The sequence below is a fragment of the Nansenia antarctica genome (genome assembly GCF_963989245.1).
Source record: "Nansenia antarctica genome assembly, chromosome: 12".
Lineage (NCBI taxonomy): Eukaryota > Metazoa > Chordata > Actinopteri > Argentiniformes > Microstomatidae > Nansenia > Nansenia antarctica.
In genome coordinates, this window is record NC_137682.1 from 6,183,330 (window position 1) to 6,327,508 (window position 144,179).

General features: G+C 42.8%; 6 protein-coding genes across 6 annotated transcripts in view; 3 read left to right on the forward strand and 3 right to left on the reverse strand.

Annotated features, from left to right (window-relative positions):
• The window catches only part of LOC308168237 (kinesin-like protein KIF1A), a gene marked incomplete at both ends in the record, with an annotated part of 30,900 nt that extends 8,459 nt beyond the window's left edge, over nt 1-22,441 (forward strand). The window contains 40 exon segments of the mRNA XM_080542744.1: nt 95-173; nt 377-519; nt 680-721; nt 1,741-1,940; nt 2,432-2,511; nt 2,809-2,839; nt 2,841-2,885; nt 3,214-3,229; nt 3,232-3,292; nt 3,447-3,553; nt 3,905-3,988; nt 4,188-4,368; nt 5,987-6,059; nt 6,205-6,304; nt 6,708-6,856; nt 7,422-7,600; nt 8,249-8,386; nt 8,818-8,936; nt 9,742-9,827; nt 10,010-10,145; nt 11,216-11,393; nt 11,924-12,014; nt 12,525-12,643; nt 12,739-12,794; nt 13,473-13,581; nt 13,897-13,963; nt 14,146-14,230; nt 14,632-14,737; nt 15,082-15,105; nt 15,353-15,467; nt 15,862-15,995; nt 16,395-16,456; nt 16,949-17,094; nt 17,517-17,711; nt 18,397-18,468; nt 19,466-19,575; nt 20,600-20,719; nt 21,402-21,594; nt 21,919-22,037; nt 22,402-22,441. Of these exon segments, the coding sequence (XP_080398870.1) occupies nt 95-173; nt 377-519; nt 680-721; nt 1,741-1,940; nt 2,432-2,511; nt 2,809-2,839; nt 2,841-2,885; nt 3,214-3,229; nt 3,232-3,292; nt 3,447-3,553; nt 3,905-3,988; nt 4,188-4,368; nt 5,987-6,059; nt 6,205-6,304; nt 6,708-6,856; nt 7,422-7,600; nt 8,249-8,386; nt 8,818-8,936; nt 9,742-9,827; nt 10,010-10,145; nt 11,216-11,393; nt 11,924-12,014; nt 12,525-12,643; nt 12,739-12,794; nt 13,473-13,581; nt 13,897-13,963; nt 14,146-14,230; nt 14,632-14,737; nt 15,082-15,105; nt 15,353-15,467; nt 15,862-15,995; nt 16,395-16,456; nt 16,949-17,094; nt 17,517-17,711; nt 18,397-18,468; nt 19,466-19,575; nt 20,600-20,719; nt 21,402-21,594; nt 21,919-22,037; nt 22,402-22,441 (4,190 nt within the window).
• Nucleotides 22,442-30,410: 7,969 nt separating this feature from the next.
• Nucleotides 30,411-35,554, forward strand: LOC308168616 (espin-like protein; the record flags this gene model as incomplete). Its single annotated transcript, XM_080543216.1, has 5 exons — nt 30,411-30,542; nt 31,856-31,994; nt 32,176-32,294; nt 33,363-33,542; nt 33,986-35,554. 5 exons carry the CDS (start codon nt 30,411-30,413, stop codon nt 35,552-35,554), a joined length of 2,139 nt encoding a protein of 712 aa, XP_080399342.1.
• A 9,777-nt stretch (nt 35,555-45,331) lies between these two features.
• Nucleotides 45,332-60,963, reverse strand: LOC308168617 (uncharacterized protein; the record flags this gene model as incomplete). Its single annotated transcript, XM_080543217.1, has 3 exons — nt 45,332-46,211; nt 48,590-49,212; nt 60,553-60,963. 3 exons carry the CDS (start codon nt 60,961-60,963, stop codon nt 45,332-45,334), a joined length of 1,914 nt encoding a protein of 637 aa, XP_080399343.1.
• Nucleotides 60,964-63,604: 2,641 nt separating this feature from the next.
• LOC308168284 (tomoregulin-1-like) lies at nt 63,605-108,854 on the reverse strand. The gene is made up of 10 exons (XM_080542811.1): nt 108,260-108,854; nt 79,624-79,733; nt 77,385-77,514; nt 74,370-74,396; nt 71,129-71,225; nt 70,437-70,585; nt 67,055-67,114; nt 66,356-66,473; nt 65,616-65,777; nt 63,605-65,285 (listed from the first exon to the last, which is right to left on the reverse strand). The coding sequence occupies exons 1-10, from the start codon at nt 108,417-108,419 to the stop codon at nt 65,201-65,203; spliced, it is 1,098 nt and encodes a 365-aa protein (XP_080398937.1). The 5' UTR covers nt 108,420-108,854; the 3' UTR covers nt 63,605-65,200.
• Nucleotides 108,855-123,805: 14,951 nt separating this feature from the next.
• Nucleotides 123,806-138,291, forward strand: slc39a6 (solute carrier family 39 member 6). Its single transcript, XM_080542951.1, has 12 exons — nt 123,806-124,256; nt 125,201-125,403; nt 125,572-126,229; nt 127,718-127,874; nt 129,297-129,428; nt 130,216-130,385; nt 132,510-132,704; nt 132,862-132,943; nt 133,550-133,927; nt 134,086-134,166; nt 135,958-136,148; nt 137,173-138,291. Exons 2-12 carry the CDS (start codon nt 125,201-125,203, stop codon nt 137,323-137,325), a joined length of 2,400 nt encoding a protein of 799 aa, XP_080399077.1. The 5' UTR covers nt 123,806-124,256; the 3' UTR covers nt 137,326-138,291.
• A 1,527-nt stretch (nt 138,292-139,818) lies between these two features.
• crfb16 (cytokine receptor family member B16) overlaps nt 139,819-144,179 on the reverse strand; it is a gene marked incomplete at both ends in the record, with an annotated part of 4,541 nt that continues 180 nt past the window's right edge. The window contains 6 exons of the mRNA XM_080543218.1: nt 139,819-139,882; nt 140,374-140,455; nt 141,272-141,419; nt 141,915-142,039; nt 142,755-142,945; nt 143,563-143,686. Coding sequence (XP_080399344.1) covers nt 139,819-139,882; nt 140,374-140,455; nt 141,272-141,419; nt 141,915-142,039; nt 142,755-142,945; nt 143,563-143,686 — 734 coding nt within the window. The remainder of the gene's footprint in view (nt 139,883-140,373; nt 140,456-141,271; nt 141,420-141,914; nt 142,040-142,754; nt 142,946-143,562; nt 143,687-144,179) is intronic.

The following is a 144,179-nucleotide window of genomic DNA, read 5'->3' on the forward strand; positions in this document are numbered from 1 at the left end:
CATCTACATGTACCTGAAAACAAACTGTACTTCATTCAAACTAATACGATTATTTAGATGATCCATTCTGTAAAACGTTGTTTCCGTCCATTAGGAGGTAACTCTCGCACTGCCATGGTCGCAGCTCTCAGCCCCGCTGATATTAACTATGACGAGACTCTGAGCACCCTCCGGTAAGAACCCGACTCTGAGGTGGCTAAAGATCTCTTAGTAAAGCACCTTTATATCTATAGTAAACTAATTATGCACTGTATAGTATATGAGCCTCATAATGACTTATGATTTGACCACTAAACATTACGTTTGACATATAATAATAATATCATTTTCCTGCTATCATATGATATAATAATAATAATGGTATTCATACTCCCAGGTATGCTGACCGCGCTAAGCAGATCCGCTGTAATGCCGTTATCAACGAAGACCCCAACAACCGTCTGGTGCGCGAGCTGAAGGAGGAGGTGGGCCGCCTCAAGGACCTCCTCTACGCACAGGGTCTGGGCGATATTATAGAGAGTGAGTACCTACCTACAGGGACATGCTCACACCCACTCCCCACCCACTCCCCCCCCCCCCCCCCCCAACCCCAACACACGATTAAAGAAACACATGAGGGTCCAGTGTGTGAGTGTATCTCAAACACACACTTCTTCTCTCTCCTCCTCTCTCCTCTCAGCGTATCGGGGTCCTGGTGGTCCTGCGATAACTGGTCTGAAATGTGTGTATTTATTCTGACAACAACCCTCTGCTTTGCAGCTCATAGAAATACAACCTCAGCCTCAACCACACTAGAGTCCTAACAGCCCAGAGCAAAATATCTGTAAATATTTAAAGCTGAGATTATGACAAAGGTTTTACATTATTAAACTAGTAAAACAGACACAGTGAGAAAGAACTGCTGCTGGGGTTATGTGTATTATATTCTCCCAAAATGTCCCCCTTTCCTCACCTCCTTCTCATTAACCACTGAGATTATTCAAAGAACTGGGTTGGTCTTTAATATGTTGCTTCCATTTAACCACATCTTGCCAGATCTGTGGTCTGAAGAAAAGAAGGAAAGGAAGTATTTTATACTACTGAGAATAATGCTCTAGTGCTCTGGTTGTGTGTAGTAGCTGATTGGTTTATCTCCTCCTGTTGAGGAGCTATGAGTAAGGCATTTTTATGTAATAGGGGCTCTGGCTTGGACTCAGAGGGCTGCTGTTGCTGCCTTAGGCTTGTTTTCCCATCTTCCCTCTAATGCTTTTATTGTCGCTAAGCCTGGAGATTTTGCTGTGAATTATTACGACTTAAAAGACATTTCAAATGGCCTATAGTGTATCTGGATGTTGACATAACTGGCTGCTAACGACTCATAACATTGCTTTTTGAGCTTGTATGTACAGTATGTAACCTCATGTTCATTGCATTTGGATGTCAGGGGGGAAGGCATTCCACTCTCTAACTTACAGTAAATATGCATTTGCGTGTTTCATCAGTTTAAGTTGCTCTTCTCTGCTTCTTTCTGCAATGTCTTTGGTAAGCGTCTTTTCTGCTTCTTAAAATCCATTTTTTGAGCTCTCTCTTCTTCTTTTTTTTACTCCTCCTCCCTTGTTTTCCCTCCTTTCCTTATATCCGTTTCTCCACATTTGTTCTCTCTCGCATCCAATCGTGTCGCCTCTTCATTTTCCTGCTGTCTGCACCCCCCCCCCCCCCCCCCCCCCCTCTCTCCCCCACACACTCCTCTCTCTCTGGCAGACTTGAGCGATTACAAGAACCTTGTCAATAATCGCCAGGCTGTCAATCAAAGGAGTGATCTTTCCACAGTGAATCATGCCATGACGGGGATGAGCCCCTCCCCCTCTCTCTCCGCCCTGACCAGCCGAGCAGCGTCTATCAGCAACCTGCACGACCGCATCTTCAGCCCCGCCAGCGAGGAGGCCATCGAGAGACTCAAGGTAGGAGGGGAGGATGGGAAGGGAAGGGAAGGGTGTGCCAATGTGTTACAATGCATCCTAGTTTATAAAGACATTTTTTTTTCTTTTTTCACAACTTTGTTTATTGACGTTTTCATGACAGTATGAAATTGTACATATATACGCTAGACATATTGCACATACCTACATATAGTCAAAATAGAAGTCTATTGAACGTAGACTACAGTAAATAAATCATACACACACAGAATTAAAATAAAAAAATAAAAAATGGCCAATTGAAAACACATTGATTGTAGAATTAGGACAAGGATTATACAGGAGAAATAAAGAAATAAAAAAAGATAAGAAACAAACATTGGGTTACACTTCATCACACATGTAAATAGATTATCCCAACCAGATGATACTAGGATAAAGGGTGATTATTGCTTAATGGGGTGTCTATTGAACACTGTTCCCCAACATAGTATAAAGACATTTGAGAAATCTGTGACTGTCTTTCCCTTCAGGAAACTGAGAAAATCATCGCGGAGCTCAACGAGACCTGGGAGGAGAAGCTTCGCCGCACTGAAGCTATTCGGATGGAGAGGTCTGTTAGTCGGGCCACATTAAGCCCAATTCCCAAATAACCCAATTCTAGCCTGTTTGTAACTGCACTACAATGCTAATGCTAGCACCATGGTGTCATTCGATCAGAGATTTTGTATCTGTTGTAAACAGAGTAAGTATATTGTTTTGCTATGGTGACAGTGAAGATAATTTGGGTCTGTGTTTTTTTTTAATTTTACGCTGCTTTGTTTGTCTTTGACATGTTTTTGTCAATAGTGTATAAAAAGTTGAACTTCTGACACGCCTTAACAGTGGGTCACTGCTCTGCTCTCTCCAGGGAGGCCCTGCTGGCTGAGATGGGTGTGGCTAATGAGAGAAGACGGAGGCACAGTGGGGGTCTTCTCTCCCAAGAAGGTCAGAACCCCAAAGAACACTCTGGAACTCTCTGTCTGTCTCCTAACATTCTGGAACTCTCTGTCGTGTCTCCTAACATTCTGGAACTCTCTGTCTGTCTCCTAACATTCTGGAACTCTCTGTCTGTCTCCTAACATTCTGGAACTCTCTGTCTGTCTCCTAACATTCTGGAACTCTCTGTCTCCTAACATTCTGGAACTCTCTGTCTCCTAACATTCTGGAACTCTGTCTCCCACACTTATCATAATACTCCTTAACCAAAATAAAATGTCTGTCCAAACTCACAGAGATATCAGCATATAGAATGTTGATGTTCCCTTTGTTTTAGACTCCTCATCTGGTGAACTGAATGAGGACCCACTGATGTCAGAGTGCTTACTTTACTATATCAAGGACGGGATCACCAAGTAAGATCTGCTGTTTTGTAAACATCAGTTTTATACATTGCCCTCCCTCTCCATGACAAATGTACCATGAATATGGCTTTTTATTGCTTATATGTCATCATACATAACTCTTTAATGTGTCAATATCGATGGCTCACACATTATATTTTCTCAGGGTAGGCCGTGAGGATGCCAGTAGTCGCCAGGACATCGTCCTCAGTGGCCATTTTATCCAGGACGAGCACTGCACCTTTACCAGCACCACAGGCCCTCAGGGGGAAGGTGAGACTTACTCGTGAGCTTAGAATTATAAGGTTCTATCTCCGTTTAGGGTAGTTCAGAGATATTGAGCGTCAAAGTTTTTACATTCCATTATGTTTTGTGAGATGGAACCTTTGTATTTTATTAATTACTAACTCAAAAATGTCAACATTTTAAAAATAACACCACACAGCATTAATAAACACCTAATGGATCAGATTATGTAACAAACTCAATTTTGACCAAAAATGGAGATAGAACCTTATAATTCTAACATCACGAACTGCCTAGTTGCAACAGAGGGCCTGACGAAGAATGTAACTAGTGAGGCTATGTAGGCTAGTGCCTTCATGTCCCTGTCTGCACCCATAGGAAACGCCATCCTGGACCCTTGTGAGGGGGCGGAGACTTACGTCAATGGGAAGAGAGTGACCACGCCCACTGTGCTTCGGTCAGGTAAGTCTTGTGCACTTCTACTAAGAGATGGAAATTCTATACATATATATTAAGTATGTAAGTAAGTAAGTATATTAAATATATATATGTATTATATATTATATGAGTACAAATACACAACATATATACACTAATTTCAAACTACCTATTGAGGTATGCGTATGAGACTAACCTTTGATCACCCCTCTGTCCACCCTAGGGAACCGCATTATCATGGGAAAGAGCCACGTGTTCCGCTTCAACGACCCAGAGCAAGCCAGGCAGGAGCGGGAAAGGACCCCCTGTGCTGAGACCCCCGTGGAGCCAGTGGACTGGGCCTTTGCCCAGAGAGAGCTGCTCGAGAAACAGGGCATTGACATGAAGCAGGAGATGGAGCAGAGGTATGTGTCACTGGACACCTTTCCAGGATATTAATAGTAGGCACCCTTTAACATCCAATGTAAAGTGGTTTGAGATGTAGAGGAAGTGTTCAATGCAGTTGAACTCCAGTTTGGAGTCTGCATTCATTCTAAGGTCATTAGTTACCTTGATCAATGCCGTTTCTGTGCTGTGGTATGAGCGGAAGCCTGACTGGAATAGGTCATAGCTATCATTTAAGACTAGGAATTCATGAAGCTGTTGGTATGCAGCTTTTTTCCAGAAAAGTGAGATTGGATATTGGTCTACAATGTTTTGGGTCAAAAGGATCTAGGTTACTTTTCTTCAGGGTGGGTCTAACCAGGGCAGTTTAAGTGCTGCTGGAAAAATGCCTGTAAGTAGGGAGTGATTTACAATGGCTAGTATGTCCTCAGACACAGAGTTGAACATTTCCTTTAAAAATGTGGTGGGAATAGGGTCAAGAGGACACGTAGACGGTCTGAGCTGTGACACCACTTTGCTTATCGTTTCAGTATCAACCACGGTAAACAAACTCATAGTCATGTTATGTGGTGGTGGCGGATGTTCAAGTGCAACACAAACCTAGTCTTGCCTGAGTGATACACATTCTAATATTCTTATTATTATATAAGCCTCAATAAGAGCTGCTGATCCATTTGTGTCTAGACAGGTTTCAGTCAGAAACATACAGTCTAGTTTTCTATCACAAATGAGCTCGTTTATGATAAATGTTTTGTTGGTCGATAGGGACCTGATATTCAAAATTGCCATTGAGATGTCATCTGGATAAAGGGACTGACTACTTAATGGAATGGGTATTAAGTTTCTCATACTTCTATTACCTTGTTTGTGGTAATGGGAGTCCGGTGGGAAACAATAGTCTGGACGACATGTTCTGTGTTAGAAGAATGGATCGGACTCACCCCACATCAAGGTCCTCTAGGCTTCGGCCAGGTCCAGGGCTGAACAGCTAGGTCCATGGACATGGACAGCAGGCGGGCACCATACCTGTTTGGGTGAAACTTGTCTCTCGCAAAAAGATCCCTACGGTTAAAGAACGTCGTGAAGTTGTCTATGAATGGGATTTCCATGCAGCAGCAGTATCCCTGTAACCAGAGGTGGAGGCCTCGAATTCGACTGTATTTGGTGTCGCCATACCTGGGAGATGGGAAGGGGCCCGAGATGATGCAGGACTTACCAGTCTCTGTTAGAGTGGTTATGAGGGTTCTGAAGTCGTCCTTCAGCTCCTCTTGACTTCTCGAGTTTGATGTCGTTTGCCCACACATGGATGATGACTGAGGTGACTTGTGGGTCTTCTTCAACCAGCATCTTGATGACAGTGTTTATATCCTTGACCTTGGCTCCTGGGAAGCAGTGGGGTTTTGGCCTTCGGGACTGCAACATGGCGGACCATAGACGAGCCTACAGCAAGCACAGAGGGGGGGGGGAGAGGTTGTTTGGGGCATGTTACCGTTGGGCTTCTCTGGCTGCCGGCTCCGTGGGGGTGGCTGCCTCAGTTTCGGAGGGACAGGGGGAGAGGACCCGACCTGTAGTTGTTTCCTCTTCTATGACATGATGATAAGTTTAAAGTCAACAGAAATGTTTGTTTTCTGTCTACAGACTTCAAGAGCTGGAAGACCAGTACCGCAGAGAGAGAGAGGAGGCCAGCAACCTTCTGGAACAACAGAGGCTGGTAAGAGAGAGAGAGAGAGAGAGAGAGAGAGAGAGAGAGAGAGAGAGAGAGGTCACAAATGAAAGTCTTTGTGTATATGGGAGTTACATTATTGTCAACAAATTGTACAAATTGCAATTTTATTGCCGTGTGCCATTTATTCCAGGACTATGAGAGTAAACTGGAGGCCCTTCAAAAGGCCCTTCAAAAAGTGGACTCTCGCTATCTCGAGTCTACAGAGGAAGAGGAGGAGCCTGAGGAGGAAGGTGAAACAATGATACTGTAGACAATTATCAAGACACATTTTACATTTAAATTAGGTATCCGGGGCTGAAATGAGGATATCAAGATAATACAGTAAAATGTTACATTACATTACATTTTTGGCATCTAGCAGACGTCCTTATCCAAAGCGAAGTATATTTGACTGAGTAAGTGACTCACCTGTCCACCAGTCATAGCAGGAAAAAGTAATCTATGCTAAGGCCAGGGGCCATTGGAAGTCGTAATGCTAGAAGAAGGAAGAATTATGATTATTATTATTATATATATTTTTATATTAAATGTTGATGACCTTTTCATTGACAACAACGGGAAGAAAATATATTTCACATTTTGGTCAAGTCTGCCTTCTCAAGACATTGTACATGCCCCCCCCCCTACCCGCAGTTCCATGGACCCAGTGTGAGACAGACCTGGCACTGTGGGCGTTCCGTAAGTGGCGCTTCTACCAGTTCACCTCCCTCCGGGACCTTCTGTGGGGCAACGCCATCTTCCTCAAGGAGGCCAACGCCATCAGTGTGGAGCTCAAGAAGAAGGTGACTTGTCATTTCTTCTTGGCATGGGTGGTATTAGGTTTCTATCTATAGCCCCTTTCACACATACAGTAGTTCCCTGTAAATTACATGGAATCCCAACCCGGGTCACTGCCAGTGATTTTCGCCGTTCACACATGAGCTAAATGCCCGACAATTACCGGGTTGCTCCCTTTCACACATGGCTCCGACCCGGGTCTGCGTGAGCTACTTGAATCACGCTGGATGCAGAACTGGAACAAGGCAGACGTGTGAGACTGCCATATACCATATATATACAGTATATATCTTCAGGGGAAGGACATTATGTGACCATTTAGGTGAGATGAGGAGTCCTGTGCCTCCCCCTCGACCAGTGATTCGAGGGGAATGAGAAAAGGAGTAGGCGTCAGAGAGGGCTGCCGGACTGGCTGTGTAATCCATGTCTCGATAAGATAATTCGAAAGATACTTTCTATACTTAAACTGTGAATCGGCTCAATGAGTCAACAAAATAAAATGTGCATTGAACAGAGTACCATTCTGCCAAGCCATCCTATGGATAACAACATGCTAAATGTAACCTGCAGGTCCAGTTCCAGTTTGTGCTGCTGACGGACACACTGTACTCCCCGCTTCCCCCGGACCTCCTGCCCGCCTGTGTGGCCAAAGAGAGGGAGAGGCGGCCCTTCCCACGCACCATCGTAGCTGTGGAGGTCCAGGACCAGAAGAACGGTGCCACCCACTATTGGACCCTGGAGAAACTCAGGTATCCCTTTGTGTCTGAAATATTTTTGGGGGGACTTTTATTCTGAAATCTTTTCTTTGGGACTTTTATTCAGAAATATGTTTTTTCAGATTTTTATGCTGAAATAAAAACAAATCTGACTTTTATTCTGAAATATTTTGGGGGGGACTTTTATTCTGAAATCTTTTCTTTGGGACTTTTATTCTGAAATATTTTTTTCTGACTTTTATTCTGAAATATTTTTTGCTGACTTTTATTCTGAAATATTTTTTTCGGACTTTCATTCTGAAATATTTTTTTCTGACTTTTATTCAGAAATATTTTTTTCTGACTTTTATTCTGAAATGTTTTGGGGGGGGACTTTCATTCTGAAATTTTTTTTCTTTCATTCTTTTATTCTGAAATTTTTGGGACTTTTATTCTGAAACATTTGTGTGCGTGTGTGTGTGTGTGTGTGTGTGTGTGTGTGTGTGTGTGTCTGTGTGTGTCTGTGCAAGTTCAGTCATCAAGATGACCATGTATTTGCTCTGCCAATGTTTGATTGTTATATTGTACTGTTTAGATATACAGTATAACCTGATTTTACTTATAATACAGAATTCAGCTCTGGTGGTGGTATAGACTGTGCTCTGCCCTCATTGTGCATGTTGACTGTATCCCTCCCTATAGACAGAGACTGGACCTGATGAGGGAGATGTATGACCGTGCTGCAGAGGTTCCCAGCAGCACAGTGGAGGACTGTGACCACGCCCTGACCGGAGGAGACCCCTTCTATGACCGCTTCCCATGGTTCCGTCTGGTGGGCAGGTGAGTCACCGACCCACTTCCTGTTTTTGATGCAACAAGAAGTTTTCTCCTTGTTTTAAATTAACTTTTTTAAATTTAGTTTTCAGAGACATTACAGTATGCAACAGACATAAGCACACAGACAAAAATAGAAACAAAAAAAATTAAAAACAGTTCACAGAGTACTTCTCATATATAATACAAAGCCATTTTTAAGAAGTAAGAGGCATTGTTAGACGTTCCACGTAAGAAATGAAAGGCTGCCACACTGCACTAAACCTCCCAGTTGACCCCTGCGATGTGTATCTCATCTTTTCCACCTTGGGAAAGTACATGACATCACTAATCCACCACATAGGCAGTTTCTTTCTTGGTAATCTTGGATCTCTATCTATCTATCTATCTATCTATCTATCTATCTCTCCCTCTCTCTCCCTCCTTTCTCCTCTTAGGGCCTTTGTGTACCTGAGTAACCTGCTGTACCCTGTGCCTCTGGTGCATCGCGTGGCCATCGTCTCAGAGAAGGGAGAGGTCAAGGGCTTCCTCAGGGTGGCAGTTCAGGCCATTTCAGGTACAATTAAGGTCGATTCTGGGTTCGGGTTCGGGTTCGGGCTGGTCTAGGGTGGTCTAGGGTGGTCTCGGGGTGTCTAGGGGGTGTCTAGGGTGGTCTAGGGTGGTCTAGAGGTGTCTCGGGGTGTCTAGGGGGTGTCTAGGGTGGTCTAGGGTGGTCTAGGGTGGTCTAGGGTTGTCTAGGGTGGTCTAGGGTTGTCTAGGGAGGTCTAGGGTGGTCTAGGGTTGTCTAGGGGGTGTCTAGGGTGGTCCTTCTATCAGTGGCCCCGGGCCTGAGCTAGAGTACTCTTCCTGCAACGAATGGTGGACTGCTGATTCACATGCTTAGGATTCAAATGTATTGATTGTAAGTCGCTTTGGAATAAGGCATCTGCTAAATGCCAACAATATAAATGTAAATGTCTAGGGTGGTCTAGAGGTGTCTCGGGGTGTCTAGGGGGTGTCTAGGGTGGTCTAGGGTGGTCTAGGGTGGTCTAGGGGGTGTCTATGGTGGTCTAGGGTGGTCTAGGGTGGTCTAGGGTGGTCTATGGTGGTCTAGGGTGGTCTAGGGAGTGTCTAGGGTGGTCTAGGGGTGTCTAGGGTTGTCTAGACTGAAAAATATTTAGTTTTGACCAGAATGAGAAGTAGGTAGCTCAGAGACAAGCAAGGATAGATAGGTTAGAAGGATATTTTGTGGGTTTGTTTGGTGATGTGTATGGCTGCTTATACAAGGCACATAAAATGTTTATATACAGTGTTGAGTTTTGTTGCGATGTTCCAGACGTCAACCCCTTGGCTGTAAGTAACCCTTCTCCCTCTGTCCCCAGCTGACGAAGAAGCGCCTGACTATGGCTCTGGCGTGCGACAGTCAGGGACTGCCAAGATCTCTTTTGAGGACCAGCAGTTTGAGAAGGTATTAAAGGGGTAGAAGGACTTGATCATCGGATCATAGGTGTTTTATGATAACCCCAGGGCATGGACAAATGAGCTGATACAACCATTACAAAACATATTGCTTGTAGAGAGAAAGACAAAGATATTTGGACATGTGTTGTGTATGGCAGTGTGTAAAAGCCCATGTGTTTGACTCATCAGTTCCAGACAGAATCGTGTACTGGCGGCATGTCCCACTCCAACACTTCCTCAGAGGAGTTGCGTATCGTCGAGGGGGAGGGGCAGACCCCCGAAATAGGAGTGTCTGCTGACGAGGTCAACAACAACACCTGTGCAGGTAAGGGGGTCACACCTGAATTAAAGTGATGTTCCACTCCACTTACATCTTATATGTAAGTATCTTGTTTTGCACTTGGATGTGATATAGTCACCAACCTCAAGTTTTTATGTGCACATCTTGCTTCTTTTTCGATAAAATACACTCCAAACACTTGAGTCAAGGATATGTTATGTCAATGTTGAGTGATTTGTTCATTTCACTTTTTAAAAAATATTTTATTGATAATAACCAACCTAATTGTATTGCAATTTGCAAGTTCCAATCCAAAACAAGTTTTGGTTTCTTTTCACAGCATTGAGTGCCTGAGGCACCACAATAGACCGATTAATGTCGACAGCGTGAGAGATCTACTTGCCTATTTGTCAGCTAAATAAGTCTGATGTATTGAGTATATTTAAAACAGAACAGAACCATTTTCCCGCAGAAATTTAGATAATACAAATGTACCATCGATGCATGTAAAAACTGTCTAGGTTTGTGTACTACTTTAAATACTAGTGCTAGACAATTATACAATAATAATAATAAAAAAAACATTTTAGTTTATTCAAGTGGCATTACACTTGACTCCAAAACAACCTCACTTTACAGTTAAAAGGTAGAGGAGTGAATATCTCAATGCAAATCTAGAGAAGCATAAATACGATTTAAGGACATTTCAAATGAGGTGGTGTACTTACAGCTCCTAACCACAGATATGTCCTCCTGAGACATCTTCTGCCCCTCAGCACTGCGTCTCCTAAAGACACCCGCTTTCCCCTCTACTGTGTCCCTAATAACTTCTATTGCCCCCCTTGTACTGTTTCTCTGTTTCTCCAGTGTAAAAAACAAACAAAAAAACAACAACAACTAGGTTTTACAAGAAGGTGATAGGAGAAGGTTTTTCCTTCTATCAATGGCCCCGGGCCTGAGCTGGATTACTCTTCCTGCTATGAATGGTGGACTGATGATTCACTTGCTTAGTATTCAAAAGTATTGATTGTAAGTCGCTTTGGAATAAGGCGTCTGCTAAATGCCAAAAATGTAAATGTAAATGTCTTCCCCTACCCCTCACACAGCCACCCCAGAGGCCCCCAGGAGCCCCCTGAAGGAGAGTCTGGGCCTGGGTCTGGACCTGCCTCTGGAGCTCTCCCAGGACAAGGCTCTGTCCCACCTGAGGATCGGCAGCACCTTCACCTTCAGAGTCACCGTGCTGCAGGCCTCCAGCATCTCTGCAGAGTACGCTGACATCTTCTGCCAGTTCAAGTGAGTCTGAAGTCAACCCCACTTTTAACATTCTTATTGTAGTTGACATTGTCCTGACTGTCTTGAGAACCTCTTTCCTCCTATTCTGAATCCATCCATATCGAGAGTTTAGAATGATAAGGTTCTATCTCCGTTTAGGGCAGTTCAGAGATATTGAGCGTCAAAGTTTTTACATTCCATTATGTTTTGTGAGATGGAACCTTTGTATTTTATGAATTACTAACTCAAAAATGTCAACATTTTAAAAATAACACCACACAGGCATTAATAAACACCTAATGGATCAGATTATGTAAAAAACTCAATTTTGACCAAAAATGGAGATAGAACCTTATAATTCTAACGTCACGATACTAGACTGAGAATTAATAGATCACTTTCTATTTCTATTCGCTAGTGACACAAATTAAACAAACTGTACCTTATTTATGGTCCTCCTAATGTAATAATAATAATAACCAGTGGTGCACATTAACAATTGAGTTGTAGTGTGAAAGTACTGTGGCTTTAATGGCTTTCAAAACCTGCAGCTTCATCCACCGGCATGACGAAGCTTTCTCCACCGAGCCACTGAAGAATACTGGCAGAGGACCTCCTCTCGGCTTCTACCATGTCCAGAATGTACGCACTGACCATGTTTACGCAAGACATTATTACTACTGTGATACATACTGTGTTTTATCACCATGTTACACTACAATATATATGTTACGGTACATGTGGGAATACGGTACATGTGGGGAAAACTAGGGTTAGGGTTAGGTGCTACGTCAACTTGGTACATGCTGGCATGTCTAACCCTAACCCTAATCCTAATCCTAACCCTAACCCTACCCCTACCCCTACCCATACCCCTAACCCTAACCGTAGCACCCTAGCACCTAACCCTAACCCTAGTTTTCCCACATGTACCGATTTCCCACATGTACCGTAACATATGTATATATATATATACTATACATTATTACTCATTTATTACTATTTATTATTACAATCCTATTACTCTGATTATTGGATTATTCTTATCCGCATGCCCAGTGTTTTCTTGCACATCTGTATGTAGTAAGTAAGTAGTTATTACAAGCCTTATTGAGTAACATATGTCACAACCTTACATTGGCTTTCTGTTAGATCACGGTGGAGGTCACCAAGTCGTTTGTGGAATACATCAAGACTCAGCCCATTGTCTTTGAGGTGTTTGGCCACTACCAGAAACAGCCCTTCCCACCCCTCTGCAAAGACCTCATTAGGTGAGAAAAGAACTAAAGTGTCTGCAGGACACTTTTCTTTTTCAAATGTTTCTAAAGAGTCCTTTTTCACACTTGATTTCTGTATTTTCTTTCAGCCCACTCCGACCCTCTAGGAGACAGTTCCCAAGGGTCATGCCCTTGTCCAAACCAGGTAAGTTTGCATACGTGATTGTTCGACTTTTTCATAAGCCTATAAGACTTTGCACATAATATTTATTTACCTGTCTCTGTCACAGTACTAAGCAACGTTATAATGGCATGGTAACCTTTTTGTGCTAGAATGCTGACCAGACATTGTATTGACATTTATACAACGGATAGATCCGGTCCATGGTCTCTATTGGTCAGTTTGCATATTACACATATTTGCATACTCCGCATATTTGCATCTCCGCTTCCCGTCGTGCCTAACCACCCCGCTAGCTGTGCCGATATCCACAATATACCACGGCTTCTCGTTCCATAAGGCTTAATTATACAACGGATAGATCCGGTCCATTGTCTCTATTGGTCAGTTTGCGTTCCAGCCGTGCCGATATCCATGACATACCGTAATACGCACGGCTAAATGGAATGTTGACACATCTTTTCATATTATTCCGCGTTTGTATATTATTACCTTTGTCGAAGTTACATTCTTACTGTTGCTTAGCAACCAATAAACAACTGTTCAGGGGAAGAATAAACATGGACATGAACATAGTTCCATTAAAATATTCTGTCTTGTCTTTCTTTTGTGAAATATCGATAGATAAATGTGGTAACCATTGTATAAAAATGCTTAATTGTATTACAAGTATTACGCCTAATTTAAACTTCTCTTTCACAGTGCCGGCTACTAAGCTGAGCACCCTAACACGCTCCGCAGCTGGCCCGTGTCACTCCAAATACGACCTCATGTCCTTCTTTGAGATCTGTGAGCTGGAGGCTAATGGAGAGTGAGTAGAACCCCACTGCTGCCACCTCACTGTTCTGTCAAGGCACCCCCTTTTTCACTCAAGTTCTCTGTACCATTGAATGATCTCTGATACAATATGCATATTAAGTCATTGAAGCACAGAACAAAATGAACGAGTATTCAATCACATACAGTACCAGCAGTCAAAAGTTTGGACACACTTTCTCATTCAATTGAATGGGAAGGTGTGTCCAAACTTTTGACTGATACTGTAGTAGGTGATATTCCAGCAAAGTTAAAAGGGTTATGGCTTATAGGCTATTAAGATAGTTATGTGTAATGTATGTCTCTTCAGCTACATCCCTGCGGTGGTGGACCATAGGGGTGGCATGCCTTGCCATGGGACCTTCTTGCTTCACCAGGTTAGGGATATATCCTTATCCTTATCTAGACATGGTAATGGATTAGAATTTGATGGTAATGGATTAGAATCTGATGGTAATGGATTAGAATCTGATGGTAATGGATTAGAATCTGATGGTAATGGATTAGAATCTATTTCCCAGATGTTGACACACTCTGTCTGGTGACCTCTCCTCCACAGGGCATCCAGAGGAGGATCACGGTTACCATAGCGCACGAAACAGGAAATGATGTTGAGTGGAAGGAGGTGAAGGAGCTGGTGGTGGGTGAGTATGGTGGAACCTTATGCTCTAGGAACCAATCAGAGCCAACGACAGTCACAGGCGTGTACTGTATTGTATAAAGACTTCTGTAAAGATTCAATATGGAATGGATTCATGGGTAAATGGGTATGACTGTATATGTGTTACGGTACATGTGGGAACACGGTACATGTGGGAAAACTAGGGTTAGGGTTAGGTGCTAGGGTGACTTGGTACATGCTGGCATGTCTAACCCTAACCTTAACCCTAACCCTGACCCTACCCCTACCCCTAACCCTAACCTTAACCCTAGCATCCTAGCACCTAACCCTAACCCTAGTTTTCCCACATGTACCGTATTCCCACATGTACCGTAACATGTGCATTGATTTGTTATATCTGTATACATCATGTATCTCTCTCAGGGCGCATCCGCAACACACCGGAAGCCGACGAGACCATCATCGACCCCAACATCCTCTCCCTCAACATCCTCTCTGCAGGGTACATCTGGCCCACTTACGATGACAAGTGCGTCCCCTCTCTCTCTCTCTTTTTCCTCCAACAGTTCATATCAGCAGCAATGAATAACATGCTTGTGCAATAATACACTTTTTTCGATTGCAAAGAAAAAAACGCAATATGCAATGTTGCTGAATCATTTCTTTGTTTTCTCTATTTTTACATTAGCTCTGAATGACTGAATGCTTTAGCATCGACAAGCTTTTTTATTCAAAATGTTGCAGTACTGTATCTAAATGTTTCTCTGTTATGCGTTCCCTTTTTCTCACTAAAATGTGCTAAATTCACAGCTGCCAGATAAACCTTGACCTTTGACCTCTCGCCTTTCTCTGTTTGTTACTCCTCTGTGGCAGTGTTTCCCTGGGCGTTGACCATAGGTATATCACTGCTCCTATTTTTTTCTCTTCCATCTATATTTTGCATTTTAGAAGCTTGTTTGAATTCCATTTGTCATAAAGGGGTCTGCAAAACCGAATGCTCCATCTTCCCAGATGGTTTGTTTATGGCTAAAAGAACTAATCATATATGTATCTCTATTCCCAATTATTAACTAGCTGAAAAACACCTGCTGAATTGACACAGCCTTTGCACATTGTAGTTAACGCCATATGAATCCCCTTCCAGGACATTGTACCGATTCGAGGCAGCATGGGATAGCTCCATGCACAACTCCCTGCTACTGAATCGTGTGACTCCCTACGGAGAGAAGATCTACATCACCCTTTCAGCTTACCTAGAGGTAAACATAACACATCCACTTTACTGCCCCTCCTCACTGAACACATCTATTACCTTATCGTGAGCTTAGAATTATAAGGTTCTAGAATCTCCGTTTAGGGTAGTTCAGAGATATTGAGAGTCAACGTTTTTACATTCCATTATGTTTTGTGAGATGGAACCTTTGTATTTTATTAATTACTAACAAAAAAAATGCAACATTTTAAAAACAACACCACACAGGCATTAATAAACACTTAATGGATCAGATTATGTAAAAAAAAAAACGAAATTTTGACCAAAAATGGAGATAGAACCTTATAATTCTAACGTCACGTTATGTATTGTGTAGTTTACAGTCGCTAGCTGCTTGGATAACGTGGGCTCTGTTTGGAACCCGTTTCACTAATTTTTAGATGGAAAATTGCACCCAGCCGACAGTGATTACCAAAGACTTCTGCATGGTGTTCTACTCACGTGACGCCAAGCTGCCCGCCTCACGCTCCATCAGAAACCTCTTCAGCACCGGCTGTCTGAGACCCTCAGAGAGGTAGACCCCCTTCTCTGCCTAACCCTCTCTTCAACTCTTTAATACCTAGACAACTTTGGTAGCAATGGTTATTTATAGCTAGTATTTACTTGGAAATTATGTAGTAACAATGGGTGCATTGCATTCTAGTACTTGAAACACACATTTTGTATTAAGCTGGTACCAAATGGAGGTGATGGTGATGCTTGTTGTATTGTATTGAATCTCAAAAATGACAAAAGTTATTGATTGGTTTATATGATTGTCATTACTATTTTTACTATGTACATGAATGTAAAGTACATGGTAATTTCTGTACTGATGAACAAAAGTGCTACCAACTTGATTCATGCAGTATGGATACTGTTTGTTCTAGCTTCTTTAGTAGGAGCCGTTACTGTAATCCTCTCCCCTCCGCAGTAACCGTGTCACTGGAGTGTATGAAGTCAGTCTCTGCCATGTGGCTGATAATGGCAGTCCAGGTAAGAGGGATTGTTCATGGAATACCACTGGTTTCAAAGTTCTGGAACTAAATCCTTATTAAATAACATTCAACTGCAAGGCAAGTCACAAGTTTGAATGAATGAATGAATGAACGAATGAATGAATGAATGAATGAATGAATGAATGAATGAATGAATGAATGAATCTTTATTTCGAACATGATTTAAAATAATAAACAACAAATAACTAATATGTAGACTACAGTCCTATCAATTGTTCGAAAAGGAGTAGGAAGAAGCCTAGGCTTATCCTTCCTGTCCTACCCCTGTTTATACTTAACAATTTTACTTACATTATAAATCCAATTAATTAATACATATATTTCAGTATCATCCGTTCTAATACTTTTTCATTCTTAATATTGATATAATAGAATAGTTTCTTCTTGCTATGTACTCTTCCTTTCGGTAAGACAGTTTAGTTTTCTTAGCATATATGCTTTAGCTTAGCTCACCTTTGTCTCCCCATAGGCATGCAGAGGCGGCGCAGGCGCGTCTTGGACACCTCTGTGGCGTACGTCCGGGGGGAGGAGAACCTGGCGGGCTGGAGACCCCGCAGCGACAGCCTCATTCTGGACCACCAATGGGAGCTTGAGAAACTCAGCCTGCTGCAGGAGGTGAGGGGTTTGGATTGGTTGGTGGGTTTGTAGTAGAGAGAACAGGGAAGTGAAACTGCAGTGAAGTGGGACATTGATAGACTCGGGTTAGTGTGAATGAAGGAATGCATGTGTTACGGTACATGTGAGAAAACTAGGATTAGGTTTAGGTGCTACGTCAACTTGGTACATGCTGGCATGTCTAACCCTACCCCTAACCCTAATCCTAACCCTCACCCTAACCCTACCCCTAACCCTAACCCTAACCTTAACCCTAGCATCTTAGCACCTAACCCTAACCCTAGTTTTCCCACATGTACCGTAACATATATATATATATACTTTATTAAGTGACTAAACAATACCTGTAAATGTGGTCTGAATTATAGAGTGGTGTGTGTGTGTGTGTGTGTGTGTGTGTGTGTGTGTGTGTGTGTCGGCAGGTGGAGAAGACCAGGCATTACCTGCTTCTGAGAGAGAAGCTGGAGGCCACCCTGCAGGCCGGCCAGGACGCTCTCTGCAAGAGCGCCGACATCAGCGACTTTGCCAAGAGCCCCACCATCAGCCACAGCCCTGGAGGAGGCAGCCCTGCCGCCCTCGAGAGCCCCAGCCAGAGGCAGAGGGAGCTGGCTGCCAAGGTGACTACTATTGATTGATTGATTGAGAATGTTTATTTTGGTATATTTTGTATAAATATTATTCTTTTTTTTCTTTCAACTTATACAATTCATAATACAGATATTAAAAATGTACACAGTCACACTGCGTAACACCAGGACCAAAAAGGTGTAGGCTGAAGCCATGGCTTATTGCGCCTACCCTTTTTACATGTATGGTTTTTCCCCATGAGTACATAATCAAAACATTGAAACTTTTAGGAACAAAATTTCACTTACGCATCTTAACAGAAACCTCAAAAGTACCCCCCGCGGTGGCGTAGCGGTCTAAGCACTGGCCACTAGTGCAAGCTGCCCACCGGGGACTGGGATCGAATCCCGGTCTCGCCAGACCTGGATATGGCCGGGCTGCTGGCCACGGGGTCGTGCGGCGGATCCTACGCAATAGGCAGGGGATAATTGGATGCTAGGTTGGGTTCAATTGGATACCAAATTGGGTGAAAAAGGGATAATAAAAAAAAATAAATAAAAAAAAAAACTATATTAATGCCCCTTTTTACATTCGTGGTTTTCCCCTTATGAGTGCATAATCAAGACATAGAAACTAAGTGTAGCACTATAATCATGAAAAATGTTACCATGAATGAGTATTGTGTGTAATGAGTATTGTTTGTGTTTTTGTCTTCCTCTCCCTCTCTCTCCACAGTGTCTGCGGCTGCTCATGCACACCTTCAACAGGGAGTACAGCCAGGTGAGCAGCAGTGCCAGTGAGAGCAAGGTGAGCCCCAGCCCAGGCCCTTTAACCCCCCCCCCCCCTCTAACTCACTTACAAGTGTTGCTGTAGGCCTAACAGTCCACATACAGCCAGGCCCCCCTAGACTTGAAGCGTGTGTATAGCCTTTATTCCCATAGGCTCCATCCCATTCCTTCCTTCATTCATTTTTTAAATCCCGATCGATCATCCTGCTTAATTCTACATGTTGGGGGCGCTTAGGTGGCGTAGTGGATTAAGCGCTGACCATGTACCGCAGGGATACCGGTTCGATTCCAGCCACGGACATATCCTGCATGTCATCCTTTCTCTCTCTCTCACCCATCCTTCCTGTCATAATCTCTACCATATCTGTCATTAAAAAGAAAAATATGAGTGGGACTGCCCCAATTCTACATGTTAAAATTACTGACACAACATACTTTGGTAATTAATTAACATGCTCTGTGTCCCCACCACTTATGAACCCATATGAAGAGCCATCTTTTCCAATAATTCACCTTACCACATCAGGATCATTAACCCCCCTTTCTCTCTCACCCTACACTAGCCCCCCCCCCCTCAAGAGAATAGCAGGCTTCTCGGTTTCTTCCCCAGCATGTTTAACCAAAGCCAGGGGCTCTTTGAAACATAGTATGTCCTCTGCAGATGTCACAGGAGCTTAGTGACATGACCGAGGATACTGTATCATATCTAGTATTAGTTTCTGTCATGATTCACTTTGCAGACCTACTCTAATGACAAAACATGACAAATGTTGATTGATGTTATAATTTTCTCAATGGAATGTATGTGCGTGTTTGTGTGCGCTTATTTGTTTTCATGTATGTGTGTGTGTGTTTATGTTTCTCCTTTTGTTTGTGTCTATGTATCTGCATGTATGTATATTTGTGTGCCTACGCATCTTGGGCTGTTTGTGCATGCCTGTATATCTGTGTGTGTGTGTGTGTGTGTGTGTGTGTGTGTGTGTGTGTGTGTGTGTGTGCGTGTGTGTGTGTTCCAGCTGTCTGAGATGTCTGCGTCGCTGATGAGGGAGTCCTCCTCCTCTGGTCTCAGCACGCTCACTCCCTCCTCCACCTGCCCCTCACTGGTTGAGGGACACTACGACATCAGGTATGTCACCTGCTTTGTGATCACCGGTTGTGATGTTCTCAATGTTTTCAATCGGCAATGTGTGTTGTTGTTGTTTGTCTCCTGGGGGGTATTCCATCAACGCCGCTAAAGGAAAATCCTGGCTTATTTTGGATAACTCTCGCGAGACTTGTCAGAATATGCCTGGATGTTTTTAGGAACTCTCGCGAGACTTGTCAGACTAAACCTGGATTTTCTTTTAGCGATGTTGATGGAATACCCCCCTGTTTGTCTGTGTTCTGTCATGGTTGTGTCCTTTATTGTTTCCCCTGTTATTATGTAATATGTATTGTTTATATACATTATTATGTATTATGCAGTGTTGTTAGGACCCCCTCGAAAACGAGATGGCACATCTCAAGGGGTTTTATCCTAATAAAATAAATGTAACACCTCTCCCTCACTCCCATTTTAATGTCATCCCTCTTGCTGAGGTTTCAAACAACAACAACAACAACAACAACAACAACAACATATTTTACGGAAACAAAAGACAATATGCCCAAAATAAAGATTATAATGTTCTGGTTATTATCTGAAGGTTATTTCAAGTGGCATTTGCTATTCAAGTATCTATCTTATCTATCAATACAGTACTAGAATGAGAGTGTTTTTTAAGATACCAAGAGCTTCAAGAAAGCTTGATTTGAGAAAACATGTAGATATAGTTGAGATAGCATGAGGTGTCTTGAGAGTGTTTTTTTAGATCGTTTTTTCATGCAGCATTAAAAGAGTTTTGACACTGCGTGAGCTTAGAATTATAAGGTTCTATCTCCGTCTAGGGCAGTTCAGAGATATTGAGCGTCAACGTTTTTACATTCCATTATGTTTTGTGAGATGGAACCTTTGTATTTTATTAATTACTAACTAAAAAATGTAAACATTTTAAAAACAACACCACACAGGCATTAATAAACACCTAATGGATCAGATTATGTAAAAAACTCAATTTTGACCAGAAATGGAGATAGAACCTTATAATTCTAACCTCACCACTGTTCTGCAGACACACTGAGCCCAGCTCCGGAGCCTCCACCCCAGACCTGGACCCCTTCAGCCCGGTGGAGAGGAAGAGGACCTCCAGGGGCTGCACCTTCGTCCCTGACATCCAGGAGATCCGCGTCAGGTGAGAGATGACCCTACATCGAGAGCAGCGATTCCCAACCTATGGGCCGCGAGGGTACTGCAAGTGGGCCGCCAAATCATATATACCAAAAGAAAATGAATTCATGGCACTGTATTTTTTGCTTTAAAAGCTTCAAAAATGCATCATCAGTGTGATACCGATAGATAGGAACTCATGGAGAATGACACCCCCCAAAAAATTGTACCCGTGTGTAAAATACCTGTGTGGGCCGCGAATACTTTTTTTAAAAAGTGGGCCTTGAGTCCAAAAAGGTTGGGAACCGCTGATCTAGAGGCTTAACTATAATCACTACACATCAATGCCTCAATTTCCAAGTATTTCTAATGAACTCCTCTTATTTTGAAGGAAATGGATACATAAAATGATCAAATGTATATGTTACGGTACATGTGGGAATATGGTACATGTGGGAAAACTAGGATTAGGGTTAGGTGCTACGTCGACTTGGTACATGCTGGCATGTCTAACCCCAACCCTAATCCTAACCCTAACCCTAACCCTACCCCTAACCCTAACCTTAACCCTAGCACCCTAGCACCTAACCATAACCCTAGTTTTCCCACATGTACCGTAACATATATAAATGGGCTAAAAAGCTCTGACCATAGACCTGACCTCTGACCCCTGACCCCTGACCCCTGGTCTCTCCCTGGTGCTGCAGCCCCATCGTGTCTAAGAAGGGCTACCTGCACTTCCTGGAGCCTCACACCAGTGGCTGGGTGAAACGCTACGTGGTCGTGCGCCGACCCTACGTCTACCTGTACCGCAGCGAGAGAGACAGTGTGGAGCGGGCCGTCATCAACCTCTCCTCTGCCCAGGTGGAGTACAGCGAGGACAAGCAGACCCTGCTGCGGGTAAGAAAACCTTCCAAATATTATGTCACAAATATATTACAATTATACCATGCAAATATATTACAATTATACCATGCAAATGTATTACAATTAATATACTACAGACATTTGTATATGTCTGTTAATAATACAGTATATTCATAGGATAATTGTATCTGATATGGGAAGGGTGTGTCGGTCAGTTAATGATGATCACAGAATGTTGTTTGTCTCTAAATACAGTACTGTATAGCCTCCCTCCACATTGGATGAGACTATACAATGTGGCTCATTTACCATTCACTTTCTGCAGAGGTAATCACAGAATGTATTCTCTGCTTCTAGACTCCAAATACATTTGCAGTGTGCACTGAGCATCGCGGGATACTTCTCCAAGCCAGCAACGACAAAGAAATGCATGACTGGTTGTACGCTTTTAACCCTCTGCTCGCCGGAACCATCAGGTATAGTAACCCCTTATTTCCCCATATCATATAAATTATATGATAAAAGTCAAAACAACAGTAAAAAACAAAAAACAAACCGTGAGCTTAGAATTATGAGGATCTCCGTTTAGGGCAGTTCAGAGATATTGAGCGTCAACGTTTTTACATTCCATTATGTTTTGTGAGATGGAACCTTTGTATTTTATGAATTACTAACTCAAAAATGTCAACATTTAAAAAAATAACACCACACAGGCATTAATAAACACCGGATTTGGATCAGATTATGTAAAAAACTCAATTTTGACCAAAAATTGAGATAGAACCTTATAATTCTAACGTCACAAAACATAAATTAAACTTCCTCTCTTCCTTCCCCAAGGTCTAAGCTCTCCAGAAGAAAGTCGGGTCAGAGGATGTGAGCAGAGAACAAACAACGGGTGGAAACAAAAAAACACCACAATCTAAAATGCTCCACTGATCCCACTCTGTATAAAGATCATCTAAACAAGCGCTCTCGTATTGCTGACCCCCATGTCATAAACCGTTGCCACAGCAACCATCCATCCCAGCCGATCTCTCCTGTTTAGCCACCACAGAATCTGCACGGTGTGTCCTGACCCATATACAACCCTTATATGACTACTACAGTACAACCCAAACCCAATGGGGCTTACCTCCACTGGGTTGCTGGGCCTGGTTTGTGACGGGCCTATTGTCATGTGCATGTCGAATATACCCTTACCTTGGGGCTGACGGTCCCCCCATAAGATAAGCCGACAAAGGGAAACTTTATATCGATCTAGTTGTTATCAGTTCCAATGTCATGCATTCTAACCCGAAACCTTCCCGACTATGATGCCGCCCCCTCAGTCCAAACCTCTCAAGTCTCATGTATTTCTTATTAACACTGTAGTCTGACGATATAGAAAAATGGTGACATGGTATATCCCTTTTATAGTTCTCATAAGAAATAAATCGCTGTTCCTGTGTATGTGTTTAGTGCAGGGAAGATAGCAGTACAGTATGTATCAAGCTCATTCTCATTTAAACAGCATATACACATTACCTCACTTTGAAATGGCTGGGCTGTACAGCGCCTCGTAGTTGTGTCTGTTTTGTATCAGAGGTTTTGGAGCAGTATACAGTGGTATAGATTGGAATCTGTTGTAGTCATTTGGGCTGTATAGGATAATAGGGTCAACATTATGACTATAAGGCAATTGTTTTGCTTCCATACCTGCCTAATGATGTGCTCACTGAGCTGATCTTTCATAGTAACAAGTTTTCTAGACTTAGGCAATATAACACGGCCTAAAATATCAGTGTAAATTCATTGTGCCCTTGACCTGTTTTTGCCTTGTGTGGTTTTTGCGTATGATTTGTGTATATATATTCATAGTAGTCCTAATTTATTTGCACTATATGGAATCACCGACCAGTTTTGTGGCATGGCACTTTATTATCTTACGTTTATTATGTGTGTTTAATTTACTCAGTTGTTTTAACCAAAGCATTGCAATCTATCTGAAAACATGTACGATGTTCCTCCACTGTGTAGAGAGTAGAGTCATAACAAAAATGGCTCCCAGATATTAGTGAGTTAGACATAGAAGGTCATCGTTATACAAACCTAACATTCTACTCCTCTATTTTGACCCTGAATGTCCGTTCTTAAGTGAAACACTACACCACATGGATACGCTGAGAATGGCTCCTCTTGAGCAAGTCAATGTTTATATTGCGTTCTACAATGAGCCACAGAATGTTGACTGATTTGAAGGAAAACCTGTTGTGATTTTGTTGTGTCGATGAATTTGTAGGACACCATGGACCTATTTCCTGTTGACAAGAGGGTAGTTGTGAGTATGAGAGTGCATTAATTATTCTCCAGATAGTGCCTCCCCTTCGTCACCACTCGTCTTTCTCTTTTGTGTCTTTTTACTCTATTCCACACTTGTACCATCGTCCACCAATGTCAAAAAACATATTGAAACTTAGAAATTATGTTAAAGGAGACTATTTTCCATTTTGACTATTAGCATAGGCGTGGTAGTAGTGTACTATAATCTTCTAGTCATTGCTTAAAGTTTAATCTAACATTATCTGCTTTTACAGCCTGGTGCTTGTATCAAAAACCTATAGAGTATGCCTGATAATATCACCGAGTCGCATATTGTTGTTGTGACAATACTCTTATACCAAGATGACCACAAACTGCTGTCAGGAACGAGAGGGAATTATATCTGTAGTGCTGTCAATACCAAAAAGCGAAGTGTAGAATCTCTGTCACATATAGAGTATAGTACTGTATATCTGTGCTCTGATAGTACTTAGGTTGGGTTTAGCAGCCATAGGAGATTTTAAACTTAGAATTAGATTGTCTCATAGTCAATGAGTTTTATGGTCCTTCAAAACTGTGCTTCATTGAATCCCTAGGGTGTTGTTAGTTGTTGGTGGTGTGTGTTACACTATGTGTGAGTGCACAACCCATGGCTAGACAGCTATTGGATTTTGTTGCTGCTGTTGGTCCCTGGTTTTTACTTTGAGGGTTGTTATTTGGGTTAAACACCACTCTCCTGTCACATAGAGAGACAGTGCTGTGTTGAAGTGTGCCTTAGGCCAACCAACCTACAGAGCATGCTCAGATATTCACTGCAAGGGTACGATAGGCAATACGTTACATCACTCACACATGCTGTCCCTCGCCATAAGAGCTAGTCAGGTACAGTAATAAACTCTAAGATATCGTAGTGAAGTTATGCCCTAGTTGTTTACGGTCTCACTTCTGATACTGACAACCAACTTGATATTGATATGACAGTTTAATAGTATGAGTATTGGAATTCATTCTGGGTCATCAGGTTTTTGTCACTGTGGAGAATGATGTTTACTTTTTTATTATTTATAGTATACTAGTCTGTTGTTGTTGTTGTTGTTGCCTACTTGAACAATGTAAGAATGAAAAGCTTTATTTATGAATTACTTTATTTGGAGATGGAAGAATAGTGCATAGGGCATGTGAGAAGATTTATTCAATTCTAATCAAGTATGATTTTATCATATATCATTCATTGTCATTGTTGTTAAGAATGTATGAACGGAAAATTGCTCGATGAAGGATTGATTCCTCAACAGAAGGCAATGTTGTTTTGTTTGAAATGGTACTATTGTTGCTAGTGTCGAACCTCTGCATCCAACTGCATCTACTGTACAAACTATATAGCCTGATTCTGAATCTAAAATCTAGGTAGGATATCCTAACTGTCCGTCCTCGAAGAAGAAATGACATCAAATTCAAAATAATGACTCTGTAAAGCAATTTCACTTAGTTAGCTAGTTAAATGTAAAATGATGGATGGGTTATTATTTTACAGATTTGACTGCTTTTTAAAAGTAGGCTATGTCTGGATCTAAGCATGTGGATCCACCTCCTCCTCACCCTTTGCTCTCTCTCTCTCTCTCTCTCTCTCTCTCTCTCTCTCTCTCTCTCTCTCTCTCTCTCTCACTGCTTGCTAATGCCAGACCCCCCCACTCCTCCTGTCTCAGTGCAGCCTTGTAGAGAAAAAAAAAATTCCCTCCATGCCTCTGTATTGACTCTTACCATTTGATTGGCTCTATCCTGTATATAAAACCTGATTGCTGTGGTTCGGTTCTATCACACAGATGTTAACCCCTCCTCCTCTTTATACCATAATTATAACTGGCCTGTGATGATGTCATAATCTCAGTGCTCACGTTATCTTTGAGTGTTCTGGAGTTCTAGTGTCTTCTAATGTTTGTGGACACGTAACAAAGTTGTCAAAAAAAATAAAAAAGTTAAATAAATGTGAAACTTATGCAACACTTTCTTGTGTCTTCTTTTGTTCTGATTTGTTGTCTTGGACTGGTCAATGCCTGTAGTGGACTTTCTTCTTTTTATGGATGCTGTAATGTGATATAGTAATTTGAAATGAATTACTGCAATTGCTGAAACAGCTTTATGGGTTTAGACTAGAGAGCAACAAGGCCTCAAGGCTCAGTGCTTGGACCCCTCCTCTTCACCATCTACATGCTGTCCTGGATTATTAATGAGACTCAAGATAGGAACTATTTTTTGTTTTTCAGATTTTATCCCTTTTTCACCCAATTTGGTAGCCAATTGAACCCAACCTAGCATCCAATTATCCCCTGCCTATTGCGAAGGATCCGCCGCACGACCCCGTGGCCGGCAGTCCCAGAAGAGGCCGCCAGGCAGACTAGCTGACTGGCTCCTCGAGCCCAGCACCTGTTATTCCGGCACCCCGGGGGCGCTGTTGCGCCCTCGGGAGCGGCCGCCCAATATGCCGCTCCCCGTGTGTGCCCCAGCCATATCCGGATCTGGCGAGCTGGGATACGATCCCAGTCCCCGGTGGGCAGCTTGCACTAGTGGCCAGTGCTTAGACCGCTACACCACCGCGGGGCGGTATAGTATTTATTGAAGGAAATTATCTTTTACAGCTCGAGCGGACAGTCAACTTCTCAATGGGAAGCTTTCAAAGACTGACGCCAAACTCTCACATAGTACATTTGATATACTGTCAACATAGTCATAACATTGATAACGTGTCTGTTGATGGAGTAAGTTCCCGTGGGACCGACAGCGAGTCCTAAACAAACTGTTTACGAACACAAGGCCCAAAGAGCTCTGTGTTCACAAACAGGACAGTCAGACCCACAACAATCCCGCGGGAACTCACCCCATGGAAACATACTGTCACAACATGAATACATACAATACATGTTAAAACATTTATAAGATGAAAAAATCCATTACAATGCTTCCCCTTGGCCAGATCCTCTGTCATCACGGCCTCAACTTCCACTGCTACGATGATGATACCCAAATCTATCTCAGCTCTACTCCATCCCCCCCCTCAGTCCCTTGTCGACTGCCTGCACAAAATAAAAACCTGGATGACATTAAACCTTCTCAAACTCAACAGTAAAAAAAACTGAAGATCATGGTTGTGGCACCCAAGGCACTGCTCTGGAAGATTGGCGACTTCATCCTTGAGGTTGCCGGCCGGCTGCTCCATCTTCCCATCTCCCGAAGTCTGAAACCTGGGCGCCATCCTCGACTCCACCCTCTCCTTCCAGTCACACATCAAGTCCGTCACCAAATCTGCCTTCTGCCAGACTCCGAACCTTCCCTCTCTGACTCCATGGCCGAAACCCTTGTCCATGCCTTCGTCACCTCCCGCCTGGACTATTGCAAATGGAGTCCTGTTCGGGGTTCCCAGCAAAGCCCTGGACAGGCTCCACTATGTGCAGAACTCAGCTGCCAGGGTTCTCACCCACACCAAGCCCTGGCACCAGTACCTAACTGACCTTCTCTGCCAATATACCCCATCCCGGGAACCTGCGGTCTTCAGACATGGGTCTGCTTTCCACCCCCTGCACCAACCTACGGACCTTCGGGGACAGAGCCTTCAGTGTGGCAGCACCCACCCTTTGTAACTCTCTCCCCACGCTGTCTCTGTGTTTTTTCTGTTCTGTCTGTCTGACTTTCTGTTTGTAAAATCTGTAAAGCGTCCTTGGGTTTGTGAAAGGCGCTATAGAAAACCAAGATATTACTATATTATTATTATTAACAAGTCAACAAGACCAACTTACATTCTCACAGCTCTCTTGTATTTCTAAAACTGTTCTTTAATACTACTTCATTATAATGACAATGAGAGAATATCTACTACAGATTCCCAATAGCTATCACAACCCTCATATCAATTACTAGATATTCTGCTATAAATGTGAACATACTAATCTTTTGCATAACACTGTGCTCTCTCAGAGCTGTGTGTGTGTGTGTGTGTGTGTGTGTGTGTGTGTGTGTGTTCCATTATTGATAATGTACTTAGGATGTACTCAGCACAGCCCGGTCATTCAGACTAATCCCTTTATAACAGACACATAAACGGTCTGGTTTATTAGTTGACACAATGGCCCCACGGGGGGGGAGTGATGGGCACCTGTCTGTGAAGTAGAGAGATTGGGTTACCCAAACAATCCAGAGATTAAGGGTCTTTGTGATCTGTAACAAGTTGGGAAGAGGTGGTCTGTGTGATTAATATTTTACAGTGTGTGTGTGATTGTGTGTGTGTGTGTGTGTGTGTGTGTGTGTATGTGTGTGTGTGTGTCAACAAGCATTCAATGGCTCTCTTCTTGTTGGCAATTACGTCTCCCCAACTCCCCCGCCTTTCAAGCGTCTGGTTCCCTCAAATACTGTACATACATCCACATGGCCATGGGTGTACTTCCGCATTTCTGGATATCCAATCCCACCTCTGAATTATTAACACTAAGAAGGCCCCCCATCTGAGGTTTTTGTACATGGGACACTGTTCCTTGGAGTTGGTGTTCATTGGCTGTCAAATAATTTTATGACGAATGTTTCTCAAACCTACAGCATTTCCTACAACAGTTTATGGTGGTGACTCCAGTGTTAGTTGTAAGTACAGCACTTTACTAAGAATAATCCAATTTGTTCTAACTGTGGAGATATTGTATATTTATGAATAATACCTGGGTGTTTTAAAAGACACGTTTTTTTTATGCATTTTGGACTCTTGGAGGGAAGAGTGTTGTGAACTAAAGATGTAACCAGTTGTGGTGTTATTGATGATATTGAGAATAGTATTGTATCAGAAACAATGCTTTTTGCTATTGCCGTGTCTAGACATAAAGGTACTGTGAGCATTGTAGAATCAGAAACTAAATGGATTTAGCACAAATTACTTAAATAATGCATGCCATCCATGCCATTTGTGTCTTCTGTGTGGATTTTCTAGGTTTGGACAAACTAGTTACACTTTAAACATTTTAGTCTGAGAAATCAGACACCATTAGTCTCATTACATCTTTCAAATGAGTTATTAGTTCAGTACAGAGGGCTACTACCAAGCTTTACAAATTCAAGATTATCCAAATGTAGCGGGCTTGAGTATCGTCAAATTCAGGTTCAAGTTTTCTCAATGTCACAAAGGCAGATCCTGATTCAACACCTGCTGCTAACCCAAGCCAGACTTGTAGAGTAGTGCTGCCCCTCAGTAGATACAGCTACATACAGCGAATTGAACCCTGATTTGATGCCACATTTCACTGGCTCATTCACAGTTTCATTGTTTGCCGAAATGAATGTCAACTAATTTAGCTTGCTTGAATCCATCATAAATCAACCGTCAAGAAGCTTACACCATGCCTGATAGAAAGAAACTTTATATTTAATAAACAGTTAATCCAATAAGTGTCAAATGCATTTGCATGTTATTTTTACCCAGCCTACATGTTGGCCTATCAGTGATAATTTGGACAATGTTTAAGCACATGTTAATATTTGATATATTAGTTGTCATCTTTTGTGCAATAAGCCTCTCATACGGCAATTAATCAAATGACTCAATGGCAGATGTGCATAAAGATGGGGCAGTCTTAGTTTGACAATATCACTCAGCTCTACCGTTGCTGCCATCAGTTCTCCACACCTGTGTGTCACAGTGCAATGTGCATCCAAAGCCTATGTGTAGGTGTATTGCTTTCAAAACATCGCTCCAGTTTGTTGCCATTGGTTTTTGCACTTTGATAACAAAGGCAAGGCAAGGCAAGTCAAGTTTATTTGTATAGCACATTTCATACAACAGGGGCAATTCAAAGTGCTTTACATACATTATTTAAAATTACAGCAAGAGGAGCGTAAGAAAATAAAAATTACAATGAATAAAAGCAAATATAAGAAGTAAATAGATAAAAAGACAATAGTTAATGGAAAAAAGACATTGTTTGTGTTTAATTATAACTGGTGCAAAACATGAAGGTTTTTTAGCTTAGATTTAAATATTTTAAGGGTTTGGGCCTGTTTGATTTCTTTGTTTCAAAGCCACTGTTTCAATTCCACGATTGGTAACTGTTCGAGGTTGGCATGCGTCAAGTGCAACCCTATGAATGTTTAGCTTCGTGAAACACTGGTACATTACTGCCATCTGTTTTAACTGTATTCAGGGCTCGAGCCCCCCCAGATGTCCAGGCTTAACATCGTCACTGGACTGCGCCACCTGCCATCTTTATGCACATCTGCTATTGTTTGCGAGAGTGGGAATAATTCTGGCCATGCGGCATAGGACACAAATCCAGGATAAGGGTGCAGTTAATGAGTAACAGAACTTTAGAATAAGTTGCTGTAGGAATCTTCCTGGCTAAAGGGTGAATCACCTTGGTAACATCGTTGTCCCGAGTTGGAGTAATATTTAGGTTAGTTAGGGTTAGGTGATATCAAGGATATGGACAGCACTAAATACACTGCTCAAAGACATTAAGGGAACACTTCAAGGACATGCCTCCCCAGACCATCACTGACACTGACACGCCAAACCAGTCATGCTGGATGATGTTGCAGGCAGCATAACGTTCGCCACGGCGTCTCCAGACTCTTTCACCTCTGTCACACGTGCTCAGTGTGAACCTGCTCTCATCTGTGAAGAGAACGGGGCGCCAATGGCGAACCTGCCAGTTCTGATGTTCTAGAGTCCTTAAAACGTCTGCAAATCGCTAAGGTTACATGAACCATGCTATCAGGTGGCTGAACTCTCACACACTCTCTGTCCCTTGTACTCTCCCTGTGAGGGGTACGCTACATTCAACTGTCTGGGCTCCCGTTTCACCGCTTGGTTTTACCTCTATCCTGTATACGTTGTGTACTTTGGGTGTGTGCGCAGATTGTGTATTTATGTATGAGTGTTAGTGTGTGTGTCATCCTGGGGGTCTTGGTCTCTTAGACGATTGCTTTGGGGCCTCTTATACGGTAGATTGGATGTTGGCTCAGGTTCTGTGGTCACATTTCTCTCCAGGTGGGGTAATTGCTCTTAGCTAACTCATTCAGTTTGTGTTGTTATTGTTGTTATTGTGTAGGGAGTTAATGGGTGACAGCAGTGTTGGTCGGTTGAACTGATACCAACCCTAACTTTAACCCTGACCTTGCTTAAATGCCATAAACTTAGTTATTACTTATAAACTTACATAAAGAAGACTTGAGGATTCCATCATGCTGAGTATGAGTTATATGAATCCACTATACTCTCTGATTGATAACAATTGACTTTAACCTCTTATGAAGAGGTTAAATTAATTTCTAAACATATTTATAGTATAGTTGATGACTTAATTTATGCGTCAAGTGAAGTGTTACCAACAATTGCTAAAGCTATATTAAGTATCTTTATAGATATTTTTTACTTTCAGATTATTCCTCCGGAAAAATTTCTCCATCCATTCAGCAAGGAGTAGCAGGCCAACGTTGCAGTAGACGATCTGGAATCACCACACACTCCCAGTAGACGATCTGGAATCACCACACACTCCCTCACACACTCCCTCCGCCTTGAGGGAACATCACCACACACTCCCTCAGCCTTGAGGGAACACGTCCATCATGGAGAGCAGCAAGGTGACCAACCTTGATGCCGAGTAAAACCAAAATGTACTGTACAGACTGTTAGCCACACAGTTGTCATAAGTCAATCACAAAGGTTGTTTATTTGTTTATTGTAACACTTTACATTAGTGTCCATAACGGTGTAATTTTGTAATTTGTTGTTGTAATGTATAACAACGTTTGTAATTATTATTCAACGACACATTATTTACACAATGTAAGAGCCTCGCTCTAACCTTAAGCCCAAGCACAGTGTAATACATCAGTGCAACAGTGTAATGAGTAATGAGTAATACTGCTCATACAATAGTAATTACACAATAATATGAATGCTGCACATGTAAAATGTGATCCATATTCCTCCTCACCCATCCCGTGTGTGTGTCCCCAGCAGCCAGTGAAAGAGGTGCCCCCCCAACCTCGCTACCCCACCCCACCCCCACCTTCCTCCCCTATGACGTCGTCTCCCTCCCTTCCATCGATGAAACATGTCACCGGCTCCATGCAACATGTACAGGTGGCCTCCTCAGGTAAGGTTTGAGCCTAAGGTGCAGCCGTGCAATTTCATTACTGTTAAAAAATCATAGCTAATCATATTATGTAATATACTGTATTCTGTTATGACGTCATAATGATTTAGATAAGATGTATTTATCTAATTTCTCTTATATCGGTAAGATAACTTTAACCTTTGACCTTTGACCTTTGTAGTTGTGACCTCTTTCAACTTGCTGAAGCCTCCAGAGAGAGACAAGACTCTCTTCTCCCAGATGAAGTCCATCAAGTCTCTGAGACACGCAGGGATCACCGCCGTCTTCACCGGACAAATGGTTGGTCTTGGAGCAGTGGTGTAGTCTAGTTTTTTCTAGTGGGTATACTGTGATTTTCCCCTCCAAGCCTCATATTGTTCATTTCGCCATAAAAATGTATCTGCGCTGCCTGTCTAAGGTTATATATATATATATATAAATTACATGTTATAAGGCTGATCTGTGCATGATAGTGCTGCATTTTGGCATATTTCATGTCGCATCTCCCCCTGTTGATGGTATATGACGCTATAGTCAGTCGCAATGGTCCAAAAGTCAAGTGCTTCGTAACACAGGGTGAATTATGAATGAAAGTGTGAAAGTTCTGTCACAAAACGCAGTTACGTTTCCTCACACATTTTTAAGTGGGTATACGGAAATCCTTGGCCTTTTCTAGTGGGTATACGGCGTAGTCCTGCGTATTGTAGACTACACCACTGTCTGGGAGTAACCAAGAAAGTACTTGGTCTGATAGACATGGGTGTCTGTTAGATTGTATATTATCTTCATCCCCAGGCTATTCAGCATATCAGGGTGGAATAACAATGACTCAAACATGGCCTTAGTGGGAGTGAATTTACTGACTTAAAGTCTTTGTTATTATTATTATGATTTCAGCTAATCACATCATGGCTGCGAGCTGTAGCTTAGAATCAGAAACGTATGGTGTACAAGCACTGGGGGGGGGGAAGTGCTGTGGAAGATGATTGATGTGAAATAAAGCCAATGGCTATCCCCCATTAGGTTATTGTTTTCTGAGTGGGGCAGTCCCACTCATAGTTTTTATTTTATTGGATAGAGAGATAGTGAAGATGAGGACAGGAAAGTAAGGAGGAGAGGGAATGCGCCGGATTCAAACCCATGCCGACATGGGCATAATGTGTGCACTGTAGACCACGGTGCTAGACCACTGGACCACCCCAGGCCACTCGATGATATTTATATTGGCTTAATGAAGGCCAAGTTTAATGTGTTGGTCCACCAGACCTTTTCGTGCATTGGGGCAGAAGAAGTGTCTGGGAACAAGACTAGCCGGTCATGTGTAACAGTGGTCGTTTGATTGGTTATACTGTACTATCTCGTTTGCAGAGGGCTGAGAATGAGGATGAACTAATGGAGTTGCCCATAGAGGAGATTATCCTGGCTGACATTGACTCTCTGGTACCCACCCACGATGAGAGCGGCCGGCCAATCGCAGAGTGGAAGAGACAGGTGATGGTGCGCCAGCTCCAAGCCAGGCTGCATGACGAAGAGGAGCAGAGGAGGAAGGTACCGACTTCAGAGCTTAGTGAGAGTATTCACATACCGCGACGTTAGAATTATAAGGTTCTATATCCATTTTTGTCAAAATTGAGTTTTTTACATAATCTGATCCACACCTGTGTGGTGTTATTTTTAAAATGTTGAAATGTTTTAGTTAGTAATTCATAAAATACAAAGGTTCCATCTCACAAAACATAATGGAATGTAAAAACTTTGACGCTCAATATCTCTGAACTACCCTAAACGGAGATAGAACCTTATTAATTCTAAGCTCACGATACGGTAGTTTGAATTGGATTATACATCATACAATGTGAAGACTAACAGCCTTCATCGCTGGAAGTGTATCATCTGTTCAGCTTAGCAGTGAATCTCATGTAAATCCTTTTGATTTACTAGCCTTTTAATTGTTTTAAGTGTTGATACCATTCTCCTCTCTTATTTACCAGGACCTCACTAACGGCTACACGGAGATGGACGGATGGAAGTACTCCCAGGTCCATAACGCCATCCTGAGTCCTTTCGGCGAGCTGCTCACAGAGGATGACCTCGTCTATCTGGAGCAGCAGATCGAGAACGTCTCCATGCAGAAGCGCTGTCGGGCCTACGAGCAGGAGCTAGCCCACCTCACGGACCAGCTCAGAGCCATCCTCCCGGACCCCGTCGTCAACATCACCGTAAACACAGAGTTCATCCGCCAAATGGACGACGAGGGCCACCTTCCCTTACCCGTGTGGTGTAGCCGTGTCTCCGGCATCGTCAAGAGCATGTCTCAGCTCCTGACCAATCTGACCAGCCGGGACGGTGAGGAAGGGGAGGAACAGGAACAGGGGCAGGAGGAGGAGGAGGGCGTGGCTGTGTGTAGGATACCGCACGTGGGGATGGCGTCTGCGTTTAGCCACCGGTTGGAGATCCAGAGTTACAGCAAGGGGAGGAGGGAGAAGGCGGAAAGGGAAATTCAGCAGTCGGGGGTGTCCGTGAGAAATCTGAGGTCCAACTTTGAGGGTCAAATAGGAGGGATTTACCCGTTTGGTGGGTTTCTGAATGATTCACATGGACATCGACAGGACATGAAGGGGACCCATTCTCCTAGTAGGAGGGGAGTGGGAGCTACTGAGATAGCCAGTCAAACGCCTAACATGAGCCTAGGTTGTGAAACGACACGTCAGGACACCCCGACACCAGTAGTAGAGACCACCAGCTTGAGGAAAGAACGTATCGTTGTCTTGTTCCTCAGCCACTGGAAGAAGTCGGCGTACGCTATCACCATGAGAGCCCGGGTGAAACAGGAAATAGCTGAGCGAGCTGAGACTGCAACATTACTGCAGCAGGCTCAACCCTGGAGGAGCTCTATGTGTCACTTATACCACCAAAGAACAGCCGTGGACAAGATGCTCAGCACTTGGAAGAACGTCAAGTCTGTCAGCCCTCCGTCCTCTCAGCAGGCACCCCCTCAGCACCGCCGTCTCCAGCGCCTGCCAACCTACTCCCCCGAGCACTTCCTGCCACAGGTGGACGGGGTCCCTGTAACCTACGATAGCCTGACCCTTGACCTCTTTATGCTAGGCTACTTCCACATCCTGGAGCAGCAGCTGCCAGCGGAGGAGAGGAAGATGAGGCATCTACTCTGCTTCGAGGTCTTCGACCACGTGGGAAGCTTCCCCTGGGAGACCGTCAGAGACTTCCACAAAGCCGTGCTTCAGGAGATCCAGGCCGGGAGCCGACAGTGGAGCGACGGCTTCGAAGACATCAAGGCCCGCATTTTCGGAAGCACCACCGCAGTAGTTGGGATGTGCCACCTGGGCGCCAGAGAGTGTCACTGTCCTTTGTCCCAGGAGACGAGGCTAGTGCCCAAGGTCATAGTTCAGACTGCTACACCCGACGAAGACAAGATCCTCAGGTGTAGCACCGGCACAGACATCTCCTGTTTCAGCAACGATGAGATCTGTAAATATATCGACCGCAGTTTCGCTTTTTGGAAAGAGAAAGAGGCCGAGCTGTTCGATTTTGAGCATTAAGCCCTATTTTTCTTTCTTTTTTTATATTTTTGTAGAATGTTGTCGCTGTTTGTATTCATAGATAGGCCTGTGCTCTTTTGGTGCTTTTGAAAGGTGAGGTGGCAGATTGATTTATGTTTATATGTGTATATTTATTATGTTTATATACAAATAAAGTCATGATCGCAGAATGCCACCCTCAGTTTTGAGTTTTACATGTCCAACTTCCATAAACATACCTGGAAACAATACAGTATTCCAATGAAATGATAGCATGTTATGTTTTAAGATGTAATATGAAGTCTTGCCCAAGTCTAGGACACTGTCTGTGCAATAACAAAAACATTGCATTACCTAGACAAGTGCAAACAAGTTTTGCACTTAAGCGCCACAGCAATAAGAGAAGAAACTGAAATCTAAAACATTTAGTGTTTTGTTACATAAATGTATTTAGTGCTGTATTGTGGAATACTTGTTGGGCAATAATAATAATAATAATAACTTTTATTTGTATAGCACTTTTCCTGCAATGACATTTGGTGACAGTCTAGACTAATACAAAGACCATCACAATGAATTGTTTTTTACTTTTTATATATTCTTTCCTGTAAGTCTTTCCTATAAAACTCATAGTACCACATTTGCAGTGCAATAATACTAAATGTAAGCATTTCTAACAGCCAATAGCTCCTTATAATGCTCCTCCTTAATTATAAACACCCTTGTAATGTACGTAAATCCATAAATGATAGAAATGTGTCCACCCCTCAGTAGTGGGGTGTCCACTTTCTGCCTTGAACATCCCCAGGGTTTTCCAAACAAGGTGAAAAGAAAGACTGGGAGCCAAGTTTAGGTTAGTCTGAACTGTTGGCCTACTTTCTCTCTGTAGTGGTCCAGAACACAGAGGTTCTTACATTTGACGTGACAGGAGCTACTCTAGTGTAGCCATTTGAGAAGCTACTGTAACTACTCCAATGATCAAAGCCCCACATGGGACACTGGCCAAAGGTGAGAGTTGACCCCACTCCATGGCTGTGGTCCCAGGTAATAGCAGCTGTGTAGCAGCTAGCAGGGAATGGCTTGTTTACAGTGCACTGACAAGTTTGAGTGGCTGTGATTCCTCTCTCTCTCTCTCTCTCTCTCTCTCTCTCTCTCACACCACATCCTCTGTTTTCCTGTGTTTTTATCCCTTTATCTGTCTGTCTGTCTCTCTCTCTGCTTCTTTCCATCTCTTAACACACATCCTCTGTCTTCCTCTGTCTTGTTCACCCCAGCTACCCCCCCTACCCCCCCTCCCTTCTCTTCAGCTCTTTGTGCTTTGTCATAGTCTGCTGCACACCAGGGCCTCCACCGGGCCTACTCTAACAGCAACATCACCACAGTGGAGCACCACGACCGCTAAAAAGCATGTGCATGGGCACCATCTTGTCTGCATGAGGTACAGCACCCCCCACTGGTCAGCATCCCATAAAACTGGAACAACACAACATTATTATTATTATTATTATTTTGCTATTTTCTCCATAAGACATGTTGGCCTAGGAGGACTGATTATGCCCTGTGCTGCAGAAACTCTTGACCCTACTCTCTATCACTTCCTCTCCGAGCCTTATAGACTCACAGTGTGACGTTTTACTGGGGTACGTAAGTGCAGTTTCCAATGAGGTTTCCAATCTGTCTGTGGTCCAATCGTCTAGAGAAACATTTTGGAAATTAGTACAAAATCGCAACTGCTTACGGTACATAGAAAGGGCTTGGGCCTGGTAAACCATAAAGTCGGAGGACGTGAAAGCACTTCAAGCCTACTCCTTGTTCTTGCGTGGCTGTTGTAATAGACCCTCTCTTTGGTGACATACAGGACCCTATGCCTGCTGTTGCTGGAATAAAGAATCCTAAATCACATCACAGCAACAGAGTACAGGGAAACATTGTTGCCACCACAGTAACCTCTATGGACGTGCAGGAGAGAGCTGAGGAGCCAACGTGATATTTTAAAATAAAAAAACGAAAATCTAGCCAACATTACTTGTTTGTATCCAACAATAGGACGTTGAACGTTAGAACATGCATAGCCAAAATGACACTGTATGCGTGCAGACACAAGCAACCTTTTAATTCTGGTGTCAAACTCCCTAGTTTTCTGGTACAGAAACCTTAGCTTGTTTGCACTCTTTGCAAGAACTCTTTCTGCAATTAAGACACCCGAAAGGGATTGGTCCAGTGTTAATCCAAGATAACACTTGATCTGGACTCAATGACATCTCCTGCACAAGTTACTCTGATCCTATCAACTTTTTTTTTTACTTTGACCCAAATAAACTAGATTCAGGGTGTGTTTAATGTACAGGTCCAAGTAGGGGGATTTTGAGAGGGTGTTTGTACAGGACTGTGGTTTTATTGTTGTGGGGGAGGGATGAGGGTTTGGAATATGTATTTTTATTTGTTATGTGTTTTTTTTATTACTGTTTTACTTTCCTATTCTATTTTGGTCTGCCTATCATAACAATTTTTGTGTCTTATAGAGATGGGTAGGTGCCTTCTGTTTGTTTGAGTTATTGTTTTCCTTTGTTTTCTTAAGGGGCTTAAGGGTCTGCCTAAGTGTTGTTGATGTAATATATTATGGATATTTTATCTATGATTGTACATAATGTATTTTTGTAAAAAAAATAAAACATGTCCAATCTCGGAAGCTAAGCAGGGGTCGGGCCGGGTTAGTAATTGGATGGGAGATGGCCTGGGAATATACGCTGCCCTCAGCTTTTCTCAGCTTCCACCAGTAGAGTGCACTCTTCGATCATTTTAACAACTTCAACCATGTAATAGTTATTGCAGTAGGCTACTGCAAACAATGAACCAAGCATAATGTACTCCAGAAAAGATGGTTCCCATCGTTTTGGAATGAATGGCAGTAGATAGTGAACCATAACCTAGTTGTTAGACAACATCCTTTCGACAATGTAATATTTCACGGATTGTCTGAGTGAATTGTGAGTTGGTGCTTATGACAAACTCCTTTTACATGTGGGATATAGTGTACGGTTGTCGCATTTGAGTTGTCGCATTTGTGTGGATCTGCATAGTGAATAAGGCTGTAATCCCTGACAAATACCGGTACCCACTTCCCACGACAAAAGAGCTTACAGCTCAGTTCAAGGGCTCCACCGTGTTCTCCAAGCTGGATCTCAGACAAGGATATCTGCAGGTGCCTCTCCACCCCAGTAGCAGAAACCTCACAGCCTTCGTGACACATGCAGGAGTGTTTCGCTACACCCAGATGCCTTTTGGCCCTCAGCTCCGCCCCATCTGCTTCCAGAAAGTGATGGTGGTCTCTGTGCTGGCTGGCATACCAGGCGTGGCCATTTACCTTCGACGACGTGGTCATGCATGGGTCCACCACCATCATCCACAATGAAAGACTTTTCGTAGCTCTGGGCAAGCACAAGCTCACTCTCAATGGGGACAAGTGAATATGTGGGGTTCCGGCTGTCAGCAGAGGGCATGTCTCCCCACTGCAATCTCCGCCAACTCTGCACCTACATCCGGACCGGGGGGCCTCACAAGGAGGAACTGGTGGCATTTTCCAGAGTTAAACGGAGTTGTCCTGTTGGAATGACACCTGCGTTGCATGTGGGCTCTTTACACTGTGGTTCCGGGTGCCCTTCGTGCACTGGCGGACTCAAGGGGGGGGCGACCGCCCCTCCTGGTGCCCCCACGGTTGAAAAACGTCTCTCTTAAGTGCCCTTTTGAGTGGCGAAAATGAGAGGACGTGCCCTATTGGTGCCCCTCCAATGGTCTAAACTTGAACATGTGCCCCCACAGTTGAAAAACGTCGCACTAAAGTACCCTTTTGAGTGGCAACATTAGAGGGTGTGCCCTATTGGCTGCCCTTCCAATGGTCTAAACTTGACCATGTGCACTGATGGGGTTCCATGTCGTGCAGTAGGTGCCCTTTTTTTCTTTTCGCCCCCCCTTCCCTTCAAACAGCCTGAGTCCACCACTGCCTTCGTGCGCATGTTTTGACTATGGCGCATGAGGGTCATCTGGGCATAGATAAGCTCAAACAGCACTGTCGGACTCGGGACCTGGTGTGGTGGCCAGGGATAGACAGAGACATTGAGGTCCTGGTTAAGGACTGTTCTGCCTGCCTGGTGAGTGGAAAGACCGGACACCAGACCGGACACCCACCTCTACAACCTCTGGCCCTTTCGGCCCTGGGAGCACCTGCAGCTTATCATTATTTGTTTCTACTACACGCATGATTCCCTCTAAACCAACATATGGAATTGGTAAATATAAACCTGTTAAGTCAGATAAAAAAGACTGATTAAATAAAGATTTCAAAAACAAAAAATATTATTGCACAAGGGGTTCACATACTTTCAAGCATCACTGTATGTGCTATACAAATAAACTTGCCGTGTCTTGTTTTGGCCTGACTAGCGACTGTGTCATTCATTTTCAACAAAGTTGAAATGTATTAACATTGATTTTTCAGAATAAAAGTCAGAACATTTTGATTGTTTGTTATATATGATCGATTGCTCTGTGATTGTGATGTGACGTGACGCCTAAGTGATGAGCCTATCTGTGTAGTATTGCTTCTGTATGTTGTTGTTTATACTCAGTAAAGCCACAGTGAAGCTATGCTATGGTGTGTTGTGTCCTGCTTACCACAAGCATAACACACTGGTGCCTCATATAATTACAATACTGGATATTACAATACTTAGCCTACACTCAATGCTTCATTTCCACAGAGCTCAATATTACAGTGTTACAGTACAGCCTATTCAAACTCAGACAAATGCCTTATTTTTACGATGGGTTCATCTGTGGGTATCTGCAGGTAGGAACTAAACATAGACCGTACCGAGTACAATAAATAGCTGTACGTAGGAGTTTAACTGTTTTGTTCATGTCCTCAAATCAGGGGAGGGGGTTGTAGAGATTAAACAAATTAAAGAAAAAGTATTTAAAAAATATGCAAGCAATGCTTTCAAATATAACTTAATTGCTGTCTTAATTTCAAAGCTGATCTATCCCTTTTTTTGTGCAAACCACCCACGGACCTGATTGCACCGGCCAGCAGGCCCACCGGCCTTATCTGTGACATCCATGAGGTAGCCGTCTGCATTTCATCACAGTGAGAAGTGTGGGTGTTGATAAAGAAATGAAAGCATTCTAAAATGAAAAGGTGTCAGGAACAGGAAACAGAGAGGGGGCAGACTTGGAGTGGGTGGGTCAGTGTGTGTGTGTGTGTGTGTGTGTGTGTGTCTGTCTGTGTGTGTGTGTGTGTGTGTGTGTGTGTGTGTGTGTCTGTGTGTCATGTCCTATGGTTCTAACAAACCTTGTGAATACAGTTTAATTACAAACCTATAGAACAAAGGATGATTCAGAGGCTCGATAATTGCTAGTCTCACCAAATGTATTGAACACAAATTAGTTATAGACGGATTACTCTTTTAAAGTGTTGTGGCCCCCAACGAGAGCACCTCACTAGACTGTTAATGTCAAATTAATCGGGAATTAATGTGTGTTAGTGTTCAAGTCTGCTTTCAATCACTTGGAGATTAATTGAAACAGACATTTAAACCAGTGGTGCCCAAACTTTTGCACCCCACTGTATTTAGCTTTGTTAAAGTCATACAATCAAATGTGTGAACATACCATATAAAACGTACCGTCGTAGTCAACGGTTCTAGGAATGTAATCGATCTAAAATAAGATTGTCTTAAGCACTGGTGGACTCAGAGGGGGGGCAGGGGGGGCGACTGCCCCTCCTGGTGCCCCCATGGTTGAAAAACGTCTCGCTTAAGTGCCCTTTTGAGTGGTGAAAATTAGAGGATGTACCCTATTGGTGCCCCTCCTATGGTCTTAACTTGACCATGTGCCCCCACCGTTGAAAAACGTTGCACTAAAGTGCCCTTTTGAGTGGCAAAATTAGAGGATGTGCCCTATTGGCTGCCTTTCCAATGGTCTAAACTTGACCATGTGCACTGATGGGGTTCAATGTTGTGCAGTAGGTGCCCTTTTTCTTTTCGCCCCTGCCCTTCAAACAGCCTGAGTCCGCCACTGGTCTTAAGACTATACATGCTAACTCACACTAGGAGATCGGATAAGCAGTCTCCTCAAAGTAAAATTCTGAAAACGACCGAGACCATATGGGATGACTACCAAGAATATCAAAGGACCGTTTATCAAATGGGGGATACCTTCTGGCAAATTATAATAGTATTCAATTCATAAACAGTGTTTTCCTCAGGTCTTCAGCTGGATCCGGAGCTAGCAGTGTGATGCAATTTACATTCCAATTCTAATTTTAATGAGCTGACTGACCATTTGGCTGAATCTCTGTGGAACATTATCAAAGATACACATCAAAATATTGGAAATAAACATCACACAATAATGGAAATGACATAAAATACTACTCATAAAACACACGTTCTAATAAGATCAAATATGAATATACACCCATCTATGAAACATGTCATAATAGAGAAAAAGGGGTGTATTGATTTGATCACAGACAGAATGTCTAGGTGTGCCCATTCTTGTGATAGCCGTTGATCAAGCCATTCCCTTTGGCTCACAAACACAGAATAATTAACATATAAACAAATGCAAATTGAATACAGTGGTCACGATTTTAGCCAACGACTGTCATCATATTTTCAGACCAGTTTTACTAATCAGCCCGTCTTCAAATCTATCTACATATACCCACCTCCGCTGCCAGGTTTGCTTTTTTCAACATCATTAAACACTCTGAAGACATGAAGAAAACTGGGCCGCATTTTTCCCCAGCACTTTTATAGGATTATGGATTATAGGCTCTTGTCTGCCAGTCAGCATGTACATGTTGAGCGTGCCCTCTTGCGGCCTGCCAGTTCTGTGTGGAGCGTTGTGTAGAGAGGTAATTGGGAGGGCAGACAGAGATGGATCCACAGCTCAACCTGACTGACATGGTAATGAGGCCTCTCTCTTGAACTGCGGCATCTTCGGGGCGGGAGGATACGGGAGAGGGAGGGGGGTGGCGGGGGGAGGGGATTGAGGGGGGTGGCGGGGGGAGGGGATTGGGGGGGGGCGGCTGTGGCGCAGGAGGTAGAGCCGCTGTCTAATGATCGCAAGGTTGGCAGATCAGCGGTTCGAGCCCTGGCTGGCCACATGTCGAAGTGTCCTTGGGCAAGACACTGAACCCCAAATTGCTCCCAGTGAGCGGGCCGGCGCCTTGCATGGCAGCTTGCCGCCATTGGTGTGTGAATGGGTGAATGAGAGGCCGTTGTAAAGCGCTTTGGATAAAGGCGCTATATAAGTGCAGTCCATTTGGTTTATTTGCTGCTATACTCCCTCCTTCAGGTGTGTTCTGAAAGCAGACTTTTTCTATGGGCTTTACCGATAATTCTTTTGCGGGAACACATTTGTGCAAGACCTATGCAAATGGTCCCACTTCCAGTTAGGCCAGCCTTTTTAGTTTTACCGCTTGTATAGATGTAGTTCACAAATGACCCAATGCAAGCTCGTCTGTTGATGATCTTAAATCTATCGGAGCACTTGTCTACTGTGATTTGCCTAACGATGTCAGGCTCCTGTTAGTCCCAGGAAAAAATATACACCTAATTATACACATAGGCCTAATTATAGGTCATCGTTACTTCTCTTCTCAAGTACGACCCTTAACATGTACCTGTGGAGTGTGATGATTCAGTGTGTGTGTGTGTGTGTGTGTGTGTGTGTGTGTGTGTGTGTGTCTCTGTGTGTGCGTGCATTGTGTGTAGCACAAACTGCTAAGACAGATTACTTTGGTGTAACTTTAGTACAGAGTGAAACTTTCTACAACCTCAGTAGCGTTCACTGTCTGGGGGCATAAACAACCCTTTACTGGGGAAATGTAATCTTCACTGCAGTCCTGGAAGAAACCCTAAGCAATTTCAATCTGAATTCCCTCCTCTATTGCTGGTGGTAAAGTGGCAAGTGCTAAAAGCGTAACACAGTCTCCTAATTAAATCGTGGTATGTGTTCGATAGTATGCGTCCCCAATTGCATGTACTGGTTGAAGCATATAAGAGTATTTTTTTAATGATTATTTCAACAACTGAAGTGTGTGAGGGTAATGTGAGTTTGGTGACTTACTTATTTGCATTAAGCTAATAAAGAATTTAATCTTTATTAAGTGAACGGTCAGTGAACACTTTTAATTTCCCTTTGCACTACTGCTGTTGCTGTTTACATATACTACCTTGCACATGCCATATTTTTGCACATTGCACATACCTCCTTTGATATAGCCACTATTTATACATCTGTACATACCATACTATAGATAGCTACCTTAACTGTACATAGCTTGTAATTCTATATACCTCTAACTACCGTACTTTCCTGTACTGTACCTATCACTATCACTGTCATGTTTTCATGTGTTTTTATGTAACTATTTGCACTTCTGGTTAGATGCTAAACTGCATTTCGTTGTCTGGTACTTGTACTCTGCAATGACAATAAAGTTGAATCTAATCTAATCTAAATCTAATATTGTATATAGGCACACAATTTATGTAGGAGACCAGTCTGGCAAAAAATCTTGACATGATATGATTCGAAACTAGGGTTAGCCTAGAGGTCAACATCACAATCCCATTTCTAGCATAAATGTCACCGTTTCTCTTAAATCCTACTGCTGACACTCGTGCTACAGATGGTGTTATTTCAGTAGGTTTATGTTCTATTTCACTCTTTCCAGTTCTTCAAGATAATTGTATTATACTGAAGCTATGGAGAGTGAACTTTCTATATTTGAAAGCCCTGTAAAAAAAAGTTACATGTTGAAATCAGCATTTCATTTTTTATTCAAACGTTCATATCATTTCAGTGAGGAACAGGCACAGGGGATGCTTTGTAATTTACTGAATGATTCTGGTTGGCTGACAAAATTGGATAAGTTGAACTAAAATACCAAACTAAAGCACACATCAAAAGAGAGACCTACTCCTTTTACATTACATTTGAATCACCCAAGAGCTCATTTATTTCCATCAGCATCTGGCATGTGGTAGGTTAAAGCATAATAAACAGCTGAATGCAGTCACTTACGGTGTATAGTGTCTCATAAAGGTTTCATGACTAATTGAGGTCAATCAAAAGTATGTCTTGATACAGAATTAGAACAATAACAGGCAGGGCCGTGTATTACCTGGTCACTACATTGGTTCAAAAGAATGCACATGTGAATAAATGCAGATTTCCATAGCTTTATGTCAGTGCTCTGACCTTCACTAAAGTTGCGTGGACAGACACTACACGTTTTTAGCCCCGTGTATGGGCTCCTAATCAGCTGCCGAATGTAAGTAAACTCAGAATAAAACATAACGATGCAGACTGCAATCTCTCTGAATAAATGATGCCTCAAATCACCAAGAGTGAGTGGTGCTGTGAGGCATATTTCATAAGCTGTGGCAGCCAGTTGGCCAGTGATCACATCACTATTGAACATAGTATCATCGCTATACACTATGTAGCATACCGATTATGAGTTCAGTATGCTTTGGCTTGATTGATGCATTGATTCATGATTCAAATCTCAATGTTTAAAAAAACATGTAGCATAGCATAGCTATCCCAGACATTAGTTGATGGCTTAGTTGCCCTGACAACCAGGGAGTAGTGCAAGCAAAGGTTCACACATTTCTGTAATTACTTTGAAGTGTGCAGTGTGCAGACAGAGTTGGTGGTTTCACCTTTCGAAGATGGCAGGAGCTATAAAAAGAGCCACTGAAATCCAAGTGAGCAGTTGACAGCCTACACAGCCTGACAGCCTACAGAGCCTGACAGCGTATACAGCCTGACAGCGTACACAGCCTGACAGCGTACACAGCCTGACAGCGTACACAGCCTGACAGCGTATACAGCCTGACAGCGTATACAGCCTGACAGCGTACACAGCCTGACAGCGTACACAGCCTGACAGCCTGACAGCGTACACAGCCTGACAGCGTACACAGCCTGACAGCGTACACAGCCTGACAGCCTGACAGCGTACACAGCCTGACAGCGTACACAGCCTGACAGCGTACACAGCCTGACAGCGTACACAGCCTGACAGCGTACACAGCCTGACAGCGTACACAGCCTGACAGCGTACACAGCCTGACAGCCTGACAGCGTACACAGCCTGACAGCCTGACAGCGTACACAGCCTGACAGCGTACACAGCCTGACAGCGTACACAGCCTGACAGCGTACACAGCCTGACAGCGTACACAGCCTGACAGCCTGACAGCGTACACAGCCTGACAGCCTGACAGCGTACACAGCCTGACAGCGTACACAGCCTGACAGCGTACACAGCCTGACAGCGTACACAGCCTGACAGCGTACACAGCCTGACAGCGTACACAGCCTGACAGCGTACACAGCGTACACAGCCTGACAGCGTACACAGCCTGACAGCGTACACAGCCTGACAGCCTGACAGCGTACACAGCCTGACAGCGTACACAGCCTGACAGCGTACACAGCCTGACAGCGTACACAGCCTGACAGCGTACACAGCCTGACAGCCTGACAGCGTACACAGCCTGACAGCCTGACAGCGTACACAGCCTGACAGCGTACACAGCCTGACAGCCGACACAGCCTGACAGCCGACACAGCCTGACAGCCTGACAGCCTACACAGCCTGATATGGTTATAAACTGGGGAAGTTACAGCAATTCACATACGTTGCAAGAGGCCCAGACTATTTTGCTTGGGGCAATATATTTGCACAGACAAACAGCCACTTTGACCCCCTCCGTCACATAGAGGACTTGCAAAGTCGATTTCTTTCTGATTCAGAATGATTGACTTTTAATTTATATTCCAATATACGTAGTCACAGAAGTGAATCTTAAGAACATTGCTGACTCAGTTTATGAGCCTATATCAAGTTAGAGATTTCATTTGAGATGTAAATGAGATTGGCATGCATTTGTGGGTATCCATAAGCCAGTGCCCATTTACTGAGGCGCGGGAGCTCAATGTCTGCAGTTTTTCCCACGATTAAATATATGATTGAATTCCTATCACTTGTGTCCTTCACAAACATAGTGGTGTGATATATTCAAAAGAATATACTTAAGAGTTGGTATACATTAGGCCTTTATTTATACAAAAACAAAACAATCATGAACATCTCTGGTGCTGGTGAAACATGTCACATATCCCTGCGCATATCAATGACAATTCAACATTTTCATCAATAAAGCATACACCATGGACACTTACATACAATCTATGTTTTCTTCATATTTATTGGAGACGTTAATTTCTTACGGTCAGCAACAGTGTCTTCAAATCAATCCAATCTCAATGCTAAGGCATGATTTGATCTGGCTCCTCATACTGTTGCAAACTCTAACTATATTTATCTTTCTATATTTCTATATATATATTTATCTTTCTATAATTACAGACATCCTTGCAAAAGAATCTCAGCAGTGCTCAAAACTTTCTAATGCTCTAAACATTACAGATACACATAACGCCTTTACTATTTGCTTTTCTGTTTTGATGGCACCACACAGTCAAGACTATGGAAGTTATCTTCACAACACATAGTACATTTGAGATATGACGTCTCTAAAACTTAGCATAACCTCTTGTGCAACTTTTATGACATATTTTAAATCTATATTAACTCAGGGATAGCTTTGATATACTTGTAACACTTTACTATAGGGAATACTTATTAGGAACTAATTTGAAGCTTATAAGTAGCTAATTGGGTTATTATAAGGTCTTACTAGCCATTTATTAGACAACCCTCCATTCACCTCTATTCACCTCCATTCACCTCTATTCACCGGTCACATCCCACATCCACATTGAACTGGTGATCTTGTGGATACTGACTAACCTCCCTAACCTCAAGGTAAACCATGCCCCCAATAGCAATGTTTTGTGGGTGTGGGTGTGTGTGTTTTGAGGGGCTGGGATGCAAACACTTATAAACACTTATAATCTATTAAAAAAAGTGCTTAATAAGTGTTTCCTAATCTAAAGTGTTACAGATTTAATTACTATGAGAACTATGGTAAAAACTGAAAAGTACAGAAAAGTACTGTACATGCAAAGTCTAGGCTTTAGTGCTTGGTGTGCGGAGTATATGAACCACACTTAGATATTGTCATTAATGTAGGCTAAATCTAATCCTCAGCTATTGTTACTTGTGGCTGCCTGTTTATGCCACAGTTATCTGCCTATAATTACCTACTAACGACTCACCCCCTCATCATAGAACCCATTGTAACCAAATAGTCAATCCTTGTTTTTTTAACGCACAGAACCCAGTCTGTCGTTTATTATTAATGTGTAACTGTACTTTTCCAGACTCTTCAGAGACCAGCTGAGATCTGTGTTGACCAATTTCATAATTATGGTTATGCTATGTACAACATTTTACATTCAGAGTTAAGATCAATATCATACACAAAACGTGTCCCCAACATTCAGAATCATCTCAGAATTGGAACGCACATTGCCATCTTTATTTTCTCCCTCCGTTAAAACTCTTTTCCTTCTAACCACCGTGTCATTCGTCCTCGCATCTGTTCACACAAACCATCTGAGTGCAATTAGTCTGTGTACAAAAATAATCACAGCGGTCCATCTAGATAAGTTAACCTTAACCTTATGTCTGTTCATGAAAAACTTTACTCATTCCTCTGTGATCATATACGAATGTGTCCATGTACAACCCACCCCAAAATTGTGAATAAAATCCATGCCTAAGTTGAACAATTCTAACATATTTAGATTATGTGAGATGATTAACATCACCCTAACAAACAATCGGTATAGATTACCTGGTCACAGAAGAACACCTTCCACCCTTCTTTAAAGACAGGTCAGTATCTATATCCAACACAAGCACCCCTTCGGTTTAATACATATTTATAAAGTAAAACGTCTGTCACTGATTTAAATTCATCACAGACCCTCTCCTCCTCTTGCAGGGCTCTCTTCCAACCCCACTTCCTGTTTTCGTGGACCTACAGCCGCATCAAGGAGACCTACTTCCTGCGGTAATCCTCGTCTCTGCCCTCATCCACTGCTTCCACATGGAACATCGCTTCTTCCCCTATCCGGATCGCGGCTGGCTCCTCCACCGGACCCTCCCTCTTGGTTTCCGTCACCACCTCTGTGTAGGTGACATCTGGGGTTCCTTTCCTCGCTTTGGTGGGAGTCACCGCTACCTCTTCCTCTCCGGCACCCTCAGCGCCCTCCTGGCCCTCTGCCACGGTCCTCTCCTTCTTCAGCTTGATCCTAAAGGTCTCCTTGGTGGGGGCCTTCTTGGCAATGTTGTCCTTCAGCCTCACGCCAGCCTGGTGCATCTTCTCCCTTTTCTCAGGGGGAACCACTTTCTCGCCCAGGTTATGGAACTTTGTGCCCAGGTTGTCCTTGGTCTTGGCCATACTCTCTTTGGAGAAGGCGGCTTTGATGCTCTCGATACCCTTCATGCCGGATTTCTTCAGACGTGCGCCTCTGGAAGACTCCTCCTCCTCCACCGTCATGTACTCCTCGTCCGAGGAGAGATCAGCAGGGATACCGTAATCGTCTGGATCCACCTCCAGGTCCTCCAGACAAGTCACTCCCTTGGGGGTCTTTGTCACTGCCACCGAAGGGATCTGTGTCTCCCCCTAGAGGAGGGCAAAGAAACAGAAGAATTAGCAAATGTATTGGTGATAATGAATTGACTTTTAAAGTTAGGTCATCAATACCTCTTAAAGCAGTATTATTATTTTATTTATTTTTTAGCTATTTTTATTATTTTAAATAGCTTGTGATTAGGGAGGGAATTGATAAGATGTTATTGATACCGATTCCATTATCGATTCTGCTCATTGGTTTGATTCTTTATCTATTCCCTTATCGATTCTTGCTGAATTTGCTGTGGGGAAAAAACGTTCCCGGCTCGATTCCGGCCGTGGATATATCCTGCGTGTCATCCATTCTCTCTCTCTCACCCATCCTTCCTGTCAAATCTCTACTGTCTCTATCGCAATAAATGAAAAAATATGAGTGGGACTGCCCCACTCAGAAAAAAATACTTTAAAAAGAAAAATCATTACACTTAAGCCCAATGCACACGGTGTGCGATTTTGTCGCACCACCGAATTCGATTCATTGTTTTGAATGCATCTCAATGAGACAATGCACACGGCGTGCGATGCGATATTGTCGCACGACAACATTCGATTCTCCATTCACATTCATTCATTCATTGGTGTGAATTGAGAATCGAATGTTGTCGTGCAACAAAATCGCACGCCGTGTGCATTGGCCTTTACTGCTGAAAACTGTCAGTGTCAGAAACAATACAGTTAGCATCTGTTGACAAGCATAAACGGTTGTGCTTCAAGCAGCAAACATTAAAAAACGAAGCTTAATAATAAACACATATTCGTATACATTCATAAATACGTTCTGGAAATCTGCTCTGGTTTCAGAGCGCTCTGAAATCAGTTAATTTACAAATGGTCAGTTAAAAGTCTTTACAAACTAACTGTAAACATGGCGGACACCAATGATAACATTACCACTGTTGTGAAGGCCCACAGTTTAGAGCCAGTTTAGTTTCCCCAAACCAGCCCTATTTTGCCCAGTTATTTCCTTTGTTATTTTCTATACTATTCATATACGTTTCGTGAAGTGTATGTATTGTTATTGTAATGTTTATGTATATGTTTGATGACGTGGTATATCCGGGGTGTGTCCGTGACCCGGATGCTAGGTTCGGTGGTGTATATATAGGAACGGAAGTGCTCAGTGAGTCAGTGTGTGATGAGAATCAGAACGAGAGAGACCAAACGAGAGAGAGTAACGAGAAGTCAATCTAAGATGGCGGATTCAGTAACACGCACACCGTGCAGCAGCTGAAGACGCCAGGAAAGTGATTATTGCGTTTACCACTGTAGCCCAGTTTAGTTGTGTTCCCGTTAGACAGCCTTGCCAGCAGCCGGCTGTTAACGTTGGACCACGCGAGACGCCAAACTGGACAGAATCGTCGCCTCCACGAGCGGACTGCGACCGAACGCTGACTCCATCGGAGCTTCGACGTGGACCACCGGACCTGGGCCCTTCACCTCGTCGTGGACCACGAAGAAGGCCCTTTCCCTCCGCGTTGCTACGTCACCCCCCCCCCTTTTGTCTGCTACCTTCCTCGACGCACATGCCATCCGACCAGGCCTCAACGCGCACCACAGTCCGGGACTATAAGCCTGTTCAGGCCAGATACTATGAGTGAGTGAGTGTGTGTGTGGCCGGCGGGGAGGGAGTGTATATATCGGGGGATGTATACATCAGTTATGTAAATAAATGTGTTTGTTCATATGTGATACCGTTACCGTGTGTTAGTTGTTTGTATGCTAATGCTAATTCCAAGGCTAATGCTAATGCTAATTCCAAGGCTAATGCTAATGCTAACGATAGTAACTGCTAGTCTAACGGTTTGCTGGCGCCCCCTGCCTGTATCCTCCTACACTGCCTATTTAGCTTAGAGTTAGTTAGATAACCAGCCCCTTCCTAAATTCTACAGTCCTTTTAGCTACTCCCTGGTTACAATTGGTCCTTCGAGCCGGATAGGTAGTGTAGTGATAGCATGGCTGAGCGCAGCCAACCAGACCAGACAGTTACCCCCCCTTCTCCGCCCCCTGAGCCAGAGCCACGACCACAGAGAGTCCCGCGGTTGCCTCCGAGGTTACAGGAGTATGAGCTTGAGCTCGAAAGCTCACTGAGTGGTAGCGAGGAGCGCACTCCACGGGATACAGTGGTCGGAGAGGCCGAGGTGTCCGCCGGCGCGCGGGTGGCTAGCACTGAGACAGCCCTCAAAGAGCACCAGCCTGAGGATGAGATGGCAGAACCGCAGGGTTTTGCCGTGGAAACGGAAGAGCAGGAAGGAGAGGCCCGGTCCGACAGCGCCTGCGGGCGGAAGAGGGAGGGCCTCAGCCTTAACGATCTGCCTCCCAGTACGGCGCGCTCGAGACCTAGCTCCTGCCGCTCAGTGGCTTCCTCCCGGTCCAGGGTTTCCGTGGGCAGTTCTGCCTCTGGGGCGGATAGCCTGCACTCCAGAGGGAGTAGTGCCGCGCTGTCCGAATGTATGCGCCAACAGGCCGAGGTGGCGTTAGAGCGAGAACGCCTCCAGTTCGAGCGTGAACGAGAGAGGGAACGCATCCATTTCGAGCGCGAGCGCCTCCAGATGGAGGCGGCGGAGAGACAGCGCCAGGAGGCGCTAGAACGTGAACGCTTCCAGATGAACGGAGCGGAACGCGCGGCGGAGAGACAGCGCCAGGAGGCGCTAGAACGTGAACGCTTCCAGATGGAGGGGGCGGAACGCGCGGCGGAGAGACAGCGCCAGGAGGCGCTAGAACGTGAACGCTACCAGCTGGAGCGCGACCGCCTCCAGATGGAGAGAGAGCACCTGCACGCGGAGAAGATGGAGGAAGTGATGCAGACCATGCGCGACGTGTGCATCAGCAGAGCTCCGTCGGCCCGTAGCTCCAGAGCATCATCCGCACGGCCCTCTCGAGTGCCATCTCCTGAACCCCCCGCCGATGGCTCCATGACCCCCGCCATGACTGTCCAACTACAGGCCCAGCTGACCACCTGGAAGGAAGAGGACCAGGGACCCGACCGCTACGCGGCCCAGAGGGAGCCAGCGTCGCTGCCCGGGAGGGGAGCCATCCCCCAAGAGCGTAGCACACCCCTAGGTCCTCCAGTGCACCAAAATGCATGCAGGCCGGACACCCAGACCGTCACTCCAGCCCCGATCATCCACTACAGGATGTTTCCCCAGGTGGAGGGACCCAAGTTCCCCTTCTTCAAGGACGAGGACAGGAGCCAGTATGTGGAACTGCGCATCTGCCTAGACACGCTCTTGGACGACTCCTGCTCAGAGTCCTACAAATATGCGATTCTCCTTCAGCATGTGAGGAACCCCAGAGCCCACAACATGGTTCTGGCCCATGCCTCCGCACCGACACCTTACACCAGAGCGCTCGCCGACTTGGATGCCCGCTACGGTCGTCCCTGGAACCACGCCCTTGCTGAACTGCAAGCCCTCGAACAGCAGGCCCCCATCAAGGATGACCGGGCGCTGGATGACTTCGCGCTCCGCGTGCACACCTTGGTTGGAATGCTGAAGACGCAGGGCCCAGCTGGCGCCAGCGAGATCAACAGCACCTCCAACGTAGAGCGGCTGCTCCGCAAGATCCCACGCTTCCGGCAGGAGAGGTTCCGGCGACAGCAGCGCGTTCGTAACCCCGGGAAGTTGGGTCTGAGCATGGCTGCCTTCGCGGAGTTCCTACTGGAGGAAGTGCATGACACCAACGTAGACGCCATGGGTTACGCTGAGCCGAAGAAGGAGAGGGAGAAGGGAGACCGCTGGGACGGGCCGAGCTCGAACAGAGGACGCCCAGTAGGAGTGCTGCACACGGAGGAGGAGCCTCGGAGAGAGAGGAAAGCCCGACCTGAGGGAAAGGATTCCTCTCAACCCCCTCAAAAGGGACGGAGAGGTCCACCGCCATGTCCGTACTGCACCAGCGAGCACTGGTTCAATGAGTGCAGTGACTTCAACAACCTGAGTACCGAGGCCAAGCAGAGGTGGCTCGAGGAGAACAAGAGGTGCTGGAACTGTGGGCGCGACCATCTGGCTAAGAACTACACCTTGAGGAGAAAGTGCAACCGCTGTGAGGAGGTCCACCTCAACATCCTACACGAGGTCTCCCTCGCCAGGTCCACGGAGGGCACCAGAAGCCCTAGGTCCGGTAGCGCACCGGAAGAGGCAACACCTGTCTACTACCTCGACCCAGCCCGGAGCAGCGGCTCCAAGGTCCTACTGAAGGTGGTGAAGGTCCGACTTCACCACAACAACGCTGTGTACGACACGTACGCCGTTCTAGACGACGGGTCGGAACGGACCATCCTTCTCCAGGGGGCAGTGCGCCAGTTGGGGCTCCAAGGGACTGCGGAGAAGCTGACTCTGCGCACGATACGTCGCGACCTTAAAGAGGTCACCGGGGCGAGAATCAACTTCTCTATCTCCCCGGCGGGGCGGCCGTCGGACAGATATCGGCTTCGGAATGTCTTCACCGCAGACCAGCTAGCGCTCTCCCGCTACGACTACCCCCTGGAGAGATTACGCGCAAGATATTCCCACCTACGGCGAGTAGACCTACATCCGATAGAAGGAGCGGAGCCAACCCTTCTCATCGGCTCGGACAACGCTGAACTGATCGTGTCGCTCCGTCCTCCGCTGAGAGGACCACGAGGCTGCCCGATGGCTGTTAAGACTGCGCTTGGGTGGGCCCTCCAAGGCGCTACCGAGGGGAGAGATAGAGACGGGAGAGCTACGTCATCCCTCCATGTCCGAACCGAAGAAGCAAACCAACCAACCGGACCGCCTGGAGTGGAATCTATTGCTGCCAGTGCACCTGGAACAGTTAGTACCACAAATGGTTCACCACAGGATGACCAACCAAAGAAGAAGTCTCTGTGGACAGAGCATAAGTCTCTGGATGGGAAGACCTACTTCTACAACACAGAGACTAAACAGTCCTCATGGGAGAAACCAGACGACCTGAAATCTCCTGCTGAGCAAATGTTGTCTAAGTGCCCGTGGAAGGAGTACAAGTCTGACACGGGAAAGCCTTACTACTACAACTCCCAGACTAAGGAGTCCCGGTGGACCAAGCCCAAAGAGCTGGAAGATCTTGAAGCGATGATCAAAGCGGAGGGGAATGGGACGGTAGAAGCTGCAGCTCCTGGCACCGCCCCCGTCCCCACTCTTCAGGTTGATCCTGCTGCTACCATGGCGACCATGATGGACATGGAGGCCATGGCGGCAACAGCTGTTGCCGAGGAACACCTGCAGGTGGCCATGCCCCCTCACGTGGCCGAGGTCAGCATTGACGCACCCGTCAACTCCGTCGAGTACACGTCAGCCATGGAAGTCTCAGCCAGTATTGTAGACGCCTCCAAGGAGGAAAGGCCGGAGTTGGCGAAGAAAACGTACAAGTGGAACCCAAAAGAGGAGGCCAAGCAGGCCTTCAAAGAGCTTCTGAAGGAGAATGGTGTTTCATCCAACGCGTCATGGGAGCAAGCCATGAGAATGATCATCAACGACCCACGCTACAGCGCCCTGCCCAAGCTGAGTGAGAAGAAGCAAGCGTTTAAGGCCTACAAGGCTAAGAAGGAGAAGGAACAAGCCAAGCAGCTCAGGAAGAGGAACTGGGAGGCGCTGAAGAGCATTCTGGACAACATGGCCAACGTCACCTACCGCACCACCTGGTCCGAGGCCCAGCAGTACCTGCTGGACAACCCCACCTTCGCTGAGTACGAGGAGCTGCAGAACATGGACAAGGAAGACGCTCTGATCTGCTTCGAGGAGCACATCCGCGCCCTGGAGAAGGAGGAGAAGCAGAAGACTCTGCTGAGGGAGAGAGACAACTTGTCCGAAGGTGCCGTGGTACTGGTGATCGATCAGTCCCTTCCACGCGCCGCCTGGCAGACAGGCAGAGTGACCAAGGTCCTGCCGGGTCCGGATGGAAGGGTGCGGACGGCCATCGTGGACGTTGGTGGTCGCACTTACACCCGACCTGTGGCACGCCTGATTGAGCTCCCTCAAATTACGGAGGACACTATCACCTCCTACCTCACGCTGCTAGAGCAGCCTAGCCAGTGTGCCTTCCTAGTTAACTGAAACCGAGGGTTTCATGGGGCGGCTGTTGTGAAGGCCCACAGTTTAGAGCCAGTTTAGTTTCCCCAAACCAGCCCTATTTTGCCCAGTTATTTCCTTTGTTATTTTCTATACTATTCATATACGTTTCGTGAAGTGTATGTATTGTTATTGTAATGTTTATGTATATGTTTGATGACGTGGTATATCCGGGGTGTGTCCGTGACCCGGATGCTAGGTTCGGTGGTGTATATATAGGAACGGAAGTGCTCAGTGAGTCAGTGTGTGATGAGAATCAGAACGAGAGAGACCAAACGAGAGAGAGTAACGAGAAGTCAATCTAAGATGGCGGATTCAGTAACACGCACACCGTGCAGCAGCTGAAGACGCCAGGAAAGTGATTATTGCGTTTACCACTGTAGCCCAGTTTAGTTGTGTTCCCGTTAGACAGCCTTGCCAGCAGCCGGCTGTTAACGTTGGACCACGCGAGACGCCAAACTGGACAGAATCGTCGCCTCCACGAGCGGACTGCGACCGAACGCTGACTCCATCGGAGCTTTGACGTGGACCACCGGACCTGGGCCCTTCACCTCGTCGTGGACCACGAAGAAGGCCCTTTCCCTCCGCGTTGCTACGTCACCCCCCCCCCTTTTGTCTGCTACCTTCCTCGACGCACATGCCATCCGACCAGGCCTCAACGCGCACCACAGTCCGGGACTATAAGCCTGTTCAGGCCAGATACTATGAGTGAGTGAGTGTGTGTGTGGCCGGCGGGGAGGGAGTGTATATATCGGGGGATGTATACATCAGTTATGTAAATAAATGTGTTTGTTCATATGTGATACCGTTACCGTGTGTTAGTTGTTTGTATGCTAATGCTAATTCCAAGGCTAATGCTAATGCTAATTCCAAGGCTAATGCTAATGCTAACGATAGTAACTGCTAGTCTAACGGTTTGCTGGCGCCCCCTGCCTGTATCCTCCTACACTGCCTATTTAGCTTAGAGTTAGTTAGATAACCAGCCCCTTCCTAAATTCTACAGTCCTTTTAGCTACTCCCTGGTTACAACCACCATTTCGGCCAACAATTTGATGTTATCGTGTTAACATTAATATTAGCTAGCTTTCTGTTGCTAACTTTAGTGATGTTGACAGTAACTAACGTTGCCATTTTCATCATTTAAAATTAATTCAAATGAACGTTAATTCATCGCTTGCATAAATGTGATTATTACCTGTTTTGTTACATGTAAATGCGTGTTATTGAATAATACTCTCTAGAGTACCAATCAAGCCGCAACCATAACATTTTGCAACGACTTGGTCCGACAACTGTCATAACCTTGGAGGCATACGATTCCGATGCAACTGGAACCAGTTCTCGATTCCCATGCCTACTTGTGATGATACTTTTGGGTCAACATGATATTGGGAGGTAAAGATAAGGTTTCTATTAGAATATCTATGAGCCACCGTGCATAAAATAATGATATTTTCAGAGCATAATTATGGAATGATGCTTCAGTAATGGAACAGTGAAGCATTTTTCTTCTTTTGGGTCTATACTCTGAAATCTATACTTTGAAATCTACTTGCACTTTATAGTATAAAGTGATTGTTCCAGAATTTTCCTTAATATCATTGGGCAGCATTATTTTACATGTGCCTGGCTGCATGTTTCGGCTGTCTTCCATAAACATTATTTTTACATATATTTTTACATAATTATGTATCCTGTAATAGCAGTTCACTTCTGGAGTTCACTTCTGGAGTTACAGTAAAAAGTTAAAGTGATTGTATGTGCACTTCTAAGGGAACTATCGATAAATTGCTATTTCCCTCTTCAATTGCAGAGGTTATGCTAGGCTTTGTCCAAACCATATCAAATGGCTGTATGTTCTTGTGATGCAGAGAGGTTGCAACTGTACATTTCCTGCTGGGCTATATACAGCATGTCATGCCAGTATGCCACTCAATACCATGAGGCATTTTTGACAGTGCTCCGAGCTCTGTGGTGATATCAGTTTCTCTACAAGAAACACACAGTATCACTGCCATCTGCAACAAGCAACTCTTGAGATATAGACATCTTCAGAACACACTTGGGAGGATAATAGCTTTGAAATTGAGAAAACCTTTGTAATTGTTTCCATTAACAAAAGTACTCTAAAGAAAATTAACATCACATCGCTGGAAATGTAACCTATTACCTACACTGTGTGCCATTGTGCGTAAACTTCCGTCTCCATCAGGAATCCCGAGAAAAGTATTCCCATAATGATTCCTGAACCACCTGCTGGGTTTCTGCAGGTGACTTTGAATCTGAGACCCAATTAATCCTAATTAAGATTCAGCGACTGGCAACAATCACACTCATTAATCAAGGGGAGTCCTCTGAACACGCCTAAGCTGAATGACACAATAGTTCTACCACCAGGGAGGAATGAATGTGGGCCACTCTTTATTCGTTTTCTGACCTGAAGGTGTCGAAAATGTCTTAACTGTCTATGACCTGTTTATGTTGTCAATTGACCAACATTGCAACCAACCAACCACTCATGTGATAATAGTCATCACAACTTAATTTCACAGGTTTAGTAAGTCTACTGGCAGTGCCATCGTCATTGAACTCTGTCGCTGATGTGTCTTCTGTTGTCATGGTTACATGACAGTAGGAGGCACTGGACTAAGTTCAATGTTTAGTAGTAGTAGTCAAAACTCTTTGGACCTCAGTTTGAGGTACACTACAGTAACTCTTATTATATGTAGAAATACAGAACATCGTGAGCTTAGAATGATAAGGTTCTATCTCCGTTTAGGGTAGTTCAGATATATTGAGTGTCAAAGTTTTTACATTCCATTATGTTTTGTGAGATGGAACCTTTGTATTGTATTAATTACTAACAAAAAAATGTCAACATTAAAAAAATAACACCACATAGGCATTAATAAACACCTAATGGATCAGATTATGTAATAAACTCAATTTTGACCAAAAATGGAGATAGAACCTTATAATTCTAACGTCACGACATGTTAAACAATACATGTGAAATTGAAGCACTGATATTAGTTGCATTTAAAGTAATGCTTGCATGTCAAAGGTCAAGACAAAACAGTATTTAAGATGTCAAGATAAGTTAAAGATTTAACTAGCTTCTTTGTTGGAATTAATGTTTAGGTGTCATTGGTTGACCAGGAGTGGCAAGATGATGAATTAGTGGTCTATGCTTTCTTCAAAGCAGGATCCGTTTTTTCTGCTCATTCATGAAACTTATCTTGACTTTTCGTGACGTTAGAATTATACGGTTCTATCTCCATTGTTGACATTTTTTAGTTAGTAATTAATAAAATACAAAGGTTCCATCTCACAGAACATAATGGAATGTAAAAACTTTGACGCTCAATATCTCTGAACTGCCCTAAACGGAGATAGAACCTTATCATTCTAAACGGAGATAGAACCGTATCATTCTAAGCTCACGTTTTGTCTTAACCTTTGACATTCAAGCATTACTTTATATGCCACTAATACAAGTGCTTACATTTAACATGCTGTATTTGTACATCTAACATTTATCCTCATAACAGTGCCATTCACCATTGTAGGACAACAATAGTTTCTCTACTACTGCCCACCCCATGCCTGCCTGCTCTCACACATTATTCAGCCTCGCCATGCCTTGCCACTGGCAATGACTGTCTCAAGTGAACAACCGTCATAGCTTCCTAACCAAAGTGAAACGACCAGTGCAGCCATCGCTGCGTCATAGGCACAATCACTATATTAGGAGATCTATGCCCTGCTAACCGGGGCCCTCAGAATAACCGACAGCGAATCAGTCATCTGGAAATCCTACACTCAGACTGTCCCCCTTCAGGTTAGAGGGAAATTCAGCCCCTCTTAGAAACCACACAACAAACATGGGATTCTCCACATGAAAACCAGAATTGCATTTCTTCTTCTTCTTATATTTGGATTCCATCTTTAATGTATACTCTAGAGACTGTCAGGATCCAATTGCAAACATATCTTTCCATAAGAAGCCTCTATGGCCTTTAAGTTCAGTCATACAGTATAACGATACTCTATTAAAGCTGTGGCCTTTCAAATGCCATGACTGATCTGAGTCAGGCCCTAGTAGATGTCACCTTTAGAGGAGGAAATGATTGGCCACTAAATACATTATTTGGTCATTCCAATATTCCAGTATTCTTGTCTGTCATAATTAGATTTTTTTTAATGCTGGATGACAAATGCTATCAAATCTTCTGTCAGACATTGGTCAATGACAGAAGAAAATGCTCCCTCTTTTATTCATGTGACAATAAAATGCATCTGACACCCCACTGACTGCTCCTCATTGTGATCGTGCTCTCTCTCTCTCTCTCTCTCTCTCTCTCTCTCTCTCTCTCTCTCTCTCTCTCTCTCTCTCTCTCTCTCTCTCTCTCTCTCTCTCTCTCTCTCTCTCTCTCTCTCTCTCAAGCATACGAAGAGGCTGCCCCAGAGGCCAGGTCATGATGATTGGCAGGTTTCCCCTCTCTCCAAATTGGCCCCAGACGCCTGCTGCTATGTTAGAAGGGCATAGCGTAACCTTATTTTCGATGGCAGTTTATCGTGTGTCCCCATTGGCAGTAGGGGAGCATGCCATGGCTCCTAGAATAGTCCCCTCTTTCACAGGAGGCACAACGCAGCTGCTTCCAAGGGAAGGCACACATATCTCTCATTACTGTTAGTAAAGTCTGGAAGTCTCTTTAACCGGAGCTACTATCTATTCTATTCTGTTGATACTGAAGGCTAGAAGTCTCTTTCAAGTTTAAGAGTGAGGGATGCCATTCTTCCTCCCTTCTCTTTCAAGTCTTGAAATTCTATTACACTTGACCTGACGGTAGTCCATTTCAGTTTGAATAACCCTCAAAGTCTGTGCCTAGATTACAATCATTAGGACTGGAAGGCCCTTAAATGGTGTCCTTGTCTCAGCCTGATGAAGGGAGTCAGCGCTCTCATTAGTGTTTCAGTCTTGTAGATCCTCATTGTACTGTATACTGGGGGAGGTAGAATCTCCTCACAATACCCCTGAAACCTAACCTGAGGACATTACATCTTCACACCACCAAACAATGGACTAACTCCAAGGTAACATCACACCTCCATGGCATAGTTATATCACTCCTCCATAGCATAGTTAATTGGTCTTTTCTTTGTTTAGTATAAACACAAACTGTATACATAGTTTATTGAACATCCTGTGGAGGGTTTAGCATTTTTGTTGCATTTTCATTAGAAGTTAGAAGAACACAATTACCTGATAAATAACGACACGGAACTTGTTTCGGGTCAGGAGCTCCTCTTGCGTGGTCTCCACCTTCTTGACGCGGACGTTCTGCTTCTCCACGCGAACCCGCACCTCTTTGACATTGGAGCTGACCTTGCGGGTCTTGGCGAGCAGCTTCTCCACAGTAGCGCTGGTGGTGGTGTGGTCCTTGGAGAGCTGCAGCACGTCGCCCTGGATGGACTTGATGTTGTTCTCCAGCTCCAACTGTCGCTCCTCCATACGCTGCTGACAAGACTGTACGTTGTCCATGATACCGGCCACGCGCTCCAACAGGGACAGGATGGTCAAGGCGCTGATGGGGTTGCCCGCCTCGTCCTCCACACCCAGCACCTCCAGCTTGTCTGGCACCCCTGCCGTGCGATACTTCTGCTGATGATCCATAGCGATTGTTTCAAAGAGTTAGAAAAGAAAATGTGTTTTTTCTCCACGAAACACTTGGGACTTTGGTTTAGGGGGCACAGAGCAACTTCTCAAAGCTTTGGTTGTCTGAGAACTTCAGGATCTCTGTTGTTGCGATTTGTCTTGGTTTGGGAGGGCTCTGGGACCATTAACTTACCAAGTTCAGAGACCAGAGAGAGGTGACTCTCTACCACAGTGACCCAGCTCAGGTCTGAAGCAGAAGAGGGGAGGGGACACCTACCCTTTTAGAATAGGCAGTAGGAACAAGAAGGGACCTGCTAACATCACTCAGGGGGGGCAAGGGATTGAAAGGGGTGCGGCGATGCCAGTACGCAGCCCCATGGATATAAATACTCTTTTGGTAAGGTGACACTTGGGCATTTTTGGAGGATGCAAAGCAAGGGATGATGGAAATCCCCCTCCCTCCCTCTGTTAGACCCAGATTAATTCATAACTTTCCATTCAGCAAGTGGTGTAATCATCTCTGCATGTCTCAACATACCGTATGCAGCTGTGTGTCATGTATGTCAACGACAAAGTTCTGACTCATTCTTGGTCTCTGTAGTGACAGGTGGAAAGAAGACCCTGACCCTGGTTGTCAGCCCTCGTTACCCATTGCTGGAATTTTGGGCGGATTAAACATTGTGGTGCTGTCCTGTTTGCGTCCCCTAGGGCAACAGAGTCCACACATTGAATGGGAGTGAGATCAGAACCCTTTTACATTGTCCACTGACATCACTGTATGGCAATGAGTATCAAAGTGGTGCCATATAGACAGCGGGAGCATTGAGTGATTTGAAGTGCCCATGTGTTAGCTACTGACTGTACTGGACTTGTTACAGTTTGAATCATTTGACTGTTCTCTAGTTGTGCTCAAATTCAGTCATCAAATTGAAATGTAAATCTCCTTTATTGTTCATATATCTTACAAATGGAAAAACTTAAAATCTAACTTTTTTCATCATCAGGTAAGAGTAGAGTATAAGACTCTGTAGATGTCATTTCTTTTCATATTTTTAATCCATTGGTTTCCTCAGATGGGGATAATTGTTGAATCTCAGTCCTCAACCAGTTATGAATGATTTCATTGTTCCCTAGTTTGAGCTAAATGCCGCTTTCAGTGCAGTCTTGATAATTATGAGCTTTAACCTCGGTAACCAGTTTGAATCATTTGACTGTTCTCTAGTTTGTGATGTCATTAAATTAATGACAGTGCAGTCCTGACCATTCCCTTCTGTCCCATCTCTTTGTGTGCTTTATACAGCATATTCCCCTTCCCCGGGCGGTCCTGTTTCCATTGATTTCCTCTCAGAATACCAAAAGGTCAGACAGCGGGTCCCTGCCACCGACTGAAACCAGTGGGCTGAGACTGCTTTGAGGACCAAGTACCCCCCCTCCCCACCTCCCTCTCCCAATCCCGGGGCAGTTCTCAGGGGGGCAGCTGATTCGCCTCAACTGAAGCCAGCAGCTGCTTCTGCTCCCAAAAACCCCACCCCCGCCACTGTCTATAATTACATAGCAGTAAAGTGCCATAGCCTACCGCCAACCACCAACCTACCCCCCAAGTCCCCCTTTCATATTCCCCCTCCTCTACCCTTCCTGAAATGTATGCCCACACATTTTCACAAGAGGCGGTGACCTCTGCTCCCATTCTGGCTTCTGCAGACGAGCAGTTATTATTAATTAGATTTGAGTGCCAATACATTTTCTAACCTCCCTCGTATTGTGGTCTGAACTAGGTTTGAATGGAAGGGGAGGAAGACTTATGATGACATCACTGGAGGCCAGGTTCTAACCATGTGTCCTGTTGTCACACAAGAAACACCTCCTGCACAGCTCTGACTGTGGATGGGCGGTACAGAGAGCACGTCCTGCACAGCTCTGACCAGGGCCGGTCCTAGGCATTTAGGTGCCCTAGGTGAGAGTATGATTTGATGAAATTTAGGGGCGCCACCACCACATTAAGCCACCAGTACTGCCTCATCACCACCCACACATTCAACAGTAAGCCACCTTCGAGAGAGGGCAGGGTGGGCGGGAGGGTGGGGGGGGGGAGGTTCGCAAGAGGCGAGTGTGACTAATCGCGAAGCATAATAGAGACAGTAGGCTGAGACATATTTTCATGAAATGAAATTCTTAGAGACATACAATTATTTAAATGTAATGTTTTTTGGGGGGGCATTTGGCGCCCTAGGCGATAGCCTAGTTCGCCTATGCCTAGGACCGGCCCTGGCTCTGACTGTGGATGGGCGGTACGGAGAGCACCTCCTGCACAGCTCTGACTGTGGAAGGGCGGTACGGAGAGCAGGAGGGCACGTTCAGAGGTGTAGAACTTATCACTTGACTGTTACAAACGGATCAACTTTTCTGTGCAAACTGGGGAGGAGAGTCTCTGTGGCTGGTCACATGGGTGCAGAGAACTACACACACACTCCAAACACACAAACATACTCCAATTACGTACCACATTTATGGTAAATAGTAAAAGTATCACAGCCACTTTTAACTTACACTCTTGAGTGGTGATCCTGAAGTAAAACAGGACATTAACACTTAAATGATGCATTCCAATCCATGACATACATTAAAAAAACATTTCCATTTTTATTTTTTGGGGACAAAAATGGCCTATAAAGTCCTACATGCAGAATATCGACAACATGTCAAACACATTCTAGTCACATTTATAGTCACGGCTGGGATGGTAAACAACACATAGAAACACTTCGCTCAAAGACCTATGAACAGATGAACGCAGACCAATACATTTACATAAAGGCCCCAGTAATGAAAATATTGAACACAAACAGCTTAACCTACCGGTTAAAGTGTTACACTTTGGACCTCGGAAGTGATCAAATCGTCATATTTAAATGTTTCTGCCATTTCAAATTTGCTCTGTGTCCGGAATGTCTCGTTGAGGAGCAACATGTAAAAACTTGAGTGAGAAAAAATACATAATCTTCACATTCAAATAAATGTCTGCTTAACATCCATTTTCAGCAACCGAGACAGTTTTTAATTACATGACAAATATCATAAAGGGATGATAGTAGTTCAATGTGTAGTCCTTAAGTTCACTGTTCTTTTACATGAACCAGCACTGCCCCAAATGCTGATATCTCTTCCATTTACAATCCTGTGATAGTAAGACGGTTAAAAGACCAAGACAAACAAAAATGCTGTCTTGACACGTTACAATCCATATTAATATCTCGTCATCAAAGTAAAACTCCAGCCATAGATACTTTGAAGTTACCCCCGAGATGATGTCTAGTACCACTGTGGTTTAAAAATAGTCATTTTAAACATTACACATTCCTTTTTTCTGTCTGACAAAATCTCCAAATTCCCCTTCACATCTCTTCATTCTACCAACCTAATAACATTCTACATGAAGGCCCTATTATAATGTGCTGGAATAATCGGATTGGTAGTGGCTGAGATGGAAGGTTCAAGATTTGTCAGCATTTCTTTAAGTTAAAACTACACCACGGAACACAGTTTCACAAGTCATGCGATATACAGTAACTAGAAATGTAAAAATAAACCTTGTAATAATAATAATGTAAAGAGAAAAAAAAACATACAAATGTACATAAGCATTAGCAAAAAAAAAAAAATGATTAGCTAGTTAAAACACAGTGTATTCTTTTAATTTAATAATACATACCAGAGAATTAGTGTAAACATATCCACCCTTCGCTTGCTGACCCCCCTCACCCAAGAAATAAAAACTGCATTTTGGTGATCAGCTGCACATCATTTGTAAAAAGAGGTATAAAGTTAACAAGACAAGAGAGAGGGGCTCAGAAATAATTGTTTCCAATAAATAGCACATACCAAAGAGGCAGACATTTGCTTACATTTCCAGAAGATTCTATGTTTGCCAGTTTGCCAAAAGTACCATATGAGGAAAAAAAAGCATTTAAAGTAAACAAACAAGAATACAAAATAAATGTTAAAAATTACAATAAAAAGCTAAAGCGACGAGTGGCTTTGTTGCCGGTTTTTCCAGTCTGTGGCTGTTCAAACATGTTCAAATAGCGCTGCAAGATACGCTACATATCCACCAGAGAAAAGGAAAAATAAGGCCCCTGAAATAAATATCCTCATTCTTCTTTTTTTTGTGTATCCAGGAAAAAAATAATATAATAACACATTTTACATTAAAAAAAATGGTATTCCACTTTGTAAGAAAAAATCTATAAAAAAGGAGCTATACCATTCTGGAATTAGTGTCTGACGAGAAGTGTCCAAGGTTTTGTTTTTGTCGACGGCCCCTGTTGTTTTTTGGGCATTTCCTGTAGAAAAAATAAACACATCAAAAATATATTTGAAGATCATTGGATATCTACTTTAATGACAGCCATGTCACAGATGATTTAATTGACTGTCTGCTAGGTGAGATTAACTTTCCCCAAGGACATCAATATGTTAAGCCCTGAGTAACTTCACACAGCTAGATCACAAGTAGGGTAATTTGGGTATTTGTACACATGTTATTTTTTCAGTGTACACACACCTACAGTTTTTTTTTTTGCTTTAAGCTACTCACACCTGGGGGTCTCACCTTAACCCTTCTGCTCAACTGTACTTAGGTGGTACAGTATATCACTGCCATATCAACCTACCTTGTAATGCACATCACCACTGCAACAATGATGGCGATCTGCACAGCTCCGATGATGGCGGCAATGAGGACATAGTGAAGCTTCTGTCCGCTGGGCACCACGTACAGGATGTTGAAGTCCTGGGGCTCGTCACACTGTGTCCCCTTGTAGCCATTATCACAGCTGTGTCACCCCCACCAGGAGAAAAGTGATGCAAAAGCAGTAGAAAAGATGAGAAATATAGAAAGATATAGAACGATGCAGCTCTATCTCTATCAAATCATAATATGGCCTATTAACATGCTGTACCATGTAAGCATTCTTCAATCAAACATGCTCAAAAAGTGATAAAACTACTAAATCAGATCATTTCCAGCTTGTGTCAGTTGAAGTAGACTCAATTTAATTCATGAGTGCACAACACTCATCAACAGCTCGTGACGTTCTATCTCCGAAGGTTCTATCTCCGTTTTTGTCAAAATTGAGTTTTTTACATAATCTGATCCATCAGGTGTTTATTAATGCCTGTGTGGTGTTATTTTTTAAATGTTGACATTTTTTTGTTAGTAATTCATAAAATACAAAGGTTCCATCTCACAAAACATAATGGAATGTAAAAACTTTGACGCTCAATATCTCTGAACTGCCCTAAACGGAGATAGAACCTTATAATTCTAAGCTCACATGCTCTTGAATTCAGCCAAGGTGAATGTGAGATGAAGGGAGGAGGGGGGAGGAGCCGGCGCAGGTTCCAGACAGACCTGCAGGTGACGGCGTTGTACTTGATCTCGCAGATCCCGTGCACACAGAAGCCGGCGTAGCTGTCTGCACAGGGAATGGGCATCCCAGGGTAGGACCCGTCCCCCTGATCAGCTGTGTCTGAGGAACCGATATGGAAATGAGATTTCAGACAAAACGTATTGATTATTTTTCTCACCTCTGGGGAGTTTGGCCCAACAGGCCTGCTTTTGGGGGTCTATGGTTTGGTATTAGATCATATTGTTTTGTATTGTATTTATTGTTTGTATTGTTTAGTGTTGTTTTTGTTTGTGATGCGCTTTGTGACATTTGTCTATGTCAAAGTTTCTATACAAATAAATGTAGGCAAATTGATTGATTGATTGATATATGATTATTGTGGTATGTATAGTGTAATTGTGCAATAGTGCAAGTATTGCAATGACTCATTAAATGACTGTGTGGACTCGAGGCTTTATGCAAATGTTCTCCCAAGGGAGATATAATTGGTAATATCAATGCATTTTTGTATGATCTGCTTCTGCACTGACTACTTTAAATGGTGTAGCTAGTGTAGTTTAAATGGTGTAGCCTACTCTTTAGAGTATTAACATTATATTCCAATTTATTTTCATATCTGGCTTTATGATGGAATTACTAACCGAATCGAAATATTCAACTTACTTAAAAGAAAATGCAATGGAGCGAATCAGCATCCTTACCTAAGAGATCAGGCTTGTACAAACTGCCGTCGTCTTTCTTCCCCTGTTTCTCTTTATCTGCTGAAGGAAAAAGACAGGAAATAAGTTTGATCTGTTCATACTCACACTCAGGTTGTTTAGACAGTTTCCCCACGTCATCAGAATGAGATTCCATAAACACAAATGAATTAAATAGTAATTTGATATCTTGTGAGAGACCTGATCGTGCAGTTCAAATCGTAGGAGCTGTGCAAGAGTCTCAGATTAAGGTGCATTCTTGCTTACTTGCTTAGGGCAACCCAATGCAGTTCATTCAGAACAATGTTTCAACACACACTGTGCATACTCCTCCAGCATATTTGGAGCGCCAGGATGATAGTCATATCCAGGGGTTCTGAAAAGTTCTAAAACCTTACAGCAACCACAGAGGAAGAGCAGCTATTGCATTTTCACAGATCAACAACAACAAAAAGACAGAGCGACAGTAACAGACAAGTGTAGATACACATGCTACTATACATTTATCTATCTTCAGCCAGCAAAGTGTTTTATGCAAAGGAGTTGACAGGTGTATGCTATGGCCTTTCTTGATTTCTTGTTGTTGATCGAAAAGATTTTGCCTAACTATCAGTAACATGACAATAGCGCCTCCTACCCGTCTGGTAGGCTGGAGTTTCCACAACATGGCTTATATTACCCCTGTTCAGTGCTTTCAGATCCACGAGGGGGAGTCTGGGTTTAGGATTGGGCCCCATGTCTGCTTGTTAGAAGTCAGAGGTCTGTCTGTCTGTCTGTCTACATAAGAAGCAGTAGCTGCCCATCTGTTTGAGGATGATATTGCTCTGCCTGGAACTAGTGTCAACTGTTTATTTGAGTGGAGGAGGTGTAGGGGTTGTTTCGTTCTTCAGGGATATTTTCAGGGAGTATTTAACGTGGGAAGAGGGATAGTTCCTCTCTGAGGAGTGATCTATCCATCAGATAGGAGGGGGTGAATCTATCTGAGAAGACAAAGAAGACGTCTTCCCATTTAAAGGAGATGTAAGACCAGTCGGTGACAGAGAGTACAGGGGGAGTTTAAGGCCTCTTAGGACAGCATTTGGAGCTCCTGATGGTACGAAACAATGGACAGCCAGTTGTGCTGCCAGTCCCAAGGAGGAGGGTGGTGGAGTGCATGCTAAACAGGAGGGATGAGAGATGAATAAGGAGGTGTGGGCCTGTGAATAAGTAAACAGAGCCTGCACACATCAATTCATCAATATTTAATACTCCTTACTCCTCAGGTAATACTGACAGTGCCTTTCTCGCATTGATTGTTTTTGATGTGTACACTGTGTACAGTCATTTTCATGATGTTGCACTAGTTAGTGGTTATGGGAAATGAAATTCAAAAGGGTTCTAAACAGTGAGCCTAATGATGAGACATATTGCTATGGGTTACATTAGCATTACAGAGATTAAGGTACTCCCTGCTTTATGCTGTAATATGTAAAATAAATTCACAGTACAATATTCACAACAACAACAGTAGTTAGCGCAAGCTGCAAGCAAAATTGCTGGATTTTTTTTTTTTTTAATTAAGCTGTTGACAAGCTGTTGAGATTGCTCTAAAAAACAAGAATTGTCAGCCTACTGTATGAATGAACATACAGTATCTATTGACAACAATCGATGACTGTCTAGCTAAACAGTAGTCTAGTTTTCAAATATGCCAGTTGGAAAATTGCCTGCAATGCTGATGACACAGTACTTTCAAGTTGTATTTATTGGGATCACAATGCAACCTAATCTCTCTGAATGGTCTAGGGGGAGGGAAATGGGAAGGTTTTATTGCAGTCTGCTGCACGAGGCTACGGAGCCCCCCTGCGGTCACATGGTAGAAAAAAAATATTTGATGTGTGAATCCGTTCCCTCGATTTAGTAATTCGTTCCCTCGGTTTAGTAATCCGTTCCCTCGGTTTAGTAATTCGTTAGGGTTAGGGTTAGGGTTAGGGTTAGGCCCTACGAGCCAGAACGATCGCAAGGATTCTAACCCGACTCCCCCACCCTAACCCTAATCCTTGCAATCGTTCTGGCTCGTAGGGGCCTAACCCTAACCCTACCATGTGACCCCAGGGGGCTCCGTACTAGGCAGCAGCCGGACAACAGGCAGACGCTTCTCACCCCAGGTCCTGTCAGGAACCCCCTCCCACAGAGCTAATCAGACGTTTGGTCACACAACTCTTGACATTTCAATGCTTTTAACAACCAACAAGAAAAACCATACAACTTGTGTGATTTGTGTCTACGTACTAAAGGACCCATAGAGAAGCTCCACATAGGCTATCCCACATTGTCTTGATATCAAAAGAGAGCAATTGTAATTCTGCTGAGTGCATCAAGTTGAATCAAGCCAAAGGATTTCTAAAATAGCTTTGGGTGTTGGCACCGTCAATGTGATTCTTGACATAGTGTATCAGATCTCATGGATAACATGACTCATTTTTAGCTTTTAAGAGCTTTGTAAACATGTCCCTAAAACACACAAACGAACACAACGTGTCATTATGTGGTGAAAAGTAAATTGAATCTGGTTTTGCCTGACAGGGGGATTAGAATGGCAGTGAATAAATTCTGTTTTAGGCACAGGTCAGCCTGACTGCATGTTTGTTTACTGCTTCAGAGGCTCTGGTGCGTTCTGCTCACGCTCCTTGCGTTGCATGACTGATGGGCCGCCGCAGCACCGAGGACAGGTGTCTGCTCGGCAAGGGCTTATCTGGCTATGTGCAGCTTCAGTTAGGGCCAACATAAAGCACTGCATGGGAGCAGGGCTTGCATGAACATAGCATTTCACTTGAAAGGCTAGCATGGAATTACTTGTCTAGTAAAGATTTCGAAAGAGCTTTGGACTAGCACAGTTTAGGCTAGGACTCCTAATATAAATCCAGGAGTGAGAGTAAGAGTCGGGAGGGGTAGTTAAATGCATTTACAGAAAGTGTGTCTATTTAAATCTGTGTCGTAAAATATCTAAACGACTGAAAACATTGGACATGCTGATTAGCTGTGATTGAAGATGCACCAATTATGGAATGAATAAACAACACAAAGCACCCACAATTATTCTAATGATGAGCATTTCTCCTCTTGGAGACAGAAGATTGGCACAAAGCTCATCATCATGACAGACAACTCGTAGCATACATCTCAATCTTTTTTTTTTTTTTTTCTGAGTGGGGCAGTCCCACTCATATTTTTCATTTTCTTGGCAGACATAGTAGAGATTTAGACAGGAAGGATGGGTGAGAGAGAGAGGAGGGATGACATGCAGGATATGTCCCCGTCCGGAATCGAACCGGGGACCCTGCGGTTACATGGTCAACGCTTAACCCGCTACGCCACCTAAGCGCCCCGTACATCTCAATCTTACCTGGACATCTCCCGAGGTGCTTGACATCGATCTGCTCCTGCTTCATGCACGACGCCTCGCGGACCAGGCAAGGGTTGTTGTAGGAGTTTCCGTCGGTGGCGCACACTGGGTTTTCATTGTGTCCTCTGCAGTCAATGTTACATATGCACCTGAACAAGAACATTTGTTATAGTTTTTTAGGATTCATTCATAATGAACAGGACCTAGTTATACATATATTATAATCACTGTTGGTTGTAATATGATACATGATATACATTATATACATGTATATGAAATATGCTTTATTTTGGGTTATGATATGAGTGTGTTTGAAATTGTGCGTCTGAATAACATTTCCACTGTAAAGCCCAATGCACACGGCGTGCGATTTTGTTGACAATATCGCATCGCACGCCGTGTGCATTGTCTCATTCAAAACAATGGAATCGATTTTGTCGCACCGCGAATTCGATTCCATTGTTTTGAATGAGACAATGCACACGGCGTGCGATGCGATATTGTCGCACGACAACATTCGATTCTCCATTCACACCCACACACTTCGGTGGTATGAATTGAGAATTGAATGTTGTCGTGCAACAAAATCGCACACCGTGTGCATTGGCCTTAAGGTTCTAAGATTGTTCTATGATGTCACTGTTTAATTAAATTAATATACTGTATAATTCAAATATTACACAAATACTCACCAAACGTCCTCCGAGTCCTCGTCACACTCGGCTCCATACTTGCACGTGCCACACTTGGTAAACTTTTTCCCGACATCTGTGCCTGATCCCTCATATTCTGGAAGGAAGAAGGAATTTGTAAACAACAACAATCTTCCCAGACATTCAGTTCTATGCAATTTCTTTAAAAAACATTCTCCATTTCATTCTCTTTTCTGTTGTAATTATTCCCTACAAGAAATCCTCTTTCTGTTCCATTCTTTTCCAGGCTTCATCCGGTCTGTATCATCCTGGATGGGGCTTTTAGTTTCACTCTCGTAAAAAATTGCATTGATCCTGTACAGTTTCCTGCTATTCCTGATCCCAGTTCCATTAACAAGGTTTTCAGTTTCACATACAGTATATCAATGCATGCATCGTGTTTTGTTGTGTGCTTGTTGTTGGGGCGCTTAGGTGGCGTAGTGGACTAAGCGTTTACCACGTAACCAACCGCATGGTTCCCGGTTCAATTCTGGCCGCGGAAATATCCTGCATGTCATCCCTTCTCTCTCTCTCTCACCCATCCTTCCTGTCAAATCTCCACTATCTCTGTCACAATAAAAAAAAAAATGAGTGGGACTGCCCCACTTAGAAAAAACTACTTAAAAAAAAGATATATATGCTGTGTGCTCGTTGTTCCACTGAACAATTTCAACTCAAACAACACCACTGCTCCGTCTAACAGATGCATCATCAACAGGAGGTGCATTCAAAAACACTACTGGCTCAGACCTTCTATCAGAGAAGCTTAGATAAGCGCAGATCAATCACATTGAAAACAAACCAAAGCGAATACAAAACACCACACGAATGATAGGGATGCATTCCTATCATCTGGCTGGCAGCAGAGTGGTCATTCTCTCAACAGAAGGCAATAACAACCCCACACTATTTGGTTATGTCAGGTAAGATTCATCAACTAATTTCAAAATGTGAAAACATCCACTGCTCGGATCAGAGAGGATTACAACGAACCCATTGATAAGATGCAATAAGCCGACAGACTGCGGTATATGGGTCTCTATTTGACAGATCGGCATGCTGTGTGTGTGTGTGTGTGTGTGTGTGTGTGTGTGTGTGTGTGTGTGTGTGTGGATGTACTGAACATATTGCTCAGTCAGGAGGACACAGAGCTGAGGATCAATAGATAAAGATATGCTGCTAAGGCTTTGTTGTGGTTAAGCTAGGCTATAGTGAACCCTTGACAATATGATTTTCTTAGCATTACCCTTGGCACGCAGGCAGGCAGGCACGCGCACACACACACACACACACACACACACACACACACACACGCACGCACGCACGCACGCACGCACGCACACACACACACACACGCACACACACACACACACACACACACAATATGTCACACAGGGCATTTATACAACAGAAATGTATAGAATATATATATATATATGAAATCCCTATGTAACCAAACCAAGTGTGCTCAAAAAGCACCACAAACAACAAAATATAGCCACCACACACAGATACAGTACACATAAATCGGAGCTCAACTGAAGTTAAATAATTTATATCAACAGCCCAGCCAATAGCCTGTAGGGGATAACTCTATCTTCTCTCCAGTCCTGTTTACAGATGGTACATATATTGGGCTTCCAATTAAAACCCCAACAGTCATATTAAACAACCAACGCTGTGGCCGCCATCTGCAGTGTTTGCGTTGCCAAAATAAGCACCGTGGCTGCATGACACATTCAGTGTTTCTTTCAAGAGAGAGAATATCAATACATCTATCAGGGGAAGTTAATGGGAGGAACTGGCATTTTCTCCATGACCGTTATTGGAGACTTTAACATTCAGGCTTATAGACTGCGTAAAAAGCCACACATTCACTCGCTTTTGTAACCTATTGATACATACGTAGTCCAAAAATCTTAGTTTTTTATTCCAGTCATTCCCATTATCCTCTGAACCTTATTCCGAGAGAAGCTCGGAGAGCTTAGAGCTTCAGAAGTAGGAGATGAGTGGGTATTTGAAAGTTAAACTGCAATCCAAAATAGGCATTTTCCAGAAATGGCTGACAAACCAATTGCAATGGTCAAGGGACTGTATTAGCGTCCTTCAGCATGAAGGAAATAGGAAATCATTTCTGGGTGTATTAGTCTGTGGCACTTCTTAGGACTTTGAAGTAGCCCCTGGTATCCCTCCAGTCTATGGTATGTGACGAAAAATCTTCAAAGTGTTTTAAATAGATCTGGGACTTTAACGCGTTCATTTCGATGAATTAATTACAGAAAAAAGAACGCATTAACTTTTTAAACACATTTTAATCATTTTTCTTTTTGTTGTTGTTGTATGTGTCCAGCCCTGCCACTTCTGTCCCTTGTGAGAGACTTTTCTCCCTTGCAGGCAACATAATGCAAAAAAAGATGGCAGCCTTGAGCTCTGAAAATGTAAACAGGCTATTTTCTCTCAGCAACTGGCTGAAAGAGAAGAAGCAGAAGAAGTAATAGGCTTAGAGGTATCCCGAGACCAATGGGTTTGTTGTTACTGTGAAGGGTACTGTTTTTTTAAACCATTTTAGATGGTGACTTTATGTTAAACTGTTGGTCTGTTTATTATTTTGACCAAGGATATTTGGGTGGGTAGGGGAGGGTGGGGAGGGTTAGTGTAACATTAGGTTAGGTACATTGTGTGATCTGTTGGTCTGTGTAGCTAAAATAAACAGGATTTTGCTGCCTTAAACGTATGTATATGTCTATTCATTGATTCACCCATATACCAAATCCATTTGAATTGAAAACTGCTTCTCGTGTCAAATATCGATATGCGATTAAAATGTGATTAATTTAGATTAATTAATTACAAAGCCTCTAATTACCGTAATTAGATTTTTTAAAATTTAGTCTTTAAAGCTAATGTACCTTTCTTCGCCCTTTTTGATATCTAAGGACATTTCACTCCTTATACTGTATTCGTGTAAGTCCCAAAACAAATACTATTTTAGTGTGTTGTTGAAATCATATGTAACACAATATGTATACAGTGCTTATTCTTTCAAAATGGTGAAACCAATGCACAAAAGTTAATACCATGAAATAAAAGCTGAGAATCTATACTTTAACATCATAGTAATTGTTTGATTTCAAATCGAAACAATTGGAGCATAAAAATGCTTTACTGTCCAATTACTTAGACAGGGCACTGCATATACAAAATCAGATCATGTAATGATTAACCATAGAATATCACATACCTCGGTCTCCAGATCCAGAACCAGTATCTATTGGAAGATTGAAGAAACATTGTAGTCAGTCAAAATTTCAGTTTAGGCCAAAGCACTGCATAAGCACAACACCAATATTCTTTCAAATATATATGATAGTAATAGTCACGGTTGAAATATGTATGTATTCATGTTTTAAAAGAAAAACATAAAGCCTTCATAACACTACTTAAGAGATGTTGCGGTCCCCAGGTGGAGCAGTGTTAGAGAAGTGCCAGAGAGTTGAGTAGAACAGCTCTGAAATACTTCTTACTATTCGGTTGTTAAGTCGTGACGTGTTTCCGGGTCCAAAGTTGGCTGAGGCGCTGTCTTCGAAATGCCGAAATAATAATAATAATAAATTATATTTATATAGCGCTTTTCCGAGGCTCAAATACCCTGACAATATGGGGAAAACGGGAATGTGCTGTGTCCCTTGTTGTATGAATAGATCTGAGTCTAAAAAAACGATAGAACTGTCATTCTACCGCTGTAGTACACTGGTACTCTGGTGCAGGGAATTTCTGATTTGGACCCGGAAATGGCTAAACGTCACTTTTGACGTCAGACTTAACAACCGGATAGGATTGTTGAATTAAGAAATGGACCTTGGCTAGACACAGATCTTAGCAAGGAATATTTTTAATTATGAAATGGACACTTATTTCAGACATAGCATTGCTGCATTAGAAGATGGATGCTGCTACTCCATCATTTAATCAAATTTCACCTTGGTTTTTCTTCTTCATGTTTACAATGTCATGGCACATTAAGCCTTTGACAGAAGGATCAAACCAAAACCAAGCAACGATAGATCTTGCATTAGCTTGATGGTTCGGTTCATCAACCAAAAAGGCTTCTTCAGCATAATACCAGAACCCAATCTTCACTGTGTCCAAAACTATTGGAATTCTATCAAAGGTCTTGTGTCAGCCAAGCTGAGGGTTGAGATTTCGCCCCCTCTCTTGAGACACGCCTACACACCACCAGTGATCTGTGGAGGGCGTTCTATCTGCCTCCTACACTGCCTCCTACACACAGACACTATAGCAAAACCCACCAGGTTTTCTCACAGCGAAACCAGCCACATGAGACCACCAATACTCAATAGTCTCTAACTCAAGCTAAGAGAAATAAATGTAACCGGCTGGGACTAAGTATTCATGGCACCCCCGCAGTACATAGCCGCCAAACGCTTCAATTACAGGAAGCATAAATCTGGAGGATAGGAAATTACACTGAGTGAGGAGAGAGGGGAAGGATGCAGAGGGCATATTGCAGAGCTATAGCCTTCCTAGAGCTGTAATAGGAACTGTGGCCCTATGGTTCCACCACTAGGGAAATCAGGCCACTGGCCCCACAGATTGGGTTCACTTTGCTGCTGTACTGTTGCTACGTTTTCACACACGTTTTGCAATGTGTTATGACAGCATAAAACCTTGGGTGTCTTGGGGGATATTGTCATCATCCAGCATTCGGTGTAGAAGATACGATCCGTTGATGAGAAAAGGCTTAGTGTGGAGGAAGGGAGGGAAAACCAGAGGGAAAGTTCTCCCCCCCACGTCTCTGTTTCTGCCTTGGAATTGCCTTTTTTCATTTAGACCTTGTAAATGTGATATTATCAACAACTCTAAACTACCCATGGCTTGGTCTTAAGGCCAATGCACACAGCGTGCGATTTCTGTTGCGCGTCAACATTCCATAATTTCCATTGTTGTCATGAATGGAATCGAATTTTCGCCGTGCGATTAAAATCGGGGCCGTGTGCATTGCGATGCGATGTTCTCATAGACTTCCATTCAAACTTCAAAATGGGATGTTGACGCGCAACAGAAATCGCACGCTGTGTGCATTGGCCTTTAGTCCTAGTATTCTGTAGTACAAGGATAGATAGACAATAAGGATCCACCAATAACGATACCAGTACTCATACTCGTAACCTGATACTGTGGTCATGTACTCATAAAACTACTCCCATACAACCGCTCCTGATACCACTTCACAGCAATGTAACGTAATCTTTCATAGCCATAGGTAGACAGAGGAGGAGCAATGTCAGCAGTTTTGAGATATTTTAGGATAAGCAATGATGACGACAAAAGTAGAGCAGACAGCAAACTATGCTCTGCTAAATTCTGTATATGTGACAGGGTCTGGTGAAAGAGGTAACAAGTTGGGAATCGTGAAGTCGTGAAAACGACCAATTGTTTTCCTTCATGTTCTGTCAGCATGTTGTGATGTGCTAAATATGCAGTTACGGTAGATGTTACATAGCGATGTTTGTTGTTAGCTAGCTACCAACGCGATGGTAGCAAACATGTCTGTTTTGATTAAGAGTGATTCTCCATGGCATTTGGTTTGAAGTGTACCAACCTTCAAATAAGCATATCTACTTCAACTATTTTCTGATTTCAATGTATGACACATCATTTTAAAGGTTAAAATCTGCACTTTCATAATATGTAAAAGAACTTGGGGACCAAAGCCTCAGACCCTGTCACATATTTAATTAGTTACAGTCAGAAAGTGAGGAGCAGCTGATGAAAATAAAACACGTTTTCAAAGGCATTGTTAGAACTCTAACGGTATATTATTAAGTACTCATATCTAAATGTAAGTACTTGTACTTGGTCTGAAAAAAGTGGTATCGATGCATCCCTAATAGACAATGACACCAACATGGGCTGAAAACTCCCAATCTGAGAAAAGAAAGTGAGTAAGGGTCAGGACTATAACCTTCCTTATAACAGATCCTTGCAATTATAATGAGAAAAATCTGATAACGCGGGTCATTCTGAGTAATATAATCAATCAGACAATATAATGAATTATATGTATCGGGGACAAAAGAAATGCGCCAGAAACACCTGGATTGTTCTAAAGCGTTACTAATGTGATGTTAACTCGTAATATGTATTGATAATGTACTGTACTCATAATTAATTCACTGGCTCTGGCTATGCAATGGTGATGTAGATGTCGTACAAATGTACTGGTAAAACTCACCGATTGCGCAGGCTCCGTCAGACACACGCGAGATGAGCCTCTGCTGTTTGCAGGCCGCCTGCCTCCTGTAGCACTCGTTCTGGTACGTGTCGCCATTAGAGCCGCACACGGGGATGTAGTTTTTGTGACACTGAAATGAGGAAGACAATGAAGTGAAGTGACCTGTATTAGGGGTGGGCATCGACGATCGATAATTGATCGATAAGGATCTTGGTCGGTCACAAAATAAAACATTTGGTCGATCACAAAAAAAAAAATAAAAAAAAAATTGTTTTTTGTGATCGACCAAATGTTTTATTTTGTGACCGACCAAGATCCTTATCGATCAATTATCGATCGTCGATGCCCACCCCTAAAGTGACGTGACCACCTGTATATTGCAAAGAGTTTACTTAACTAAATATGAATTCAGTACCGTCATAAGAAACGGAGAGAACTATGGAGACGGCTATGGAACAGCAGTGACATTTCTGCCCTAGTCTTTTGTATGGCCCCTGGCCTGAGCTAGATTACTCTTCCTGATATGACTGGTGGATTGATGATTCACTTGCTTAGTCAAATGTATTGATTGTAAGTCGCTTTGGAATAAGGCGTCTGCTAAATGCCAAAAATGTCAATGTAAATGTATTGTTGTTACCGTTTGTATAGAGAACTTTTGTTCAATGAAATGGAATATGAGGCATTACTCAGGACTTAAACATACATAATGCATTGAGGCCTTTTGTTTAATCTGTATTGGACATATTACATGGGAGGCAAATATCTTGATATAGTTGTACCCTTGGGAATTTTTCGCAGAAATTTTAATTGCATCTCAAATTAGGATTCGATGATGAAACAAGAGGAGAAGACTTCAGGTCAGTATTAGTGGACACAATCTCTCTGACAATATTTGCTGGGCTTTGTGCCACGAGGCACAGGCTAATCACTACTGGGCATGAGTGGATCTGCCATGGAACTTCTACAGGTTGTTTGGAAGGGGAACGTTTGGCAGTTCATCTCAAACGGATTGCCTTTGCCTTGGCACTACGTGAGCTTAGAATGATAAGGTTCTATCTCCGTTTAGGGCAGTTCAGAGATATTGAGCGTCAACGTTTTTACATTCCATTATGTTTTGTGAGATGGAACCTTTGTATTTGATTAATTACTAACTAAAAAATGTCTACATTTTAAAAATAACACCACACAGGCATTAATAAACACCTAAATGGATCAGATTATGTAAAAAAACTCAATTTTGACAAGAATTGAGATAGAACCGTATAATTCTAACGTCACGACTAGCAGTAAGATAAGATGGTTGACAACAGTACATTATGTTGTTAAATAGTACACTGTACCACTCGATATGTCATGACATTCAAAGCATCAATCATTGATTGAGAGGCATGTCATGAATGGTTATAATAACTGAATGTCATGTCATATCTATGACTGCTTTAAAGGCTTATATTAGACCAAATTAAGAGGTACAGTTCTGTTCGAGTGTCTTCCCATTACACTAGAATCTCAGTCTCTCTCTCTCTCTCTCTCTCTCTCTCTCTCTCTCTCTCTCTCTCTCTCTCTCTACGGTATTCTTCTCATCACACACACACACACCTGGCCTCCTTCTGTTGTAATTATAGTCTCATTAGATTGAAATATGGTGGCCAATCATTCAGCATCTCAGACTAGGGAGAAAACTACTCAGACTAGAGTACCCAGAAAACACATAATAATTAGTGTTTAAATAAATAAATGTATTTATTTGATGACTAAATATTTCTATTTTATTTTATCCATATGGCCCTGCCAGTAAACATATAGGAGTTGCTTTTAAAGAGTCAAAAACATAATCATGTATCTTCAGCATGGGACTGATTAAAGAATACTGCAGATGGAGGGATATCGTGACGTTAGAATTATAAGGTTCTATCTGTTCTATTTTGTCAAAAATTTAGTTTTTTTACATAATCTGATCCATTAGGTGTTTATTAATGCCTGTGTGGTGTTATTTTTAAAATGTTGACATTTTTGAGTTAGTAATTCGTAAAATACAAAGGTTCCATCTCACAAAACATAATGGAATGTAAAAACGTTGACGCTCAATATCTCTGAACTACCCTAAACGGAGATAGAACCATATAATTCTAAGCTCACGGTATTTGGCAGGACACACACACACACACACACACACACACACACACACACACACACAGCTCAATATGTCATCCCCCTGTGTAACCCCCCAACCCCATACCTGAAACTGGCACACACACTTCAGCTGGGCCCTGTCGTCTTTGCAGACCCCCCCAAAGCGGCAGGTGGCGTCGTCACACACCCGCAGGTCACTCTTTTTCTCTGACAGGTCTAGAACGACAGAAGACAAATATAAAAGGGTCATTCATTCATTCATTCATCCCTTCATTTACTTTGAATGTACATTCTGAACCTGGAAGCAGGAAAGCGTCTCTGTGAAGCAACCGGCTGACATCCGTATTTGATTAAAACACTGGTCTGTCCTTGTGTCATTCGTTGACTAACAGTGCCCATGAGTAAGTAATGGGAAAGTCAAAGTGAAGCATTTCTTCTTCTTTCAGGCTCTACACACACAAGTTTCGATTTGAAATCCAACAATTAGAATGGAGTTAAAGTGGAGATTCTCAGCTTGGGAACTCTATGAATGAATGAATGAATGAATGAATGAATGAATGGTCTTTATTGTCATTGCTATAGTACAGGTACCAAACAACGAAATTTGGGAGGGGTGGCTCCCCTGGTGCTAGGAAAGAAAAAAAAAAGAAAAAAAACAAGAAGGGAAGGAGCTGGTTTACATAAATAAAGGCTATGTACACTATCCACTATACTATACTGTACAGATAAAACGACTAGGGTTGTCATATTGCACATAGTGTTATTGCACAACTATGTTAGTTGATAGTTGCTATGGAAGCATGTTTTCGGTCATTGTTTTACTGATGGAGTAGCGCCATCCAATGAATACGGAGGAATTTGGAGCAAGATGTTGCTGTCCACTTCTGATCACATTCGGCTGCTGCCGTCAGCAGTTACAATCATCAATTGAGTACATGTATTGTAAGAAGGATTGGTGACAAAAGTTGTTTTTCTCAAATTATATTAGCCTAGTTCTGTTTGATTGACCTTTAAACATGAAATAATCTCAGTGATTGATTCTCATTGATCACACTTGAGATTCTGCCATATCTGAATTGAACATGTTAAATGATCTATTATCTTATATGATTGATGTAACACATTCTCAACTTTCATAAGCACGCATGACCAACCAAAATAACTAAATTGCCTTAACCTGTCATGAAAAAGAAAATGTATTACAGTTGATAGCTCATGTTTATTGGACTAAAATATTAATTTATGAGAAGGGTTGGGGAGAATTTTAAAAGAGATTAAAGAGGGTTTAAAAAGTTAGAAAAGGGTAGTAGCCTACAAGAAAGAGGGAGGTCATACCTAAAAGTGGCAACCCATTGTTTTTTCTACAGCAATGCCCTACAACAGACTCTTCTGACAGACTCTTCTGAGCCCAGTGACACGTGCATACTGCTTTAGTTCAGAGGCTCTGTTGGGAGTTGTCCCTTTCCAGTCCTGTGGTAATGATAGGGCTTGGTGACTCAAAAATGTGCGGTGTACATAAATTAGTGGCGTATTCTGACATAAAAGAGGGAATCTCTCAAGCTCATGCTGAAATGGGGGCAAAGTGATGTAGCAATACCACATATTACTCTGTCATACCTCTGTAAGTGTCACACACCATGGCCGAGCTGACTTTGAAGAGCTGTGTAATGGTCGGTAATTACAGCTTTCGACCAGCCCCAAAATGTATGTACGTATCTAACAACTAGCCACTGGACACCAGATAAGGCTTCAAGCTTAAGGCTTTTGCATCCCACTTTAGACAGGAAACCATGTAAAATATCCAAATGTAAGCATATTATAGTCACGTCTCATGTAATTCTGCAAAAAAGGCTTGTTTCACAGGATGTTTCACAGATGTTTTCCTGAGAGACAACAAGAGCCATGCCAAAATCAACTGCTATAAGAATGTGCATTATGCATCCCAATTGACATTACACATGCCTTACACATGCATCAGAACTAGGTTGCTTGCTAAATGTCAAGCATCTTATCATCCTATAAACAAGCCAATTCTAGTCTGGCAATGTTCACATCTAACATGCTAGAAATAGCGGTTCATAGCTGTATCTGATCTCTCTACCTAGAACCATAACTAGACAATTGATGTCGCATCCAAGAGATACATGTCGCGGACCAGACTATCCCTTGTGCACATATTGGCTGATTGAATCTCCCTCGCCCGATCTGACTGATCTCCTTGCTGCAACATGACTTCCTCTGAGCGGCTGTGCAAGCCTGTCGGTCGGAGGAGAGCATGTTAAGATGGCGAACCGTCATTTGTTTCAGGAAAAGGCTGTCAACAACAGCCGCTTACAGCAGCTGTCCACTGCTGGCTGGCCTCAGTCGCTCATTGTTTCCTTCCTTCCGCGGGCTAGTGAGCCTTTCATGGCTAATTAAGTCAAGCCATTGCCCCATCCATCAGGGAAGATTGTGCCTGGCAGGGTGCAGTTAAGGAAGAAAATGTGTGTGTGTGTGTGTGTGTGTGTGTGTGCGTGTGTGTGCGAGCGTGCGTTCGTGCATGTGTTTATAACTGCATTTGATAGTAGGTGTTTGAGGGGTGTGATTGAGTGTTTATATCGAAATATAGGCCTACCAAATTACCCTCACCAATATATATTCTACATTTGCTTGAATGCGTTTGTGTGGTTGTAACACAGTGAGGGTTTTCACTATTCTAGATATCTTCCCGTGACATGTTTTTGAAAGAAACTACATATAAATGTACATGTACTGTACATGATTCCTCCAAGATCCAGCCTGGAACTGAAGAACTGGCCGGTCTGTGGCAGACGGGACCGGAGACACATCGACCCCCCAAATTCCCCCTCTCGTCTGAGTCGTCATGCCCACCTAGCCTGTCTGTCTCCTGGGTTGTTATCTCCACGGAGCCCCCTGACTCCAGGCTACTGGAAGTCAATAGCTCATCTCCTGTCAGAGAGACTGGGGGCCTACACTTCACTGCTTCCCTCAGCTCAGAGAGATTGGGTCTTTTAGCCCTTAACCCTTTCACTCTTTCATCTTGAAAAACAACAATACCTTTCAGATACACATACGTAGATAGAATAGAATATACTTTATTGTCCTTGTACAGTTGCCTATACAATGAAATTGTAGTGGTTCTTCTGAAGGTGCAAAAACAGACAAACAACAAATATTACACACTAGACACAATTAAAAAGCGAAAATGCTACAAAACAAACTAAGAGACAATGAGGTCCGTGGTGTCATAAGTGCAAATAAAGACAACAATCTTAAGAAAAATAAAAACAACTATAAAAGCAAGCTAAAAGACATGAGGTCAGTGGCGTTATAATACTGTAAAAAAATATATAAATGTATAAATAGTATAAATAGGCACTTAGAATAGAATTATTGCACATTTCTATTGCACTTGTTTTCCCCTGAAGATGAACATTTATGAACATTGTCTATGTCTTATGTCTATTGTTCAGTGTTCTGCACGACTCTGCACATTGTTTTTGATTTGACATGATGTGAAGGTTTGAATGATTTGAATCTGTATGTTCTAAACATAAATATCTTGCAGCAAACTGCCTCATCTCTGTACCTGTATAACCATGGAAATACATTTATTCACCTTCATCCCACTCAAGTCAACATTAATTTAAAAGGAAATGCACATTGTGCACAACTTGAAATGACCGACAGACAGACGGACAGACAGACACAGACAGACACGCAGACAGGTAGACAGAGACGCATGCATGCACACACGCACACAATATAGAACTCATCAGTTTTTTTCTGCCATCTCCTGGCAGAAGAAGAACGTTTTCATTTCATACCAAAGCAAACCAAACCTTTTCAAGGACAGCTATGGCATATTGATTTAGTCTAAATGCAGAGACAGGGGAAGGTCTACCATCCATTCTCTGAAGAGACCAGAAACATGAGAGGGAGACGTTGAACGTTTCATGTAAAATGCCACCATAAGAAATGCGTTATGGGAAAATTATTCCAAAACAGGACTTAAAAGAAACAAAATAGGCTTTTTTCAGCAACATAATCAGTAAAGAAACATTTCTTAAACCCCTTTAAACTGCTTAAAAACGTCTATTCCGAGGTATTCCCTTTTCTTAATCCGACTAGAGTCTCTCACTTGTGTAAATGCAAGTGCAGAGCTTCTGGTGTGTTGTATAATTACTTCATTTGAATAATAGTCTGGCTTGACAACAGAACCTCCACCTGCCAGCCGAGAGCTGAGTGATAGGCCAGGCCGTTTCAGATTCTCAACCCCAGATTTATAGAGGGAGAGGATATCTAATCCTCCTCCTCCCCACACACACATGCACACACACACACACACACACACACACACACCCACACACACACACACCCACACACACACCAAAACACATACAGTATACACACACACTGCTCAGATGACTGGATGTATTCTTGGATGACTTCCTTGAGGCCTTAACCCCCACCCCAAACACGAACACACACACACACACACACACACACACACACACACACACACACACATCCCCCTCCACCCCACCCCCCTTATGATAGTCTTTGTAGTCATTCTGAAAGTGTTCAATAACCGAACTTTGAAGTTCAGTCCAGTTTTTACTGACAAACTTGCATGCTCTATCTACGTCAATGCAAATTCACATTCAGGTCATTCATATTATGACAAGACCTTTCTCTGCAACACCAGGTCATAAAAAGAAATGTTGATGCATTTGAGAAAACCACTGAAAACACACCCCAAGCAAAAGAGCCATGGCTTCAGATTTGGAAGAAAACGATGAAACGTACAGTATAACATTTTAAGCCCACGTCTTCTTTAGATGCCTTGTTGCTACAGGCAACACAGAAAACGCATCAAGCTTTAGGCATGAAAATCAACATTTTGAATGTTTTCATTTCGTACAATAGACTTCGTGTCTATCTCTTTTTGGATAGTTAGCTTACAGTCTTCATAATAAGGAACATTGAAAAGGCAGCCATTTTTATTAGCCCAGAAATTAAAAGCTGGTCAATGGATCCACCCAAGTGATCTGTCCTCTAATTAGCCTACCGCACTGGACATCCTGAGGGCTTCTGCCAGGCGCCCTCCTCTGTAATTGTCCCAAATTTGTCCGGTTTGTGGGTTTTTGAGGAAGGTGTAATGAGCATCACAAACACATGGTACAGTAGCCTTGGGGCCGCAGACATGGTCCATTTGCCTTGATCAGCTGTTGTTGAGAAAAAAAAAATATGTGGGAAAGAGAGAGTGGCGAAGATAAATGCTTTGATGTTTTATTCATGCGTGGTGCAGATGGACTGGATTGGAATCACCTGATCTGTTTTGATATACAGGGGATGTGCAGGGGAGCGATGTGGCTGGAAATGACTCTGTCAACACTGTCATTCATACACCCAGTTTAGGACTCGAGAAGCCCCGCTCACATTCAGCATTTTTGTCTCTGATGCAGAGATCTGATGATGATGAAGAGGTCATTGATCTCTAGAGTAACCAGGGGGAGATGATGCTGAGTATTTAGAAGTCGAGACGTTAGAATTATAAGGTTCTATCTCCATTTTTGTCAAAATTGAGTTTTTTACATAATGTGATCCATTAGGTGTTGATTAATGCCTGTGTGGTGTTATTTTTAAAATGTTTACATTTTTGAGTTAGTAATTAATCAAATACAAAGGTTCCATCTCACAAAACATAATGGAATGTAAAAACGTTGACGCTCAATATCTCTGAACTGCCCTAAACGGAGATAGCCTGATTGCTGGATGGCACCGTGCTTCCCACACAGCATCAGCTAATTTAAGAGAACTGATAACACTTTAGATTAAATAAGGTAAACAAACAGAAGAGTGTTATAAATGATGTGAAACTCCACATGGGTCAGACATCATAGACGATTACTGTTTGGCATATAACCTCCTCCACTCAATATCGAACATTTTAAGCTGTAATACATGTTTTAAGTAAAAGTATGACAATATACTGTACAACCTTTGTGTACCGCAAAAAAAAAAAAAATTCAATAATGTATATTTAGACCAAAAGTCCCAGCTATCATTAAAATGAGTTAACTATAGTAGCTCTTACTAATATTGTAGACCAGAAACCTGGATTTCCCCCAGATTTTCCAATTTATCATAAAAGTGTGCACTGGCTACTTTTGCATTGTATGCACAGCCTATTCATCTCTAATTACAAACTAACTATCTCTAGTTAAATTAGACATGCATGGCACCTGCATAAAATACTCCAGTTCGACATAGTATCCCAGAGTCATTTTGTTACACTGTGTGGTTTTAAAGCTGGCCAGTGAGTTGGGTATGTGGATCTGACCTGGATTTGATGTTGAAGCTCAGGCCTTTGTGGCCTGTGGTCAATGTCCTTAAGGTTGTTTGATTAGGACTGAGCTGACAGTGGGTACAGAAGAGCAGAAGAGTTTAAAGCTGTTTTGACTGAGGTGGATCATTGTGTTATGGATTTGAAGCTGATTGGGCTAAAGTTAGTTGTGTATTTAAAGCTGTTTTGACTGAGGTGGATCATCGTGTTATGGATTTGAAGCTGATTGGGCTAAAGTTAGTTGTGTATTTGAAGCTGTTTTGACTGAGGTGGATCATCGTGTTATGGATCTGAAGCTGATTGGGCTGACGTTAGTTGTGTATTTGAAGCTGTTTTGACTGGATCTGGGACCATGTTATCGCTACTCAAAGCTGTTTTGATTGAACAGGGACTATTTATTCGGTGGCTGATGTTTATTCAACTGAGGTTGAAAACAAACGGTACACGCAAGGTCTGAGCCGGCACACAGACGAATCCTCCGGCATCCCGTGGTTTCTCCTCACCTTGTGTGAAGCCAAGGCAGGCATGTTTTCCTGTCTGTGCTGTCGGCACACTCGATAGAGAAAGAGACACACTCATTTAGACACCTCCGCGGGGGTTGTGGATCACTGGAATGCCTTGGCGAACAGGCTTGTGCTGTAATAAGCCTAACCTTCTGTCTGCAGAGAGGGGGTCCATCCTGAGGGAGCCTGCCTGCCTCACATTTCAGCCATCTTAGCTTTTAGTCAATATTTATCCAACGAAGGCAGAGCGAGGTGAATTCATATACAAGGTGAATAAATCAAAGGAGTACATGCATGTTTTTAACTCTGATACTTGACATCTTATTCACTAATAAACTATGAATTCATTTTTTTACAATAAATGTTTGTCACACAGAGGGTGATTTTGTTAATTAATGTCCATGGCATGACTTACAAAGACCCCCTCCAGAGGGGCGATTCCCATTGTTTGCCACATGGTATACCTGGCAACCTGAACATTTCAGTTGGGGAATTGGCTCAGAGGCAACTTGACTCGACACTTGATATGTAGGCCCCAACTCACTGGCGGACTCAGGGGGGGGGGCAGGGGGGGCGACCACCCCTCCTGGTTGCCCCCACGGTTGAAAAACGTCTTTCTTAAGTGCCCTTTTGAGTGGCAAAAATGCCCTTTTAAGTGGCGAAAATTAGAGGACGTGCCCTATTGGTACCCCTCCAATGGTCTAAACTTGACCATGTGCACTGATGGGGTCCCATGTTGTCCAGTAGGTGCCCTTTTTTTCTTTTCGCCCCTGCCCTTCAAACAGCCTGAGTCCGCCACTGCTCAGAGGCAACTTGACTCGACACTTGATATGTAGGCCCCAACTTGTACAAAATGCAAGACAAAATGCAAAGCGTAACATTAAACCTACCAGGGCTCGACATTAACAATTGCCTGCTTGTCTGACAAGTGAAATCTGTGGTCGGACTTCTGGAATGTTGAGTCAACAAGTTAACTTGTTTGGGCATTATTTAATTGTAAATAACCATATCAACATTTCCCTTAAGCTGTGCAGCATGTATAAAGCTGCGGATAGTGACCACATGTCACGCTTCGCTTTGCCCCGTGCTGCAGGCTCTACAATCCTACACCACCGCCGCCCCTAAGGCTAGTTACCAGCTAGTTACCAGCTATGAGCCTGGCTAAATTAGTCGCCAATGCCGTCTTCCTCTCCGTCTTCCATGGGTATTGTATATATAACGTAGCAGCAATTGCAGCAATAAATGTATGCACAATTTTGATCTTTTTTTTACATGGTATTGTTTCGCGTGATTTCTCCTAGAAGAAGGCTTAGGAGGAGCGAAAAAAGCCTATGGCGGGCTGCCTAAGCCTTTTCAATACAGGAACAACCATGCAAACATCCTCCAAAGACCAGTGATATTACAATTTGTTTTTCTTGTCTCGCAAGCATCTTATCATACTTACAGTAAACTGTCTTTCTTTCATGCACAGCACACTCTACAAACCACCGCAAAAACAATAGTGTAATAGACTTAAACTGTATGAGGGAGCCCATTGTGGTTGTGTCCTCTTGCTTCAAAGAGGCATGATGAATCTCTATCACAGCACATGGTCACAATGGACAGGCGGAATAAAAGGAAGGGACAGAACTGTTACGAGACGAGGGTTGAAATAATGACGGTTTCTAACTAAAACCAAAGAGAAGAAGCAGGGGCTTCTCAGCAGGAGGCGAGGAGCCTGACATGATGAAAGATTTAAGTGCTGGGGGAATTCAAAGGCTGAGTGACCCCAGGCCTTTTAGCCTATAAGCCGCATACAGGCACATTTGAGTGTGTTGAGTGTGAATGTGTGTGTGTGTGTGTGTGAGTGAGAGAGAGAGCGAGGGGGGGGGGGGGGGGGGGGGCGGAGTTAAAGAGGAGAACATGAATTGACTTTTGATGGCCATTAACTAGGAAAGCCTACACACTTTGAACAGATTAATTAAATGCTTTCCTTTCCAGCCAGTCATCGTCAGAGCTTTGGGAGAAAGAGAGGTTTCCATCTGTGTGTGTAAACAAGACATGAGGCCCATCATCAACACGAGTCATTCACTGTGCTCTCTTCACTTTGGAGTTCATCAGCCACAGAAGATAACCAGTGTGCAGATAACCTTAGCTCCGCAAGGTCGGCAGATCGCGGTTCAAACCCCAGCTGGCCACATGTCGAGAGACAATGAACCCCAAATTGCTCCCAATGAGCGGGCCGGTGCCTTGCATGGTAGCTTGCCGCCATTGGTGTGTGAATGTGTGTGTGTGAATGGGTGAATGAGAGGCCATTGGAAAGCGCTTTGGAAAAAGGCGCTATATAAGTCAGTCCATTTACCATTTGATCTACAGTAGGACCTATAGTTTCCGAAAGTGACCCAAATGCAAATTTGTTCCGATTGCTCAAGTCTTGGATGACATTTGGTGCATCTACCCTTGATATCCGCACCTCAGTTCATTTCCTGATTTCTATAATGAACTGGCCAGTATGCATATCCTCAAACAGCCTATATCTACATGTCCTTATGTATCTATTCATCTTAAAGATTTCAACAACCCCCCCCCCCCTTTCCCCGACTGTGCCTTGGCTGCTAGCTTGATGAAATGAGACGTACTGGCAGATACTCTTCAAAAAGCTCCCTGTGGACCGGGCCAACATCCTCTAATGCCCTCTCTCTGCCTCCTCTCTCTTTACTAGACACACATACAGTATACTACACTCAAACAAATCGACACACACTCAAACACACCCAGAGAGACGCATGGACTTGGACCAACACACATAGGAATAAGTGAGAACAAGACATGACACATGTATGCTTCCTTCTCTTTCTCTCACAAACAAAAGGGTTCTGAAATCCAGTCAGAAGGTTTCAAAGGCATGCATTAATACTTCTGCATCAGCTTGCTGGAGAAAATGTCTAACTTTTGCAATATTCCGTAGATGATAAAAAGCATTTCTAGTGATAGATTAGATGTGAGGCTCAAAGCTTAAGTCAGAATCTATAATCACACCTAGATTCTTAGCTTCATTTTTGCAGTTTGAAAGCAAGGTTCCCATGGTATTCGACAATTTGTCTTTTTGTGGTTTTGGTCCAATGGCAAGGATCTCAGTTTTGTCCTGATTTAGTTGTAGAAAAATGTTGGACATCCAAAGTTTATACCTCGGAAACAATTCTCCAGCGAGCTGAGTGAATGTGAATTATCAGGCAATACTGATATGTACAGCTGAGTATCATCAGCATAACTATGAAAATGTACACCATGTTTTCTGATGATTCCACCTAATGGGATCATGTACAGGGAGAAGAGCAAGGGACCAGGAATAGACCCCTGAGGGACCCCACATTCTGTACATTCTTAGTGTTGATGCAAGCCTCATGGGAGAGACTGTGAGGTAGGTAGCACAGCAACCACAACACATGGTGGAGAATGCCAGAGGAGAAAGAACCCTATGTACATTGCCTTCATATTTTTACGGAGCCCCCCTGGGGTCACATGGTAGAAAAAAATGATTTGATGTGTGAATCCGTTCCCTCGGTTTAGTAATTCGTTCCCTCGGTTTAGTAATCCGTTCCCTCTGTTTAGTAATTCGTTCCCTCGGTTTAGTAATTCGTTAGGGTTAGGCCCTACAAGCCAGAACGATCGCAAGGATTAGGGTTAGGGTTAGAATCCTTGCGATCGTTCTGGCTCGTAGGGCCTAACCCTAACGAATTACTAAACCGAGGGAACACATTACTAAACCGAGGGAACGGATTTACTAAATCGAGGGAACGGATTCACACATCAAATATGTTTTTTCTACCATGTGACCCCAGGGGGGCTCCGTAATATTTTCATTTGGAGACTGTGGGTTTAATTTAATTGGCCTATGTCTGTCTTTTAACCTGAAATAGAACTAGCTGTCAAAGCCCGTAGCCTATATCTCTCCACGTTGGTCTCATGGCATAGTCTTTAAGAGTGTCTTCTTCTCCCAATCCATTGCAATTGTATTAACCTCATGGTGAGTGTGTTACGGAGGTGGAAAATTCTAACCCAATATTGATTTTTGAAGCAGAGACACAACCAGATCAAGCACTGTTCAATTTGATTTGGCTTGCTTAGAGTGACACGAGACATCACTCTCCTCTGTGCGACTAAGCAGATTTAGCTTTCTACAGATGCTTGAGAGTGCACCATTTGTTGCAGCAGTGTGTGCTGGAGAAGTAAAATAAAAATAAAAAAGCAGATTTGGCGAATGATGTACAGTGATAAACAACAATAAAGCAGGAAATGTGAAACAGAATATTGTGATTCAGCTCGGAAATCAGGAGGAGCTATCCATGACACAATATTGCAGGACTATCATAGGCCTGTGATTTAATTGATTAATTCCCCTGTGTAAGGGGGGGGGGGGACTGCGCAGGTGCAGTTGAGACTGGACTCTATATTGAGTCTCTTGGGTGTGGGGAGCCATTTGTGGAGGAGTTGGAGTGGCGGAGATCAATTCGCATTCGTCAGTAAATACAATTATCGCTAAAGAGTATTGTTACTTGTAGCGTAGCTTGAGCAGTGCCAAAGAAACTAGTGTTAATTTAAGTATGGACAGAACCATCAGGTTATCATAATTTAGACCTTAAGACTACTGTAACATAGCTTGGCTTCAGGGTTGGCTCTCTCAGGTAGAAGAGATTAGCTTGTTGCGAACGTGTGGCGACCATATGCATTTTCTAACAGATCCACTGCATGACTTTCCAGCTGATTTAGCCTAATTTGTCATTGATTAGATATGCCAATGTCACTGTATAGTAGTTAGCCTTCCAATAAAGTTGGCATGGATTTGGCAGAGCCTACGCTTAATGAACATACTGTATATAGGACAGAAGAAGATGACTGTGACATCAGCCCATATTTGCTGACAAATTCACTCACCTTCCCCCACTCCAAACCTTCCCCTACTACTTTGCAATTCACTGCCCATCACCAAGATTTTAAAAGACGTAGTCTAGCTATCACACTGGTTAGATTACTCCTAAAGCCCATGCTTCCAAGTTGGGTAGCCTATACATACTTTGAAATGCATGAATGAACACAAACATTAGTTTATTTTCATGATGTAAAATGTTATTGATTACAATTTTCAATTTTTTTGTTACAGTGAAATCTGGATTGTATTCACCATTCAAATTGTATCTCTAAGACTGTCTAGTGGCTAGATACATTGTCACGCTTTTGTTTGTTAATGGGAAACAATTTGAGCTTGTTGTAAGCAGAGCTCAAGCAAAACCCATCACTATCAAGAACTGATGGGTTAGGGTTTTGCCATTCTCCCCTCCTATGACCCTCTCTATTAGTAGATTGCTTTGGTTTAGTTTGTTATTTTCTATATGTGTTATTTTCTATATATTGTTCTGGTGTAGGCAACAGCCTTTAGGTATAATTATCATAATACTCTCTAGGTATAACTATCATAATACAGGGATAATATCATAATGTGATCTATGAATATCATACGATCTTTGGAGTCTACGACCAGATCTTCCCACTGGATGTGGAACAAAAACGCATTGCTCTGCATATTTCCTTTGGGTGTATAATAATAATAAACTGCTGTTTGCACATACCCTGGTCACTGTGGATACTCAATAGCCTTTGCACTACTGCTGTTTGCACTACTGCTGTTTGCACTACTGCTGTTTGCACTACTGCTGTTTGCACAATCCTTTTTATTCCCTCACATATTTGTATACCTAATTTTTTATATTAGTCTCTAATGTATACATCTGTACACCATACTGTACATAGTTACCTTAATTGTACATAGCTTACAGTTAGTAAGTAAGTAAGTAAAGCTTTATTTATATAGCACATTTCATACAAGAAATGCAGCTCAAAGTGCTTTACAACAGGAATAAGAACATAAAGTGAATATAAAAACATATACAAGCATAGAATGAATATAAAAGCAGGGGAAAACAGTCAAAATAAAAGGTAAAGATTTACATTTCTTACACACTATGTGATACATGTCATACATTCATACACTACTATATATTATTTTAGCCCCCTCAGTGAGTGTAGTCACGCTAGTATGGGACCTGCACCTGTGGTACACGCTACCCCACCCGCAATGTACTGCCCTCTCACTTGGTTGCAGGGTATTTCAACCGGGGCCTGGTTACCCCTTAATATCCAGGACCTACTGTCCCTTCCTTAAGCCTAACTTGGATCTCGGCGGGCCTGGTTACCGCTGAAATCTAGTATCCACCAGGGCTCTACAGTGCGACCATTTCACTCGCATTTGCGACTAAAAATACATCTGTGCGACTAGAGAAATAAATTCACGAGCACACGTGCGAGTACCGTTTTTTTTTTTTTTTTTTTTTTTTTTTTTTATAAATCTGCGCGAACCGTGTGGCCACATTTTAAGCCGTCAGCCAGCCCGCTACGACCACGGGAAGTCATGTTAAAAGTGAAGTTACTTCTGTTAAACTGGCGCTAAGCTAACATCGCTAATCGCTAACTCCCTCCTGGGCCTTAAAGAGACAAGCGCCCTTTTCTCATCTCAAGCTTCATTAGCTTCATTAGCTCACCACATCTACAGATTTGGTCCCACACACTCCATATTTGAACCCAAGGTTACAACCAGGGTTAACTACCCAGGGTAGAAAGTAGAAAGCTCTCAGACCTTCAGAACCCATTGAAAGTAGTGGAGGTACTCCAGAAGTCCAAATGCATCTCTAATCCTAGGAAACCCTAGGAAGCAAGTTGCCTAATGGCATGAAAATGCAACATGTTGTACTTGAGTGTGGCAGAGAGGTGGGACCCCCGGGGATGGTGGTGTGCTAACAGCTAGCCGCCGCAGAGGCACCGTGCTGGGCTGGCCACCTCCACATGTCACCACCCCGGGCAGCATGGGGCTGGGGACTGGTCATCTGGATGTGGGGTAGTTTAATACCCCTAGATGTGGAGTTGTCTGGCCACCGTGTGTGACTGATGTAGCCTGACCCAGCAGCAGGGAGGTGGGCAGCATGGAGACAGACCTCTGCATGGCCTGGCTGGGCTGCTAGCTGACAGACCTAGCCCTAAAGCCTGGCTGGGCTGCTAGCTGCTAGCTGACAGGCATGACATGGATGAATGAATGAACATGCTGCTAACCAGGAGAACTTGACACAGCTAGTTACCATAATACAATGCCATCAACTCTGCGTCTAGTAGGGCTGTAGGCATGGGCCAATGTGTGATTTTGGTGCAAAAATTGCAAAATCACTAATAAAAATGTGTTATAATTACATTTTTCACTGTGCTCCTAAATTTCTTTGTGTGCCCCTAACATTTTTCATTTAGGAGCACATGTGCTCCTAGTGAAAAAGGTTAGCGTAGAGCCCTGCCTACTGTCCCTTCCTTAAGCCTAACTTGGATCTCGGCGGGCCTGGTTACCCCTGAAATCTAGTATCCAGGACCTACTGTCCCTTCCTTAAGCCTAACTTGGATCTCGGCGGGCCTGGTTACCCCTGAAATCTAGTATCCAGGACAGTAAAATATTTAAAGTGCAATAGCTGGCAAATGAGCAGTGGGCAGGTGCAGATAAGCTAGTTGAAGGCTATATTGAAGAAGTGTGTTTTTAGCTTTCTTTGAAAAATATTTAGTGAGCTGGCTTCCCTGATCTCTAAAGGTAATGTGGTATCCATCTCTTGTATATACCTTCTCCCTACTGTACAACCATACTGTAAAATCACTTCATAACTGTACATATCCTATTTTGTGTACAATATCATGTTTTGCACTATATCACTATTTGCACTTCTGGTTAGATGCTAAACTGCATTTTGTTGTCTGGTAGGCTACTTGTACTCTGCAATGACAATAACATTGAATTGAATCTAATCTAATCTAATCTAATCTAATCTAATCTAATCTAATCTAAAACTGCAGCCCCTGTTGTCTGTGGTGTGTACCACTATGGGGTGGAGTGTGCAGGGCACATAAGAATCCACAAATGGCCAGATTATTTGTGCAAGGGGTGATGGGTACCTCCTGTGTATCATAAAACACTTTCCGAGGCAAATCCCTTCTGCCTACTTGTGTACAGAATGAATGAGTTTGCCCAGGAACTCAGTGGTGCGAGACTAATCAGGCCCCATTCCAATTCTGGGCACACACACAAGGGAACGGCAGACCCCGTTCTCTAAACACATGCAGCAGCAAACCAGCAGGTGATTTCAACGTGATGCATTTTAATTCACATACGGTGAGACGGAGACAGTTTGCAGCATTGAATCCAAACTGTTGTTGTTGTACGAGTGGAGACCACAGATGATTCTCCTGTTCAAAGCTGATGCTGTAGGTGTAGGCCTATACCCAACCCCATCCTTCTCAGGGTTATTTTGCCTATCCACAATCAATGGGAAGGGAAAGTAACGGCAATCCTGCAGAGGTTAATGACCACACACAACCGACCCTACAGTGCAGAGCTTGGGAGTTTCAATATCACAGAGGAGAGAAGAGAGGATAGAATGCCCTAGCATTCTAGAATGCCCTAGCCCAGCGTTTCCCAAACTGTGGGTCGCGACCCCCTAGTGGGGCGCGGGGGTACTGCAGGGGGGGCGCAGAAATAATGGGAGGGGGAAAAAATGCACACACAAGAGCTGTAAACAAACACTGCTTGCTTAAGGTTACCATCAGGGGTGTTGTGGGCGTTGGATGATAAAAATGAGAACCTGAATGGAGCGCAGGCCATAAACTGTAACAAAGAGGCAGCGAGGGGGCTCCATTCACGTCATTGACGCGCGCTCCATTCACGTCATTGACGCGCGCACTCCCTCCTCCAGCTATCTAGCAGCAACAACAACAATGGATAAGTTTATGAAAGAGCCAGAAGCTAAACGAAAAGCGAAGGAGCCCATGACAAACGTCCCAAAGCCAAAGTCAAGAAAGTATGACGATACATACCTCTCCCTGGGCTTCACGTCTAATGTGGTCGGTGCGGAGGAACGACCACTGTGTGTCCTCTGTCTCAAAACTTTAGCGGCAGAAAGCATGAAGCCTAGCAAGTTGAAACGTCACTTGGAGACCACACACCCGACTGATGTGAAGAAGCCCCTCGATTTCTTCAAGAGAAAACTCCAAGAATACCGTGGTCAGCAGAGCCGTTTCGTTAAAACAGCATCTGTTACGTCTAATGCTCAACTTGCCTCCTACAAAGTGGCATATCGTATCGCCCAGTCTAAAAAACCACACACCATCGCTGAGGAGTTAATACTCCCTGCTGCAATAGATATGGTTTCACATATGATAGACGAGGCAACAGCCCAAAAACTCAAAGCTATCCCCCTGTCAAACAACACTATTGTGAGACGCATCAATGACATCTCAGAAGACATGAAAGAGCAGCTTGTTGAGAAAATAAAAGACCAACGCTTTGCGCTCCAGGTAGACGAGGCCACAGATAGTAACAAGGACTGTCTGTTAATAGCGTATGTCAGATACATTGATGCGGAGGGTTTGAGCGAGGATTTGCTATTTTGCAACTATGTCCCAAACAGAGCAACAGCTGATGAACTGTTCAAAATCATAGACAAATACCTGAGTGAAGCCGATCTGAAATGGGAGGACTGTGTGGGGATATGCACCGACGGTGCCCAGGCCATGGCAGGAAAACGGGGAGGGCTCCAGACGCTCATCAAGCGCGTTGCACCGAAAGCAGTGTGGACTCACTGCATAATACACAGGGAGGCACTCGCGTCAAAGCAGCTGAGTCCAGAGTTGAATGACGTTTTGTCTCATGTTATCACCACCGTCAATTACATAAAAACAAGACCACTGAAAGCTCGCATTTTTTCCGCTTTGTGCGAGGAGATGGGCTCCGAGCACACAGCCGTGCTATTTCACAGCGAGTCGCGTTGGCTCTCTCGCGGAAAGGTGCTGTCCAGGGTGCTATCGCTGAAAGATGAGATCCGAATCTACTTGGAGGAGGAAGGGAACGAACTTGCCAGCAAGTTTAATGATGAAGACTTCCTCATGAAATTGGCCTACCTAAGCGACATGTTTGAGAAGCTCAATGAATTGAATCTACAGTTGCAGGGCAACAACACACACCTTCCACATCTGGCAGACAGGATACAATCTTTCACACGGAAACTGGACATGTGGGGCAGGAGACTTGAACAGGGGGACATCGACTCATTTGGGAATCTGAAGGCATTCATCGAGACCAATGAGCTGCAGAGCACAGTGGTTCCATGTATGAGAGAGCACATCTCAGCCCTGAAACAAAGCTTCCAGAAATACTTCTCTGTGGATGACAGTGCCAAATACGACTGGATTAGAGATCCATTTGTTGCACCACCACCTGCCATGTTCAGCACTGCGGAAGAGGAACAGTACATCGACATGACTTCAGAGTCAACCATGAGGCTGCAGTTCACATCCACGACTTTGGCTGGGTTTTGGATTGGAGTGGAGAAGGACTACCCTCTCATTGGACAGAAAGCTGTGGGAATACTGCTGCCTTTTGCAACATCGTACCTGTGTGAGATAGGCTTTTCTGCTGTTGCTGCTATCAAAAGCAAATACAGGTCGAAGTTGAACATTGAGAATGAACTGAGAGTGGCAGTCTCAAAACAACAACCCCGCTTTGAGAAGATTTGCAAGGCAAAGCAAGCACACACAAGTCATTGATCGTAATTGTGATAGAAATGTGAGGAGTAAGAATAGTGATGCAGTAGAAATTAGTTAATGTTGATATGTTGAATATTTCAGTGGCACAGGATCATTTGCCAAGCACTTATGTTCCTTTTCAAACCATAATAAAATATAAAACTATAGTTGGATATACTGTATGTGTCTTGTTATTATTAGAAGAGAAAATGTAATGTTTTTACAACTTTATACAATTAATTATATCAATCTAGGTGGGAACCGGGTTAGGGGGGGCTCGAAAATATTTCCAATTACCCAAGGGGGGCCTGATTGAAAAAGTTTGGGAACCACTGCCCTAGCCTATAGAATGCATTCTAGAATGCATTATATAGCCTAGGCTATTCTAGAATGCCCTAGCCTATATAGCCACACTCAACGAAGATAATAAATACATAAATACAAGTTTGCTATAAATATGAAATAAGTCTGATACACATTTAAATAATACTAAATAATAAAATTGACACGTGAAATACCACTGATATAGAAAACACACGGGTATGAATACATGTATGATGTAGCCTAATTAAGTAATTTGCCATCCAAAGTAGCCTACACATACAATAACCACACTATACCCTTGGGCTAACAAGCAGAAAGACAAAAATACCATCTTGCCATCTGTCCCAAATCTGGCCATTATTTGGACGTGTGCAATGGCCCCATGCAGCCATTATCTTTCCCCAACACTGGAAGTGCTCTCCCTTTACAAAACATGATTTTGGAGGAAAAGCCTCTCTAAAAAGGTATTGTGTTCAATTCCAGGCTAGCCAGCACGGTTAATAGGCACATAATGAGAGTATACTGGCAATCATTTACCTTTTTGTGTTTCTATATGAGAGGAAAAACAAAGGAGGTGAGTTCCTCAATGAAGACACAACATTCAGTAAATGGGGGCTGGCCTCGAATGTCTTTTGTTACCACGGCTCTGCCACAAACCTGTGCTTCACACACAGAATGTATACACCCTAAGTAAGGGACTCAGCCTTTAGTGAATGAAGCCTGATCCACCAAGACTCCCTGGATAGGTATCTGTGTCTAGGAGGCCGGGGGAAAAGACTACAGTATAGGCTAGTAAACCTCGTTGGCCCTGGTCAGAAACAAACCTACCGGTAGGTCTTACAATAGTATAATGTAGCCTATCTTGTTTCTAACAGTGCAAGAATTATTATAATCATGCTCACATCCATCCAACATTTGTGTGTAAGGACTGGAGGGTTGTTTCTGGATGGCAGTGAGCTAGACTTTCTACCCACTTAAAGCGGTAGTCCACCCAAATTATAAAATCACATATCCGCTTCCTAACCGCTATTTCTCTTATAGAGAGATTATTTTACTGATTTAATATACACTGAGATCCTGACTCTCTGTTGTTGCTGTTGTTCAATGTTTCAATAAGGTTAACAAAGGTAGATTATCAGATTAAGTCGGTTAGAAAACATATCTTTCTTTGTGTGTTATGGGCCAACACTTTTTTGTTGTTGTTTAGTTGTTGTAAGCGTGGTATATTCAGTATTCAGCTACCATGTCAGTGTACTGCATATTCCAACATCAAGACTAGACTCTCTGGGCAACTTGCAATGTACGTGATTTGCTGTAAAAAAATTAATTGATCCTGCCGTTGGATGAACTAACTGTGGTTTGCCAAGTTCAAACATACTAATGTTGAAGACCTTGATTGATTGTGAGGCTACAGATCACTTAATTTAAATTATATTTACAACTTGCTTCAACGTGAATATTTAATGAGAGGATGTGTACACACTCAGGCAGCTACTGTATATGGCAAAATAAAACACTGTTTTTTGGGTGCAAAACAATGAGGGCACATTACAAGCGTTGTTCCTTGTGCAACTCAAACTACTCCAACACAAACTACTGTCAAATAATAGAAATTCATAAATGTTCATTCATTAGGTAGTATTGTCAACTCCTGATCAATCTCCTCTCCAGGTAGATCGTACCAAAGCCGGCATTGTTCAACTGCGATCAGGTATGCAGCTGGCATCACAGGTGGCATTGTAAACCCAGCTATGGATGCTTAAATTTGTCGAGAACACAGGTTTGAAACACATGTTGAAAGTAATCGAGCCGCATTACGTAATTCCCTCTCGTCCGCATTTCAGACAGCAAATCATACCAGCCCTTTATAAACAAGCACAAACTACAGTTGTCCACAACCTATCCAAGGCATCTGCTATCACTCTCACGACCTATGGGTATATACGTATCTAATCTATCTATATATCTATATATACATATATATATGTTTTGTGAATTTTTACCCTGCTGTACCAACAACCGAACGGAAAACCGAACCGTAACTTAGAATCCAGGGTACGTACCGAACCAACATTTTTGTGTACCATTACACCCCTAATAGCAAGTCAAAAGAAAATCCAAACATGGATCCCTTCAAAACTGCATTATTTTCTCCTTTATGGGGAATATGCCAAGAGAAAGTGTGTGGACCGGGCTAATCTATCCATGCCAAAAATGTGTTGTACCTTGTGTCTTGTGTTTTCTCATAAGCAAATTTCTTTAACAATTAGCATTATCTTAGTTGCATATTTTAACCTTTAGTATAACTAAAACCACATGTACTCTGAATTTTGTATTACTCCCAAATAAAACTCAATCAATCAATCAATCAATCAATCAATACGCTGTAGAATAAGTGGTACAGAGTGGTACAGAGGCTCCAGCAGCTCTCTGCCTAAGAGCCCCTTAATACTGAGAAATTAAGCCTTTGCAATTTCACTGGCGGTGTTGTTTTCATAAACCTGTCATTCAGGCAGAATCAAAAATTCGACGCATGCAGCATTACAACACAAAATTGACAGCCCGCACATTAAACTGATGTTATAAAAATAATTTTAATTTCTCTGTGTGGGGTTTCGCCACCATGTCTTAATTGCTTCCTTTTTTTCAAAGGAGGTTAATGATCACGGTTCATTTGGAAACCTTAACAAAAACAGAAACCTTAAAAAAAAAAAAATCAAAGTTCATATTACCATGAACCATAACCTGTAGCCTGTAGAGGGGTTTCAAGACAGACTCATTTGTATACTGGATTGTAATAATGACGACAGTCGTTGGTTACATTCGTGACCACTTATCAAGTTTACATATGTATAGACGCTAATCACGTTACAAGTGTTCTGTCCTTTGTCACAGATGAATGAACATCCTGTTTGCGATCAAATAGACACCCCTTTATTCCCCTTATAGTAATAATAATAATAATAATAATAATAATAATAATAATAATAATACATTAGAATTACATAGGCCTATAGTATGGTTGAATGAAGGCTTCATATCGTCACCTTCTTAAAATAATGGCATAAGTCATATTTTCAAGTTTTCTAATAAACTGAACCAAATCTATATGTGATATTTAGGCAAAAACATAATTTTCCTCAAAAGTGACTTAAGAAGGTGATATGTGGACGAGGAATATCCTATATTTTCCCTTATTATAGAGACCAGGAGAGCGACACTAGCTTCAATAACAATGTAGGCCTGGAGCTAAGGGTAGTAGTTGGTGAATAATTTATGAATGGAGTAGAGAGCTAGCTAGCTATCCAGTCCTGAGCTAGGTTCAAAAGACAGACAGTGTTCTGAGACACAGCCAGCTTCTCTACCCGCTATGGTGGTTGCGCCACAAAACCAACCAGTGGTCGAAGATATAATACATTGTAGTATTATTATTATACTATATAATACTATTATAGTATAATAGTAGTACAGTGTATCTGTGCATTTGATTTAATTAGATTTAATTTATTGGTGCCATAGCAACCAGCTAGTCTTCCTGGGGTCCACATAAAAACACATGGGCCTACAAAAATAATCATATACATTGCAAATACAGAACATAAAAATCATAACAATGAAATAACGAGTAAATAGCACATCAATCATAACTATGGGAAATAATCAACCCTAACCCTAAAATGACAAAACACACGTTACAAAACAACACAACCAGTAAAACAATTTACTATAAATGCAGCGGAGGTTTGGAGGCAGGTTATTCCAGAGAGATGATGATCTATAAATAAACTCTGTTTGCTCTGTAAAAGCATTAGTTCTCGGCTCGCAAGAGGCAGAACAAGCTGCCCATTGCTGGATCCTCTAGTGTTATGATCATGCACAGTACTACTATAAACCAATTATTCCAATATGAAAACAGGAGTTTTACTACTCATGACTGATTTAAACAATACAAGTGTATTGAAAGACAACCTATTGTCAACTGTAAGCCAGGAGAGGCAAACATGCATGCGGCTCACGTTGGACCTTAGTGGACAACCCAGGACCAACCGTGCTGCCCTGTTCTGGACAACCTGGAGCTTTCTAAGTTCACTACTTGCTGCAGATGACCAGACCATAGAGCAATAGTCAAAGTGACAAAAAACGAAACTTTGAACAATCTGACGTAGAAGGGGACGAGCAACAAAAGAAGCACATTTTCTCGAAACACCTACTGCTCTTCCCATCTTTGAAACAATGTAATTAATATGGTGAGACCAAGATAGTGTGCAATCCAGCATCACTCCAAGGAGCTTAGTACTTTCAACTTGTTGAACTGTTGAATTAGCCTACATAACTTTAAGTCCAGCTTTGGGTTTGTTGATAACCTGTGCCTTGTTCCCAACACACAACAAACTAAATGCTTTTAGTTTTAGAGATGTTAAGGACAAGTCTATTACCTACTATCCAGTCATGCACAACTTTGTGTTCCCCGAGCGTGTACCGAGCGTGCCAAAACAAATGGGGAAGTTGTCTGGGACCTTTGCTCTTCTCAGTATTTACAGAATTTGAGATATTTACTGAGAAGAGCAAAGGTCCCAGACAACGTCCCTGTGGAACACCACACTCTAGACCTCTGCTATTTGACAGACTACCATTTAGATACACCTGCTGTGATCTGGAGGACAGGTAAACTATGCATCCACATTAAAGCAGAGGAATGAAAACCATAACATTTAAGTTTCTTCATCAAGAGAGAACGGTCAAGCACATCAAATGCAGCACTGAAATCTAGCAACACAGCTCCCACCAGCATAGAGCTGTCTATAGCTCTAAGCCAGCCATCAGTCATCTGTAGTGGAGCAGTAGATTATGAAATAACTTGCACAAGTATGTCCTAAAATACAACACTGCCCCCTTTAAGGTGTAATAACTAGAAAATCTTTTTTTTTTAAATTATAATTTCATTTGGGCATATCCACTTATCACCCATACTTTGGGATGGGCTGAATAGAAAATGATGCCTTCACCAGTAAAAGCACAAACCACAAGTAAAGCAGGGCATCCATTAAACAATTACTCAAGACTGTATGGCCTAACTGTCTAATTCCAAAATGCAGCTGTTTGTAATACCGTAGTCCATGGTATAGGCCCTCCTCCAGACATTATTGCAGCTGTTTCATAACTTCAAGTCAGGAAGGAGCTCAAAATGAGTACAAAAACAACAAGGACTCCTTCCAAAGAACACGACAAAAATACCTCCATGTCAGTGTTCCTGGCCATAAACACCCGCATTGGATGAAAACACATTGACAAATTCATTGCCTATTGTGGAAAACAATTAAAATAGCTTCCACCCCATTATTTTCAAGTTAATTGGTTACCCTAACCCCAGCTGTTAGAGCTGATTAGTAGCTAATTCCATCTCAGTTGGAGAGAAATCCGGCACACACAGGGGTCCCTGAAACTAGCATACACAAACACTCTTCTGATTGATCAGTCCAGGGACTAACATCATAGCATGTATATACATGTAACTACAATGCAAAATACCCCTTTTAAAGATTTCTCTATGCAGGTTCTGGTGGTCAGGAAACCTGGGGGGTATTTCATCAGTCGCTAAAGGGAAATCCAGGCTTATTTGTGATAGGTCTCGCAAGAGCCTATACATTTTCCTTTATCGACATTGATGGAATACCCCCTCTGCACTATTTGTGTCTACAACCAAAGTCAGGAGCTTGTCATCAAGTGAGTTGGGTGATCATAAGATCAGAGAGGAACTCTTGACGCCTCTATGCCTCCTGGGATATGGGATGAGTAGCAGCATTGCCCTTGACTGAGGCATAGAAGTCAACAGTCACTGGAGGGAGTTCACTGTCTTCTGTTCTTTCCTCCAACACAAAAATCAACCAAGCTTAAAGGTATTCCTTATTCTTTGTTTCAGCTGATAATGATATTCATAGGGTTAGGGTTATTTTTCATTTTATTAGACAGATTTGGACAGAAGACAGATAGGGCTGCAACGATTAGTCGATTAGTCACGACTAATCGACAACGAAAATTCGTCGGCGTGAAATGCTGTTGTCGACTAATCGCATAAAAATTATGTTTTTAAAAAACTTTTTTTTTTTTTTTTTTACGGGAGCCATGCAAGAATCAGCTGGGTAAGTTTTAGCTAACGTTATATTGTTAGGGTCGTAATGTTTATGTTAGCTTTACTGTTACATGTTGGAAAACAACGTCTCATGGACAGGGCTGTACATGCTATGAGCGTTTGTGCTATTAATTTATTTGCCCTGTGGCACGCATGTGACAGACAGAGGCGCTTGTATGTAACGTTACGTAGCAGGGGTTTTCCATGTTGAAGCCAGGAGAACGCGAGATGAAATGAAGTGAGGGGTGGTCGCTATTAAAATACCAGGTAGTCATGGTGGATGATCATGAATGATGCTTGATAAGTGAATGCTATTTCAATTATGTTGAGTCCACCAGCGAGCTGTCTGTAAGATAAACAGCGCCAAGCGTAGCCTACTAACGTGAGCTGTCTGTAGTCTAGCCAGCAATGCTAGCTAGCCAATCAACTGGCTCTGTGAGCAGCTGTAGCTTGGCGTAACGTTAGGTTAGATAGCTAGTTAAGCCGGATTTATGCTTCTGCGTCGCCATTTACGCGCAGCGAAAAGCCACACGACTAATCGCGACTAATCGAAAAAATAATCGACAGATTAGTCGACTACCAAAATAATCGTTAGTTGCAGTGCTAAAGACAGATAGGAAAGTAAGGAGAAGAAGGGAGAGAGGGGCATGTCAGCAAGGCATGGGCCGGATTCGAACTCATGCCGACATGGGCATATGTGTGCACTCTAGGCCGCGGTGAGCACCCCAGGCCACAAACCTCAGTAAAATAGATGACTGTAGCACAATACAAATACAATTTCACAGACCGAATCTGGTTAACAACAAGATAGCCTAATGTTAGAGTGCCATATTGGCTACAATCGCAATATTTTTGCAGGCTAAGCACTTAGCTTCATCTCATATCGTGGTCTGCAACAAAGTCATGTCAATAACGGCAATAACATGCACCGTCTCGGGTCTTCTTTCTTTATTTAAAAAAAGAGACATGCAATTACTATGTACAAGTTCTGTATGAACACTTTTAATTGCCTGACATGAATGTTTTGTTTCATTTATTAGCCTAATTAGCGGTTGTTGTTGTTGTTGTTGTTGTTGTTTCTCCAAAATGATGATTATTTGTTGAATATTGTGCTTCTTCACACAGATAAATGAAAAAAATATTCTCTCATTTATCATATCACTGTTTGTTTATGCTTGATTACCAAGAATATTACACTTGTTATACCATGTATGTAAAGCAGTGAGAAATAGTGAAGAACTCTTTTTTTCCCCCCCCAAATACAATATTTAGAAAATCTAATTTCCTTGTCTTTGCATGATAGGAGAAGTTCATCCAAACATTTAACCATGTATCCATGTGAGGATTGCAATTTTCCTTGAGGACCCTCATTCATGTTCATAGTTAGATATTACACTGTGGCAATTAAGGCCAAATCTGTCACCCAAGGGCAAAACAAGAGTACTGTGTGGCCCATTTAAGATAAGAACCTGCTGTGCATACCCCATTCTATGAAACACTGCCATTACAGAACTTAATACTGATTTCAGGTCAGGCTGGAAGACAAGCTTGCCCCCACTAGGTTTCAAAGCTTATATTCACTCTAAAGGCTGTTGTTTCTTTAGGCGGAGAGTGAATTTGAGATTTTTCACAATGTTCTAGCTCTATTTACTCTGACACAGTAACATATATTTTGATTCTGACACTTCTACAGTTCACCCCACAGGTGTTAGCTTTCATTTGATACCAAGATCATTATGAAGGCCCTTGTGATTGTGGAGATATTCTATATTCACTGTGGGCATGTCATTTCGAGCAGAAAACCTGAAAAATAGGACCGATAAGAAATGTTTTTGTTTTTTAACACAAACATTTTGCAGTTATCGTATTGTTATCTAGTTTGTTCAACTTTGCGATTAAGGGTTTTTGTTTGGCATACATTTGAAAATGATAAATCCCAGGGTCATTTTGTTACCTTGGAATTGGCCATCTGTCAACATCACAGGTGCATCAGTAGACTTCCTGAGAGGTCTAATGACGGTTTCATCAGGATAAATGCTCAGCAACATAAATGACGAGAATGAATCATTAATATTCATCCGTTGCCGTGCTAATTTGGAGCTCTTGTTGAAATTTTAATTAAATCTTATTAGATTCAGCAGCATGATAGAAACATTTCTAAGAATATCACATGCATGTGAGATTCACTCAATCAGGTAGCACATTGAGAGGTAATGAAGCTTATGAATACTGCATGCGCTGCTATGCTCTGTTAGTGGTGGCTGAATCAAGGGTTTCACACTTTTTGAAGAACATTTCTTGAGGGGGTACATGCTTAATAGTCCCACAAAGTGCCAAATTATAAAATGTTCCTTATCTCAGTCGGTGCATATAGGCCTATTTAAGATTTGCTCACTGTGTCCTTTGAATAATCTTAGACATTAAATGTGTAACAGATTTAATGTTCCACAACCTCTAACTGTCATTGGTTGAGAGGCAAGCGTTTCAGCATGGGGAACAAAGTATATATTCCCTTACCAAACGTTCTTTCATTTTTATGCACATATGTCACTCATAAAAGCTCTGTAAACCACACTATATAACCACACAGCCCATCTCTGAACTGGTTTACAAGACCCCCTTCAAATGTGGAGGGCAGCAGCATGCATGCCCGCATGCACACACTCACACACACTGTTTGTTTTTTTTGCCTGATGAGTGCACATAATGGGGGAGAGCATGAAGGACCACTCATTACATTTGTTTGTTTGGGTGTCTTTTCTGTTAAATCATCATTGACATTGACATTGCAGTATGTCGGCAAAGGTAAATGTCTATGGTTGGGGGTCACAGGGTAAAACCTGCCTTTTGTTTCAAAATGATGCTGAGCTAGTGTCTAAGGAACGTTACAAAAAAAAATCTGTTTTCTTTTCTTTCGGAAAAAAAATGAAATAAAGAAGTGATTCCACTATCTATGGTACTCCATAATTGAATTTTTGAGGTAGCCAGAGAAGGAGCTTAAAAGTCACCTCACTTTGGGAATGAATGTAAGGAACTCAGATTTGAGTGCGATATTGAAGTAGTACTCGCTGTACTGTAAATTAGCACACAGTTTCAGATTACCGGTAAATCATTCAACCTGCATTTACATCACAGATAACCTATCTGGTCTATTACCTTAAGGGCATTAAAATGGCAGCAAGTTATGATGTATTATGATGTCCCTCCACCATGTTTGGGTTAGGGTTAGTGTGTATAATGTTTGGTATTTCAACAATAGTCAAAAGAGTTGGCTGAAGACCAGCATGCACGCAAATGTGAGGATGACTACAAATTCCATCAGATAAAAACCTTAAATGTTCAGACTACAGACCGGTTTCATCTGGACACACATGTATGCCATTGCAAACTGGAGAAATGGTGTTCTAGGCCTTCCCACAGCAAATGTGTGGGCAAATTAGACCGAAAATGAATCCCAAGTCCAATCAGTTCATCAATCAGTTTTTTCTTTGTTTGTTTTGGATAGAGTAAATAGAACCTTCCATTGGCCTTTGTTGATATAACATGGTGTTCCTCTATATTTGGTCGCGAAGATTAGGTTCTGAGTGCATCCGTCTATGAGGAAAATGCTTAATTTTTAATGCAAAACACTGAGAAGCGAAAAAGGTAATTCTGATGTTCATGAATAAAACATGTGTACAAGGTTATTTCAACACCCTTGAGTGACTACTAGGCTACAACAGTAGGCCCTATGTTGATAGATAGAGTGAGCAGAGAGAGAGGGAGAGAGAGAGAGAGAGAGAGAGAGATAGAGAGAGAGAGAGAGAGAGAGAGAGAGAGAGAGAGAGAGAGAGAGAGAGAGAGAGAGAGAGACAGAGAGAGAGAGAGAGAGAGAGACAGAGAGAGAGAGAGAGAGAGAGAGAGAGAGAGAGAGAGAGAAGATAGATAGGTACTTTATTGATCCCCAAGGGGAAATTAAAGTGTTACAGCAGCTCCCATCACAAATAACAACAGCAAAAGAAAGATATTCAATCTCAGGAGAAGGACAGGAGAAGACAATCTTCCCTTAAATTGTTAATAAAACAGGACGGATGTTCAAGTATATGCCTATAGGCTATACCTTTTTGTACCTTTTTTGGCGACATAAAGGCTGGCTGACCAGATAGATGGAAGGTACACAAGCTTGCCATTACAGGGGGGCAGGGCGGGGGTCTCATCTCTGCGGAGTGAGAACTTAACGCACAGGCCCCCCATGTGTCAGACAACAACACTGGAGAGAGGACCACTTAAACATGTACCAATCCGTAGGCCCATGAAAGGAGCTGCGCATCTTCTCTTAACACTCAGAACAGGAGCAAAAACTTAAACGAGGAAGTTAGGAAAAAGCGTCAAAATGTTCACAAGCAGTGGCGGACTCAGGGTGTTTGAAGGGCAGGGGCGAAAACATGGGACCCCATCAGTGCACACAAGTTTAGACCATTGGAAGGGCAGCCAATAGGGCACATCCTCTAATTTCACCACTCAAAAGGGCACTGTGCGACATTTTTCAACTGTGGGGGCACATGGTCAAGTTTAGACCATTGGAGGGGCACCAATAGGGCACGTCTTCTCATTTTCGCCACTCAAAAGGGCTTTTTTGCCACTCAAAAGGGCACTTAAGACAGACGTTTTTCAACCGTGGGGGCACCAGGAGGGGCGGTCGCCCCCCCTGCCCCCCCTTTGAGTCCGCCAGTGTTCACAAGCATTTATTAGAAGCCCTAATGAAACACAAAAAGGCATAGCCTATCTGTGATGTTGTATGAGCACACTGACTCACCTGTGCAGTCCTTCCCTTTCCCCTTGCATTCGCCACTCTGGGGGTACGATGCGTGTCCTCCAGGCAGGGAGGCTACAGCCACGAAGCAGAGGAGGAACGCCGAGGAACAGCCGGCCCATGGTCCGAGGAGCAACCTCCCTGGACGCAGGCTTCCGACCATGATGGATGGAGATGATCGATCCCCCCCCACAAATAAGGCTATAGCCCACCGTCACAGTGAATGTATCCCCGATCGGTAATTCAGTTCAACACCTCTGCTGCGTAAATATTAAACGGAAACTGAACGGTGCTGAATGAATGAATGAAGGTGTAGCAGGGACAACGGGACGCGATTGCACAGAGAATAGGCGATAGATATTATTATAGCAATATTATTGGATGCAGAAAAGAGAATTGTGAAGGCTCTACTCCCATGAAACGAGCTGGTCCTTGGCTTTACGAAGCCTGGGTGGCTGGTGGTGAAATCCCCCCAGATGATCCAAGAAGCAGGAGCATCCTGACTTATCTGACGCCCCGGGTTTAGCACCAAAACAACTCCTCACTTTAACCCTTCCTTTAAACCTGCGAGTATAATCCCGGGAAGTGTTCCGTTCATAAAACCCAGATATGGTTCATTCAATAACCGGTGAATGCAGAAAAGGCGGCGCGTGGGAAACAGCAGCTGCATCTGCAGCAGCTACAACAAAGAGATCTGGAGGAGAGGACCCTGGTCACGTGAGAGGATGCCCCCCTTCCTAACCTCTCTCTCTCAGCCAGCCCCCCTTTAGCCCCGGACCAGCCCCCCCTTTAAGCCCCGGACCTTTACACACACGCGCGCGCGCGCCCACGCACGAACACTCACACACACACACGCGCGCGCGCGCGCCCACGCACGAACACTCACACACGCACGCACGCACACACACACACACACACACACACACACACACACACACACACACACACACACAGTTTTTGTGTTATGAATGAATGAATGAATGAAAGCTTTATTTCGAACATGTGAAAAAAGAAATAGTTTTATCAAACTTATCAAATGTACATTTAGTGATATAGACGCATTACGGAGCAGTGCACCCACACCATCTCCTCCCACAGCTGTCCTGCATCAGCAGGGAGAGAGGCCGCAGAGCATAATAAGAACTGCCCCAGACCCCGAATACCACTAGCAATATGTCCAACTGAGTTAACTCGTATTATGCTTACCATCAGTTCTCCCATACTGTACTTTTGGATTAGTATAGTATGATTATATCAACGGTAATCAAGTGCTTTAGTTGGCGGGCGAACTTGGTGATGGTAAGCATAATACGAGTTAAATCGGTATTAAATTAATGTGAAAAATATGATAAATACATATAAAACACGACATGAAGATGGAGGAATGTGCGTTATTTCACAAATTGTACAGAATACAACAGAAGTACAGAATACTCTAAAAAGTGGTGTTTGTTTGCTGTTACTCAACTGGCCACCAGGGGGTATTCCATCAGCGTCGCTAAACGAAAATCCAGGCATATTTTGCTAAATCTTGCTAATTTTAGTGAGAGTTCAGTTCCCTGAATGTGGCTTAAAGGACTTGCTGCTGAGTAACCATGGCAATTTATACCTCAGAACGAACTTGGTACATGTGGGGAAATGGTTTATGTCGGCATTTCCTGGGACATGCCAGCATAAACCGTCGACTTGGTACATGCTAGCATGTCCCGGGACATGCAGCCTATATTACATCAATCAAAACATATGTCAAACTACATGCAGTGAACTCTAAAAGTAGGACCAACACATTTGTAAATGGGGAATGCGGAGTCTGCTATGTAAGGGATAAAGTATGGCCAGCCGGTCAAATCCCTTCAGTGCTTTACGAAACCTCTCAGCTTCGCCTTGGGGTTCCGAACGCATGTTCCGGGCTCTTATTTTTCGATAATGACCGACACTATCCCGCTTATTACACGGCTACTTACCAACGACATGAATAATTAATCTTGCGAGAGGCGACATGGTGGCTGCAAATGTATTAACATTTAAACACAGAAATACCTCATGTGCATACGTCTTCATAACCTTTGCTATGACACTCTTAAAATGAGCTAAAAAGGCAAAAATGTCATCAACAAATCAAGTTGAATTGAGTTCATGCAAGGGATAATAGTTTATGTCATTTTGGAATCAATATCTTCTAGGAATGTAGCAAAAGGCATGCATAGGCATGTAGCAAAAAATGGGATAAGGGATTCCACTTCCATTTCAGTTATTCACTGCTGGTGAGTACAGCTGCCTCATAGGAGAGCTATTAAGGGGCGCTTAGGTGGCGTAGCGGGTTAAGCACTGACCATGTAACCGCAGTTCGATTCGATTCCGGCCGGGGACATATCCTGCATGTCATCCCTCCTCTCTCTCTCACCAATCCTTCCTGTCTAAAAATCTTCACTGTAACTGTCAATAAAAATGAAAAATATGAGTGGGACTGCCCCACTCAGAAAAAAAAAAGAAAAAAAGGAGAGCTATTAACTGCTGTGGTTCAGTAGCGAAATATCTTGTGATCTGCTCTAGCTCCTCCTAATGATACTGGAAAGTGCTTGACTATAATGCTAAACTGAAGTGTTTTGAATGGCCTAGCTTGCATAAGTCACCTCTGGTGCCCAGTGATAGCACTCAGAAGAGCTTTGCAACTGCTGCTGGACCACATCAAATAGTACCATAGAGTAATATTCACTGCCTATGCCCAGTAAAAATCACAACCAAAACAGAGCTACTATCACTTCTGGGGTGTATTTCATCAACGTCACTAACTAAGTCAGTGCTTAATTGAAAAAGCCTGGTTACACTTAATGTCGACTGTGACTTGAGGCTCATGCCGTTCCTTTAACACAATTCAGCCATGTCTCGTCAACGCTAACTCTGGCCAGGCTTGTATAAAGTATTGCTTTGGGCATGCACATAGTGTAATAAGCAGCCCAGAACATCCGATTGTCCAAAAGAAGATACTATGACGGAAGAAGAAGGGAAAACGAGAGCATAGAGAGCGGTGTTCTTTGCATCAGCGGGAACAAACCCTTCTGATGGAGCTTTATGAAGTCTATAAAGAAGAAGCAATCACCAAAATGGGTAATACTGCCACAATTAACAAGACGAGGGAGGCAAAAAATTGGCTGACAGATTTAATGCTTATGTTATACTAGCCCACCAGCGGGGAGCCAGTGTAGTGAAGAGACGTGATAGGGCAGCGCGACTGACTGCCATGTTGGTGCAGAGGTGGTGGGGGCCAGTCGGCCAGCAGAGGTGGAGGAGCGGAGGGAACGGGCTGAAGTTTGGGGGGTGAGTGACCATTGCCTGCAGGTAGGCAGGGGCTGTCCCTTTAGCTGCCTGTCCCTTTAGTGGCCTTTAAAAATTGTGTATTGATGTTTCTGGATACCAGCAACAGACAATGATGAATAAACTATATGCTGGAATTTGTAAAGCATAAGCGACAGGGGGGCATTCTAAAAGTATACAAGGCTACAGGGCCTAGAGGGCAGGGCCTAGATATGCAGTGGCCTTATCCATCATAGCGTGCACAGTCTAATTTACTCGACCATCTGCACCAGCCTCTCCGCTTCCAGTACCCAGAAGCCCCCCGTGGTTAGTGGGGATAATCCTGAGCATCATGAAGGACTGGGGGTAGTTTAATCCCTCGTTGTTCACCCCGAACGACTCGAACAACCCTTAGACCAGGGGTGTCAAACTCAATTTCATCCCGGGCCACGTCAGCATTATGGTTGCCCTCAAAGGGCAATTGTCCTGTGGCTTCTATGTGCTTGAAATGTCGCTGCTCCCATAAGTGTGTATGTGGTGTGGTTTGTAAACATGCTCTGGCTTGTATGTGCTTCTACGTTTTTTGCTATGACTTCATGTGTCCCTGTCCCCTATGCGCTGTTAGTGTTTGTTGCAGCCGCTTGTAATCGCCTCAGCTTGCTTACTTGTGTTTTTTGTCAAGTGTGATGTTGGGGTACCTTGTCTCAGCCACGGGTTCTTAGAATATTGAAATGTTTTATTTTAATTAATGACGTTACTTTTCAGGATGCCATGTTGCAACTGGCCGGGGACTTCAGCTGAAAATTAGCCGACTAGGCTAACGCTGCCTTTTTTACTGTATTTTATATGGTTCATGTATTTGGATTGTCCTCGATATAATAAACTAAACTAAAAAAGGGCTGGTTGTAACTGTAAGGCTATCAATGTGTCTACTATTTATCATATTACATAATTTCCTCTGCATTCGATTATTATTGGTTTTAGTAATAACTTAATTAATAACTAGCTCTGAAAGTCTAGGAAAAATAACGGCAAGCAGACATTCAACTATTGTACAATTTATTTTAAAAAATCAGTATGATGCTTGTGCATCGATATATATGCGTGTACGTAGACACAAAGATACTGTATGTGGGCACACACACTCACATTTCTCTGTGTTATTTATAACATAAATCTTTTATGAGATGAAGAAACCCTCATCATTACTTATCCATCAAAGTTCTCTTTTACGGTCACACAAATATTATCAAGTACTATTTATTACATTAACTTTGTTTAACTTTTTAGTCACAGTTGAGATGCAGAACTATGGTACAACAAATAAATGTGCTCTGATCTAACTGTGGCATATACATTGTTTGTGTTCCAACAGCTAATTAGCTGAGTTCATGTGTGATAGATGACAGTAGTATGGCATTTTACAAAAAACAAATGGCTGCAGATAGCCTTGCAGTGTGCGTAAGCCCAGCTAATGAGGAATGGTTTTGATTATAGTAAACCTGTGGCTGCATGAACACACACACACACACACACACACACACACAATGAATACATATACAAAAGTAGTATACAGTGGGGTGCAAACATTTGGGCACCCCTAGTCAAAATGCCTTTTACAATTAATATCTAAGTGAAAAGAAGCAAACCTAACCTCTAAATGGTACAAGTTTAAACATGACACATTTCATCACATTTTAAACTTTGTACAGTTTCAAAATAATAATAATAAAAATTAAAAAAAAGACCTTGTGCAAAAGTTTGGGAACCCTGTCAGCTAGTACTTTTTAACTCTTCCTCTGGCAATTATAACAGCTTGCAAACGCTTCCTGTAGCCAGCTAAGAGTCTTTCAATTATTGTTTTTGCCCATTTCTCCCTATTCTTTCTGGCAGAACACCTCTCGCTCAGAAATATTATTCAGCCTTCTTGCATACACGGCATGTTTGAGATCTCTCCACAGATTTTCAATAATATTCAAGTCTGGGGACTGTGAAGGCCATTCCAAAACCATCCTTCGGTGTCTGCTACTCATTTTTACTGCTCTTTTGCAGTGATGTGTGGGTTCTTCTGAGCATTTATCACCAGATCTCACGCAATTCTATCTGAAAATGTTCTTGCCTTGACTTCAATTGTTACATTTATTTTCCATTTTCTGGTGATGTTTATGACAGTGGAAATGGGTAGTTTGAAACGTTGTGAGAGTTTTCTGTAGCCTTCTCCTTGATGGAAGTGAACTACCTTGATTCTGACATCCTTGGACAACTGTTTAGAGGAACCCATGGTTTTTAACACCAGACACAACAGCCACCACAGTCGGATACTTTAGAAGGCATGGAGTTACTTCAGAATATATAGTTCAACCCTGTAATTATATTCACCTGATCAATTGAAGCCCTAACGAGTAAACGGTAATGTTGTGTGGAATCAAACATAATGATTAATTCATTGATATGTAGATTTGCTGTAGAATAATACTGTGGATTGAAATTATTTCACTAGCCTACTTCTTACAGTACACTGAGAGCCTATGGAAAACCTACACTAGAGAAGTGTCCACACCTCTGACCTGAAATTTGTGTTACAGAATGACGAGGTGAGAGGTTCTGAGAGATGACACCTTGATGTGAGTCACCAGCACTTGTCATTGTATAAGCAATTCTATTTTATGAACATAGTAGTATTTTGTAAAAGTGGTGTTGGTAACAGTGGGCAATCATTTTAAATGTACTGTCTTCTTTTTTTATTACAGCTTTGATGCCCAGATGGGATGGGAAGGAACTACACCAAGTCCCACTAGATGCTTTATGGATGATAAATGATACACACGGACACAACATAATTTTTTTTTTACCATTCTATTATTGTATTGCTCAATTGTATCTTGCCTATTTTTTTCCATTGCCATGAATTTGCTCTTGTACTTGTATAATGAGATGTAATAAACTTTTGGCACACATGGCAATACAAAAATCATGAATCTTGAATTATTATTATTATTATTATTATTTAACAATTTAAACATGTCAGCCCTGCAATATTTTGTTTCCTGAGGGTTAGCTGACAACCCCACTGACAGATGACAGGTAGATAATGACAGGTAGTGTAATAGGGGAGTGGTTGTCTTCAGGGTGTGGTTGTCTTGAGGGAGTGATTAGGGTGGAGTTAATCAGCTATTGTTCCCACCCATTACCTCTGTGAAAAAACTGTGAAGACTTTGAGCCTGGTTTTCTCAAAATTGTAATTTGGAGGGTATCAACATTCAAATATCCATGACTTCAACTTGTTTCAGATTTCAATGTATGACATATCATTTTAAAGCCTACAATCTACCCTTTCATAATCTGGAAAAAAAGAGAAAAATGATTTTGCCCTACTTGCGGACTTTTTAACCATGCCCTGTCACATATTTGAGAAGGGATAGGCTGATGCTTCTTAGCAAAAAAATATTTCAAACAGTTCAAACAGACTATTCTTCTTCCACCACAAGGCAAGCAGTTCAGTTAATTTAGCTATAATCTATTATTTTGCTCCTATTGCACCTTATTGCCACCTTTTGAAATGCTTCTCAAGATCGCGCTTGTAAGTTACAAGAGATGCACCCCGTTGATGATGCAATTTGTGTGCAGCATTTTGAAATGATCAGGATGTACTCATTGTCACACTGTCTGGATTGTTTGAGTTAATACCAAAGTCTGGTGCAAATTTCACTTGAATAGGCTCATTGGAAATACATTTACTGGACACATGTTGATGTGTTCAATACTTATTTTCCCCCACTGTATGTGTTTAATATGAATTTGTGAATGTCCACACATTTTGCATGAACAGTTTTTACATTAACATGTAAAATAAAACATATACAACACAATACAACAAGTAAGCCACACACAAGGAACTGGAACGAGGTTTAATGGATGCCCCCATCCCTACACATACCAAGAACAAATATCTACTAGTAAGGATAAACAAAACTAAAATAGGCATCTCCCAATGCCTTAAATGTCCAAACGGTGGCAGTGCGGAACAGGAAAACCGAAAACAACAAACACTCACCTCCCTGCCAAGCAAATAACTGAGAGAAAACCATACAGCCCAGGGAGATACAGTAAGCAACTAAACCACATCCCACCCCCAACAAAGTCAAAAAGAAATCCATAAAAAAAACAGCAATTAAATAAAATATGCATTGTAGAGAGGGCCAACAAATATGTCCCTAGGCTGCAGTCTTTTTAAGGGGTTGGAGGACATCAGCCATAGGTTTGATTTTATTTGATTTTTAGTTATTTGTTCAAGGGGGACACAGTACATTAATGAACACTTAAATGGAATGCGCACATATCATCAGTGTAAATGTACCCAATTATAGCCATAGCCTAGCTAATTTCCGTTGGTGGTCCCCCTGCCAGAAGTAACAGGGCTACATTTCCTAATGGAAGAAATCAGGTTGTGGGGTAAAATAAACACATCATATAGGTACAGTCATGATTAAAATAAACACAAAAATACAGTAGCTAAAATAAAATCAGATGGCATCTAACCTAAGCCATCTAGCCTAACATGCATCACAGTAGGTCATATGACTACTGTGCATCCCGATCCCACCAGTCGACTTGGCAGGAGCAGCACATCCATGGCCCTGCATCCTCAGGCACTCTGGCGGACTCAGGGGGGGGCAGGGGGGGCCGCCCCTCCTGGTGCCCCCACGGTTGAAAAACGTCTCTTAAGTGCCCTTTTGAGTGGCGAAAATGAGAGGATGTGCCCTATTGGTGCCCCTCCAATGGTCTACATTTGACCATGTGCCCCCACAGTTGAAAAACGTCACACTAAAGTGTCCTTTTGAGTGGCAAAATTAGAGGATGTGCCCTATTGGCTGCCCTTCCAATGGTCTAAACTTGACCATGTGCACTGATGGGGTCCCACGTTGTGCAGTAGGTGCCCTTTTTTTTCTTTTCGCCCCTGCCCTTCAAACAGCCTGAGTCCACCACTGCTCAGGCACACTTTTCAACAGACAGAGCAGCAAACTGGGAAGGGGCATAACAGACTTATGTCCTGTACTACTATCACTTGTTTTTTTATTATCTTGAATTATGCCTATTGCCTTATGTCTCGTGCTGCAATGTCAGGAACTGAAGTCTAAGAACACTTGTGTAATGTGACGTAACAATAAACTTGAAACTTTAAGGAAACCTCATCAAGTATGACTTGACAGATCGGTTAAAATGGTAACATTCTCCATTATTGTACAGCAGCAGATCCAAATGAAAAAAACAAACAATGAAACTGTGGTCAGAATTACTATTCAAGCAGTGTTCAGCCATATTTCATGTTTTCATCAAAAGAAAGTGTTGGTATCATCCTCACATTGCAAACAGGGAATATATTTCATTCTACTTCCATTCAATCACGCTGCCATCTATGAAGTAAACCCCTAGTAGGGACCTTTGGAAGAAAAACTCAATCGTGATATGGGTCTTGTCACCACAATCTAGTTTTGGTCAAGACCCAGAGTAGCACACATTGTTATCATGGATCAAATACATTCAATGTATTCAATAACATGATTGGATGGTGACATCGTTGCCCCACTGCCTTGTTTCCTATCATGGTGATGGTGATTCCCAAACATGCCATGGATACACACAGTTCCACTTTAGTTGCCATGGAAAATGCCATGTACAGTTTTGTCCTGGGCAGCAACTAGAGAACTGTGAGGGTTTGGTGTTGTAAGCGGACGAGGGAGCGTACCTATGTTCCCCGGGTCCTGAAAAAAGGCTCCTATGTTCCCCGGTCTCGTGGGTATGTAGGCTATGTTTTCCGGTCACTGTGTCTTTAATGTGTTTTAAAATAATTGCCTCAATTCCTACATCCTTCTATCCTTCTATCCTTCTAGCTAGATAGCCTATGGAAGGAAAGATCGAACGAAACAACTGTTGAAATAGGTCACATTTTTATTACAGCTGAAGTGCTCGCGAATGACAATGATTTTATAGCAGATCTACAGTAGATTAAAGCGGGAGCGTGTCTATGTTCCCACAGCCCTATGTTTCCTCAGTTTAACCCTAACCCTAATCCTAACCCTAACCTTAACCCTAACCCTAGTAGTTAATTCGCTTGAACATTTTATGGAAAATCTTATGGAAACAGGGATCTAGAAGCCTTTGTTGTGATTGGGGAACATAGGACTCTTTTTCAGGAGTGGGGAACATAGGACCCTTTTTTCGGGAGTGGGTAACATAGGACCCGGGGAACATAGGACCCTTTTTCGGGAGGGAGATATAGGACCCGGCCGGGGAACATAGGGATGACCCCATGGACCAAGGTGCGGTGCAGAGAAAGGGAGGCGGACAAGTAGGTAGTGGTGCCAAACAAAATAATCTTTACTTAGAAAGAGTAGACGTGTAGGCCCCGCGGTGGTGTAGCGGTCTAAGCACTGGCCACTAGTGCATGCTGCCCACCGGGGCCGGGGTTCGTATCCCGGCTCGCCAGACCCGGATATGGCCAGGGCACACACGGGGAACGGCATATTGGGCGGCCGCTCCCGAGGGGGGTATAGGAGTAGTTCCGGACAAGGATCCGTCGCGCAACAGCGCCCCCGTCTGGTGCTGGAATAACGGTGCTGGGCTCGAGGAGCCAGTCAGCTAGTCTGCCTGGCGGCCTCCTCTGGGACTGCCGGCCACGGGGTCGTGCGGCGGATCCCTCGCAATAGGCAGGGGATAATTGGATGCTAGGTTGGGTTCAATTGGCTACCAAATTGGGTGAAAAAAGGGATAAAATCTGAAAAAAAAAAAAAAAAAAAAGAAAGAGTAGACGTAGAAACAGGATATAAAAACTCAAAAAGGCTCAAAAGAAAAGAAGAGAATCTCAATCTCAGAAACAGTACTCCTAAACTGGGAGTGAAGGAAAATGAGGGTACATACATTATAGCATGAGTGACAATTACGCACAGATGCTGGTTAATTAGTTTGTGATTGGTTGGCATAGTGGACAGACGGAGGGACACACATAGACACTGGCGGACTCAGGGGGGGCGACTGCCCCTCCTAGTGCCCCCAAGGTTGAAAAACATCTTGCTTAAGTGCCCTTTTCAGTGGCAAAAACGCCCTTTTGAGTGGCGAAAATTAGAGGACGTGCCCTATTGGTGCCCCTCCAATGGTCTAAACTTGACCATGTGCCCCCACAGTTGAAAAACGTCGCAGTAAAGTGCCCTTTTGAGTGGCAAAATTAGAGGATGTGCCCTATTGGCTGTCCTTCCAATGGTCTAAACTTGACCATGTGCACTGATGGGGTTCCATGTTGTGCAGTAGGTGCCCTTTTTTTGTTTTCGCCCCTGCCCTTCAAACAGCCTGAGTCTGCCACTGCACATAGGGACCACAGTGGGGAGTGCAACCCCCATCCGTAAGAGAGGACCACAGCTATACTGCACGGATTTAGTTTTAGCTCCTGCTGTGGTTAACCTCTCTGGATAGCCAATTCAGCCACACTGACTTTAATTACAGGAGAAGTGCATTCATGAATAGTGTTCAGCAAAATGACCCAGGCATCGACCCATGTGGAGATGGAGAGAAAAGGACACATGCTTTTAGAGTGTCCAGTGATTGGAACAATCCACCAGGCTAATATAGTACATCTAACATGAGGCACAAACTCAAATCCTCTTCTCTCCTCTCTTTAACTCTCCTCTTCTCCTCCTCTCTGCCATCCTTCCTATCTGTAAACATACAGCTGTCTCCCCTAAACTGTGAATAAGAACAACTGGTTCCCTAAACTGGGAATAGTTTTAATATGTTTTCAGAAGAGAAATTAACCATATAATGTTGCCCTACAGTTCTTACTATCCTCCAGCATATCATAGCCATACAGACATGTATTGTTGCTCTCTGATGTTCACAAGTTGCAGAAATGAGTCCTCCAGTTCCACAGATCTCAACACCTGATCTAGCCTTCAGTCTTCTGGAGATGCACACTCGTTACTACAAAGCTGCACTTCCTGTGACCACCCCCCCCCCCCCCCCCCAAGCCTCACACATGCTCTCACCACCATCACCTCCACCACTCAACAGTCTGCAGCTCATTAAAGTGACTGATGCACTTGTTGACCGAAGGGTGCCCCCTCTTTTAATCAGAACCTGGGGGTATCTCCCCTGTTCCGTGATGAGCTCTCTGGAATGCCCCCCCTGGGAAGACGGTTATTGGGAGTATGTGACTCCCTGAGGGGCTTAATCTGACCTAACGCAAACATGTAACGGTTGAGTAGGGGGGGGGGGAAGAGGGAGGAGGAAGGAGGGGAGGGGAGGGAAGTGGAGGAGAGGGGAGGAAGGAGGAGAGGGGAGGGGAGGAAGAACAGGGTACAAGTGGTGTGTTTGCAATGGCTCCAATGTGTGTGTGTTTGTAATGGAGTTCACAGGTCAAGGGGTCAAGAGGCCTGGGGGGTGATTGATAACCTGTCTGATGAGAGGGGGTGAAGATCTAATGACACTGCCCAATCTCTGGGTTTCTCTAAACATTGATGTCCAGCCCACCGATTGGCCGTGACTGACAGTGTGGCTGGGGGGTATGAAGGGCTAGACTTGGGCTTTTATCACACACTGCCTGATCCAATAGCTAGCCAACCATATGCCCGTGCACATCCTGCCTAGTTTCCTTTGTTTTATTTGTGGTAAGTTTTATCGTGGTTTAACTATCTTCAATATATCTGTTTCTTTTGCTAAATGAAATGTATTCATATGCAAGTGCATTTGTGATGCGTTTGATTCTATTCAACACAATCTCACAGGCAGATTTAACCCATAAGAACCCGGACCCATTTTCTCCTTCAAGGAAAATTATGGGGGACATAAAACAGATTAAATAGACACATTTCTGACATTATTTTCGAAATACCACCCCCTAGTGGCAAAGATCTGAAATGTTACATATATGTCACATTGGGCCCCCAATGTGAAGACAAAATCACATGACCTGTCACATGACCCATCAGGATGTTCAGTAGGTGTCCCTTTGGGGCTTCATGAGTTAAACTCAAGGATAAAGCTGTATAAGGAACTTTCCAGAACATTTAAAGGATGTGTGACACCTGTGTTACCGTGGGTCCTTATGGGTTAAGTTTGAAGTAATGTCAGTATGAAAACTGCCACTATGAAATGTGATTGACAGCCAGTCAGACATGCGCCTCCTGTGGCTGTGTGTTGTGTCCTGAAGGACACAGGGGAAGGCATGGCCTGGTGAGTGATTACCACCTTGTGGTTTGTTTTGGTATACATTTCTACTTATACTGTATTTTCTTTTACTTTCTGGGACTAATATACACACTTTTAATTGTCTTTTGTTGTCTTTATTATTTTCCCCCGATTTTGTGTTTTCTTTGAAAGGCAATATTTTAACCAAATATCAGGTGATCATAAAAACATGGGCCCAGATTGAAGCGTTTCCAAATAAAACAAAATGTGCTTGTTTTGGAGTGCCACTCGCTTTGGAGCCAAGGCCTCTGAACAGAGCCACCAGGCATAGTGGTTGACATCTTTCCCTATGAAATGGGACAACCCTTCAAGACCCTGATACGTCATCAGTAGTGTCATAGAAAAGTCATCAAATAAAAAAGAACAATGCTTCATTATCAGACCATGACAGTTTAAACATAATTTGTCCTACTGTTCACCTTGTTGTTTATGAGAATACATTTCATAACATGCAATTATTGTTTAATAATTAGAGATCCAATTAAATATGATTCCTGATTAAACTACATCATACGTGAGGGGTTGCTTTGCAAAAACAGATATCTCTGTTTGTATTTATTCTTCTTTTTTTGCCTACGCAACGTTTATAAATGACCCCAGTACAACACCGGCCTGGCCAGAGTGTGGTTCTGCAACGAACATTGCTACACTGTTACCTTTCCAAGACAATGACAATGACAAGTAGGCCAAAGCAGAAACATTACAGATTGCCACTCAAGCTAGGGGAGAAAAACTGTGCAAAATGATTATGGTTACTACGACAATGAAACATCAGCTATGATAATAGACAAAAAGGAAGAAAATAAAAATGTGTTTACTTTTACAAAAAGTAGGCCTATATTTTCTTTTTAAAATAAAGTTGGATAGTTAATTATTTTAAGTGTGTAATACCCACTTAACGATTGATCTTTTCACACAAAAATCATTATCCTCCAGTCAAGCATGAACAGTTAATGAATTCATGTCTGCCTGTGTTGTGTGTTGACCTCCCCCCAGCCCCACGTCTGACAGCAGCACACACAACCAGCCCATTTCTATGTAAATTGCTGTTTTCTTCCTGCATATTTCCCCCTGTTTAAGGCCTTGAGAGTAACCCCCCCCCCCTTAAAGGAGCTGGAAAATACAGCAAGGACCACATGGAGCATGATTACATCTCTTTCTCCGTCATTCATTGTTTGCAAACATGAGTACATGAGCCATAATCAATCGCACCTTTCAAAATTGCCTTCATGATCAAGATTCAAGACCATTTAAATGTGTGGACACTGTACTTATACAGTGGGAGTTTATACAATGGGAGTTTTCCCAGGACTGTCCAAATATTAATTTAAATAGTGGAGTCAAGAGCACTTGATTACAGGCTAAGAATGCAGCCGGGGGGGGGGGGGGGGGGGGGGGGGGGGGAGGTTTTCCTTTGGAATGTGCAGTCATCTGAGCTTGAGGCCTAGTCCCCTGGAGGTGTATGTTGAAGAAAATCAATACAACGCTGCCTTTTGTGTCAATGTACATGTTAAAGGTCTTCTATGGGTTATTAGTTAGTTTTTGCTTTGTTTGTTTTCTGTTTTGTCTGTCCATTTTCATCCCCTTGTACAGCGTCCTTGGGTTTGTGAAAGGCGCTATATAAATTAAAGTTATTATTATTATTATGGGAACCCACATTGACTAAGCATATAGTGTCCAGGCAAATCATTTGAGATATAATAACCGTAACAATCTTATGAACATAGTTATGTGTTACCATTATGTTACCATTATGAATGGTTATTTGTTGTCATGACCATTGTTATTGGATATAGTGGTATGGCATGGGTATGAATCAGGTGAGTTCTTTACCTTTGGAAGTAAGTAAGTATTCTAAAGCAGGTGGTAGTGCTCAAATCATCTTATCCGTGATGACAGATCCATTAGAAGGGCTTTAATGTAATCAGGCTCGATTGAAAGTGTAGTGCAAATGTAGACCTCCTAAGCACAATTGTACACATAAGCAAGGGCGTCTGTGACAATTACAGTGAAAAGGTGTCAGGCATTTATTTCACAGTACTCGAACTCGAGCCCTATGATGATACCCCTCCCTCCCCCCTTCAGAAGACTTCTGACATTATCGAACATATTATTGCACTGCCATTGAACTAGTACTGAACTCACTTTATTATTGTAACTTTTATGACTTATTATTACATTGTTGTTGTTGTTGCTTTATTGAGTGTAGAGCAAGATCCCAAAACATTTCACTTACTTTGTCTTTTACAACTGTATGCGATGACAAATACAATTGGATTTGATTTAAAGATGGTAGCCTAAAAACACTATGTATTTGCTTTTCATTGACTATCTATCATGATTGTTGTCATGCAATTAATTGAATAAGCACAATGTCTCTTATAACACAGCAAAGACCTAGGTTCTTAGGCCCTGGACAATCTAGACAATTTGATGGCAGCTACTAGATTGTAATCATAAGTGCAATATTGAAATACAACTGTGAACATTTCAAACCTGCAAACTGCGACACTTTAAATGAATGTGCAATAACACTATGTGCAATATGACAACCCTCGGGTACATAAGGTTCAGAGATAGGAAATGTTAGGATATTTATAGCATAGCATAGAGTACAGCACAGTGTTTTATAGTATAGTATAGTGGATAGTGTATATAGCCTTTATTTATGTAAACCAGCTCTTTTCCCTTCTTGTTTTTAGTATTGTTATTTTTTTCCAAGCACCAGGGGAGCCCCCCCTCCTAAATGTCGTTGTATGTTACCTGTACTGTATTAATGACAATAAAGACCATTCATTCATTCATATAGTACAGGTACCATACAACGAAATTTGGGAGGGGGGGCTCCCCTGGTGCTAGGAAAAAAATACTAAAAACAAGAAGGGAAAATAACTGGTTTACATAAATAAAGGCTATATACACTATCCACTACTATACAAATAAAACACTGTGCTGTACTCTATGCTATGCTATAAATATCCTAACATTTCCTATCTCTGAACCTTATGTACACGAGTGTTGTCATATTGCACATAGTGTTATTGCACATTCATTTAAAGTGTCGCAGTTTGCAGGTTTTGAAATGTTCACAGTTGTATTTCAGTATTGCACTTGATTACAATCTAGTAGCTGCCATTGATTTAAAAGATGGTAGCCTAAACACTAATGTATTTGCTTTTCATTGACTATCTATCATGATTGTTGAGTGTCATGCAATTAATTGAATAAGCACAATGTCTCTTATATGAAACCCAGGCCTAGGAATAGAGGAACATCATTTTCCTGGTAGTCGCTTCATTCTCATGTCCGCTTGACAAGTCATCTCAGAAGGTCACGTGCCTCCGCTGTTGTCCAATCCTCAGCCTCCTTCAGAGACACAAGTGCGCCGGCGAGCGACAAAGAAAGAAATTCAACATTATTAAAACACCAACCCACACTCACACCACGAGGAGAAACGTCAACCTCTCCTGTAAGTAAGTTATCAAAGATAAAAACTGTTTTCTAACCTTTTTTGTGAGATCTAACTAACCCCTTACAGCTAAACAACTGTTAATGAACGAGTGGCATGCATAGCCCTAGTGTGTGTGCCATTCCCCTCGCGCCTCTCTCTCGGTTTGTTGAATTTCCGGTCGTAGCTCGCTTGACGTTTTGTGTTTTGTTGCACACGGCACCACCCGTGTGTTATACCAGTGCAGAGTGCACAACATTCAACATTGTGGCGCTCTCTTTTGATAGTAAAACAGTGTGAACTCCCATCAGCCAAGCATGCGGGTGGCTGTTTAAACCAAAGAAAGCAAACGCCACTCCACATGTTGGAGCATTGGACCGGCCGCTCGCGCTTAACCCGCGCCAGACCCGTGTCATGGCCTGCATGGACTCCTGCAACAACCCAAATGTCGCATGTGGAGATAATAATAAACCAGGACGAATCATCTTCATCTTCATCTCGTTTGGAGGGTTTAGCAGCAGCTAAATGAAGCAGACATCATCATTGGCTTTGAGGAGAAAGCTAAAGCTAAAGCGAAAAAAAAAAGCATGGCTAGTTGATTTTGTATTTATTTTTTTATTGCAGTTTTTTATTGTGTGCTGCTAAGTCGTAGGTGCATTGCCATATGCTTAGCTCAACGTTAGCATTAGTACTATCTAACACCGACGTGTGCATGCATGACATTATGGAACATATCGAGCTAGCAGTGTAGCTGTAGCCACCCATTTTGTGTAAATAATTGACAATGCATTTATATTAGTTAGCATATTATCTGCTTATTAATTAATGTTTGAAATTACTACCACGGCTGCTGTGCTGCAGTGAAAGACACGCCGAGCAGCAGACCTCTCTTGTAAGCAACCACAAATGGTCAAGTGACCAAATATAGTTCCTCCGTTACATTGAGCTCATTATTTCCATTTCAGATGATGACAGTGAGGAGGGGAGGATGGGCAGCTGTCCGCAGCATAGTGTTGTTGTGTTGGCTGACCCTGTGGTGGCCATGCTCTGGTGGTGCCGGTCCAGAATGCAGCACTGTCACTGCCACTGGGAGTGAGCTCCTGAAAGCTGTGGACACCCAGATGGCGGAGCAGTCCCATAGACAGCACCTGGAGGCTCTGTTCAACCGGTATGTAGGCCTAGTTCGTCCCTTTCCCCCTTTCCTTCCTTCCACTTGTGTTTGATATCATCTAGGCTACACACACACGTACTGTAGGTAACACACCTGTACTATGTATGCATACGTGATGACATGTCATGAGAGTAATGTGAGACTATTTTTGATGTGATAATTTAGGTACGGCGAGAACGGCACCATCTCTCTGGCTGGCCTGAAGCGTCTGCTGGAAAGCGTGGGACTGGACCGGATCCGGAAAGTGATGGTCCAACATCACGAGGGACCACCCAGGGAGGGTGGAGCGGAGGGGGAGGGCGAGGGGCATCGGCACACACACCTCAACCACCACCACCACCGACATCACGACCACGACGGCGCACACCACCAAAAGCAGCCTGTCGAGACCCCAACAAAGGTTCTCGACGTCCCTATGGCAGAGGACCCCAACACGGGGAAGAAGGCGGAGAACTCAGACGTCCACCATAATCTCTACGTGAAGAAGACCACCACTGCAGCGCAGGAGATGAGCGCCACCAGCCCTACGTTCACTACCGATGTCGCGGTGAAGTCGGAGGAGAGACGCAGTCGGCGCGATGCAGACCACGATGCGTCCCAGGGCGGGGTTCCTGCCGCTAGTCCAGCACTTATGGCTGTAACGGGACAAGCCACTACCAGACAGATGATCAGCAATAACCTGCCACCCATGGGCAGTCAGGGCGTCTCCGCTGATGAGAACCTAGACAGTCATGATCATGACCATGATCATGACCACGACCACGTCCATGGTCAGGACAGCCTCCACAATCAGAGCCAAGACTACGAACAGGAGAAAGCAGAGGTAGGGTTTGGCATTGTAAACTCAGAGGTTGTTTGATGTTTAAAAGTTAATCCTGCTAATAGTTTGTATCACCTATATGACACTGTTACCAGCAGTGTTGGGGGTAAAGAGTTACAAAAGGAAAGCATTACAGTAATGCACAGTGCCTTCTATAAGTATTGGAAAGAGGAAGCATTTAGTTTTCTTTTAGCTCTTTTTACATGGCAAATCAAATGAAGAACTACAAATCCCTGATGACAGGGAGATGACGTATGACTGCTCTGATAAATCAACCCCTATTTCATAAATGTTCTCTATATAACGACGTCCGGCAATGACACTATATACCGTAATAGTTTGCCTAACTGGCCATCGGATTTGTGCTCCTAATATCTAAAAAGCACTACGGTTTTCTTATTTTATCGGATTAAAGTAGCAAAGACCAGAAATTCCCATTGACCGCCAGTCAAACTTCTACTCTTCTATCACCCAAAAAGGGGCGTGGACATTACGGGAGGGGAAAGTACCCGGATGCGTTGCTCTGATGAATCGGGTGACATGCTCTGCTCAACCATGCACTTCAGTGGCGTAAATCAGTGACACAGTGGGCAGTTTTTTACCAGTTGAGGCCGTCTTCAGCGGGCCTGAGCAGCTTCACAGTGTCTTCTGCATCGGATACATCATCGCAATCAAGAGTATCGATGTCTCTCGCATTTCTTCTAATGTCTGCTGCTCAGAGCTGCTGCTGCTACAGCAGCTTGTTGTTCCAGGTAGCGATCGAGCGTCTCATACGTGCTGTTCCATCGGGTTTGGACATCAGTGATTAGGCTAGTTTATGCTGTGGCAACTGCAGCAGGGTCTGCTTGCTGGCCAACCCTGCTGCGGTGGCTGTGGAACTCCTGTGGAAGGATGTTGTAACTCTTCGCACACGGCCACGTAGGCGACTGACGCGGGCTACCTGTAAGCCTCGCTGGGCAGCTAGATTCAGGGTGTGTGCTAAACACTTTAGATCTGGCTTGAGACCGCTTTCACTCACTGCCATGTCCTGGTTAAATGGTTCAAATGGTGAAGTGTAGGTAATGGAAAATAAAACACAGTTTTAGCGCAATCCATTTTTCTGCAACACGATGCGTATCGTCACGTTTTTGTAATCGCGATATATCGCCATACGATATTTCGTCCCATCCCTACTTACCATCACCAAGTTCGCTTGCCAACTAAAGCCTGGGCTTTTACCACAGTGCGCACCCAATTAAGACTGGTGGTTATTCGGTTACCCCCCTCCTGCTCAACAGTTTCTTATAATCAAATGCATTGCTTTAATCATCTGCTAATGTCAACAGAGAATACATACTATAAAACAATGGATTTTGACACTGTGTTTATCGGAGGGATGCTTATTTGCTCCAACGCCATTAGTGGCACAGCTATTATTGGAAACTTGGATGGAAAGTTGATTTCTTAATTTATAGATTTTGTATGTCTTCTCTTTGCTGTCATGTATTTCAGTGTTTGAATGCCTCCAGTATCCTGTCCTCCCATGGGATGCCTAAGGAGATGGTCCTCTCTCTCAGTGACTTCAGCTACCTGTGCCCTGCTCTTCTCAACCAGATTGATAGCAAGTCTTGCATACTGCATGGCGCTGATCACCTGCCTGCACAGAAAGGTAGGACTACATCTGCTTTTACAGAAAGTATATTTGTCTTAAACCACTTTCAGACAGAAAAATAATTAAACTGATCTTTAATTTGGTTCAACCCCATAATAATAAAGGACTCCAGACTAACTTTTTACATTGATGGCACTACTCTTTTCAGTTACGGGCACCAGCACATAAATTGGTCACACACACAAGGGTGACCTTTTTTAAATGTATTATAATAATATAGACTAATATAGATCTATTATAGGCTAATATAGATATATATGTTATGCTATATTTGCTATTAGTCACAGCACGCAAATAACTGCTTAAGCAGGAATAATGTGCAATAAAGGTGTTTGTTTTTTCATGACTAAATACACTTCAACAATACAACTGGATAGTGTTTGCCTTTGGCTGTTATTATGAACTTTGAGGGTCTCACGCTTGAATGTATTAGCTGCAGCTGTAAACGATGTGTTGCCTGCAACAGTTGGACCACATTGAACACAGTGTATTCTTTTAGCCATTCGGGGCAAAAGGTATAGCACCCCTCTAGCTGCAGTTGTCTGTAGTTTATTGGTTGGCTGCTCTACCACTGCTCCTTGGAATCTGGTGCTGGTGTTATTTATGGCTCGGGTGAAATGGGCTCGGGAGGCCTAACGTTCGTTTGCTAGCTAGCTTCCTTTTCACACAGAAACGTGGAAAATGTTGTCATAGTTACAAGGAGGGAGGGAGAGAGGACTCGCTCACAGACACACAGTCACAGTCTCATTCTCTCCTTCATGGCTAATGTGAAAGGAGTTTCTGTACTAGAGGGGGGTCTCTGTGGATGGACCGGAGGAAAAATATCTATTCTAATAATTTGTGGACATCATTTGTTTATATTCAATATGGAAAGGAAATGTCAGCTCTTCTGGTGTTTTGTACCTGAATGTGAAACGTTGCTAACGTTAGCTGTATCTGGGGCATTATTGTGGTTGGGAGATCACAACACATCTAACACGGCGCGTTCCAGTAGTCTAATTTGTCCTGCTATCGTATATAGCCTAGCTATAGTCTCCAGTGTTTCCTCCAGGATTTTTCACATTAGTGGCAGAGTGGTCCATTTTCGCCCGCAATTCACTCCACACAGTCAAATAACAAATGTCAGCCCATGGAGTTGCGGATGTCCAAAATGCACACAGGTCACGTAGTCATGTAAAATGTATTCCAATAGATAACATTTTGCCCTGTTCTAGTTGATGAATTATAATTGTATAGCCTATTGCATGACATGTTTCTCATGGACTGCGTTGTGTCCTGGTTAATTCATGGATTATAATAATATAATTGTATTTTTCTAGTTTTATCTATCAAAATGTGAAGAGCTATTGGAATGATTTAGTTTATAAACTGTAGGATGTATTCAATGTGTAAATCACAGGGTGTTTTCTCCCCTTCCAGATCACAATCATCATAATCATCACCACCACAGTGATCATAATCATGACCATCATAACCATACTGATCATGGCCACGATCATGGCCTCGATGATGACCAAATAAATGAGAACAACGTTTCTTCTATTCAAGCAGGTATGGCAATGTTAGTTTTTTCCTTAATCAAACATTCTTTTTTTGCTTTTACAGTATTATTTGCTGTCGTGTTCCACTGAATTGATTGATTTCCATATGCTTTTACCATTGTGTTAAAGCAAAACTCTGGTGGTAATTTTAACATGCATTCATTGTATTAGTAGATTTTCTTAATTTCAGTTCGAATCGTCATTATAAACAGTGTAATTTGTCAAAGAAATAAAAACCTGTAAAAAAATTACGTGTCACATAGGGTTGGGCGGTATTACAGTAATAGCGTACACCGTGGTATTTGAAAATAGCAGTGTCAGTGTGGTTGAAGATGCTATTAAAAGTGATAACATACATAGTCGAAATTCATAATTTGAAATCGGCGGCTCCCTCAAAGCCCTACAATGTGATTTTTAATGTCACGGTAATACCTTATACCGCCGTTACATTTGGGGGATGGTTTAACAGTATCAAAAATGTTATATTGTATACCGCCCAACCCTAATGGAGCATCGCTATCTTGTATGGTACACATATATTTGTAAACCTTTTAAACAAGATATGTTTGCGTGTATGTGTTACGGTACATGTGGGAATACGGTACATGTGGGAAAACTAGGGTTGGGGTTGGGTGCTACGTCGACTTGGTACATGCTGGCATGTCTAACCCTACCCCTAATCCTAATCCTAACTCTACCCCTAACCTTAACCGTAGCACCCTAGCACCTAACCCTAACCCTAGTTTTCCCACATGTACCATAACATATGCATTAATGCGTCTGTCTCTGCTTCTCAGCATGGATCGGTGGCTTCGTGTCCATCACCATCATCAGCCTGCTGTCCCTTGCGGGCGTGGTGCTGATCCCCCTCATGAACCGCGTCTTCTTCAAGTTCCTGCTCAGCTTCCTGGTGGCCCTGGCCGTGGGCACGCTGAGCGGAGACGCCTTCCTCCACCTCATACCCCACGTGAGTGATAGGAATGTTATTCATGGAAATGGGGATGAAAACTTAAAAATGTTAGATGCTGTCTGTCAGTCCGAGGACAATTTATGTTATTAGGAATGCAGGTTTTTGGTTCATTTTGATTTGGACTGACCTAACTGATCAACATTTTCATTGTTGTTTATTATTACCTGGCAACAGTTTTCTCTGAATGCAATGGAAAGTTCAATTCTAAGATGATTAGCCGCCTATGCATTTTTACCATTGTGTGAAAAGTCTTTCCAGTGCCACCAGATTAAGAAGTGTGGGAAAAGGCTTAGTGTGGAGCCCTGCTACTGGACATGGCACATACAGAGCTGTAAGGCCTAATCAAATGCAACATTTACATTTCAGCCCTTTAAGTTTCCATGCTCCAGCGAGCCAAGTATGTAAGTAAGGCTTAGGAGTCGGCTAAATTCAAAGTCACCTCTGCCTACCGTGGTGAGCACTCCAGAGATGAATATTTCAATCTCAAGCTTGCCAAGTTTATTGAAAAGTTCTATAATAAAATCACATCTCAAGTCTTGTGAGCCCATTTTATGAGAATCGATTGTTCCCACATGCAATATCAATCGCTTTGTGTCTGGGTGATCAGATTGGGTCTTTTCCACATTTTGAAATGTTGTTGTGTCTGAAACCATTGCATTAGGAAGACAGTGGGTATGTGATGTTTTACCTTTCATGTTTTTGATCGCCAAGTCTCCAATCAACAGAGTATATTTTGGAGGTGAAGGCGGTGGGGTCTGTTTTGGGCCTGTTCCAGGGTGTACTAGCGCCGTGTGCTTTGACTGGTGCCTCTGCTCCTCTACGGGAGCCCGCTGCTTTCCGGGCCTGTTCATCACCAGTGTCATTTGTTTTGTCTGGAACCTTTTTATCAGGTGGATAGCAGCACAAATCTAACTCTGTTACCTATCCCGCTTCTGATGGCTCGATTTCCCAATCAACCAAGTATTTCTTTGAGGTGAAGACGGAGCCTGTCGCTCTGCCGGGTCTCTGTGTCGGAGTGCCTCTCAATGTTATCAGGGCGTGCAGTCATGCAAGGCCGCAAGTTAGCCGCTAATGCTAGCTTCGGTTGGCTGGCTTTTCAGTGATTTCTGTAGCCTGAGTGTGGAATATTTCTGGGGTATGATTTATCTGTCCAGTGAATTTTGCAGTTGTCAGCTGTCTCGTTAGCTCTGGAAAATGTGAATTATAATGTTGATCCTTTGGAAACCTTTTGATGAGTTTCCAGGACAGCGAATCTTCTTTGCAGGCTGTATTCTAATAAATCAACCCTCTTTGAAAGAACCACACAACTTTGACAGATAGTAGGCATGGTAAAACTAGTAGGGAGCAAAACATGTTTTGTAAAAGGTAGAGAATTAAGGAAAGAAAGCAGTGCAGGGGGGGGGGAGAGAGGAAGAAAGCATCTACTCTACTCAGAACCAGGAATTAAGTCTCATGGCAATGTGCAGATTCACTGAGCACACACTCTTTGCTTATTTCTTTACCGAAAGTGATTTGCTGTGTATTGGTCAAACCAAGCGGCCCTCTCAAACGCTAAGATTCACTGACTATCTTGAGATTGGTCATATTTTCCTCTGTCAGTTTGTGGGTGCAAAAGCTTTCTTCTCCCATGGAAACGTTGCATTTGGTTTTGCTTGAATCCTCATAGGGAGCCCCTTTGTCTGCCAATGGCCGAATGTTTTCGCCATTCATTTTGTTGACCAAATGAACACTGATTAAACATTAATCATTCACGTCCCTTAATGTTATTGAGCTGTGTACATTGTTGTCATTGCCTCCGCAAAATAAAATACAGGTCGTCTCAGTATCAGCATCAAGTTATTTAACTTTTTTTCACTTAAAAATAACTTTATTTAACCAGGGTAGTCATATTGAGACAAGTCACTTTTTCAAATGAGCCCTGGCCAAGAAAAGCAGCACTTAATTAAAAAGACACCACATGCAGTATAAAAACATACAATATAAAATAACAACAGAAACAGTGAGCAGATACCACATAGATAACCTAAGCACATTTGCATGTATGATTCAAAGTCTCTGTAACATACAGTTTAAAGTTATCTACTGACTCTGAGATTTTTCTCTCACCTTCCTTCCAAACAGTCTCTAGGAGGCCACCATCATCATCAGCATTCGCACAACGACACCTTGATGCCTGGCTTCCACGAGGAAGAGGAAGAGGAGGATAACCTGGACGCGGTGTGGAAGGGGCTAACGGCTTTGGGTGGAGTCTACATCATGTTCCTGATAGAACACTTCCTCACCCTAGGCAAGATGTACAAGGACAAGAAACAAAAGGTTAGGGGTCAGCGGGGGGCACAGACATACATTGTTGATTATTCTTATTTTTTTTATATATCAATCTGCTTGTACCTGTATGTCTGCTGTCTGTTTTATGTGAGTTATCAGTAGTTGAGCTTTAATCTCAACGCTTGTCCATATTGTTCCCTTTCAGAAGAAATCAGATCGGAATGAAGACAAGGTGGATCCTGAGAAATTACCTGCTCTGGAGGAAAATGACCTCAAGCCAATTGAAGGTAAATCTCCTGATGAGATTTGGAAAATAGCGGGCTAGTTTATTGTGGGGCAACCAGTAAACACTTTGATTCTACAGCTGGAGCTTCAACCACTGCTATATGATATAGTTAGCAACATAAGTTATCTATGTTTAGTATGTGATGAAACTAGTCACCCTGTGTGTCGTCAGGATCAAATCCAGACAATGCTTTACAGCGTTGTTATGTACTTTACAAGAATATGACAAACAAATGGAACCTGACCGTCCCCCCAGCCCGTCCGTCCACCATGGGGTTAAGAGCCTTCAGCCGCTCCGCCCCTCGCCTCTGGAACTCCCTCCCCCCCGACATCAGGAACATTGATTCAATCTCCACATTCAAAACTCACCTCAAAACTCACTTGTTTACGCAGGCGTATGCCCGTTGACTTACTGTTCCCGTGTTGCTCTGCTGCTAGCTATGTATATACTGTATATTTCTCTGTATTTGAATTTTGTAACTGTTTTTTTAATTTGTTGTACGGCGACCTTGAGTGCCTTGAAAGGCGCCTTATAAAATAAATGTATTATTATTATTATTATGGGGGAAAATGTACCTAATGTTTGGTCATTCTGTCTTAACCCCCAGACATGGAGACAAACGGCCACCCGTCCAGCCTCCACCACGGGATCGCAGAGGAGGAGGAGGTGATGCTGGCGCCCGCCGTTATCATCACGCCCGACGGGGCCTACGCCGGGGCCTCTGGGGCCGCCTACACGGCCGAGGACTGTGAGAACAAGTGCCACTCGCACTTCCATGACACTGTAGGCCAGCCAGACCACCTACACCACCACCACCACGACTACCACCACATCCTGCACCACCACCATTCCCAGAACCACCACCCCCACAGCCACTCCCACTCCTACTCGGAGCAGCACTTCCAGCAGGCCGGCGTGGCCACCCTGGCCTGGATGGTCATCATGGGCGACGGCCTGCACAACTTCAGTGACGGCCTGGCCATCGGTGTGTTCACATTGTGTTCAGTCATGTTTGATATTATTATATTTATAACAACAATGATGTTAGTCATGTAACAGAAATGACTATTTATTATCATCTTAGATTCTAGAAGATGAATAGATTCGGTCATAAGTTGGTGACGGATGTTTGTTGTGACACAGGGGCGGCGTTTACTGAAGGGCTGTCCAGTGGCCTTAGTACCTCAGTCGCTGTGTTCTGCCATGAACTGCCTCACGAACTGGGTAAGGTTAAAGGTCACCTATTATACTCTTTTTCAACAAGTTAATATAGGTCTCTGGGGTCCCCAAAACATTTTTTTTGCTTAAAATACCACTCAGATTGTAATCTAAAGGCATTCTAGCATGCCTCTGTTTCGGTCCTTTTCTCGACGGCTGTTTCAAGGGTCGGGAAAATCATCAGAGATTTTCTTGCGGATTCACTGTGTAGCAGCGCGGCGAAGAAAAAACACATGGTTCCCGGGGTAATAGAATTAAAAACCCAATATCCCAGCTCAACTAAACCCTACAAAACAAGGAATCCAAAACCATTTACATTTAAATACATGTTCAATTGGGTTTAGTTGAGTTGTATGTATGTTTTGGGTCATTGTCATACTGAATGTTGAAGAGCCATCCAATGAATTTGGAGCCATTTGCTTGTACTCGAGCAGACTGGATGTTTCTGTACACAGACTAAACAGACTACTGTTTCTGCTGCCGTCAGCAGTTATGTCATCAAGTAAGACAAGTTAGCTTTTGTTTTGCTCCTCATGTTGACAAGACACATATAGACACAATAGCAGACTCCAAACGCAATCCTAGAAACAATACTAGACATTAATCCAGGACTAGGCTTAAGCCTTTGTCTGTGAAACCGGCCCTTGGCGTATAGAGCCAGAAGAAGGAAAAATGCTTCACTATCCAATTACCGGTACTTACACAGGGCGGCACTAAGTAAGCAGGAAGAGCCAGCGTTTAATGATCACAAGGTCGGCGGCTTGCAGCAGTCCGGGTGGCCACGTGTCAAAATGTCCTTGAGCAAGGCACTGAACCCCTAACTGCTTCAGGGTCGCCTTCAACGGCTCTGACCCCGTCCCTAGAGCATAAATACATTTCGTTGTACTCTGCAATGACAAAGCTTGAATCCCCCTTTCCTCTTTATGTTAAATCTGGGTAAAAGTTGATAAATCAATTTTGAGAAAATCTAAACCTTTAAGTATTAAAAAGTAATATGATTTTATGAGGTCTTGAATTTTGTTGGTATTTTTCTGAATTAGACTCTGTCCAAAGAGTTTGAGTCCTAAAAACTTTTAGTAAAAGTTTGTGAATTTATTCGTTTTATTAAAAAACAAAGATGAACCGGAAATTCTGGTGTATGATAGTGGTCTAGTCTACTGCAAACTAAAACTGTTAAGTTAAAGGTGTCACTGATGTAAACGGTTACAGCTCGAAGTGGCGGTGAGGTCTGGAAAATTATTGACACGGTCTTTAAAAAGTCTTAGAAAGGTATTAAAATTAACCTCAAGATTCCTGTATATACCCTGAGTAGGTAACATAGACACGGCTGTTCTAGTGTCAACTGTCACTTAGATCCAACTGTCACTTAGATCCAACTGTCACTTTCAAATTAACCTCAAGATTCCTGTATATGCCCTGAATGATCACAAGGTCGGCAGCTCGCAGCATTCCGGGTGGCCAGGTGTGTCAAAATGTCCTTGAGCAAGGCACTGAACCCCTGACTGCTTCAGGGTCGCCTTCAACGGCTCTGACCCCGTCCCTAGAGCATAAATATATTTCGTTGTACTCTGCCATGACAAAGCTTGAATCCCCCCTTTCCTCTTTATGTTAAATATCCTGTAACCTGTTATGTTAATTTGACAAAATGCTAATGATATTGGACCCTCAAGCCTCCCGTTTGTCATTCTATCTCTCGGGCATATCCATGTTGTTATATTTTCACCTGTCAATAGCTGTCAAAGTCTGTCAAAGTCATCCCAGAACAACTGACTCAACTGACCTCTGACCCCCTCACAGGTGACTTTGCTGTGCTGCTGAAGGCCGGTATGACAGTGCGTCAGGCCATACTCTATAACGTGCTGTCAGCCATGATGGCATACATTGGCATGATAACGGGCATCCTCATCGGCCACTACGCTGACAACATCTGCATGTGGATATTTGCCCTCACCGCAGGGCTCTTCATGTACGTCGCGCTGGTGGACATGGTGAGTCACACGATCCCGAGACTGTTTATTCACAGGCACTTGACAGGTTTAGTAAAGAAGCCATTGGTAGTCAGCATTGTAAACAATACAGAGTGGTTGAGAGGCGTGTTTCGAGTGCATTGGACTGGCCATAATAACGCACATTACTCCTAAGGGATGTAGAGTTTGTTTACGGCTTTTCAGTAGCAGCTGTTGTGTTGGCACAGCAGGTCTTGTACAAAGTACCCATCCCATTAAGTCAATTCACTGGCTTTTTTGCTACTCTTGTTGAGACCTTGTTGATGGCCTTCAAAACCATATGGCCTCTTCACACACACACACACACACACACACACACACACACACACACACACACACACACAGGTGCATCAAGGGAATGAAGCGGTCACGGACAGACACCGTCTATACAGCCCAGGTGATACAAAAAGAAGCCTCTAGTGGCCATTAAAATACACAAAATTACACACAGTCTACAAAGATTACATGAGGACAAGTTCTCCATCAGGGATATGATAAGGTTACATCTGGGATATTCTTATGACATGTTTTAACAAGACCTTACATGAAGAAGTTTCCTTAGTTGGCCGTTTTTTATTCTTTGTGAATTCAAAGCTGCCTTTCCAGATGACCACATTTAGGGTGTTCACACATATAATTTAGCTTTCTCTTTAGATTACAGGACATCGAAAACAAGTACACAGAGTTAAAACTATAATACATATGGACATGTATGTTGACACATGTCAGACAAAAATCTTCCAAAAATGTATTTTTTAATGGTGATTAAGTAGCGCAACCCTGGCAGGACCCCGTTTTCGCACGTTCTATGACTAGTGGGTGGACACCCTACCACATTGCTTCTGGTTCCCCAATAATTCTAGATAAAATCTCATCTTGGATCAAAAAGCATTTTTAACAGAGAATCCCCCATCAAATTGTGATTTAGTCCAGGGCTTGGTTCATTATGTGTCTGGAAAAAACTGCCATTTTTTTTAATTTTCAATGTGTGTTTTCTGTCTCTCAGGTGCCAGAGATGCTTCACAACGATGCAGGGGACCACGGCTTCAGCCACTGTGGCTTCTTCCTCCTCCAGAACGCAGGCATCCTGTTGGGTTTCTGCATCATGCTGCTCATCGCCATCTTTGAACACAAAATCAAGCTGGACATTGACCTCTAATACCAAAGGAAGGGCTCATCAGTCATTGTCTCAAAGCACCCCCTGTGTGTGTGTGCATTTCTATTTGTACTTCAGAAATAGTCTGATGTTGCCTGATTTTTTTGAGTCCTGAAAAGTCATTGCTGAGAGCAACGAGCTGATTTTATAAATCATCATTCTCTGATAGAAGAACATATTATGTTAAACATGATTGGTTGGTTGATTTAGAATGGAAAGACACACAAAATGTGAAAGTGAAACGTGCTCCCACAGGGTTCCTTGGGGGATGAGCAGTGCTACAGTAGGAACACTCCTAACTCACAGGACCAAGCGCCATACGTCTCTCCTGTTCCAGTCAGCCATTATTGTGTCTTCCTCTGTAATCTAATCTAAAATGTGCCTGTTACAAATGTCAATGTTACGTTTTTAAATCTGTCAGATTCTTTCCTCTATTGTGTTTCATACTTTATTTCTGGTCAAGATGGAGGACCGACCACGTTTAGTTTGAGATGATTGTAAGACCAAGCTTTATTTATGGACATAATAATAGTACAAAGGCCAATATGTTTTCAGATCAGTGTTTTTAAAGTCTGTTCCATTGTTCTCATACGGGACCCTTAGTTGTAAATGAATTGTAATGATTTTTGAAACGAAATTGTAATCAAATGGTTAAAGGGCCAGTCTGGGATTGGTATTATTTTATTTTTTATATTAATTAATCAATCATCTATAGCCATTGATTCTCAAGGAATATTAATGATAAATGCCTCACTTACTTAGTTGATCTGTCACCCATCAGAATCCCAAATCTATACTTGTATACCTTCTATAGCTATAGCGATAATGTCATTTTGATCTCAAGAATAGTCGGCCCTGGCATCCATAGCTCCATCTAATCTTTTGAGCGGTTACATATCTCCAACCTACGGAGCCCCCCCCCCCTGGGGTCACATGGTAGAAAAAAATTATTTGATGTGTGAATCCGTTCCCTCGATTTACTAAATCTGTTCCCTCGGTTTAGTAATTCGCTAGGGTTAGGGTTAGGCCCTACGAGCCAGAACGATCGCAAGGATTCTAACCCTAAACCTAATCCTTGCGATCGTTCTGGCTCATAGGGCCTAACCCTAACCCTAACGAATTACTAAACCGAGGGAACAAATTACTAAACCGAGGGAACGGATTCACACATCAAATTATTATTTTTCTACCATGTGACCCCAGGGGGGCTCCGTACCAACCCCATCCCTCAGCTGTTTACCCCAAAGAAGTGGTGGGGAAGCTGCCTTGCTGTGGCTTGAATCCCAGGTCGCTCCTTTTAAAGGGACACATGACTGACGTTGTGTTTAGAATGATTTCCGCTGCATGAAAGTATTCTATCTGGAGACAGATCCCTTTTTACTGTTACATGTATTTGGTTTAACCCGTGTCAGTCTGCTTATCAATTGTGATGTCCTATGGAAACTGGGTACATGAGACTGAGAAGTTGTCATTTGGGACCTTTTCTCTAGGCTGTATTCAATGTGAGGAAATTCACCACACATTTTTACGTGATCGCTTCTGTATTCACTAAACGGTAGTAGTGGCAACCACTTCTAAAAAAACATATGATGAATGTATATGATGAATGAAGAATGAAGAAGTCACTCAAAGTGGTATTTTGTTAAGTTATTGTGCCAATGTCTTGTCTTTGCTATGTTTAAAAAGATAGGCTGGCCTTGGTGACCACATAAATGTTCATCTGTTGCATTAACTTGCATACGCTATTTAAGCGGTACATCAAGGGAACTGCATGGTATTCATTTGACTTGTATACTTCAAGGTACTTCATTACACTTGAGTATAACTTCATACCTTACATTCCACATCAAAATAAAACATGATTGCCCACTGCCTTGGTCTCACTGGAAACCGTTTAATAGTATTTTTTTATTTGTAATCAATGATTTATTACAAAACAGTATACATGAAAAACTCACAATTATAACACAAAACAAAATAAGTGTCTGTCCTGATTTATTTTTTTCTTACCCCCCCCACTATAAACACACGAGTAACCCCCCCCCCCCCCCCCCATGGCGATAACATTCCTTCCACCCCCCCATAGTTCTTCATTACACTATATCTGGTATATCATAAAATCATAATAGTACAACAATTACAGGTTACATTCACATACAACACAGCCTACAAACACAGTCACTCCATCAACTCTTTTATCTTTTGTATTGCAGAGGTCCATGTTTGAATTGTCCTTTCTTTAGCTCCATGTATTCTGTTTAATAGTATTGTAAACCACAGCTTACACAGCAGATATCACATCTGAATTCTGTACAATGCTTTCCGAGAAAGGGAATACGAGTTTGATTATCAATACCACGTAAGAACCACTAGAGGGCAGACATTGGGGGTCATGAAGTTGCCATTCCTTCCATCTTTTTTTTCATATTGTCATCTCTCTCACTCGTTTATGAGAGGCTCAGTCTGCTTGATCATAAGATTGTGTTGGCAGCAGGATTATGTGAAGGGGCTCGCAAAGCTCTTCCTTAGAATAGGGTCTTGTGATCGGCCAATCGAGTAACTACAGAGGGCAGAAAGAGACGAGAGATGAAACTCTGTTAAGAACATTGTCTTCTGTATTATAATACCTTGAGATACCACTCGTGACGTTAGAATTATAAGGTTCTATCTCCATTTTTGTCAAAATTGAGTTTTTTACATAATCTGATCCATTAGGTGTTTATCAATGCCTGTGTGGTGTTATTTTTTTTAAATGTTGACATTTTTGAGTTAGTAATTCATAAAATACAAAGGTTCCATCTCACAAAACATAATGGAATGTAAAAACTTTGATGCTCAATATCTCTGAACTACCCTAAACGGAGATAGAACCTTATAATTCTAATTCTTATAAATCACAATTTAACGTTAATGAACCGTACAGAGCAGAGAAACAAGAGAGGAAGTTGATTTCTACACTGTACCAAATGACTGAACCCACACAGCGAAGTGGGCAGTGGCTCCCTGCGGAAATAGCTGCGACAGACTTCTGGATTACAGTGGATTATTGACCAAAACCCAGCAAACACCAGGCCTGCCAATATCACCATGGCAACACACATGGCGGTCGCCTGTAGCCAGTTGGGTCCAGGGCCTGTGAAGATAGAGACAGTGTCTGTTACAGTGTCTGCACAAACAACAATTTCGTCTGTTTTTCCATGTTTGTCACACTTCAATTACTTCAATTACTTTTTCACATGGATGATGACACATGTTTTGAATAACTCTTTGACTTCAATAAATGGAATGATCATTTACTATTTATACTATTACAATTACTGCATTTTCTATGTACTCAGGTTATCTTTGTGTAATATGAAAATTGGTTTGATGATCTGAAACATTTAAGTGTGACAAACATGCAAAAACAGACGAAATTTGGGAAGGGGGCAAATACTTTTTCACAGCACTGTACAGTGTCCAACCAAAATGTATACTCAAAGTGTATTTGTCATATGCACAGCAGTAACAGTAAATGCTTTTGATGAGCTACCTCTCAACAGTGTAGTGAAATACAAAGATAGAAATAAAAAGTATGCAATACAATCAATAGTGTTAACAGTGAGAAAATAATTGTAGCCTTGGGTGAAATACCGGTATATACAGATAAATAGTATAGTATAAATAAACTGCAATAATAAAAAGTAGGTGCAAAGTGTTCTTTTAAAAAATTGTATTTAGTGCATATGATAATCAAGAATGTGGTGGAGTGTAAACATTGTTTGGCCAACGTGATTGACACATATCCACCTTTTACAAAATATGTGTGTGTGTGTGTGTGTGTGTGTGTGTGTGTGTGTGTGTGTGTGTGTGTGTTTGTGTGTGTTTGTGTTTACCACAACATACAAAAACACATGCACACACTTTCTGGTGTGGTTTCCAGCTGTAGAGCTGTAGAGCACCTACCCACCTGCGATGGCGACACACTGGACGTCAGTGCTGTTGCTCCTGCTGTACGAGCCCAGACGGGCCTGAGCCTTGGCGCAGTACACGGCCCCCTCCTGCAGGGCGGAGATGTGGAACAGGTTGTGTTCCATGGTGATCACATGCGTGGAGGCCTGCCTTTGAAACAGCAGTATGTATGAGTCACTGTTGAGGACTCAAGAAGATATCCTCTGCTTGATGCGAGTGTGCTGCTTGATCTAAAAAATAATCAACTGTAGATCCAATCCCAAACCTGCCCATGGCCTGTATCCCCATATCTCGTGAGTTTAGAATGATAAGGTTCTATCTCCATTTAGGGTAGTTCAGAGATATTGAGCGTCAAAGTTTTTACATTCCATTATGTTTTGTGAGATGGAACCTTTGTATTTTATTAAGTACTAACTAACAAATGTCAACATCTGAAAAATAACACCACACAGGCATTAATAAACACCTAATGGATCAGATTATGTAAAAAACTCAATTCTGACCAAAAATGGAGATAGAACCTGATAATTCTAACGTCACAATCTGCGGTTGACTACCCATCCATCTACAGGAAGTGTTATTCAACTTTGGGTACAATCCCAAACCGACCCCTCGCCCCTATCCCTGAGTGGTTGCCTCACCCATAGCTCCTCGCCACTCTTCCAGAGGGTCACGATCACCTCCACCGTCAGAGGAAGCTGTTTGAAGGCCACCTGGAGGGCGTCTCCCATTGCAGTCACTGTCATAGAAGGCACGGTCAGGATGGCTGTTTTAAAAAAGACATTACCACTCAGACTGTAGAGAGGATCATCAACAAGCTTATGGGTAACATAGGAAATTAGAAATTAGATAAGAAAACCCTCATTAGGAACTCTTATATAAAATCTTATCTAATAAGTGTTTGCTTTCTACCCAGCACCTCAGGACACACACACACACACACACACACACACACACACACACACGCACACACACACACGAAGTCGAGTTTCACAGTGAAGGCGAGGTTGACGCAGCCAGTGAGTTTTGGCCCTTATTAGCCACATGGCTATTAACATGTAGACGAAAACACTAATGATAAATTAATAAATTAATAAATACCTAATAAATGGCTAGTAAAACCACATAATGGCCCAATTTCTTTTTGCTTATAAATGTTCCATATAGTAAAGTGGTAAAGACATATGCTATAATTTTCATATGTCACAGCAGAACGCTAGTTACTGTAAGATGTCAGTGTATTAGGTTGTTGCCCTCAGCTTATGTTGATACCTACATTTACATACAGTACATACCATTTACGCATGGCTGTATGGATGAACACATTTCTGTACCTCCAAGTAATCTTACTTTGAAGTAAACTACAATTATGTAGTTGGTTAGATAAAGTACAAATCATTTGAATTAAGAAAATGAAATTAATATGGCACCACATTACATCAAAAAAAGGGTATGGACACAGGTGGCCCACAATGCCTCACTCTCTTTCCTGTTGAAGGGTCTCCCGAGCTTTGTCCACTGTGAGACACGCCTGCCGCATTCCGCTCGTACGCGAACGTTATAGTCTGAGTCCGAACCGAGGTCAAGGGTCAGGTCGCATTCGGACTGGTCGACGCGCTGACATTCTGACACATCCTCCCAGCTTCCATTCAAGACCTTGCGCTCAAAATCTCTACGAGAGACACAGGGTATGTAAGTACTCATAATAATAGCATACTGTCTACACAATTTGAGACACAAATATACAAATAATACTGTAAGTGCTGTCTACAGTATGTGGTTATTTCTTTAAGTGTACTTTACCTAGTCCTTGAGGAGGTCTGATAATTGGCATTTCCTACATAATAGGACTTATTATTATTATCTTTATCTACAAGAGTGTTTGGACCCTGGATTAATTAACAAACTGACATTCATAATATTGTGACGTTAGAATTATAAGGTTCTATCTCCATTTTGTCAATCTGATCCGTCAATATGATCCATTAGGTGTTTATTAATGCCTGTGTGGTGTTATTTTTTAAAAAATGTTTACATTTTTGAGTTAATAATTCATAAAATACAAAGGTTCCATCTCACAAAACATAATGGAATGTAAAAACTTTGACGCTCAATATCTCTGAACTACCCTAAACGGAGATAGAACCTTATAATTCTAAGCTCACGAAATGGTGAACACTGAGCCTAGGAGCATTCTCAGGGAGGGCCTGCCAGTTAACCAGTTGTGTGAGACAGGTCAGAAGCCCTGAAGATTTCTGTCATGTTTGGAAGGTGACGTGAAAGACTCACCCCTGAAACTGTACTGAGAAGACTGTAGTATTACAGGGAGACTGTTGGGGGCGCCATTTTATCAAGTGCTTCATGTTTACAGACTCCATGGAGAGTCCCCATGGTGATGGCAGTAACCAAGCATCTATGTAAACAAATAAACAGAGAGAAAGTAAGAACACAAACTGAATGTGATTAGATAGGGAACATATAGTTGCACTTAATGTCACTGAGACCAGGCTTTGCTAGTTGAGAAAGCCTGGGGTAACCCTTTGCAGAAATGAGCTACAGAGGAAGCCCATTTGAAATGAGTGATGCCACACGACACGACACATTAAACTAATCAAACACCTCGCTTAGGCGGAGCTCCAGAAAAACTGAATTCCAAAATCAGATTTTCTTCAATGTTGCAAGCTAGCACAGGCAATGACTCCAAATATTCCGACCCAGGCGGAAAGGATGACGCACATAAAAACAATTATGTAATGTCATTAAGTATGTAACATCTAATGAAATTGCCGGATTTGTAGGAGAGACTAAGTTGCATGCAACAATAATAAAGTCACCAAAACTTGATCAGTAACTTTCGTCCATACGTTTTATTATCACAAATCTGTAAAGGGATGAGAGGCAGTTAT

Coding starts and splice junctions, on each gene's coding strand:
- LOC308168284 (XM_080542811.1), bottom strand. CDS start 108,419: ATGGTCGGAAGCCTGCGTCCAGGGAGGTTGCTCCTCGGACCATGGGCC. Junction 77,515..79,623: donor AGTGTGTGTGCCAGTTTCAG/GTATGGGGTTGG, acceptor TCCTCATTTCAG/TGTCACAAAAACTACATCCC. Junction 66,474..67,054: donor GTACAAGCCTGATCTCTTAG/GTAAGGATGCTG, acceptor TCGGTTCCTCAG/ACACAGCTGATCAGGGGGAC.
- slc39a6 (XM_080542951.1), top strand. CDS start 125,201: ATGATGACAGTGAGGAGGGGAGGATGGGCAGCTGTCCGCAGCATAGTG. Junction 126,230..127,717: donor ACGAACAGGAGAAAGCAGAG/GTAGGGTTTGGC, acceptor CATGTATTTCAG/TGTTTGAATGCCTCCAGTAT. Junction 134,167..135,957: donor TGAACTGCCTCACGAACTGG/GTAAGGTTAAAG, acceptor ACCCCCTCACAG/GTGACTTTGCTGTGCTGCTG.